Source organism: Myodes glareolus, chromosome 9, assembly GCF_982192425.1.
Source record: "Myodes glareolus chromosome 9, mMyoGla1.1, whole genome shotgun sequence".
NCBI lineage: Eukaryota > Metazoa > Chordata > Mammalia > Rodentia > Cricetidae > Myodes > Myodes glareolus.
This window is the reverse complement of record NC_142034.1, coordinates 92,949,897-93,061,575: the sequence shown is the minus strand read 5'-3', so window position 1 is coordinate 93,061,575 and position 111,679 is coordinate 92,949,897. Positions and strand designations below refer to the sequence as shown.

Below are 111,679 nucleotides of genomic sequence, written 5' to 3'. Positions count from 1 at the left end.
CATCCTTGATACAAGAATGCCAACTTTATTGTGCTCCAGGGAAGCTTATAAAGAGATGCTTAACTGATAGCCACGCCCCAGCTCTTGGAATTTTCAGCTGTAAAACCCACCAGAATTCACTCCGCTGCCATCAGGAACCCATGAGGGTCCGGTGCTCAGAGCAGCTGCAGGCGCAGGGAAACAAGTGGTTTTGCTCAGTTCACTCCAGCAGGCAAAGGGTCTGAGACAGGCAAAGAAATGAAGGGCCAGGGGTCTGCAGCTCCCAACAAAGTTCGTTTTTAATTTTTAAATTTTATGTGTATGGGTGTTTTACCTGCATGTATGTCTATACACCATATGTGTGTCATGCCCATGGAGGCCAGAAGAGGGCATTAGATCCCCCGGAACTGGAGTTACAGATGGTTGAGCGCTACCATGTGGGTGCTGGAGATCAAACTCTGGTCCTCTGGAAGAATGGCTAGTGATCTTAGCTGCTGAACCATCTCTCCAGTCTCTCTTCCATTTTCATTGTTAGTGATCATACAGTAGGTGCCTACTCGATGCCTTTCAATTCTCTGAATGAGGAGCAGAATCAAGATTCCTATGTGAGGCTCGTCTATGTTTTTGGAGATCACAAAAATTATACACAGACCTTTATTTTTTTCACCAGCTTCTGTTAATGTTTGTGTTTAATGTGTGATCCAAGACAATTCTTCAGTTTGTTTTTGGCATAGAGAGGCCAACATTTGAGCACAATTGGTGTGGAGCCTTCCTGATACTAACAGGAACAGGTCCAGAGGAAACCAGAACACTGCGTGGTGCTGACAGCAGCCTTGCACCCCTGGCCTTACAGTGTTGCCTTCTTTGGCTTGGCTTACCTTCATGTTGTTCTATGCATCAAGGTCCTAAGACCAATAGGCTATACCACGTATATGTATGTGCTTATACATGAGTGTGTGCACTTGCCATGTAGACATGCAGTAGGCTGGACCATCTAGGATTGTGTAAGCACACTTTACGATACTTGTGCAGTGATGACGTCGCCTAGTGAAGACCTCATTGTTAAATGACACGTGACCACGCATGAATGAATGGGTCCCAAGGTCCTCTGGAATGTGGACATAAGTCTCTTGTGAGCACTGCTGGAGACTCCAGAGGTCACAGACAGAGGGACTCCCCTTGTGCCCGGCGCTGTCGTGCGCAGCATTTCCCCTGCCTTCTGGGTCACAGTTCTCCAGGAGACATTTTCTGGGGGAAGTGCCTCTACCCAGCGACACACAGCCCTGTCACAGTCACAGGGGTCCCGCCATGCTCCTGGGATGGGGCCACCAGATAGGTGAGTCATGGAGCCAAAGGCAGAAGTGTCTGCAGAGCCACAGGGCCGGGTCTGGATGCTGGATAGGACCCACCCCTCACTTCCCCGACTCTCACACGACTCTTCCCCTTGCTTCCCTGCCTGATCTCTTGAAAGAGATCTTTGCATTCTCTGAGGTTCACGAGCAGTGTGGGCCTGTGCAAGCATCGGTGTTTGTTTTTGTTTTTTTGTTATTTTTTGTTTTTTTTTTTTTTTAACCCGGGTCTCATAGACAAACAGAAGAGCCAGCAAACCTGGGCTTGTATGCTTGTACCTCACAAGCTGGGCTGCCTTGGGTAAGCAGCTTCCTGTCTCTGGGCCTCAAGCTCTTCACCTACAAAATGGGCTACTGCCTTGTTTTAGTTCCCAGCGCGCTGCCAGGCCCACAACAGGGGCAGGTCAAATATCAATGAATTGCTCCTCCAAGTATCAGATCAAAGCCCCCAGGAGGCATTCATCAACTACGTCCACTGTTGTGTGATATTTACTTTTCTGGCTTTTTGGGGGGCCCACCGCCCAGCTCCCAAATAAATTACACATGGAGGCTTATTCTTAGTTATGAATGCCTGGCCTTAGCTTGGCTTGTTTCTAGCCAGCTTTTCTTAAATTTTCCCAACTACCTTTTGCCTCTGGGTGTTTTTCTTTTCTTTCCTCTGTATACCTTACTTTCACTCCTACTCCGTGGCTGGCCGGCCCCTGGCATTCTCCTCTCCTTGTTCTCTAGTTGTTCTTTTTCCTCTGTTCTCCTTCTCTTTATCCTCTCTGCCTGCCAGCCCCACCTATGCTTGCTCCTGCCTCGCTATTGACCACTCAGCTCTTTATGAGACCATCAGGTGTTTTAGACAGGCAAAGAATCACAGCTTCACAGAGCTAAACAAACGTAACATAAACAAGAGTCCCACGTCTTTACATCATTAAACAAATGTTCCCCAGCATAAACAAAAGTAATACACCCTAAAATAATATTCCCCAACAGCCCCCTTCTCAGACACCCACTCAGGAAGCATCAGTTGGGTTTCTCCAGGTTGCCAGGACTGGGCCAGTCATATGGTGAAGCAGCATTGACTCCCAGGGTCTGGCACGGGGGAGTTAGTCGTGTGAATGGGCGGGAAGAACTTCGAAGACCGGGAGGTTTGCAGAGGGCTGCAGCAGGTTTGCAGAGGGCTGCACCCTGTCAGGCAGGTGTCAGGGCTGAAGCCTAAAATGGAAGGTGGTGCTTCTAGATCACGGAGGAAGGAGGTGTCACCTGTATTGAGGCCCACACGTGCAGGACACTTAGAGAAAAGGCAGCATACGCCCAGTGAGGCAGCAGGGGTGTGAATGAGGAAGGCGGGTGCAGCCCTCAGAGGTCCACAGCACGGAGACACACACAGGGCTGTCTAGCCCACCCACACATACGTCTGGGATGGGCTATGGCAGGAACATGTGGTCTGATTTATGTTTAATGCACTGCAATGGACAGTAGACGATGCAGGGGGAAATCAAAGCCCAGCTTCCCCTCTTCTCTGAAATCGATGCAAGTGGATATATCCCTCAACACCACCTACCATGGAGGCACACTTGCATAAGCCTCTTTTCTCTCTACATCCTGGCTTTGTCACTGGTAAAACAGCAGTCATCCAGAGCATGCATCTTGGGGCTGCTATAGAAACTGGAAGGAGTGTGAGCGGCCTCATTGTCCCACCACACACACACACACACACACACACACACACACACACACACACCCTCGCCCAACATACCCAGGTACAGACATCACCCCCTTCTCATTTTTACAGGCATTTCCAAGTCAACACTGTCAGCAGCTTCAGAATGAGAAGCAAGTGAAACCAAAGAAAGCCTCCTAGGATTAGTGCTATAGCTCAGTTGCCTAGCAACAGCATCCACATCTGCATCACTGCAGAGCCAGGCATTAGTCAAAACAAAGGCAGAAAGAAGTTGCAGCCAGTCTTGGGGAGTGGGGCTTTTCTTTGGGCATGGATCAGATATGCAACATCTAGTTCTAGAGAGGGCCCAGCCCCCCAGCTCCTCAGTGGGACCCATATTCCTCACAGTTCCTTCAGGTTCAAGGAGGGGTGACAAGATGTGCATTGGGTACTCATAGTTTTAGGAAAGGTGTTGATTTCCAATTACAGTCACGGCTGATAAGGTACAGAGAGATTAATATTCGAAGTTCAAATCTATCCACAGATGGGGAAGTAGAGACCCAGGGAGCAAGAGCTGTGCCCAAGATCCCTTGGGATACAGTGGAGACAGGGCATCAACGAGCTCGATCTGTTACAAAAGCCACTTCAAAGAGAAACCTCTAGAACAAACACCCTGTTCTTCCCTCCATCTCAGGTGCATCCACAAAGCAAGTGTAGGTTGTCGTGGGAACTGAACATATGCCCTGAAGCCACAGGCACTGGCTTTGGGAGAAGACATTTTCTATCTGCATTTCTGAGCCTTGGAGCCTCGGGGAGATGTCAAGAGACAGTTCTGCTCAGGATACCCATACCTAGTTGCAACCTCACCGATGCCGGCTCTACTGCCACCTGGTGTCTGTGGTGAGGTCCCCAGATCTGAGCACAAAGCTCTGGAGGGGGAGGGGAAGACCCCTCAGCACCATTTCTGAGTGACCCCAGGGCTCGCCCCCATGTGTCTTCACAGCCACAACACAGGGAAGCAGACCTTCCTTAGGTACATCTGTTTGGTCAACACCAGCTTCACCGTCTACCTAGCAGGCAGCTGTCTGTGGCTGGGAACCAAACTAACCCCTCAGATGGTTGCCACAGCCTAGCTTCTGTAGCTCTTTGTCACATGTCCCTTCTGCGTAGCGTGACATATGGTACAGAAGTGAGGCCTTGGCCCTGCGTGCGGCTGAGAGTGTCAGGCCAAGTGGCCACATCAAGTGTGGCGATGAGAAAGACTGGGCGTGTGCTCGGTAATGTAAAAGCAGCACATAGACAGAGGACTGCGTAAGCCGGGAGGATCAGGCTCCCATGATTTTATAATGGGGAACTCAGAACTTGAGTCGGGACCACAGAGGCTGCACATGCTACTTCCCATCATTCCAAGTTCTTCCTCTCCCTGCTTCCCCAGGAGCATGGGCAACCTTTCTTGGGCATCTACTGATTGAGAGCGTACCACCTCCCGAGACAGTCTTTTCTGGAACCCAGACTTTGGAATGGGAATCCCAACACACAGATGAAGACCGACCAGCCCTTTTCACTGCCATAGGTTCCAGTTACCTTTTCCAAAGGCCGCTTATGGCTTCACGGAATCACAGCGGTCCAAATGCAACCTCATTGTCTGTGACTGTGCTTTTGAAGGTGAGGGTTATTTTTGTCATAGCTAGCGTTGTTAGGAAGATGTCATACAGTGCTAATTGCTCAGGAATTTTCCTTGATATTGAGACCACATTGGCTCCCCACTAGTGCCTACACACTGCCTTGTCTCTCTACGCACGAGAGAACTGCCTTGGCTGTGGAGAGGAGACTAGGCACTTGTCAGCTTTAAGACATGGACCCAGTATGACAATGTGATTTGGAGATGGTGTGTCCCCATATATATAATCGTTTTTAATTGAGCTATACATTTTCCCCATTCCCTCCTTCCTCCCCTTTCACCCTCCCCCTGCCCCCCATGCTCCCAATTTACTCAGGAGATCTTGTCTTTTTCTCCTTCCTAGGTGGATTCATGTATGTCTCTCTTAGGGTCCTCTTTGTTGTCTAAGTTCTCTGGGGTTGTGGGCTGTAGGCTGGTTGTTCTTTGTTTTATGTCTAAAAGTCACTTATGAGTGAGTACATATTATATTTGTCTTTCTGGGTCTGGATTACCTCACTCAATATGGTTGTTTTTTTTTTTATAAAGATCCATCCATTTGCCTGCAAATTTCAAGATATCATTTTTTTTTTACCATTATGTAGTAAATTCTTAACTGTGTAAATGTACCACATTTTCATTATCCATTCTTCGGTTGAGGGGCATCTGGGTTGTTTCCAGGTTCTGGCTATTACGAATAATGCTGCTTTGAACATAGTTGAGCAAATGTCTCAAGGATAGCACTCTTGAAGGCAGGGCCTAACCTCTCTTGCTACCTCTTTTTGCTGAAGAAATTTTTACATGACCCTAGACATAGAGAGGCATGGAAAATATATATAAAACAGTAGGTATAGTACTGGAGAACTGGCTCAGGAGTTGAGAGTGCTCGTTGCTCTTGTCAGAGGACAAATGTTTGATTCCAGGCACCCATATTCGGCTCACAGGCATCTGTAATCCCATTCCTAGGGGATCCAAAATCTCCTTCTCACCTTCAGGGTGCCAGGCACACATGTGGCGCACAAACATAAGGCAGGCAAAACATAAAAATGAGTTAATTAATGAGATAAAAATTTAAAAGACATAAAATCATTATATTACTAATAGATAATGTATATAAACAACGTAATAGTAATTTATATTACATTTACTGATGACATAGCATAGAAAAATATTTTAAACATTTACTTGGCATATGTACAATTTTGCCATTTACTAAAATGAAAGCAACTTACCTGCTAATGAGATGGATGTGTTTGCTTATTTTTACATGAAGAATTAAATCTGGGCTGAACATTGGGTGCTGAAGGACACATCGCCTCTTTAACTCCATTCAGAGTTGATTGACCCTCTGCCCAGCTCCGTGTCCATGGCTACAATCTAATCCTAGACCCTTCAAAATGAAGACAGTGTGTCGCTTATTAAGGGGTCTTTCACAAAACAAGGAGAAGAAGCGAAAGATGTTGTGCACAAAGAGATCACGAGAAGTGGAGACATGTGTGTTGCCTCGACAGATGGGCGAGCCCATATGCACCAACGCATGCACACTAATTACATGTGACCCCATGCGGATGACCGCAGCACAGGTACCTGGACATCCATCTCCCCTTGCCATCCCTAACAAGCGTTTTCTTTTGTTTTCAGGTGGGAATGTCCCAGGAAACTAACCGGTTCACCACACTCCTGGTTCCCATGTTAGTTATTGTCCATCCCTCCCTGGGGTCCTGCCTGTCTCAGGAGATGGGCATGGGAGCCCAAAGCGGGGAAAGGTGAACTTCTGCCCAGCTTTTCACTTCCGAAGTCCTGAATGCTTGGGAAGGTGCTCTAGCCCAGGGGCAATGCTTAGGAGGAAAGAGGAGCTGTGTGAACTGGGATTGCTCTACTCTGCAGCTTCAGCCCCAGATCAGAGAGGATTCCCCTAGAAAGGGAGAGATGGAGAAAGGGGACAGGAGAGAGGGATTGAGATATTTCAGTCACATCTGGTCTGTATAGAAAGCATACAACATTAATAGCTCCCATGCTGTGGTTACTTGCAGAAGACACCGGACTCCTGAATCAGGGTCAAGGGACGAGGGCCTCGTGTTTACTTTGGTTTCATTTGCCCCATGTCCTGGTGAGTTTTTATCATCAACTTGATACAACCTAGAATCATTTGGGAAGAGGGAACTTCAACTGAAGAATTGCCTTGATTAGATTGACCTGTGAGTATGCCTGGAGGTTATTTCCTTGATTGCCATTTAGTTGAAGGGCTGAGCCCACTGTGGACTGTACCATCCTTAGGCCAGAGTTCCTGGACTGTGTAAGAAAGCCCGCTGAGTGTGAGCCAGCAGACAAGTCAGTAAGCAGCGCTCCTCCATGGTTTCCAACTCAGTTCCTAGGTGAGCACCTGCCTTGACTTCCTCAGCGATGTGGAAAGGCAAGCTAAATAAATCCCCTACCCTTCTAAGTTTCTTTTGGCCATGGTGCTTGTCACAGCAACAGAAATCAGATTAGGATACTCCCCAAGCTCCATGGTGGCTATGCCAAGTTACCCAGAGACACCCACACTATGACTTAGCATAGAAGACGAGGAAGCTTTATTTAGCTCTTGCAATGTGGGGTAAATCTGGATGACTCAGAAGAGGACATTGTCTTTACTATGTCAGGTAGAAGACACCAAACATCTTCTCACAGTAGCTCCCAGCTAAGCAATGGCTCAAGGGCCCAGGGTCTTTGCCTGTTAAGTGTATCCCTCTTCTCCTGGTTTGTAAGGCTTCCTCTGTGGAGCTAGAGGATGGGAAAGAGATGGACACAGCAGAAGGAGGATGGTTCACCATGGCACTGGCCTACAGTGGTGTGCCCACATGCTCCTGGCTGGAATTCTATCACTAACTATTCCTGTTCATCAGGAGAACTGGGAAAAGCGGTCTGACTGTGTGCCCAGTCATAGACGAGGACGCTTTGCCCAGCCACCAGCAAGACTCTGTGGAGATGCTTTAACTCTCCTCCAAGGATTTCTGGGAGTCTTCTGGGAGGTAGGAGTCTGTAGGAGGTGGAGATACTGAGGGGCGGTGGGGGGAGGAGAGCACATTTCTGAGTATATGGTAAAATATTTAACAGGAGAGCAAGATTAGAAAAATTACAACCACTGTTTTAAATTTCTGACTATACTTTTCTGGGACGGCCGTCATCTAAGACAGAAATGTTTCCTAGGATATGAGACTGTATTAGTTTCTCCTGTTGCTATGAGGGCTGTGGATCACAGTGTTGGGAGATTAACTGCATGGTGCCTGTACCTGCTGACTTCATGAGCTGTCTTGGCTATATCACTATGTGGCTGACCCTATCATGAAAGGAGTGCCCCCCCAAAGGGACATATTACATAAGATGGAGGAAGAGGAGGAACAAGCTTGCCCCATCAGAACAACCTATTCATTCAGGAACTAACCAGAGTCCCATGAAAATGGCATTATTCCCTTGCAAGGGACAATCCTAGCACCTAGTTGTAGTTGTTTAGCAGTAGCAGAGAGAGAACAAACTATGACATACAACAAACCCATGTGGGAGTTTATTGATAGAGAGAAAAAAGGGGGCGGGTTCATAACAGTCGACTGGGAGAGAGACGTGGAGAGTAAGAGAGCAAGGGGCAGGGGAAGCGTGCTTATAAGAGACCCTTTGCGCATGCGTACAGAGCCTTATGAGGTCATGCAATGAATGATGTGACACACAACGCATGACGTAGCCACCGAGCGCATGATGTAGTGACGTACAGTTATAGGGCCCTGGGCTGACTAAGTATTTGCCTGAATGCCAGCGGATGCTCCCTGCTGGCTAACGGGGTGGGCCAGTATAATGCCTGGATCCTAACATTCCTACTTTTATTTATTATTAAAAGGTGAGGAATTAAAGGGGATACCAGGTGGGATGGGGGTGGGGCGCCCAGTCCTCAAGACTGCTTCCTGCTGGCCTAGGGGGCATCGACCATCTTTGGGGGATCTGAGAAAGCCGGGGTGCTGGCCATGTCCTGGGGTAGCTGGTCATCTCACTGCTGTCCAGACTAGTGGAACCATCTTGGTGTCTCTTGCGAGATGCTGTCGGAGTAGAAGAAAAAGTTAAATTTAGGGGAAAAAAAATTTTTTTTAGGTCCTGGTAATTGAGGGAGGGGACTGTCAAAACCAGGAAAAGGTGGGGAGACTTAGGCTGTCAATTGACAGTACTTACCCTGAGTGCATCTGACCTGTTAGAAGTGAATCCAAGTCGACTTCCTGGAGCTTACAGGGATTTTTCGAGTTTGTGAAAACGTAGGTTTTAGACACATTAGCATTGTTTATAATCTGTGCCCAAATTTACATTGTCGAAATGGCGGTGTACTCACACCAGAAATGATTTTGGTGGAAAGCATTAATACTCTTCTGTCGAGAAAACTGTGACAGATGTTTTTAGCACAATGAAAAGCACCTTTTAAATCTATTGTTAGAAAACAACCGAAGGGAATTTGAAATCTTGAGCTTGTGGCTATGATGGTAGGAAGGGAAGGGAGAGGGGAGAGAGAGAGAAAGGGAGGGCAGAGTGGCCTTGTGGGGGAGGGGGGAGAGAGAGAGGGAGGGAGAGAGAGAGAGAGAGAGAGAGAGAGGGAGGGAGGGAGGGAGGGAGGGAGGAAGGGAGGGAGTGCAGAGTGGCCCTGTGGGGAGGGGCAGAGAGCTGCAGAGAGAAAGAGAGAGAGAGAGAGAGAGAGAGAGAGAGAGAGAGAGAGAGGAATTTAAAGGGACAGGGCACTGCCTACTATGTTCCTCTTACATCACTAAAACCAAATACCCGATAGAAGCAGCTTTGGCAGGGAGAGGTTTAATTTGCTCAGAGTTCAAGGATGCACTCTGGGGATGGATGCTGTCATTGTGATGAGCAAGGCACAGTGAAGGGCGGCTCCCCTCTTGGTTGTGGAGCATGTGGTTCAGCCTGCTTCCATCAGGAAGCAGAGAGCTCCGTGGGAAGTGGGGCTGAGTGACAATCCTCAAAGGTCACCTCTGAGCAGCCCACTTCCTCTGCTGAGGCCCCCAACCTGCCTCCAGGGGACTGAGGGTTCAAATACAAAATGCGTGGAGGGCATGCCACATTTAAGCCATAACAGCTGGTCACACTACTTCCAGAACACACAGCCCCCGGCCTCGGGATAGTATTTACTGTCCTTACTTAGAAAGTCCAGTCTCACCCGGCCCTCATTATTGGATAAACACCTGATGAAGAGCTCCTCAAGATCCTTAAGAGCCTTTTCAAAAGGGGTGTAAACATGGGGTGCAATCAGTATGCCTTGTTTTATAAGCGTTTTAGAAAGTGGAAAAGCTGGGGTAGAGGGCAGAGAGCAGTGAAGCCCAGTGGGGAAGTGTTCAGGGAACTTCCCCTTGAGCCAATATACGTCATAACTCAAGAAGCAGCTCGAAGCAGCGAGATCCGGTCCGTGCAGGCAGTGTCCCCGAGGCCTTGTGAAGTTTGTGGCAGAACTAGAGTTGGAAGCTCAGTGGTGAGTCCAGCACCCTTCCTCCACCTCCTTCCTGGTTCCTCTCTCTTTGCAAGACCTTTGTAGACTACAAAACACCACCAAAGGTTCGTGTCATTGACCTTGGGGGTCATCACAGTCAAGTTGATATCCACCCAGCCCTCCGTCCCTGGACTTGCCAACTGCTACATGAATCAGAAGTTTGGAAAATAAGATTTTTGTTACTGTCTTGGATCATTTATTTGCATCCAAAAACTTCGGTATTGTGTTACAAAGTTCCTTCGGTTCCCACTGCTCATGCTGGAGTCAGCGGGGAATAAAATTCTGCCCTCAAATCCCACTTTATAATTAGAGATTTAAAAACAAATCCCAACATTTCTGTTTCAAACTCTAAGTGAAAACTTCATATTTATTCTTGGTCTGTCGGAATCCTAAACTCTGAATGAAAACCTCATATTTATTCTTGGTCTGCTGGAATCCTAAACTCTGAATGAAAACCTCATATTTATTCTGGGTCTGTCAGAACCCTAACCTTCCCCAAGATATAAATATTGTCTGCTTTCCTCTTAAGTTCAGAAATTCATTTTGTTGAGTCACCTTAGCCATGTTCTAAAGGTTGACTCTGCAAAGCAGTCCGCGTGCTGTCCCGTAAGGAATGCACTCCGATGCATTGTCTAAGTGTTTATCTGCAATAAAATTGCACACCTCACCAAGGACACCCCGGGATTTACTCCTGTCATAACAAACAGTGATGGGGAATCTCAGCCAATCACATTCTGCTTAAGGTGTGTCCCCTGGGGCCACACAAAACAAATAAAAGATCGAAGTGCCTTGTCACTTCCTCTCTCTTTATGGTTCCCTGCTCACCTGGTGTTCGTGGGATCTCTGGTCGTGTAAGCTTTCCCCTTTTCCCAATTATTAAAAGCTAAATCTTTTTGTATTGAGTTGGCCTGGTTAATTATCGATCGACCACACCCCTTCAAAACAGAAGGGGAACTCATCCTCATCCCAGCCTTGGGCTCCTCCAGGTTTCAGTGCAATGAACACAGGGAGTATTCTTGATGTTTCTCACCCCTTGTTCAACCATCACAGGTCCCATCATTTTTATTTTTCCCATGGATCCACTGACATCATTCTGCCTGCACTGCTACTGACCTAGTTCAACTCTTACTGCTACACCCAAACTATGCCAATAGCCTCCTAACCATCCCTCAGATGCATGGGCTGCCAGCATCGTGGCCTGGCATCCTCCTACAGTTATCCCAGCTACCATGTCCTTTCATTTAAATTTCTCTTCCTCCTCTCTGGTCCTTTAGTAACATTATCCGCCCCACATACTTTGTACCCGCTGTACAGTGTCTCACATATAACCTCATTTCAACCAACTAAGTAGAGCTATTTTGCATGTAATGCATTTTGAATAAAAACGCTCTGCCATTAACTTCATTTGGCTACTCGTTTCTCTCTCTCATTTTCATGGCATGGAGATTTTTCCATGAGCACTCATCCTGATTTGTGCTTTCTGGCTCCTGCAGACCGGTGCTCAGTGTATGCAGCATACACGCTACCCCCTTGTGATGGGCACCTGGGCCATACTCAGTCTCCCCAACTCCCTTGCACACACAGCCAGGCCTGAGTATTCCTGTCTAGTCCCCGTTCCTTTGTAGATCTTGTGTGTGCTAACTGGGTCTGTAGCCAAATGCTGCAATTCCCTCCAGACTGACTCTGTCAGAGAGCTCTGTATTCCCACGGGATGGAAGTGCTTGGAATTATGCATTAATTACTGTTTGTTATACTAATAGGTAAAGTTCATTTCTGCATGGCTGTTGTGAACTTCATTGCCGTCATTGGTCGAGTCCGGCCCCAGCTGCTGGTCAGCTGAGGTGGTGATTTCTCCTATGAAAGGGTGCCTCACCTTCTGGGTTCCAATTGAGCTCCTTTCTTTTGAAAGTTGGCTTATAGGAGCTCTTTATATATTGTATGCATCAATAATTGGTCAGTTTGAGATATTTCAAATGTTTTAACTTGGTGTGATTCAACTGTTAACTTTTCTGGAGCAACTCTTCTCTAAGAGGAAAACTTCCAGCGTAACGGCAAATGTTTGCTCTCTGGCGCCTCAGAGCTTTTTGCGTCTCACAACTGACTTCTGATCTGAGCCACGAGACAAGAAGTTACCCGGCTCCACATCTGGGCAGGTAATCCTGGTCCCTGGAACGTAAAGTTGGAACTGAAGGCAAGGGGGTTAATCACTTCCCTCATGACTGTAACATTGGAAACTGTTTCCAACCAGTTTTGTGTTACGGTAAAGCATGTCTGAAGGAGCTGCCAGAGAAGCAGGGACACGGACAGAAACAAAGGCCTTCGTGGAGTCTCTGTTCTCTGCTTCCCAGGTCCTGGCTTGCTGGGATAGCCTGGCATCTTCCCAACTATTTTTTCTGAAAGGCGATATTTTATCTTAGCCATATCATTGTATCACACCGATAATTTGTTTAAGACTTTTTAAAAAATTGATTAAATATGTTACTCAAAACTTTTATTTAAAGGGAAAATGTCATGGACTGGAGAGATAGCTCAGAGGTTAAGAGCACTAGTTACTCTTCCTGAGTACCCACATGGCAGCTCATAACTGCCTGTAACTCCAGTTCCTGGGGATCTGAGACCCTCATGCAGACATACATGCAGGCGAAACACTAATGAACATGAAATAAAAATAAATAAATCATTAAAAAAAACTTTAAAAAGGTGAAATGTCACATAAAACCTGTAAACATAAATTCATATCATTTAGTCTGCCCAAAAATAATGACGAAAGCAAATATTTTTAAAACTGTGTAAACACAATTTAGGCAACATCATGTGCGGAAGCAAGGTATGCAGACATACATTAAGGTAAGGTAGAAATAAATAGAATTTTCTCTCCTTAATGACATCAGAATGTATGGAAATGTAGGAAAAAGAATAATCTTCGTGTGGTAGGATTCATGCTGTTAGAGCAGCAATACAGGACCATTAAGGAAAAGCTCCTTTGGCTGAGAGAAGTCTCTGGCCTGAGTGGAAACCTAACGGTCTATTACATGGACTGTGTCAATCACCTGGCCGAGGGACCACCCCTGAACGTGGGCTTACCTTTACCATGCTAAAGAGATGGGCGGAATAATATTCCCTTTAACGAGATACTGTGCTTTTCCTTCCCAGAATTCCTGCCCTCCTGGTACAGTGTCTGTGAGCAGCCATGCGGTTTGGCTGGGTCTGCCCACCTTTCTGAGTGTAAATCAGGCACAACTTCTCTTCTTTCTTTTTTTGTTTCTGTCTCTTTCTTTTGGAAGCTGGCAAGAACCAAAGTCTCTTTTTTCTTCCCCCTTTCTGCTCTCTTCTCCTCCTGCTAAGGCCGTTGCTATGACTCACAACTTGCTTGCCCTGTAGGTTTTTTTTTTAAATTGTGATAAAATTGTCTTCAAGCTTCCGTTTGACTCAATTCATAAACTCTTTCACTGATGAGACTTAATAACCCCAAAAGAGAACTCCCATATTATTTGGCAAAAATGGAGGTACACACATTTTCAGATAATGATATTTTTTCCACTCTTGGAAGCCCCTCCCTATCTTAGCAGAAACGTCATTCATTTTATTTTTATTTATTTTTTAAGATTATGTATATAGGTGTGGATATGTGCAGTGCAGCCAGTGCGTTCAGAGGCCGGAAGAGGGTGATGGATTCCCTGGTTTCCAGGCAGTTGTGAACCATCTGATGGAGGTGCTGGGAACCAAACTCTGGTCCTCTGGCAGCAGCGAGTGCTCTTAACAGCTGAGCCATCTCTCCAGCCACTCATTAGAACCTCTAATGTAATACTTGAATAAAAATTGATTTATTATATATACAGTGTCTTATGTATGCTGTCTGCATGCTTGCCTACACGCCAGAACAGAACATCAGATCTCATTACAGATGGCTGGGAGCTGCCATGTGGGTGCTGGGAATTGAACTCAGGTCCTCTGAAGAGCGACCAGTGCTCTTAACCTCTGAGTCATCTCTCCAGTCCCAGATTGTTTTTTTTTTATTTCCTAATATGCCAGTGGATTTCTACTGATAACAAAGCCATAAACGTCATGACAAAGGTAGACATCTAAAGTGAGTTCGCCCATCGTGTTTATCATTAAGAATCAGGTTGAGTCAGGCGGTGCTGAAGCATGGCTTTAATACCAGCAATCTCATCTGGGAGGCAGAGGCATGCGGATCTCTGGGAGTTCAGGGCCAGCCTGGTCTACAGAGCGAGTTTCAGGGGAGCTAGGGTTGTTACACAGAGAAACCTTGTCTTGAAAAACAAAACAAAATAAGAACAAACAAACAAACAAACCAGGTTGAGTGAAGATCCGGAGAAATGACTCAGTGGTTAGGCACGTGTGGCCCAAACCTCACATACACGGTCACATACACGGACCTGCGCTCACATACACGGACACGTAGACACAAAACCAAACATGAAACTTAGCTTTTTAAAAGAAAGGACATATAATTAAGAACCAGGCTAATGGAAAAATGCAATATACTTCTTTTTCCCATATTCCATTGTTCAGAATTCAGACATAGGGTCCCTTTGTAGGTGCAAAGGAGGCTGGGAAATGTAGTTTAACATTCCAAACTTGTTTCTCTGCAAAGATTCTCTACTGCATCAAAGGATGGGTTTTGTCTATCACACACTGTTAGCACAGCTTGCCAAGGCTGGGAGAGAGGGAAGGAGTCGTGATGGGGAAGAAAAGTCACTTTAAGCTGCGGGATGGGTAGGGGGAAGGGGAATGTTATGTCCCCTGAATCTCTTAGTCCTTATGTGAGCCTGACCTACTTTCCTCAATGACAAGTGGCGTTGTCACTGTGACATGTGACAGTGGTGATGAGTCTATCAAGCTTGTCATTTGGATCCTGGAACCCTATGATAGTACATCCTATACCGTGGATTCCTCACGGGGCACTTACAAAACAGGTTTGTTCTTCAAAAATTGTTTATTATTTGCTTCATGTGGATGAGTGCTTGTCTGCACACATGTATGTTCAGGGCACACATGCCTACAGATGACGCTGAGCTACCAGGTGGGTGCTGGGAATCAAATCCCCAGTCCTCTGCAAAGAGCAGCCAGTGCTCTTAGCTGCTGAGTCATCGCTCCTGTCCTGGCAAAATGTGTTTCTGTAAAGTAAATCCTAGACCTCCAGTCTTCATTATGATTTCAAAGTCAAGTTTCTCTGGAAACATATTTCTTAGCTATATCATATTTAGACATTTACCTCAGCATGTATCACAAACGTGTGTGTGTGTGTGTGTGTGTGTGTGTGTGTGTGTGTGTGTGTAAGAGAGAGAGGGGGGAGAGAGAGAGAGAGAGAGAGAGAGAGAGAGAGAGAGAGAGAGAGAGAGAGAGAGAGGAGTTGGGTGGGGGGTTAGGAGTGGGGGTATTGGTTCTTTGGGCTATAGGGGAGAATCCATTTCATGCCACGGTCCTAGATTCTGGCTAGCAAGCTTAGGAAATCCTCTGCCTGTAAATACATCCTCTGGATCTCTACCCTCAAGTTGGGGAACCTCCTTCCGCCAATAACCTTTAAGAGGCTGGACCAGGTTAGGATGTGACCTTTTGGGTACCCAGAGAAAAACCACCAGCCTGTCCAGGACTCGATCTCTCTGTCTGATTCCCGCATTACACACCTGAAGTTGGATTTCTCGTTCCTGTTCCGTGAGTTTGCCCCTTATAATAAAGAATTATAATTGGAATCTTTTGGAGTTAGCTTGGGATTATTTGACTCGCATCCTCACCCCCTTTTCGGTAACACCTCCATAGTTGGATGGTACTGTCCTTGTATGTATACCTATCTGTCTCTGTGTCCAAAGTCTCTTTTGAACACTAGGGGCCAGTGAGATGCTCAGCAGGTTGACGCATTTGCCACCCAGCTTGAAGAGCTGAGTTTCACTCACCAGGACCTGCATGGGTGGAAGAGAAAACCGGCTCCCCCAAGCTGTTCTCTGACTTTCACATTTGTGCAGTGGCACGTACACCTTACCCTGCCACAATATAGTTAAATATAATAAAAATTGATAAAATAAAAACCACATTGGATCAGGGCCTACCCTAATGACCTTGTCTGGACCGTTTAGGAAGACTTAATTTCCAAAAGGAGTCGCATATAATAAGGACTTCAGCTAGCTGAATAGTTCGAGGATACAATCAACCCACAACCGTCATTGCTTTAAGAACAAAATAATCCAAGGAAAGGGGGCTGGAGAGATGGCTCAGTGGTTAAGAACACTGTCTACTCTTCCAGAGGACCCGGGTTTGATTCTCAGCATCCACATCATGGTTCACAACTGTCTGTCTCTAACTCCAGTTCTTTGTGGGCACCAAGCGCTCACACAGTGCACAAATACATACGCATGCAGTCAAAAGAACGATTCATATTTTAAAAATTAAACATATTAAAAATATTAAAGGCACAAAAGTGGGGAGCATGAGAATGAGCAAAGTCCACCGCACCAACGTCACCCAGCCGCTGTTGACTTCTCGCAGTCTGTTTTGGGCTTCCAAGCTCATCTTCTAGGATTCAAAACAGTTGCGAACTTCTCCGAGGCTGAGCCTTGAACAGGGTGAAACAACTGAAGTGTGTGTGCCAGGGGTGGGCTGCTGTGCTCAGATCTGGGCTCACATCCAAGCAGCTATGTGAATGTACACACATTATCTGAGCTTCCCACGAACCTCCGTCTGCTCATCTGTAACCAGGGGTGATTCGTGTCTCATAAGATTATTACCGTGACTCAATGAGCAGCGTGTTCGCTAAGCAGCTTAAGCACAGAAGGAATCAGTGGAAGGAAAGCTGCTTTTGAAGGTGGCACTGAGCATCTCTTCAGGTTGGCCTTCCTGAAGCAGTGAGCCACAGCACTACGTAGCACTAATAGCGGCACGTACAGCCCTGTAGGATGGTGATCGAGAGACGTTTAACCTTAACCGAATTGTGCAGCACGCTGCCAGGTGCCCGCCTCCTCGACCATTAACCCTCCCACGCATCCCCTCTGTCACGCATCTCTCCTGCCCATCTCCTCTACCCACAACACGCCATCCTAATTTTTATGCATTTCTAAGTAAGTTGCCAATGTCATTATAGTTTTCTCTGAGCCTTGCCTTATGCGCATGCTTCACTAATGCCCACCATTTGTATTGCCCAGAATTGTTCATAAAGCTTTGTTCTGCACAAACATTCAAGATCTCATTGAGGGATTTTTTTTTTCTCAAATAGTTGCCCTGTGAAACACGGACACTTACCAAGCTGCATAGCATTTCCATCCATCACCCTGAAGCTTCCTGTCCCCTCCTTCCAGTTAAGCCCACACCCACCCACCCTCAGAGGCAGCCATTGCTGCTCTCTAGTGCTTGTCTTTTGTGGAACCTTACAAAACAAGAGTCAGGCAGGCTGCACTCTTTGGAATCAGGTTTCTTTATTGAGCATGTTTTTGAGATTCATCTGTGTCATTGCATAGACTACATGTGGTGGTTTGAATAAAAATGGCCCCCATAGGCCCATAGGGAGTGGCACCATTTGGAGGTGTGGCCTATTGGAGGAATGTGTCACTGGGGCCCAGCTTTGGAGTCTCAGATGATCAAGCCACGCCCAGTGTGGTAGTCTCTTCCTACTGCCTGCAGAACTCTCAGCTCCTTCTCTAGCACCACATCTGCCCGAGGGCCACAATCTCCCCACTATGATGATAATGGACTAAACTTCTGAAACTGTAAGTCAACCCCAATTAAATGTTTTCCTTTATAAGAGTTGCTGTGGTCATGGTGTCTCTTCATAACAATAGAAACCCTAACTGGTTCATTATCCGTTTTACAGAAAATACCCCATTCATTTACCCACTTACTCATTCTCCTACTGATGAACAGTGGGGCTGCTTCTTATGTCTTGATTTTTTGTGAAAATGTTACTAGATATTCTCGTGTGCAAATATATACTTTCCTATTGCTTGAGAGTTTAATGACTCGTCGCAGGGCAGATAGATGTTTGCTTGTATTAGGGAGGTAAAAAAAGAAAAAAGAAGAGAGAGAGAGAGAGAGAGAGAGAGAGAGAGAGAGAGAACTCCTATAGAACTCCTTTTTCAGAGTAGCTGTGTTATTCTAGACTCCCAGCAATAATTTCCCAAGATGAAAAATAACAACTCTTTTGCAAGGTAGATGAGAGCCCAGCCAGGAAGGTGCTGCCCACGGAACCTTTGCTGAAGTCCGGAGAGGAACGGCAGGGCCTTACAGGGGCCTCCGAAGCCACAGGGACCTCTCCTGTTCTTCCAAGAGGTTTATAACACAGCTTGATTTTTCTTCTTGCATGTGTTCCGAATAATCTCAAGCTATGACCTGGACAAAGAAATGGCCTGAAGAGAAAAGACAGTGTTTTTAACTTGGGCAGTCATTTCACAGGTAAAAATAGATCTATAGCTGTGAAATGTTTTAATAACTATTCTAATGTGTTCTTTTGTTCATTTGAACAGGTTTTGAAAGACTCCCCTGGGGCGTCTTCCCTCGGGAGAGGCCCCTGTGCCCCAAAGATCAGTCGAAAACACGCAGCCGGATGCAAACTGCAAGAGGTTTATTGGAGATACACAGGCACCTGTGGGCGGCAAAGTCTCTCAGAGGATTTGTGCGCCTGCAGGTTGGGGATGAGGGGTTTTTATAGGGGAGCAAAAGCGCGGGTACAGAAGCAGAAAAGCTTTCATTTCATTGGTCAGTTCAAATAAGGCTAAGCTGAGTGGCACATTCTTGACCTTTTACCTAAATACCAAGGAGGGGGTTGTCCAGACCCACCTGGATACCAAGGAGGGGGTTGTGCTACCTGTTTTTCTTATCTCTTCCTGACTTCCTAGCTTGGCTGGCGACTCGATGTCTGATTTGCACAGCCCCTAGCTTGTGACGAGCCTCGCTCTGTACGTGACTCAGGCCTCGCAATCCTCTCTTCCTCCCTTGAAGTCTTTGTTCCTACTCATGTCAGTTCATAAATCTCCTGTCCTGCTGCCAGATAAGGCTGTCCTCGTTCTAATCTCAGGTGTCTTTGCTTTAGCATTCTGGAGGTCTTGAATTAAGCCTGTTATTTGTTCAGCACTCTGGAGGTCCTGACTCCGGAGGCCTTAATGGAGCTTGCTATCTGAAAACCTTTGCAGAGCGTTATAACTGTGGTTAAAGTTAAAACCACAGTTTTAACTGTGACCCCAATGAAGTTGGGGTCCTTCAGTTTGACCTATTTAATACCAGTTTGGGCTGAGAGAGGAAGACATTTTCAAACTGCCTCTGGTTTTTGCATCCTGATGCTGTGGCAGTCCTTGGGCTTCTTGGCGTTTGGCCTCCTCCCAGGGCCCCCTGTAGTGTGGTTCTGAGTGTTGCCCCAGAAAGCTAAATCTTGTATTGTGGATTTGGCCATTTCAACGAAGCTGTGAACGTTAGCTAATCACTTTGCCTTTTACACGAAGGGTCTTCAGTGAGGGGAAAGAGTCTCGGAGGGGAGACTGTGGGCTGGGTTTGTTTACAGGATGAATGGCTGCAGCTTCAGTTTCAGAAGCTATGGCTTCTGGGCCTTCTAGTAACATCAGTAACAGTTCCTCTCTCACCTCCCTGATATAATCTCCGAGGGAAGGCTGGCCTCTCATCCAGTTTAGTGGCTGAGATCGAATGTTTCTGGAAAGAGCCAAACCACACCGCACACCCCATGCTGACCCTTCTGCAAGGCTGAGGAGCTCATTAGAGCATCAGTAGTAAGGACAGATTGGAAGGTTGCAGAGGCTGATGACAATGACCCGGAAGAGCCATTTATCGCTCCCCTCTGGTGCCCCCTGACATCTTTGTTAGTTCTCTGGGATGTACAGGGCACTAGCTTCCACCACCAAAAGGCTAACAGTGCAGCTAGAGAGGATTCCAGGCCGCCAGCTGAGACAGCTCTTGACTTTTCTGGAGCCCACCTACTGGAGGCTTCCCCCAATGTCTCCATCTATGTCTTCCTTTGCTCTGCTGTTATAAAAAACTTCCTGAAACTCTCACCATGCTGGAACCTAGAATTTGGAGTTCTGAGCCTGTGTCCCAGGGGCACGGTCATTATATTTAGATTCGGAAGAAATCATCTCCTCAAGATGAGAACCATATTTGGGGGTTGACATCACTGTCACACGTTGTTCCAGAGGGCAAAGACCTGCTGGCCTGGCTAAGAGAAAGAGCTGATGAGAGCGAGGTCAAGTAGGTGCCTCTGTCGCAAAGCCCTGCAGTGGGAGGAAAAGTCCAGCCCTCCAGACTTTCCCATAGATTGCTCAGACATATCTCACTGTCTGTCTGTCCATCAGACTTGGAACTAGAATCCACGAGTGGCATTTGTCTCAAGGTCAGGTTTATCTGAACTAAGTAATGACAGCAGATGTCTTGGGCATACTGTTTAAATAGATGATCTCGCCACTTAAGCCACATTTTCCCAAACTAAAGAGCTTTTAAGGAAAAAACATGGCGGGTGCTTCAGTTTTGGGAAAGGAAATTCATTTGCAAAGAATCCAGTCCCAGTAGAGATGATGCCAGAATGGAAAGTCCACATTTCAGGGCTGAGGAGCCACAGGGCCATGCCTTTCAACTATGAATCTTCCAGGCCTCCATAGAAGGTTTTCTTCCTGGACCTGCAGGATGGTATTGGCTGGAAGAACCTATGTAAAATGTACTCTTTCCCTCCTCCATACTTTAAGATGTGAACCTGAAGAGGACCACGTCCTACCAGTGAGGAGGTAGCCAGCAGCTGGCCCTCCATTGCACTTAAAGTGGATTTGGACCTGGTTTGAGCCCAGCGTGACCAGCTTTCATCTATGAAACTTTGAAAAGGGTCAGAGAACAACTAATTAAAAGCGTTCCTCCTGCTGCCACAGAAATATAATAATGACTTTAAAAGATTTTCCTCTTTTAATTAAATGCCAGCTACCTTTGCTGATTTCAAGCCCAAATTGCCAATGCTGTTCTCTCTCTCTTATGATTACAAAAGAGGAGATTGAAAGCCAACAGTAAACACACGAAGTTAGAGAGTTTGTGTCCCAGAACATTTTGTCCAAATGAAGTTTTGTTCTCTCTTTGCTTTTCTCAGACAGCTAAGGGTGGGTGATAGGTTTGAGGCTAGAAGCTCATCAAGCCATATCCACTCATAGTAGCCTCTTGGTCGTAGCTGCTGTCAAAGAAATGGCAAGTGCCCTACATAGAGAGCCTGCCTGTGAATCTGAATCCGTTAGCAGGCTTCCCAGGTACCCAGTGTCTTAGTTAGGGTTTCTATTGCTCTGAAGAGACACCATGACCATGGCAACTCTTACAAAGGAAAGCATTTAATTGTGGTGGTGACTTACAGTTTCAGAGGTTTAGTTCATTATCATCATGGCGGGGAACATGGTGCCTGACAGCACGGTGGCATGCAGGCAGACATGGTGCTACAGAATTATACATCTTTGATCCAAAGGTAACAGGAAGTGAACTGAACACTGGGCAAGGCTTGAGCATATAATACCTCAAAGCCCGCCTCCACTTCCTCCAACAAGGCAACACCTACTCCAAAAAAGCCACAACTCCTAGTGCCAGTCTCTATGAGCTCAAGGTGCCAAATACATTAAACTACCACACCTAGACTCGAAGAAATAAGACCTCAGACAGAGCTGCTCAAGTCATGCCCATCTAGTGCCCTTTCTACCTCTACCCTTCATAGTTGATTCTGGGATCCCCACTGTCCAAGGAGATACAGATATCAATAACCTTATAAGACTCCCCAGGTACCAGATTCTGGGAGATTGTCAGCCTCCCCAATTCTCACTTCCCCGCATGCAAGTTTATAGGCCAAGGCTGTCTGTGGCTTATCCCTCACCTGAATGATGGGTGCACCTTAACTAAATGTGACTCCTCTCCTAACTTTCCCCACATCCTCTCTTCCTCCAAATGCAAGCTCCTTCTCTGCATCCTCAGCAACCAGGGGATGAGAGCTACCATGACTACAGGTAAGCACTGTGGTTGTTCACCAACCATACAACATGAAACTTTTCTCTTCTTCTGACACTTACAAAGAGGACCACTATTCTGCCTTGTAGATCTGACTGTTCTTAGGGCCCCTATCATACTCTTGTCTGTCTGTAGTGTTAGCAACACTTCAAATATACTCTTACCAGAGAGGACGATCTGCCTCAGTGCCCACTGTGAACCTGTCGGTGGGTTGTTGTGGGTGTGACCATGGTCATGGTGATGGCTGTCCTCACCTGGGTGCTATCTTCTCACCACACCATGAAGCTCCTGGATCCATAGACTGTGGTTAATTATCTTTCTTTCTTTGGTCCTCTTTAGACTTTTTTTTTGTCCTGTGTCCTATCTCATAAATTTCAACCTGAGAGTGTTACAAAGTCAGGGCCAGGTTCGTCCCATCAGTGAATCCAGGAGGTACTGAACTCTCTGGATGGTGGGAGGTGGGTGTAAGGGCTAAAGTTAAGCTGTAAGATCCACTTGTTCAAACACAGATCACTTCCTGGAATGCTGGGAGTTGTTGTTCCGCTGACATAACAAGTCACGTGTTTCCACTTCAGTACACAAGGTTGGCTGTCCCAACTGCACAGTGCATACTTATTCACTTGTAAATAAAGCAGGAGATACAGAGACAGGAAGTACATCAGGATGTATTCTTGCCCCAGATTAGATGAAGAGGCTTTGGGGATTTGGTCTTTATAAGCATCTGGCCAATGTAGCTCACAGCCATTCTCTGGGAATCCCAGGTATGGATCTGACCAGTATTAAATAAAGCTTGCTTTAATTGGATAATTGTGTAACTGGTCTTTCTCCTCAAGACTTTCAGGTTCAACATTGGGAAGGTGAGAGTTTCTTTCCACAACTGTGTTTGACCTCATTACTATTCATCTTTAAACTATTATTTTTATGTATGTGTATGTGTGTATATATGCGTCATGAGTGTATACTGCCCATGGAGGCCAGAGGAGGGTGTCACAGCCCCAAAGCAGGAGATACAGTTGGTTACAAACCATCTGAGATGGGTTCTGGGAAGCAAACTTGGGTCCTCTAGAAGAGCAGCAAGTACTTAACTGTGGGTGGAGACTGCTTATTCATTTCCCGGCTACTCAGACCCGAATAACAACACAGAAACTATATTAATTACAACGCTGTTTGGCCAATAGTTTAGGCATATTTCTAGCTAGCTCTTACATCTTAAATTAACCCATTTCTATTAATCTGTGCATCACCACAAGGCTATGGCCTGCCGGTAAGTTTCTGGCTGTCTGTTTGCAGTTTTCTCCTTCGGCAGCTACATGGCTTCTCCTTGACTCTGCCTACTTTCTTTCTATATCTCTGTTTGGATTTCCTGCCTGGCTTTACTAAACCATTGGCCGAAACAACTTCTTTAATAACCAATGGTAATAAAACATATTCATAGCATACAGAGGGGAATCCCACATCACCTAACCTCTGAGCCATCTCTCCAGCCCAGTGCCACATCTTAAAAATGAGATTTACAGGTTAATCATCATTGGTGCTCCTGTGCGCAGGCAGAGGTCAGTGGCAGATAATGATTATAGCCTCTCCATTTAGTGTGCAATAATAGGAAAATGTACAATGGGTCATGTCCCATGCAGTTAGGCAGAAAGGGCAAGTGCGTGGAGCCCAAGTTAACTTACCAGAGCCACCAGAACAAGCACTGCTGATGGCGACATCAGTTAAACAGGAATTCACCGAGCCAGTTCTCACAATCAAAGTGCAGAATCAGGCTGCCTGCAGGGGCACCAGCTGAGGATGGTGAGGTAGGATTTATTCCACCTCCCCTCCCCACAGCTTTGGGTGGTTTCATAGCAACCTTCAATAAATGTTGGGCTTGGAGGCTGTGCTGGTTAGGTTTTTATTTATTTATTTTATTTGTTTATTTTTGACAAGCTAGAGTCATCTGGGGAGAGGGAGCCTAAACTGAGAAAAAACACCTCCATGGCTGACCTATATGCAAGCCTGGGGGCAATGTTTTGATTAATGATTGATGAGTGTCACACCTAGGCAGGTGATCTTATGTTCCATAACAAAGCAGGCTGAGTACGCCGTGGAGAGCAAGCAGTAAACTGCATCCTGCCTCCAGGCCCTGCCTCTAGGTTCCTGCCTCCAGGCCCTGCCTCTAGGTTCCTGCCTCCAGGATCCTGCTTTCAGTTTCTGTTCTGACTTCACTCAGTGATGGACTGTGCTCAGGATGATGTAAGTCAAATAAACCCTTTCCTCTCAAGTAGCTTTTGGTCATAGTTTATCACATTGAACCTGAACTAAGACAGGTAGCAGAAATATTATATTATCCCAGTGTCTGCCTTCACAGGGGTTTACCCTGTCTTTGTCTCTGTTTCTCATTGTCCTTTATTTATTTATTTATTTTTATGAAGCTACCATATTGTAACATGCCTGATAGGGGTCAAGATATTCTCAAGAGACAGTTGTGTCCCCAGTTTTGACTACCAGACACTTGAAACAATTGACTCAAGAAATTGGAATTCCCCTAAGAATCTCGTGCTGGAAGAAGAGGAAACCAAAAGTCTGGGCCAATGAGTGGTGGGCTTTTCTGCAAAGAGGTTTGTAATTTAACCCACCATCTCCAAGGAAAGTGAAGCCAAAGGAAGCAGCGTGCCCATGATAGTGGACCACACCTTGGCCAGCACTGCTTAGATGCACCCAACTCTGGCCCTCTGCTTAAATCTAAACTCACGTCAGGACCCCAAATGATGTATGTGAAAGGTCAATGGACCAAATGATGGGTCTGAGGGGTCGATGGACACTTCTGTGTCTCTTTTCCCAGTGTAGCCACATTAAATAAATCACTTTTTCCTGTTTGTTTTTTTTTTAACCATTAATTAGACTTTTAAAATTGAGTCATCTAAGATGGGTGCCAAACTTGGCTTGTTGGGGCACAGGCTGTGAACCCAGTCTGATAACAACACCGTAGGCAAGCCCACCCTACTATGGCCCCATTTTAGCGTAGTTCTCTATGTAAATAGCCTTCCTCCATGTGAAGTCCCACTCTGGGATGCTGGGGGTCAGCACTGCAGCATATTTGTTTTCAGGAGACAGAATTCGGCTCACAGCAGAACCCAGAGCTCCCCACTGAGGCGTGACTCTGAGTTTCCAGCAGTGTGTCCTTGAGAGGACATGCATGGACCAAATTTGCCACTGTAAAATTCTATGCAAGGGGTTATTCTTCCCTTATTTTCAGAGGATCCTGAATCCCCCAAAGTATCTGTATACTCCCTCAGAGGAGCCTCCAGCAGTTCTAGAAATAAGGTAACGTGCTTACTTCCGACAGAGGAAGAGGCTCAGGTAGGCGAGGTGGCCAGCCTGAGAGCTCACAGCCCGTGCTGCGACAGCTGCGTCTGTCTGCCTGCTGTCCAGGCTTCTCTGCATGCTACCAATTTGCTAACAGCTTCTTCCTTTTCTCTTTCAGGAGATTACTCATTTGAATTGTGGGTTTTTTTTCTTTTTTTAATTAATTGGGCAATTTGCATAGAAGGGAATAAATTACTGACATAGAAAGGCACATTCTCCTAATCAAATGTGTTTATTTAAAGCTGCAGGGGAAAATCTGGTAGGGAGAGAAGTCAGTGGTGGTTGTTGGTTCTGGAGGGGGAGCAGGGCTTATGGGGGAGGGGTGCTGGGATGCCTGAGAGGAAGATGGAGGAAGAACAGGTGGGCAGGCATGAGCTTCACAGCAGGGTGCAGGGCACATGGCCAGGTCCTGGAATAGAAGAGCAGGATACCAGTGCTCTGCCTGCCTCAACCTACATCTTTGAACATCTATGAAGCAATGTAACAATGCCACTCGGGATGGGTGAGCATTTGCCTAGGGTGCACAAGGCCCTGGGGTCAGTTCCTGGCACTTCAAATCAATAATAATTAGAACCAACAACAATAACTACGCTGGCAGCCTGTAAAACCCATCGTTTGGTGATGTCATTAGCCAACTTAAATGATACAGAAATAAAGCGCATTTTGGGGGGAATAGCATGAAGATTTGGGGGGAATGTGTGAAGTTTGAAGTAACAGATGAGAATTCCTTTAGACATAACCAGCAGAAAGAAGTCCATGGCTGGGACTCCCATGAGAAAGAGCGAGGCTGTACATAGACAGTTAGGGATTATTGGCAGAACTATTTTTTTAAACGCATAGGTTCAACCATCCTTTTTAGGAACTAACAGGCAAGCAGTTCTGTGTCTATAAATAGACCGCTAGAACTCAGGGACAAAGGCTAAACAAGATCTGGGAGGCTGGCAGCAGAAGAGCTGACCTGGTCTGAGGGGAGAATTTCAGGAAAGCAATGAATTTTAAACTGCATCCTGATTATGCGCTCAGATGTGATTGGTAGATTCCACAGTTTGGAAACTGAGGAAACCCTGGGCTAAATCTAGCACAGGGGAAGTAGATGTGGGCTTTGTGAGTCAAGTCATTGTTAAACCAAGTCTAGATTAGATCTAATGTCCTGACGGAAAATAGGGTTACGTTGTATGTTGTCGAGGTAATTCTGCTATGTATGACAAGCGGACCCAACATCCCACTAAGACTGTGAAAGATCCTCAGGTGGACAGGTGGCTCTCTTCAACATGGACAGTCAGGAACCCAAGTCCCCTCCGTTGTGTAGCTCTGTCATCCCTGGATGCCAGAAAGTCCCCCCTCCCCAGCTCCTACATGTCGAAGGATGGGGCGATCAGTGAGGAAGAGGAGAAAAGCCCACCTTCTTGAAAGAGCCAACCTAGACACGACACATTACACACCCACTCACATGTGGGCAATGATGACTGGCATGCATGAAACCATGGACAAGAGGCAACCTGGTGACAACTCCCAGTATGAGACGGGACCATGAAAGGTTCTGGGGACCTGGCAAGCTCTGTCAGCGTTAGCATCAACTGAGTAGCAGAGGCAGCACTGAGCACCGTGTGTGACTTGGCGCAGAGGGCACTGGATGGCAGCAGGGCTCAGTGGGCCTGGGCAATGTGACTGATTCACTGAGTGGCTCCTAGGTGCAGATAGGAGCAGCTGGGGGTATGAAGGTCAGCTACCTACAAGCCAAGCATGACAGCTCTCATACAAGTTTGTTTGGAACACAGTCCCTGTGCATTCAGAAATGGGTTCCATGTGGGACGGGACAGAGAAGTCAGGCACAGTGAGTAAAACAGAAACAGGCAGGGATTATCCGGTCACAACTGCAGAAAGTGAAGATGTGGTGGTCCTGCAGCAGGGCCCTCAGAAGTGAGAGTTGAAGGAGGCGGAGGGAATCTTTAGTTACCCCATGGGAGTGGAAACTACAGGGATGCCAGGGCACCCATGGTGCCTCCCCGATGTCTGACAACATCGGGGGAGTCACAAAGGTCAGCAGAGCTCAAGGGTCACATGTTCATTCTCTAGCAGTGTAAGATTAAGAAATCCGGGTATCTGGAACAACTTACATCTAAACTAGGTGTGAGTGAGTGTATTATAGGGAAGACAGCGTCACTTCCAACTGTCAGAAACAAGAGACAAGCAAGCAGAGAAGAAACACTAGGGTGTTTTTCACTAAGAGAGGTCAAGACAGATTTGCATGTGCTTGAGGCAGATGAGAATGGATGAGCTAGATAGATAACAGACAATGAAAACTATCTCTCTCTCTCTCTCTCTCTCTCTCTCTCTCTCTCTCTCTCTCTCTCTTCATAGGTTATGCCAGTAGGGACTAAAACCAGCATAGCTCTGTACTGGTGAGCGTGCTTACACCTAAATCTTGGTTTCTAAGCTTCTTGCTGCAATAGAAGGAACTAAGTCTTCTTAGGGACACAACCGATTTCAGGACTGGGAAAGGGAAAATATAAGATGAGCCTGGAGTATCAAATGAACTGAGAAAATGAGTCCTGGAGGTGTGGCTCATGGGCAGAACACTGGCATGAACACATGCACTTACATGGCATGTGTAAGGCTATGGGTTTGTGCAAAATACACACACACATACATACACACTAGTATAATACATACATGCATGTATACATATACATATCAACACAGTATATGAGCATACATATATTCATAATAAAAGCACACATACACACATGTACAAATATAGACAAATGTATATGTATATGCATGCACACACAATACATACATGCATGCATCTACACACTTATGTATATATACACACGTGCAAATACATATATCTGTATACACATACATACATTCACATATACAATCACACACACAAATGTATATACACATACATATACACATATTCATATGTATATACATAATGGCATGTGGGATTGCAGGTCACATCCTGCATCTGAAAAAGGATCTTAGTGGAAAATCTGGTGATATTTGCATAAAGTCTACAGATTCATTTTAAAAATAATCTATGTGGAGAGTTTGCTCAACACTGTTTCAGGATTTATGACTGTGAAATAATATTTTAATCTTACCATTAAACATTATATTTCCTCACAGCTAAACTCAGGAATGAAAACTGTCCCTAGAGATGGGGAATGGGTCCACCCCTGGTTCTGACAGGCTGTAAGTGGGACTAGGGAAGGGGCCACAGCTGTGAGCTTCCTAAACGCAGACAGGAAGGAAGAAGCTTCTGTTGTAGGGCCTTTGAGGCAGTTAACATGTTTAACCCGCAGCAGCCCTGCAGGAGACCGAGGGGCTCATACATAATTCCAGGCTACAAGCAGGGAAAGCCAGGCAGAGGGAGAGGGCCCACAGTGGGGGCTGTTGGTTGTGTGTATGGTTCGTAAACCGCTAAGCGTCCTTTCATGGAATTCTCATAAAATGAGGCAAAAGCAACTCCGATCTCCATTTGAAGGATGAGACCGTTGCACTCGAGGGAGAAGGGGCTGGCAGACACAGGTTGCTTGCCTTCCCTTCAGGCACACTGTGCTGCCAGCCCCCTGTAGGCTCTACTGGGTACCCAGCACACTGCTCACCAGGAACCTCAAATGAACCAAATATAAATTTGGTTCTTCCACAGACTCTAGGCGTGATCCCTCTGACTGAAGGCAGAGAGAGACAAAGACTGAGAAAGAGAGACCTCAGAGAACGTGGAAGGAGATGCAGTAGAATTCCAGAGGGCAACCTGGCCAGTGGAAGGCAGCTGCGATCTACTGAGCCACAGGTCTGACTTCTGGGGAGGGAGAGACCCTTTTTGATGAAAGGGCAGGAGTGGGGATGGAGGAGGGGGGTGGTAAACACCATGCTACGCTAGACTAGTCTGACATTGATGTTGCCTTGGAAACCAGCTTTTCCTTCAACTGTTCAAGCTTGCTAATTTTGGAGGCTTCTTGGAAACATGATGAGAAATTTATCTCCTCTTCTACACAAGACCCCAGTCAGATTAGAGTGGACTGTGGGGGCAGCGCGGGGGATAAATGGATTCATGGCAGTTCCAAGAGGTGGTCTCTCAATCCCCCCCCAGAACATCTCCCTAAAATAACTCTGTCCTGATCACCTGCTGGGGTCCCCTCCAGCACCATTATCTCTTCCCCTGTCAGGCAGCAATTACCCACTCACTTGTCTTGCTTCCTGGCTGTCCTCCAGCCTCAACTGTGAGTCTCAGGGAGCCAGGGAGCGGGATAGCTTCCTTCCAGGTTGAGGCTTTGCCTGTAGCACTAGGCTAGGGAAGAGATCCCCGGAGCACCAGTAAGAGCGTGGGCTTCCCCTCCTCTTCCGCATCTTGAAGACGCTATTCCAGTGACTTCAGAGGGTGTCTCTGCACAGCCTCCCTCCCAAATTCTTTCTTCTAGCTGGAACCTGTCCTCCACAACCTGCTTCTCAGGCTGCCCTGGGACATCTAACCCGCTCCTAGGGAACTCAAGTCACTGTCCCCGCACAGCAGGGCTTCCTCTCCGAAGAGGTACTGGTGTTGTTAAATAGATTGAAAAGTGTGCAGAGGCCACAAAGAGAGTTTCTTCCACTAAACTAAGTCCTGGTTTTATGATCGTTGTTGGCTCAGCAGGGCTCTGTGAAAAGGGAGATTTTTCTTGACTAAATATTTGGTTAAATTCTCCTCACTGCTCAGGCACTTTTGCTCATCCAGGGGGTTATATTCCCTTTATTCTGATGAGAAAATTATAACTCCACTAGGAAAAATGTTAAGGTCACCCCTCATAATCAAGATCCCATTGCCCCTTCATTGCCTCTTCTCTCTCCTTTCTCCCACCATTATACATATTGCCCATGGCCGCTCAAGGTGGAGCAAAGATAACTTCGGTGGTTTCTCTTTCTTCTTTCTGGCTTTATTTATTTTGCAATAGAGTAGCAAATCCATTTACGACAGGATGTTTGAACATGTGCTCATTAAGTCTTTTGTTGACTCTGTGTAGCTGAATAAGGCATCCGGTGTTTACATGTTGGCTATATGGATCCATGACCTCTGTAAGTGGGATGCCAACTCACAGGTCTGCCTGGGCCTCCCAGGCTCACTGTTTCAAGAGACAGGCTGGCTACCCAGAGCCCTGGGGTATGAGTAAGGTTGTCTCTGCGCTGGGCTTAGCAGCTAGCACAGCCCCTGAGGGCTGGGGCTAGGCTGCCTTCCTTCTCTCTTCTAGTCGTGCGCGGCTGGTCCCAATCCCCCAGTTTTACGATTAGTGTAGTGTGCCTGCTTCCAGCTCTATCTCGCCAGTCCTGCCCTCCTCCCTGAATGGCCTGCCATCAGAGGCAGGAAGATGTGTGGGCACAAACTGCAACTCCAGAGCGCAGCGTCGAGATGCGTGGCTGCTGCTGCTGGAACAGTGGTTAAGACGTGAGCACCAAGATGCGTGGGCTGGAATCACAGCTCAACCACTTACCACATCACCTGGCACAAATGGCTTCGTTGCTTCTGCTTGTGCACTTAAAATGGAAGCGACGGTGACTGCCGATGGCAGGGATGTTGAAGGTAGGGGTGGCTCCTTCCTGGAACTGCCGAGCACTTAGCACTTGGCACGGCAAAGGGCATTTGCTATTCTTAGCATTAGACACTTAGGCTGAGTTCAAGCTAAGAATAAGCCAGTTCGCTTTCTTTGAGAACTGTGGTTTGATGTTCTGAGAAATGAGCAGTAATTGTGACTGTGTTGCCCGGAGTCTGACACACAACAGAAAGAGTTTGGGGCCAAGAAATCAACCAAACCTAGATTTAAATCCCAGTTTGTCTACTAGGGCCCAGGGGCAGCCTCTCCCTGCCTTTCAGCTTCAGTTCTTCATCTGTCTGATGTCAGTAACTATCATCTAAAGCCAGGTAAGACTATAGTGACACTGGTGTTCTCTGCTTCCTCCTTGAGCTGCTGGCTGGCAACCAGATGCATCACAGCAAAGGCACCAGCAGATCCCGCTTTCACCACTGTCTATTTCTTTATCTAATTTTTGTCTATAAACTTCAGGGTAGTAGCTATATGCTATGGTTTGAATCTGTGACTCAAAAGTATGTGTCGGAAACTTGGTCTCCAAAAGAACATTGTGGGAGGCGGATCCTAGTGAGATGGCCAGGGGACTCCAGCCTCATCAACAGGTTAATGCTGAATCCAAGTGAGGGCTCGCTCCTGGAGAGGGATTCCTTGCTTTCTTATACTGACTCTTGGCCTTCCTAGAAGGCACCACCCACCTTCTAGTTCAATAACTTCCAGCAACCAGACCTGTGAGAAAGAAATTTCATTTCTATCTAAATTACTCAGCCATGTCAGGACCTCAGTACAGAGTCAGGCCCTGAGTATCGTTCCAGGCTCTCAGTGTAATGGAAGGAACTTAGTAATATGTCAGGACTTCAGTATTTTATCATGCCCCACTCAGCATGTCAGGACGTCAGGAAGGCATCACGTTAGGCTTTCAGGAGCCATGTCAAGCCCTCAGCAACATGTTAGAACTTCAGGATCATGGCAAGTACTCCATATCAGGCTATTAGTATCATGTTAGGGTCATACCACACATCCAGTAACACCAGGACCTCAGAATCTCTGTATGTCCTCAACATCAGGGGGGACCTCAGTGTGCTTCAATTTATGTTATATTCTCAAAACTATGTCAGGACTTTGATATCATGTCAGGCCTAAGTACAATGACAGGACCTCAACATTATGTGGGACCTTAGCAACACGTCAGGCAATCTGAATCATGCCAGTGCCTCAAAATTACGGCAGAATCTCTGCATCCTGTGAGGCCCTTAGCATCACATGTCATCACTATGATGCTGTGACCTCAGCCACATATCAGGATGTGAACCTATTAACAGGCCCACAGCAACATGTCGGATGTTAACATCTCTGTTACCATGTGAGTTCCTGAGCATTATGTGACAAAATCAGCGTTACCCATTCCCCTTGCATTATGTTATTTCCTCTGTATCATGCCATGATCTCGTCAACATGTTAGTACCAGATTCTTCTATCGGAGCCTCAGTGTCATAGCAGAACCTCAGCATTGTGTCTGTCACTCAGGATTCTATTAGGTCCTCAGGCTCACGCTTGGTCCTCGGAAAAATAGCGTGAGTCTAATGTCATGTCAGAACCTGTGTATCAGGGTAAGCCCTGAGCATTATGTCAGGACGTCAGCAGCTTAGTAGGTCTTCAGCATTATAGTGTTGTTCCAGACCTTGGCATCACGTCTTCACCTGTGTCATGAGAGGGTCTCTCATATCATGTTAGGCCGTCTCTGTCACGACCTGAGTGTCATGTTAGACATTCAGCATTCTATCAGGGCCTCAGCGATGTGTCAGCACTTAATTTCACTGCAGGCCTTCAGCATCGTGCGAGACGACTGGTGTCAGGTTAATCCTCAGGATGGTGTCGGACCACAGTGCCACGTTAGCCCTCAGCATGATGTCAGGACCTCAACACAAAGCGAGGACCTTAGCATCATTGCAGATGCTCAGCATCACGCCAAGGCCTCTGTATCAGGTCAAGCTTTCCCTGTCAGGTCTGAAACCCACCATATCAAGATCTCAGCATCATAGCAGTATCTCAGCACGGTGTCATTTTTCTCAAGGTTACCTCAGGTCCTTTGCATCATACCAGAAACCCAGCACATCAGGCTTGGATACCATGTCCGGCTCTGAAAACTATGTAATCATCGATAACATCATGGTATGCACTCAGAAACATGTCAGTGTGACATCCACACCTCAGTATTAGGTATAAGCCTCAGCATCACGTCAGAGCCTCACTATGATGTCAGGACTTCAAAGTCCCGTTGGGACCTCAGGATCACATGAGGTTCTGAGCATCACAGGTGGGTCCTCTCATTGCGGCACTGCCTCGGGCTTTCTGTGCAATGCCAGGGCTGCAGCATCATATGGGCACGTCAGAATCCGTCTGAGCTTGAGTGCCACTGCGAGATATTAGCATATGTCAGATCTCTCCACAGTACCACATCTCGTCCTCAGGATCACGCGAGGCCTTCGTTATCATATCAGGACCTCAGCACCATTATCAGTTCCTTGCTGTCAGGTCATGACTTCAACATCATGTCAGACTTCGCGTATCCTGCCAGTCTTTTGGTATCACGTAGGTACTTCAGCATCACGTTAGGCCCTTGGTATGACACAAGTCATTGTGTCAGACTCAAGGTGCCCTGTCAGGTTCTCAGTACCACGTTACAGCTTCAGCACCAGATACCACCTCAGCGTCACTTCAGTTCCTGTTGGGAACTCACCAGATTGTCAGGACCTCAATGTAATATCAGGCTTCCAGTTTCATATAAAGACCTCAGCATTGAGCTGGACCCCAGCATCACATCAGGCACTCAGCATAATACCAAGACCTCAGCATCATGTTACTGCATCAGTACCGTGTAGACCCAGAGCATTTTATATCCTCAGTATACAACAGAACAGACCATCATGTGTAGACATCAGTATGACTTCTGGATATGCTGTCACGGTCTGAGCTCAGTGCCGTTTCAGGACCTTATTTCAGCAATGTATCAGGACACCAGTATAGTGCTGTAACTTCAGTATCCTGTCATCAGTCACTCACCCCCGAGTCAGGCCTGCAGCATCCTTTTAGAAACAGAGTATCGTATTCAGGTCCTCAGCATCATCTCAGAACTTCAGTATGTGAACGAGTAACAAATACAGAGTCAGGCTCTCGCCAGCATGCTGGCTCCTTGCTGGCATGTCGGTACTTTAGTATGATGGCTCGGCTGTAACCTCAGGACAGCATTATGTAAGAATCTCAGCATCACGTCAGACCCTCTGCATCATCAGGATCTCTGCATCATGTATCATGTCAGGCCTTCTGAGCCAACCAGAACAGCGGCAGCACACCATGACCTCAGCATTATCAGTCTCTTGGTGTTACATGCTCTATAACATGTCACACTTCAGCATCCTATCGGCTCCTTAGCAACACATCTGGACCTCTACCCAGTGAGGAGCTAGTGTCATATGACACCTTCAACACCATATTAAGGGCTTCAGGATCTTGCCTAGGCCCTCAGTATCATGACAGGACATTAATGGTGGATCAGGCGATGGTTACTTTAAGGTGGAGATCCCCCACTGTGCCCCCAGTGCCTCCTCCCACCTAACAGGGCACTCTGCTCCTGGCCTCCCAATCCCCCTCTCCTGTACCCCCAGCCTCTCCATCAGGCTCCGAGCAGAAGGCGAAGCTGTAAAAGACGGCCAAGACGCTCAGACACATCTATGTTTATTTTTTTTTTCCTGTCAGAAAATCTCAAGAATTACACCAAAAAATACTTCAGCCTCTGCTACCTACTGACAAAAATACACCACAAAATTATAAAGCGCTCTGTGGTTTTGCTAGGGACGATTGGTTGATCCGCTTCAGATGACAAATGAATTTACAGGTGACTCAAGGTGATGGGTGGACGGGCAGGGGGAGGAGGGAGGAAAAATCAGATGAGCGTGTTTGGCAGGATAGCTTGAGCTACGTTACTCCTGTTACCCAGCTGCTGTGTAAGATGATTTCAGCAATATAGCAAGCCACAAAAAGCACTCCTACATGGCCCGTTGGAGAGGCACTGGGAAACAGTAACACATGTCAAATGAACACTTCTCCTGGCCAGTTCTGGTCCTCTTGGGCCTAGAGCCAGCACCTCCGCAGAAAGGGGCCTTCCTGGAATTCTCCTGAGAAGCAAGAGGCCCCTGCTAGCATGCCCTGTAACCTAGAATGGGAAGCCTAAGGATGCTGGTCATGCCCCTCCTGCTCCCCCCAACCCCCATCAGGCGCTTCTGGAACCCAGCAGCAGAGTTTGGGTGCACATCCTCTGTCAACACAACAAAGTGAACCAAAGACAGTCACCTTCTCCAGCTTCTTTTAGTAATGACCTGCCACCATTGCAGGCCCAATCTTCAGATTTCCTCCTGGCTGTCTCTTGGATTTCCTGGCTAGGCTCCTATTGCCGCTGCTGCTGTCATGAGCACTTTGGAAAAGAGCAAACATGTAAGACCTGGGTGCCTGTGCTTCTAGCTGGGCCCAGGGCGACCTGCCTGTTTCCTTGCCACCCCTCTTCCTTTCTCTCCTTTTCTACCCCTGCCATCTTGAGAACACAGGCAGCATCTAGGGATACACCTAGAAAAATAAAAGAAAGACAACATCTACCCACGTCTGTGTTTGCTGATTCACAACAGCTGCCCTGTGAGCATCCGGAGCCTAGGTCCCATGGGCTGCCCTGGGTAGAGCATGGATGCCTCCCCCGTGGCTTTGTGTTCCTCTTGCAAACTCACCACTAAGTGGTACTCTGTGCATTCCTGGTTTAGAAATGCCAGCATCACCTTTCTCTCCAGTTCAGCCTTCTCTGCCTTGCTGTGCTCCTCTCCTGCAGACCACAGGCAAACCAAACGGCCCACCCTCTGCCACACAGATATTCGGTCGCCCACCCTGAAGCCACCGTGCCTTGTCTAAGAAGCCCGGAGAGGCTGTGCTCTTTACTGCCCTGCTGTGTCTTCCATACGGAGCCTGTTTCAGGTGCCTTTTATTCATTTTCGCTGGCTTCCCTTTCTGTCTCTAAATTATCCTAACAAAGAATAAGCGGGGGCTTTGAAAGTATCTTACATGGGAACAATCAACACGAAACATGCCTTTGTACACGAGCCTGACTTGGGTACGAAGGAACAATACGAGAGGACAAAAGGAAAGATCGATTCAGACGACTCCAGTGCACAATATTTTCAGGGAGTTCTCCCCAGACCCCATCCTGCCCCGCCCCCACCCCGTACCCCAGCAGTACAGTGTTGTCTTGTAGCTTCAGCTTTGCCTAGCCAGTCGGGGGTTCCCCTCTCCACCCACCACCCCCATCCCGGCTGAGGCGGGCCTCTAATGGCCCTGGGTCTTGGGCGGCTTGGGCTCGTGGATGACGGCGGCTGCCGACAACCACGGTCCGATGGCCCGGGCAGTGCTCTGCTTGGCCACACTGTAGTGGCTGATGACTGTGTAGAAGCGGCTCCTGGAGCTGGGGTCCTGGGCTGAGTAGTAAGCGTCCAGCGAGGCCGGGATACAGCGCTTGTGCTGGGGAAGAAAGAGATACGAGTCAAGAGTAGTGCGGTCGGCTGCTGGCACCCACGGACCCACAGACCCACAGAGACACTACTGCCCTGCGCCGGAGTTTCAGGTTCATCCGGCTGTCAGTCACACCACAAGAGACAGTACTCCTGGGCTTGGCCTCAGCAGACCTTCCCCAGTTATACCATTGCCATCTTCAGAGCAGAGGAGATACACCTACTGGTACTGAGGTAAGATCGGACTCATCTGCTGGATGACCGTATGGCAATAATAGTTCTTGGTAGCACGACATCAGGTCCTCTTACCTGGTTCCAGTGACTGTCTGGGCCACTGTCCACAGATAATGACAATTTCCCACCCTTTGTTTAATATATGCATTTTTTCTCTTATCAAGGTTGTTGGTTCCTAACATTAATATGAATTTACATTATGCATTTGTATTATCCCACCATATATAGGATAATCATAAAATACTACCAGTTTTAGCACTCATAGTGAATTGTGCATTGAACGGATGTTGCTATGTCTTGATGCCCTGGGCATTTTCAACTGTCTGATGGTACTAACGTATACCTAGACAATTCTGTTTCTCAATCTAGCACAGTAGCCAATAAATTGCATAAAATGGTCACTGTTACAAAGTAGGCCTTGTTCCAGACGGTTCTGGCCAACTGTAGGCCCGTGTAGAGCCCTGAAGGCACTCTGCACTCATGATGGTTCCAGCCTATGTGGGGTTCTCTTGTCGTCCTCACGGTTAGCCGAGGAGCAGCCACACAAGCTACTGAGATTCTGTGGGCTGTGACTATTTGAAATACTAGCTTTCTTTGCCGAGTCTCTCCACTTGATACAGAACTAGGTTTTTTGTTTAGCTTGTTTTCAATCTGCGGAGTTTACGTTTTCTTATTTATTTATCAAACAGGTCAACATTTATGTATTTTAAGGAAAATATATAACGAGCTAATTCTGGATGAATACTGCATCCGTCCTTGATGCATCCTTACTCCTTTCTGAGTATCCATATTTGATATTTTAAATGTTTATCCTTTTAGAATTTAGAAACAAGCCTCTTTCACCTCCCCACTTTCATGCACAGGGAGAACTTTCTTCCTTTGTTTGCCAACATTATCTTGGAGGGGAATCGATGTCACGAAGCAGATAGTCTTTTCTCGCTGTCATACATCTGAAGGATCCCCTTGTGTGGAGAAAGCAGGGTCTATTCACTGTCTCCGACGCTTGCTGTCACTTGTTTCCTCTCTTTCAGAACCTCAGCTTTTACCCAGCAGGAGCATCACTCCGTGGAGACACACAGCGGCACAAAAGACACACGCTCTCAAGCTGGAACGGCCCCCGTTTGATCTCCCACTTTGGAACAGCTTCCTAGCTGTGAGGCATTGGGAAACCCTCTTAACTAAATACCCCCAATTTCTGTTACTTCTTATGGAAAACAGGGACAAAAATAATCCCATTTTCAGAATGGTTGTGTGGCTTCATAGAGATGATGTTTATGGAAATTTCTAGTAAATAGCCTGACAGAAAATAAGTAGTCAGTAAACGGTGATTATAAAAATTAACACTGCCAGGCAGTGGTAAATCCCAGCACTTGGGAGGCAGAGGCAGATGGGATCTCTGAGAGTTCAAGGCCAACCTGGTCTAAAAAGCGAGTTTCAGAACAGCCAGGACTGTTACACAGAGAAACCCAAAAACAAACAAACAAACAAACAAAAAACCAAGAAAAAAATACATCATCACCTGTTTCTGATTTAAAACAGCTAACTGTATTGCAACTCATATGTATTGAGTCTGTTATCTGATAGGCTTGCATTTATTTATGTATTTATGTATTTATTTATTTTTGTGCAAAACTATTTGACTGTTTGGGCGTACATAATTCTCCAAAGGAATAAGAAGAGCCCTAGGTCACCCAACGCTCTGAAGGAAGGAGGGCAACTAAAGCAATGATCAGGAGGAAAAGGACCCAGAGGACCAAGGGTCTGGACACAGGCTGGGAGGAAAGCTCAGAAGCACTCTGCCTCATGTTTTTTCAGGGACACCCTGAGGAAAGGAATCAGCAAGCTAGTCAGAAGATCCACATGAAGCGGAGCCTTCCGAAGACGAGCAAGTCAGCGTCAAGTGTCACTGGGCATCATCCTTCACTGCCCATGTGCAGTCTGGAGGTGGCCCACTTCCTGACCTCTCTATAGGGCTCTTGTGCCTCTCTGAGATTGGTCCTTCAGGAAGCCATGATCACTCCCTTCCAGCTGTGTTTCAGTCCATGGGGAGAGTGCCATACCCAAATATGGCCACCAGGGAAGAGAAGACATTGATAATGTCTCCTATGGGGTAGCGCCACTCCCAAATATAGACACTGGGGAAGAGAAGAAGAAGACATTGCTAATGTCTCCTAGGGCTGTGCACCTGCCCCAAGCCCCTTACCTTATAGACAAATCCCTCAGGACAGCTGTGGTCATAGGTGAAGGCTTTGTAAACCACCAGGAACACAATGCAGGCGAGGAAAGCGAGGGCCAGGCTGACAAGAATGGTGACCTGAAAGAAGACAGAACTGAGCGTCACACAGATTCAGCACATGCGCCTTCAGGTCACACATGCAGCCTTCCGCACCTGGAGTCAAGAGGCTGGCTGATATGTCGGGAAGGGGAGAGCCAAGCATCCAGGGAATTGAATGCGTCTTGGCTTTGTCACTAACTAGAATTTAGCATGGCCCTGCGAAAGCTTGCCCTTCAGGAGCTTCAGATTCTCCCTCCTAGAAGAATCCAGGAAGTTCTTTCTTGACTCTATACATGCTTTTCCCCTACTCTTCCTGTTAACACGAGGGTGGGGGGCGTGGTTATGCCATCACATCCTGGGCTTCTTGCTTTCCTTCATCACTCCACCCCTATAGTCAGCACGGTATTCTAATGTCAGGCACCAGTTGCTGGCTTTGCCTCTGTTTGGACACCTGGCACCATCTTGAATGCGCCCCCACCCACTGTTCTCTCCACTCCAACTTTATTTCCGCTGCTTTCTTACGGCTGTAGCCAACGACAGCTCCACATAGTCAGTAGTGAACACACACCTTCCAGTCACGCTTAACTATGTCCCTCTATACTGCATATCGGCTCGTCAGGAAAATCAGCCTTGATATGAACTCACAACCTGACCCCTTTTGACTGCTTCAGTCATTTCCGGAAGCCATGCCACCTCTCCCCGGCAGTACTGAGGCCACCTTTAAAACTTTAAAGGCTTTCTATAGCACGGTTGAGACACAGCCATAAGAAGACTTGGAAATTTTAAGTTCAAGTGTCCTTTTTCTACCCCCAAAAGCATGTGGTCATCACCAAACAACCAGCTCAGTGTAAAGAATCGACTCAAGGCGGTGAGTGACAAGCAAGTGTTTGTTTGTTTAGTACCCGCCATGCCAAACCGAAACAACGCCAGGACTTATTAGAAAGGAGTAAATGGTTAATTACAAGCTCACACTGTGACCATGACACTGCATGTGTACAAAAGGAAAGGAAGGTACCGCCCCCTCCCGTGATACTGGGGTCTGCCAAGTTCTTGTCAAAATTTGAGAGTGTGTATTATTTTTAAATGCTAGCCAATTGAATCAGTCGGCACAGTTCCTCCCCGGAAGAGAAAGTTCCTTTTGATCTAGGAGAAAATTAAATCAATGTGTTTTTTTTTGGGGGGGTGGGGACCTCAATCCCACATTTCACTCTAAGATATGGGGACAACCGTAGGAGGAGACAGGAATCTGCGATACTCCAAATGAGGGAAGTTGCCCGATGACCCCTTTAAATACCGGATGGGAGGAGTTTGGAAGAGGAAAGACAGTGAGGAGAGAATCAGGTCGAATCTTGGGGTGAACACAGTCCACAAGAGATTTCTCCACCCACATGGGTGTGAAATCCCATTTTAAGTTGTTGTGGAAGCATTGTGCTCTCCTGGCTTCTCTTTCCATTACTCAAGGCCTCTGCTGAAGCCTATTGCGCATGCGCCAGCTTCACAGGCAGGCTCCCAAGCAGGCTGAAGTCTACTGCGCACGCGCCAGCCTCCCAGGCAGGGTTAGGGCGACCACGCAGGAAGATGAGATGATGCTGAGGTCTGATCTGGGTCGTTCAGAAGGGCATGGAGCTGAAAAGCCGCAGAAACCCATGGAAACGGAACCTGGAGAGATGCTATGCGCCCCCAAATTAATAGTAATTTATTAGGAAAGCAGGTCACCCAGGATCACCACTCAGCAATCCCAAGAACTCAAAAGTGCTGGCCAGAGAGTGTCTGCGTTGCAGATGTAAAGAAACTAAAAAAATTTCCAGATTGTCCAAGACTCAAAAGACAGAAACAGTTCAGGATAACCAAATATCATCTTACCAACCTCCCATATTTAATGATTCCACATTAATGGATTCAATTAACTAGAGACCAAAATAATTTGTGGAAAAGTAAAATTTTCTATACTGAACACACCAGTCTTTTTTATTTTAATGATGCTCCCCATATAAGACTATATGGCAACTACTAACATGGATTTATATTGTACTATTTTATAAGAACTTCAAAGGAGAGCTAACACCCACAGAAGATGTACAAAGGTCATATGCAAATGCATGGGAGGGACTCGCACATCTGAGGAGTTTGGTACCCCAGGGGGTCCTGTGTCTTGATAGATGGTGTGTATTCACATAATATCACTCAGTCATAAGAGGAATGAAATACGTGTTGACAGATGTAGACAGACCTCAAAACCATCACACCGAATGAAAGAAGTCATGTCTAAAAGGTCACCATGAAATACCGAGAATAGATTAAACTGTAGTGATAGAAAACACATCACCAGGGGCTTGCACACACACGCGTTGGTGGGGGACAGCGGGGAATGACTGATAATGGATACCAGGTTCCTTCTAAGTGATGAAAATGTTTTGAAATTAGACAAGGATGATGGTCACAGCGCTGTAAATATTCTAAATGTCATTGAATAGTTTGTTTTAAAGTGACTAATTTTACAGTGTGCAAATTTTTACCTCGGGTTTGAAATGCTAGAACTAAGGGAACATGCTGCCTCCGGGGTGGGAGCCATTCCTGTACGTGGTGACTCCATCAGAGAGCTCTAAAATACTGCTAGCATCCCCACGGGCCCAGCCAAGAGGGCTGCCCACGTTCTGGATCCAAAGAGTTAGATGTGCAGTATCAGTGGCAATCACATGGCTATGGACTTCATGCATGTAAAGGTGAGAACAATGGTCCACAGACCCACCCAGCCAATATCAGTGGTCACAGGCAGCTCGAGGGGGCCCTGAGAAATTCTCCCATCCCAGTAACCACGTGTGATCTCAGCCTCTGACTGAGCTGAACCCCAGCCTTTGGCAAACCTAGCAGCAGGGCAAAATGTCTAAAGACAGTCACGGTCCCAGGGAACATCCGTTTAGGGTGGGTGCTCCCACCCAGGGGTCTCTAGCAGGTTAGAGAAAGGTGCCCAACATGCTCACCCAGGGTTAGCCTCCCCAGACATGGCAGGGCTCTCCCGTTCCTAACCTTCTCTGAGAGAAGCAGGTGTGATTCACCAAGGTCACCAAGGCTGACTGTGTGACAGAGGGGCTTTCAGACAATGTCACCGAGAAGAGAGGGAGGAAAGAAGGACGTGGTTTTAAGTCTACTGCTAGGAGCATCTGAGGGACCTGGGGATGCTGACATCCAGGTTTCCCTCTCCTGTGACACCTAACTTAACGGACAAGGAGCAAAGGGGCACAGTTTTCAACCTTCCAGTGGACTGTAAGGTACACCCGTGGGAAGACTGGCTGCTCCTGTAAGCTGTTTGGACTTGGATCTCAAGCTGGCTGCACATGTTATCATCACGTGGCAAGTGTTTTAAAGAAGCCCATTCTGCTGGTTCCACTTGGGTAATGACCTCAGAATCTCTGGGGTAGAGTCCAGGCTACAAGGATGTCTGAAGTCCCCAACTCCTTAGAGCAGGCAGGGAGAAGGGCATTGCGTGTAGAGCTTGGATAGGGTGGCCTCTGGGAATGCTGAGTGGAGGCTGGGGAGTAGCCTGGCTGTGGGTGCGATTCTGCCCATCAGGCTAGCTCGGGTGGGGGTAAATGGAGGGCGTGTTGTCTGAAAGTCTTCGCTCTTCTCCTAAAGTTTAGTAGGGATTTCTCTGTGACTGAGGCTATCAGCACAGGGGCCTCTGGGACTAACCTGGGGTAGGGGATGTGACATTCTGGGCAACCACAGAGAATGGCAAGTGGGAGGGCAGAAGGCTCTGAGCAGAGGACCGTGCATTTGCCAGAGGGCAGCTGGAGAAGGTCTGGGGCCGTCCTAGATGCAGGGTAGGTTTGACTCAGAGGAGGCAAACAAGGAAGAGACCTGGAGCGGAGGGGTGGGGAGTGGACATACTCAGCACGGAGCCTTAACTCAAGGGTGGCAGGGAACTATTGACAATCTTACCCTGGCAAGTGGCTGGATCAAGATTAGGCTTTGGCAAGACGCTGGGGGCAGGGCTGGAGGCAGGGAGGCCAGGAGAACGCTGGTCCTTAAGGGAGATCTCAAATGTTGAACTAGCCTGGGCAGTAGAGTGGACTGAATCAGAGACTTGCTTAGCAGCAAGGGATTTCTGACTTGGCTTGCAGTGAGAGTTTCAGGCAGATAGAGACCTGGCTGCCCTGGGCCAACCTCTTCCTTTCTAGAAGATCTGTGGAATTCAGAGGCCTCCAGAACCTGGAGCCTGTAGCTAAGTCCCCCCATGGAAAGGGAGCCTTGGCCTGCAGGGAAGGACCTTCCATTTCTCCTCACACCATCAAGCCCTGAACATAGAAACTGGGATCCATGTTGGGATTTACCGGCTTACTTATGGCCCCTGGTTCCTGGAATTTAACGATCTGGGACTAGCAGTGAATTACACGTTTCTCACGCTAGATTCAGCGCGTTGTGTGACGTGATCGTCACCACCTGCCAACACCTGTCCCTCTCTTCTGTTCGCTCCTCACTTCCTGACTTCCTCATCACAAACAGACGTCGGCTCTGGTTGGCTCTGAGCCAAACGCCATGAGGCAGGCAGGCTACTAGGACTGTGCAGTGAGCAGTCAGGTATCAGCTCAGCCCCTGACTGAATAACCTCCCAGCATGCCACAGAGCAGGGTGTGGGGCAGAGCAAAGGGAGGACAGGGGTGGGCTGGAAGGAGCCAGGCACTGTGATTCTGGGCAGAGCATTCCAGACTGCCCAGAGAGTCTGCAAAGAGCTTGGAGGCCCAGAAGGCCTGGAAGGAGGTACCTTATGACAGGAAAGCTAAAGGAAACATTGCCGAGGTGACAGGGACCAGGGCCGTGAAGCCCTGGAGGCCCATGCCATCCCAGCCAGGAGGAACTTTCCACAGATCTCCTGCCCCTCCCCCAACCGCTGGCCAGAGTCAGACACCCAGCCTCCCAGCTGCTTCCTTGCAGACAAGAGCCCTTCCACCATTATGCGCGCTCAGCAGAGCAGACAACCTGCCTCCTTTCCTCTGTCTGGTCACCAGTTCTTACCTCTGAACTCACTAACTTCTCTATCTATTCTAGATGCCCCAGAACAGGGAGAGCTCATCCCTTAATCTTCCCTCAAGTTCTCAGGCAGCACTAGCCCCTCCCCATCCACTCCTGCTCTCTGGATGCTTCTGTATTAGAAAGAACCTGGCCCATCTGTTGTCCCCCTTGGTAGGCAGCGTGAGTCAGCTCTCACTTCCAGAGTTGGGTTCTGTTTGATTGATAGCCCATGAGGTAGAAGCTACTGGTTCTTCATCTTTTAGACCAGACTAGGCACAGAGAGGTCATGCAGTTCCCCCCGAGGACACACAGCGTACTCCCAGGAGCTGAACTATGTGATGTGCCACCCGGGGGCTGGTCTGCTCTGCTCCTCAGAAAGTGTGAACTGAGCACGTGTTCATCTACTGCATGCTGGCTTGAAACTCAGGTCAGAGATAGTTCTGCACCCCGGGGCAGATGGTGATGTGCCACCCGGGGGCTGGTCTGCTCTGCTCCTCAGAAAGTGTGAACTGAGCACGTGTTCATCTACTGCATGCTGGCTTGAAACTCAGGTCAGAGATAGTTCTGCACCCCGGGGCAGATGGTGCTAAATGTGCAGACGAGGGTCTTGCCCCGTGGGCTCCAGCTTTGATCCCTGTGGAAACTTTCCTCCTCCACAAGAGAAGTTGGGGGGGGGGGTCAGTTAGATGGTGTATGTGAATCCCTGGAGCAGGGAGGGGACTGGACCCTGAAATGCATGCTCACGTCTTCTGCCATAAATGGTACCTTGTTTGGAAGAATGGGTGTGGCAGGTATGATTAGGTCACAGGTCTTGAGGTGAGATCCTTGTGGCTAACCCAGTGGGTGTTACAGTCCAGGAAGCATGGCTTTATTGGAGACACATATGAAGAGAGACATACAGAGGAGGGGGAGGCCATGGAGGGAGTCCCAGGAACTAGGCCAGGCAGAGGGAAGACTTTTTAGAGGACTGTGCTGGCTAGTTTCATGTTAACTTGAAACAGGCTAGAGGCACTGGGGAAAAAGGGAGCCTCAATTAAGAAAGTGCCTCCGTAAGATTGGGCTGCAGGCAAAAGTCTAATGGGCATTTTCTTAACTAGTGCTGGGTGGGGGAGGGCCCAGCCCATTGTGGGTGCTGTCATCCCTGAGCTGGTGGTCCTGGGTTCTATAAGAGAAAAGGCTGAGCAAGCCATGAGGAGCAGGTCGGTGAGCAGCACCCCTTCATGGCCCCTTCACCTGATCCTGCCTCCAGGTTCCTGCCCTGACTTCTTTCAGGGAAATGCGGAAGTGTAAGTCAAATAACCCTTTTCCGCGCTCAGCTGCTTTGCTCATGGCATTTCATCACAGCAATAGTAACCCTGACTAAGACAGGGCCCAACCACATGTTGGTTTTGAACTTCAGACTTCTGTAACTGTGAGAGAATGAAGCTCTGCTGCATTAAACCACAGGGCTTATGACACATTTATCAGGACAGCTCCAGGGAACTAATAGTGTCCTCCAGTAGAGCCCAGCATGGAAGCTACAAGAGCGTTTTCTCCACACCACCTGCCAAGCTTCTCACTACTTCAAAAGACCCGGATACTCAGGAGGATGGCGGTTTGTTACCTTGTATGGTGTGTCAAATCATTCTCCCCATCCCTACCCCTATCCCCACACTCTTAAGCCTTGAGGCCCAACATATCACACATCACCTTCTCTTGCTCTGTGTGTGTGTGTGTGTGTGTGTGTGTGTGTGTGTGTGTGTGTGGTGTGATGTACTGTAAGCATCATGACACCACTTCACAACCCAGCTCCTTGTGACACAATTCTGTGACACAATATGTGTGTGTGTGTGTGTATATGAGAGAGACAGAGAGAGACAGAGACACATGGAGACAGACACAAAGAGATAAAGACAGAGAGACACATACACAGAGACAGAAAGACAGAGAGACAGGAAAAGACAGAAAGACACACAGAGACAGAAATACAGAGAGACACACACAGAGAGACAGAAAGACAGAAAGAGAGAGAGACAGAGAAAGACAGAGAGAGACACAGACAGAAAGAGAGAGAGAAACAGAAAGACAGGGAGACACACAGAGAGACAGACACAGATTCCTCAGTCTCCTCTCTACAGCCCCAGCTTCCAGCTCTGGATCTGGCTCTGTGGAGAGGAGATGTCATGCACACAGCACATTCCCCATCTTACAGCTGTGTCCTTGTTTTTGGCACAAAGCCCTGCCTGCTGTGATGTCTCACATCCCCTCTTGTCTATCATCTGCCTGTCTGTCTGTTCACAGAGTCTCCCCATGTAGCTTCAGTTGACCCAAAATTTACACTGTAGCCCAGACTGAACTCAAACTCACCCTCCTGCCCCTGCTTCTGACTGCCCAGATCACAGGCATCTGCTGTTATGCTGGCTTCGGGCCCCCATTTCTTGTTCCCCAGCCTCCAGGGAGGCAGGAAGGGAAGGAGGGCCTGGCGGTAAGTCAGTACACTCTCGAGACTGGCATGAAGACCCCACGAGATAATGCCTCCAAACCCAGTGAGCTCTGACTGACTGCTCAATGGTGCACACATCACGGTGTCAAGGGGCACACATGTGCTCTGTCCTTTAAGCCTCATGCTGGTCTTAGAAGCTCAGTCATCAGCCTCACTTACAGAGTCGGAAACGGAGGCACAACCGAACACTGTTCTTGGTAACTGAAAGACCAGAGCCTGACCAAAGCTCCAGAACATGTCTGCATCCTTTCCCCAAATGCTACCCGACATGCTCTGCTAATCCCCCCTGTCTGCAGCTGCACCTGCCTTCAGGAAGGCAATGACGGGCCATGTTACCATGAGGCAAATTGCCCATTTATTCTCGGAGCACATGCCACCACAGGCGCTAGCAAGGGTGGAGAGGAACTGATCGGGCTGCTGACACAGGAGACTTGGTGCTGGGGCAGCAGGGGCTTTGTGAGCATGCAGGGCCTGCTGCTCCTCTTTGCTACAGTGCCCAACAAATGGCCCTTCCTTACCAAGAGAATAAAACCCTGGAAACCTTGTGGCAACAGAAGCTCTCATTGGGGAAACTAAATTTCATGGAGACACAAAACCAGAGTTGCCCCATACACGTGACACATACGTGGCGGCTGCCCACAGAAGAGATGGAATCGTGGCACCTGGCACCTTCTCCCTGAATTGGCCCTGAGGTTCCGACACCAGTGGAACAGGACGGGGCTCAGAGCCTCTGCAAGGCCACGGAGACAGTTCCGACTTCCTCAGCACTGTCCTTGGTACCAGGCAGAACAGAGAACACAAGAGTCTTTGAAGCCGGGCCATTTAGATGGAAGCCCCAGAACTGTCTGCACCTGGGTGGCTCTCCTGCCTCTGGGGACCTCAGTTTTCTTCTTGGCTGAGTGTGGTATTGGTGGCATCCTCGTAGTGACTGAGTGTGGTGATGCATAGCAGCCCTTGGGTAGGCCTAGATCAGGGTACACATTCGGTGTCTCATAGAAATGACCTCGGCACACGGGCCAGCTCTGTGCCCATTTTACAGATTTGTGTCAGAGGCAGACAAAACGACTTGTCATATGCAACTGTCTTCTTGTTCCTCTTCAGCATCTTACCCAAAGCAGAGAATCTGGTGGTTTCTTTTCTCTCATCCCATTTGACACACTGTGGTTCCTCAGGGTTTCTTTAGGGGAGGACACAGAGATCAACCTCATTTGCTAATTCCAGGCTCCCTGAGAACCCTTGACTTCACATGTAAGATGGCTCCAAGTTGTTACATTAATCTATACTAAGTGCCCGTATACAAACAACATGGGGCCGTGAGAGAGGAAGAGCCATGAGAGGGAAGGCACCAGCTTCCAGGAAATTCTATTCCTTCTGGCCTGAGCCCCACCAGGCCTGAATGTGGCTCAGTGGCCAGGATGTGGCACTGCCACCACCATGTGTGCTCTTGTTCCCTTCAAGGGCAGGGCCAGCCTCTCTCTGAGCTTCCTTGAGGCATGGGGGTCTTTTGAGGACTCTAGTGGTTCCTGTCCTCTCTGGCTCTTCTGCCTCCACTGCCCAGCTCATTCTTGCTAGGGCCACCGAGGGCTCTTCCTAACTGACTCTTCTGAACACTGTGGAAATGCTGAAAACCTTCCTCTCACGTCTCACCCCCAGGGCCTGCAATCTTGTGGAAGTGGGTCAGGTGGAGTCCTGGGTTCCTGCCTGCAGGTTCTGATAGCATCCATCCCACCCTACCCCTGGAAATAAGCATAGTCCACATAGATCTTGGCAGTCTGGAAGCAAGTTACCCAGAGCTGTCAACAGCTTGTGACAGTCTGTGAGGGCCTGGTTCCAGAACGTTTGTGGGTCTCGCCACCATGCCCGGCTCTGGCCGTACTGTTCTGTACGGCCAGTCATGTGGAGGATGAAGGATTGACTCCCTAAGTAGGTGGCTAGGTTCCTTCTCTGTAGAAATATTAAGACCCATGACCCCAACTCTGACCCATGAGACAAGAAGAAAAGGAAGAGATGTCAATGGGGCTAAGGAAAACAGGAAGGGAAGATGGAGGGAAGGCTGAGACCCTGTGTTCTGTCTCCAAAGCACAGGACCTCTGAGAAAGCCTTGCTTACCATCTTCAGGGCACTGGGAAGTAAAGCACAACAGGGGAAGGAAATGCCACAGGCCCCCAAGGCCGTGGCCAGGAGGATCCAGAGGACTAGGTATGAAGTGTGTGCCTGGCTGTGGCTTCTCACCATCAAGGGCTAGAATCAAAGCCACCAGAAGAGTAAGAGCCCATGGCCAAGTCCAGCCAGGTGCAAGCTCCCAAAGCTCTCCTGGGGTGTGTCGGGGGCACGCAGGCTGTGCTTCATCCCCACCGAAACTTTGTTGTTGTTTTTATTTTCTGTACGTGGGTGTTTTGCCTCCATGTAGGAGAGTTACAGACAGGTGTGAGCTGCCATAGGGGTTCTGGGAGTTGAACCTGCATCTTCTACAAGAGCAGTAAGTGCTCTTGACCACAGGCCCATCTCTCCAGGACACATTCCCAACGTTACAGCACGTCACATGTCTCATTAGAGACTCGGTGCCTGGGGATTTGTGCTGGGTGCTCATCATGACGTCACCCTCTGCTGAGCGCCTCCCTGAGTTTTAGACTGCCAGATGCAAGATGGGTGTGCAGCACATGCTGTGTTGTGTGCAAACCGAGGCACAAAGCGGTCCCCATCAGTTCTGGGAGTGGTGAATCACTCTTAAAATCTAAGTTCCCAGAGGCTAAGCATACAAGCAGCTTTCTCCAAAGGGGAGGGGAGTGCTCTATCTTACTCTGTGAGCTCTATTTTCATACAGACTGCTTCCCAACCGCCACCCCAGTGTGTGTGTGTGTGTGTGTGTGTGTGTGTGTGTGTGTCTGTCTGTCTGTCTGTCTGTTTGTCTGTCTGGGGCATGTAGAAAAGGAGATAGAAGACTCAGCAGGGAGTTCTTCCACCTCACAGAAAAGGCCAGTAGTACGGAGCAGAAATGTGTCTCCCTTCGGACTAGGTTTATGTCTATGTGACTCAAGCTGGAACCATCAGAGAGAAGAGAGCCTCAGCGGAGAAAATGCCTCCCTAAGATCCAGATGTAGGTAAGCCTTGGGACATTTTCTTACTTTTCTTAATTAGCGATTGATGGGGGAGAGCCCAGTCTGTTGTGGGAGGAACCACCACTGGATTGGTGATGCTGGGTTCTAGAAGACAGCAGGCCGAGCAAGCAAGAGGAGCAAGCAAGTTAACAGCACCCCTCTACGGCCTCTACTGTATAAGCCTCAGCTTCTGGGTTTCTGCCTGGTTTAAGTTCCTGTTCTGACTTTCTTTGGTGATAAAATGTGAAGGGGAAGTGTAAGCTAAATAAACCCTTTCCCCCCAAATCCTTTGGTCATGGTGTTTCATCACAGTAATCCTACTCCTAACTAGGACACCTCTGTGTCCACAGTGTCCTGTTGCCAATGCTGACTACCTTGTAGACAGGAATGGCTTCTTACCATTCCAGGAATTAAAGGGACATGTGGGCTTGCCTTGCTGGCTCCGGCACCTCCACCAACTTGCCTAACAACCCTGCAGTTCTGTTCGTTAGGATTTGGAACAGAATCTAAATCTCCAAATCAATTTTGCTGACCTGATTTTCTAAAAATCAACTTTTCTGCCAAGAAAGGGGATTGAAGAATGAATGTGGCTTAAATAAAACAAGGTATTTGGACGGCAGAAATTGTTCTCATCCGTGGAGAGGAGAACATGGGCTGCACAGGACCAGCAAGATGGCTGGGTGCAGAAAGGCAACTGGGCACCATTGGCAGGGCCAGAGGTGGGGTTGGCTTTGAAGTCTCCGGAGTGGAGGAGGGGCTGCCCTGCTCTGGCCCCTCATTGTAGAGACTGACTGAAACACATGGATGCCAGTTTATCAGCAGTCAGGTATGCTCTGTTCCAGGTCCTGAATAGACAGAGTCATTGCTCTTGGGCTCCTGATCTTGGGAAGAGCAAAGCCTGGTGCAGCAGCCTCAGCGGGCAAGACGCCATGACGCCTTGGCATTGGGTGACCACAGCGAGGACTCATGGGAACCCAGAGAAACTCACCCCAGAGATGGGGCAGGGAGGACTCCTGTGTAAGCGACGGAAAGCATGCTTCTAAGCAGGAGCAGGAATTTTTAGTGAGTCTGATGCTGGAAACTGGGAGCAAATGCACTTTCTCCTACGTTCCACCGCCAGGGGTTGGTTGGTTTGTTTCCTGGTTTCGGTAAATGTTCCTTGGGTTACTGCTATCATCTGGAAATGGCCTGAGTTAATGTATTTACAGTTTGATACCCAGTGTGGTGATCCTGGGATTTGGGGGAACCTTTAAGAAGTGGAGTCTCAGGAGAAGGTTAGTCGTCTGGGGGCGCTGCCTTTGGAAGAGGTTCAAATACTTCCCAGGGGATCTTGGTTACTTCCCAGCAATGGGCTATCATAGCAGGGCAAGATCAGCCCCTCCCTCCTGTCTGCCTTCCTGTCCATGTGATCTCTTCCTTTCTCACACACTCCCACCATGATGCCATGGATTTGTGATACAACATGTTGGTAGGATCTTTGTCATAGCAACGCCACGTTGTTGGGACTGTTGGCCTCTAACACTGTAGGCCAAATAAACCTCTTTTCTGTATAAAGTATCCGGCTTCAGGCATGATGCAAGGGCAATCAAAAAACGAACGATGGTAGTCTTTTTGCATCATAATACACAAATCCTCCCAGGAGTGAAGTGGGAACAAAAGGGTGACAGTTTGGAGATTCATTCAGCTCTCCTTCTGAACCTCATGCTGTAATTCTGCTCACACAAGAAGCTGACCTCAGGGATAGCCAAGACTTGCCAGGTAAACAGAATAAGTCCTCATTTGGAGTTTGTCCTTACATACAGGCTTTTTTTTTTCAGGGAGCCCCAGAAGGAGAGTAGCAGGATATGGTACCAAAACGCTCCTACTTTTCCTTTTTAAAAAAAGGTTTTAGAAAGTTTTAATTTATGTGCATACATGTGTGTGTGTGTCACATGTGTGGCGCCCACAGAAGCCAAAAGAGGACCTGGAATTACAGATTATAGTGAGACACTCAATGTGGGTGCTGGGAACTAAATTGAGGTCCTCCAGAAGAACAGCTCGTACTCCGAACTGCTGAACATCTCCTCAAGCCCCCTCTGAATCCCATCCATCAGCTGATTCACCTCCTCTTCTCCCAGCCAAGGTGTTCACCATCTTCATCCTTAAATAACACATAAAAACTCAAGGCCCACAAGTCTGTGAGGAAGTGAGCATGTGTGCATGCATGTGCGTGCGGCACGTGTGTGTGTGTGTGTGTGTGTGTGTCTGTGGCCTCAGGTGAAGTCTGTTCTGGGAGGGGCAGGAAGGTGGACTAGTGAGTGACAGGAGTCTCGGCGATGAAGCCAGAAGCTCTCACGCCTGTACTCCACCTCACCCACTGTTCTCCTACCCCAGTTCACAGCCCCAAATTCTCATCTGGGGATGGAGATGCACAGACACAGGGAGGAAACTGGTCTCCATGTCGGATGCTGAACACAGCACCTGGCATAGTGCAGGAGCCAGAGACTACGACTGAGGAGGATTGGCTGCCTCAGGATGTACCATCTTCCTTCCTCTTCCTAGCCCATGACTCTCGTGTCTGGGTGACTATTTTTTATTCCCTAGAAGATTATCTTCATCCAACACTGACTTGTTTGTTTTGGGATTCATCGGACTTGTGCACATAGCAAGACAGCCTGAGCTGCTCATGTTTCTGTCAGTCTGTCTTGCTTCCCCAGGAGAAAGGAAGTCATTTCATTCTGGTTTTGTGAATACTGGGAGAAGGTTAAAGACAGCTACGACTCTTGGTCAGAGCTGGTTTGGAGCCAGTGTAGCCCTTAGGAGCAGGCAGTCAGTTCGTTTGCTGCCTGTTCCTCTTATCATTGGTAAGATGGGGCCATGTTTTGTCACACTGTGAATGGAATCTGCTTTTCTGTCCATGAAAGGAAGATTTCACTGCCCCCTTGCACTTGCACAAGCATTGAAAGATGAGCCCAGACCTTAAAGACTACCTGTCTGGCTTTGGCATGAAACAGTACATGCCATGCTCAAAAGTGGCATCTAAGGGAATACATCAGAATGATCTCTGTAGGATATAAAGGACAGAAATGCTAGCTAGCCCTAAAATGACGAGACAGGCCTGGAGTAAGTATCTAGGGGAAGGTCCTGTCCACTGCCTGCCAGTCTATCCACGTCTTCAGTTGGAGCCAGTTCCTAAGCAGGGAACTGGCTTTGCCTCTGGGCTATGCTTCCCTCCCCAAGATTCCATTGGCAAGGTTTAGGGCACCATTATAATTTATTAAGCACAATAAAGGTTTTTTTCAGTTTTATTTGGTTTTTTTTTACACGTGTGTGTGCTTGTTTGTTACATGTGCTGTGTGCAGGTGCTCACTGAAGCCAGAAGACGGTGTTGGAACCTTGGGACAGCTATAAAAGATGGCTATGGGTTGCATACTATGGGTGCTGGGAACTGAACCTGAACCCTTTGCTAGAATGGTGCATGGATGCTCTCAACCACAGAGCCGTCTCTCCAGCCCTGAGATGCAACTGTTTAATGATTCTTAAGTCCATCATATCAGGTAAACCCTTTCATTTCTCCCCAAACCAAATTACTATATCATCATGATGTTTGACCAGCTTCCTGCAGAGCCCCCTTCAAACCCATTACAGAAGATCTCTCTCCGGAGCCCCGGTGAAATCTGCTGAGTAAATTGCCTTTTGAAAGTAGAAGAAAATGAAACATCTGTGGCCCTCAAACTTCACACAAGCAATGCTTGGAGGATCTCTTTCAGAACCCAGGGGAAAATTCCCCATGGGCGGAGAATGGCGTGAAAGTGTGGCCCTGAGGCACAGGACCAGGAATTCATGAATATTTGTGGCATCCTTGAAAGAGAAAAGACACTGTTTAAATTGGAGCCTTCCAAAGCAATCACTCATTCCCCAATTTAATGTGCTATTGGCATAATGATTATAAAGGGGGCGGGGCGGGCCCTCTGCAGTTCGGAGATAAATCTCTGACTTTCTAAAGAAGTTTTCATCTTAAAAGTTAAAGCTATAATTTAGCCCAGGTCAGGGGATATCGAGAGCTGTGGCGGAGACCCTCTTACAGGCGAGAGAAGCTGAGAGGCCTTAATTCACAAGATGGTGTCTGTCTATGACGACAAAGACAGGTAAACATGAAATGATTCTAGACAAGTTCCCTGTGTCTAACCAGCCAGCTGGTCCTGGTCACCTTTCCTGAACAAGTGTGGAGCTGACGACAGGAATATGTGACAAGGGCCAAGAGGAGGGCAGAGAGCACACTGGGGACTGCGGGGGTCCATCCCATCATATCCTCTTTCCAGACAACATACTAACAAAGACAGAAAAGCGTTACTACAGAGGCAGATCTTCTGATTTTTCATACATACACCGTGTTTTTCTTCACTTCTAGACTCGGGAGAGCAGATCAAATAATACATTCATTACCTCCTTGTTATTCTCTTTAGCCGTTCAGAAGTTCTGTGAAGTATGGCTTTTTAATCTCTATTTTACAAGCAAAGAGATTCCCAAAGTGTGTATTCAGGGGCTAGAAAGCCAGACGTCACCTCCAGTCTGTTTTGGACAAGGTCCTGGGCGGTGTGATTGGTCTAGGGCTAAGTATAGACCCGGTTCCGAGGCGGTGCTACAGACACCTGTGATCACTTATGATGAGTGGCAAGGCAGGAAACTGAAGGAAGGGGTCCGGCCCACACATCCGAAAGGTATCTCCAGAGAGATGCAGATCTATGGCGTATCACAGCGAAGGAAGTGAGGAGGTGAGGAGGCCTATCCTGAGCAGCCAATATAAGTCAAGCCCTGAGCTTTACACTCACTGCTTTAAGTCCATGCCAATAGCTGTCAGATAAAGCTGTCATTACTCTTGTCTTCTTTACTCTGTGTGTGTGTGTGTGTGTGTGTGTGTGTGTATCTGAGTGTCTGAGTATATATATCGGCACTATGGGCATGCAGTGCCCGTGGAGGCCAGAAGACAGCAGATCTTTTGGAACTGAAATTACAGACCAGTGCAAGGCATCATGTGGATGCTGAGAACCAAACCAGTATCCTCTGCAAGAGCAACCAGTGCTCTTAATCACTGAGCCATCTCCCCAGGCTCCATTGTCCTTTTCTTAATAAAATGAAGCCAGGGGCTCCCCTGGAAGCCCAGAACCCAGGCTGGTGGAACTTCCCTGGCTTTTGCTCCCCATCCCTCCCTCGACTGTTGAACTTGCATTTCCCTCAGGCCACTGTTTTGATTTCAGACAACAGTCAGGACGAGCAAACCCGAGCACTCTGACCAGCGTCGTCACGGATGACGCCCGCCCGACTCAGCAAGCCCAGCAGACCACAGTCTGGCGGTCTCTGGAGCTGGTGATCACAGCTGCTGGTCTGCTCCACCACGCAGGCTGAAACGCTCTGAGCAGCAGGGCCATGGGCTTTCTTAATGCTGCCTGACGATGGCTTTAAATTAGTACTAAGAAGACGAAAAACTAGCAAGTGTTTAGGATACAGGCAGTGTGGTAATTCACTGCTGCCCACCCAGAGGCTGGGATGCAACTGTTTGAAAGGGAAGCCGTAGGAAGGAGGAGGGAGGAAGACTTAGCATCAGGCCGATACAGTGTTAACCATCTGTTGAGAGGTGTGTGACCTCAAGTGAATGGCACCATTTCTCTGAGCTCCTACTTCCTTGTCTCCAAAATAGCAGCTAGTTATGACGTCTACCTGCCAATGCAGTGGAGCATAACACCCTGAGGTGTTGGATCCTGTCACTGTCATTACCATTGTCACGTAGCCCTTACGTGGTCACCACCCACCAACACCTTGACATCCTGCCCCTGCAGTCACTGGACAGCTGACTTTGTTTCATGGAGAAGGCCCCGGTGGGTGTGTCAGCCCTGATGAAATTTCTCACAGCGTCACTGGGCACGTGTGAGACATGTGTGCTTCACTGACTCTCCCTGTCTATGAATAAGGAAAGGCCATTTCGACTCCACGTGAATGAAGAAGTCATCTAGCAGACTCCGGGTTGTGCACACAGCCAACCTGCGAGTCCATAGAGACATTGAGATGTGGGCCTGGAACATGGGGCAATGCCCGTCCAATCCAAGTTCCCACAGAGGTTTCAGGACTTTGAAGCCCTGGATGAGGGGGCAGCATGGCTCCGAGTGGAGAGTCTGAGGCTTGGTCTTTGTACAAGGCTGTGTTTGGAAGGCTACGGACAGACTGAGGGGTCGGAAGTGAAGCTTGGGCCAGGGAATCTTCCAGGATACAGAAAATGAGGCCCCCAAAGGGAGGCAGGCTCTGCTCTACTCCAGGCTGAGGAAGCCTGCTTGATGTCTGCCTGCACCAACGCAGGCTTTGCCCAAACTGCTCTCTGAGAGCCAGAGAACACTGAATATTATTCCATCACTTCTTGCATTTGGCCAAGGCTTGCTACTGTGGGTGCCTGACAAGTCTGTGCCAAGTAAATAAATGCCACCTAAATATTTCTGTCATCTCTAAAATTTATTTATGTGTAGGGGTGTTTGCCTGCACGCATGCATAGAATGCCCAAGGAACCCAGAAGAGGGCATCTGGTCCCCTGGAACTGAAGTTACAAATGGCGGGTTGGGAGCTGCTGTGTAGGTGCTGGGTCCTCTTTAAGAGCAACCCAGACTCTTCATTACTGAGTTATCTCCCAGGGCCCCTCTTATCTTATTATCATGCCCCATCATGGGTTAGTAGCCCCTAACATTTACTGAAAGCATGCCTTACGTCACGTTCTGCCCAAGCACTTTGCACAGTTCCTCCATTGTGTCTGAACAATCTCCACAGGCCAAGCATCACTAATCCTAGAATCTAAACTCCAAAACATTCTGAGCACTGAGGTGATACCACGAGTGCAGAATTCCTGACCCAGAGGACAGGTCATGGTCAAGATGCAAACAAACCTGGTCAGAATACTGTATAAAGTGACCTTCAGGCTCTGCACAACATATGCATGAAACATAACTGAATTTCATATGTAGACATGGTTCCCAGCCCTAAGACACCTGATCAGGAATATGTAAATATTCACAATCAATTTCAAAGACTCTGGGTCCCAAGTATGGCTGGACAAGGCTTCTTAACCGTCTGTGTGGTTAATAATATTATTTCAGTGAATCCAAAGGAAGGAACAAAAATGACAAATTGGATGCGTGGACGATAACAGTTCTCCTGTTGGAGATGAATGCGCAATCAGCTGACTCAGTGTTTTCTAGCCGTTTGACCAAAGAAGGAAATAGCTTGTGATAACACTCATAACACGCAGAAAAGAAAAACAAACTGATTGCTTACAAGATGTACAGATGGCTTCTAGTCGACCTGTTTGGCCTCAAACAAGCAGCTCTTCTCTCTCTCGTTTGTTTTCTATCCCAAGAGAGTGATTCCAGCAATGTCCCTCTTACAAGGTAGTGACGAAATCTGACAGAGATGGCAACGGTAGCAAACGGTGGAACCAGCCCCAGGTTCTGTCACCCTGAAGTCTACTCCTGGCCTTCTTTCTCTCTTCGTACTGAGGCAGCCATTTTGGAGTGCGGGTGTTTAACTGTCAATCACTGGCATTGTCCAGAAAGAACGAAGGGGCTGCACGGGAAGGCTAGCAGCTTTGCAAGTGCACCTGCTCCTGAATTTTAGGAACCACAGCGAATGGCTGAGCAGTTTGATCTCCAGACTCGGCAGGAAACACTCATTATAATAAAACGGGCAGCGGCGGTCAGAGATCATGCTCACCTGATGGGTACGTCAGGAAAATGCAAATCAAAAGCCCGGCTAGATACCTAGTTAGAATGACTGTTCTAAATAATGATAATGATAATAATATAGATGCTGAAGATAATGCACGGAACGAGGGTGGGAATATAAATTAGTGAAGCCACTAAGGAAAACAATATTGAGGCGCCACCAACAGTTGAGCATATCCCCTAACACAGTAGCACCACCATGTAGAAGAGATGGCGTGTTTTCATCCTCACGACGGTCATGCTTCTACCAGTCAGGCCGTGGAATCAATCTGGGTGTCTATTAACAAGCAAAGAAAGGCAATACGGTATCTATGCACAACGGAATACAACCCGGCCATAAAACAGTGTGGAATGTTGTCATGCACAGTAGCATGGGTCATGTGAGGGGCAGTCTGCCAAGGGAAATGCCAGGCAGAGAAAAACAGCCGTCACTGAGGCAACTCCTGTGTGGCGTCAAAAATGGTTCATGGCGCAGAAACTGAGACTAGAATGGGGGTGACCAGAGGCTAAGGCAAACCCGGGAAGAGGGGAAGGTGGTCAGTAGGGTCAGCGTTACAGAGGGAGGAGACATAAGCTCCGGCAATCTGTTACTCCGGGGTGAATATAGTTCCCCCCAATAAACTATATACCTTAAATAGCTACAAGAGGGTTTTTAGTGGAATAGCCATAAGGAAATGATAAAAGGGAAAAGATAATCCATGTGCTAATTATTCTGAAATGATAATCAGAAATCAGAACGTCAGATTGATCTTCATAACAATGCTTAAATATTATGTGTCAATCAGGACACTGATTTAGAGTAGTTAAGACTATATGAATAAATGATATTCAAAAGAGTCAAACCTTTCTGGTGGAATAAAAATAATTAGAGGAATCTCCAGTTCCTAGTTACAGTGCCCTGCCCTGGGGTCTTTTAGGAAATTCATATTTTCTCCTCTTCTACAGCTGAGAAATGCAATTGATTTTCCTGGCTCGTTTTTGTTTTAACGAACCATTTCCCTGGGATCCTTGGAGAACTGAAATGGCAAAAAATGTCACTCACATGTGATTGTATAACTCCGAGCTGACTGCACACTGGATCACAGACATAGGCTGGGCATCTAATTCAGGACAAGCTCACTGTGAGGCACATAGGGTGTAGGGGTAAGAACAGTCTTGACAGCTAGAAGGCCAGATGAGAAATGGTAGCTGGAGCCAGCACTCCTGAGCCAGCCTGGCAGGAAGGAGTGGTGGGGGTTAGGAGAGCAGGCAGAGACAGCGGCCTGAAGTCATGGAGAAGATCAGCAGGAGCGTCACTGTGAAGGATGTGCCGTGGTGGACAGGCACAGCAGAGGAAGAAACTTGAACTGGAAAGCTTGTTGGGAATATGAGAGAGCTAAACGGTGGCCAAGCACCCAAGAGTCACCGACCTGATGCCACTCAAGTCCTAAGAAGCACTCTGGCAGTTTAGAAGGAAATTGATGCCAAGAGGAGTAAATCCGTAAGATAGGGACACCCACTGTGGGCTCCAAACACAACCCAGATATAACTGTGAATCCCACAGCAGCCCCAGTCACGGTCCTAGACTGAACCAGGTGTTTGGATGGACACCAAATCAATCAGGAAGCAATAAGAAAACATCAAAAACTGTATTTCATGACCTCATGTGCATCTACATTGTCTAATCGTCCCACAAAATAAGATCAGGGACTCCATCTTACAATCCAGAGACCAAAGTTCAGAAGTCAAAGAGAAGTGAGCCAGACCAGCAAGGCAGGTCTGTGCCCTGCGACCCCAAAGGCCCCGGTGGCTTCACTCTGTGGACCCGTATCAGAGGCCGGAAGCAGAGACACAGGCACAGGAAATGGTTTGTTGTAGGTGTGTGCAGCCTGGAATCAGATGCTTTTCTCCAGAGCCAAGGATAACTAACGAATCCCTAAAGAATTACTCTGTAAATATGGAATCCCTTGTTCTTTAATATTCCAGGATGAATGGCATTGCTTTAGAAAAAAGATTCACCCAAACAGGAGCTTTCTCTGCATGGCAGCATCCCGGGGATGAGGACTTGTGCTCCCATGAATCTCCCACCCACACCACATACCCCAAGGCACTGCACAGGGTAGGCACTCTGTAAATACGCACTGACTGAATGGGGCCACTCGGGGAAGAATCGCTTAAGGGAGTTACAGTGGGTACGGGAAAAGACAATGGGCACATCTCAAAACACAACCTTTCAGAGCATTAGAGAGAGACAGCTGGGTATAAACTGGGTCTGCTTATTTATTTCTTCACATATTTACTGAAAACTATCATACCCCCGACAACACTAATACAGATGATTTTTATGGGCCATCTCTGTTTATAAAAAACATCCTGAAAGAAAGATAAACATAATTTTTGTACTCTGTTTTCCCAGAGAATAAATAAAAAAGCATGAATTCCTTTTCTCCCCCAAAGACAGAACAACATTCAAGCAAACCTGATAAAGATACACACACACAGAAAATATAATCTCACAGTATTCTTTAAGCAAAGTTTTAAAATAACACAATAGCAATAGAAGTTGATAGTATATAAAATGAGGGTATGTATTACAAAATGTGTAAAAATTGACTTCATATTTGAAAATCTATTGGTAATATATACCATCTTTGTCAAAATTTTATCAGTGAATCAAAAAAGACAAACGACAAGCCATAGGACTTGTAGTTGATGGGGGATGTTCTGCATATGTGTTCATTTACATGTCCTGCTTATGTGTTCATTTATATATCCTACATATGTCTCCGTTTATATGTCCTGTTTATGTCTCCATTTTACATGTCCTTTACATGTCTCTGTTTACATGTAGTGATGAAAGGTGCTGTGTCCTGTATCTGTCTCCGTTTACATGTAGGGATGGAAGGCACTATGTCCTGTATGTGTCTCCATTTATATGTAGTGGTGAAATATGCTGTGTCCTGTATTTGTCTCCATTTACATATCCTGCATATGTCTCCGTTTATATATCCTGTATATGTCTCTGTTCACATGTAGTGATGGAAGGTGCTGTGTCCTGTACATGTCTCTGTTCACATGTAGTGATGGAAGGTGCTGTGTCCTGTATATGTCTCTGTTCACATGTAGTGATGGAAGGTGCTGTGTCCTGTATATGTCTCTATTTACATGTAGTGATGGAAGGTTCTGTGAAGGCTGCTGGACCAAGTGTGGTCCATCCATGCTATGATACAGACCTGTCAGGCAGGAAATGCCCACTGGTGCCATCATGGCATGACTATTTTGTTAGTAACCCACCACTTTTTGATTGGATTTAAAGCCTGTTCCAGGGGAGCATGCTTGGTACTATGAGCCTGATCAAAGTCTGTGGCTGCTGAAGAAGCCACAGCTCCTAACTGGATGTTTGTCAAACGGACTTAGAGATATTCTTATTTATACCTAATATTAGTGCTGCTCTCAGACTTGGCCAGAGATGCTTCTTTTTGTAGCGGGAGGCAGTCAAAACTGGTCCAAGTGCTGAGCATAAGTGACTGTTGAGCACTCAGCCCTAAGTAGGACATCTTTATAATCACCTTCAGGGCCCAGAGAGCATCAAAGAGTGGGAGGAAAGACGGTGAGAGTAGAGAACAGGGGGGAGCATTGCAGAATGCTGTCTTCCAGATACGACCTGGCTGTTACAACCATGATCACAGGGCAGCTGCACTTACGTGCACAAAAAAGATGTGAGGTGAGAGGGAGTAGTGGTGAAGAACAAGGGGTCACCAGGAGTGGGAGAGGATCACGAGAGGGTCACCAGGTGATCATGATCACAGCACATTGTACACATGCATGAAACTGAACAAAGAGTTTTAATTTTAAAAAGAGAAGATGAAACATATGATCATCTCCATAACTCAGAAAGGACATTTTGGGGGGAAAATCCATTAAAAATTAAGTGATAAAATGCTAGAAACAGCAGATCTGAAATCACTGACCAAGGCAACAGGACATCAGGAATTTAACATAGGAAAGGTAACACAAGAAAACAAAATATGGAAGAGGGATCGGCCATTGGCATTAGGAAGCCAAACTAAACCTGCCAACAAATCACTAGGAACAATAAGAAACCAGCTGCCTGATGGCAAAGAAGTGTAAACAAAGAATATGAACAGACAGACAGACAGATAGACAGACAGACAGGGCTTAGGGGCTTTATAGCTCAGTGCAGATACAAGGCAAACAATAACATGATGTCCAATCCACTCTTCAGTCAGAGGCAAATTCTAGATGGATCAAACCATGAAACATAAAAGAGCAAAAGCATGAAGTAAAACATAAGGTCAGGGTGGGAGAAGGCCTCAGTTTAACAGAGGGAGATGTATTTTCTTTTACACTTCTGGGTTGGTGACTAATTTGAGTTAAGTTGAAAGGGAAAATCCTATGGTATCCAAAAAGCAGAGGAGGAGGAGGAGGTGGAAGCAGCAGCAAAAGAAGCAGAAAAAGCAGCAGTTAGCCCATAAGCAAAGCCGAACATAAATAACCAAGAAAAAAAGTGAGAAAGATGACATTGGCTGCTCGGGGGTGCAGGGCTTGGATAGCTGGGAACCATAGCCAGCCTAACGGCACAGGAAGCCTTCAGGAAAGAACCAAAAGTCAAATAGCCAATAAACCCACACACTATTGTGAAGAAAACAGAGCTGCTTATACTGCTGGTAGAAATAAGAATGAATGCAATTATGAAGAGCAGTATAAAGATTTTCAAAAAACTAAAGATAGCTCTGCCGTGTGAGTCAGCCATTCAGATACAGCCCCAGGGAATAAAACCAGCAAGCCAAGTCCCTCCCCCACACGTGCATGTCCACGTTTATGACAGTGCTACTCACAGCCGTTAAACTGTGGGATCAGCTGACGTGGCTGCCAACGACGAGTGGAGAAAGAACATGCTCTCTATCTAGATAAAGAAGTGTTAGCCAGCTGCAAAGAAGAATGAAATCACGTCGTTTGTAGCAAAACGGGAGGAACTAGAAGACATTATGCTGACAGAAAAATAAGTACCACATGTTCTTTCTCATTTGCAGAAGCTGGAAAGAGGGAGAGAGGTAGAGGTAGAGAGGGGCACTATCTGGATGGAGGACAATTGTTACAGACACTAGGAGATGGGTAGATGAAGAGAGATTGGATTTGACAGGACACATATATGCATGTGTGTAAATATCACACTGAACCTACCTAATTAATCTGCATGATTAATACATGTTAGGCAAAAATATGGAAAGATCAGTCTTACTAATAATGATAAGCAAAGTTAAATATCAAATAGCATCTCCACCTACATTATTGGTAAAATAGACTCTCTTTTATCCGTGTTGTGGTACCATTTTTGAAGTTAGTCAAAAGCTGGTGCTGGCAATGTGAGGAGAGCCGCATCTTTAGGAGGAAGTAGATGTCGGAAAACAACTTGGCAAATGTCTATGAAAATTGAATGACTGTATGTTCTTGTGCACTATAAATATGAATGTATGAAAGGTGTGCATCTATGTACATGTGTATACTATAGGCCAGGGAGCTTACAAACAATGGGAATCTCTTTCTGCTGAGGACTGAGAAGTCCATGTTCAAAGCCTCTGCCGATGCTGTCTAGTGAAGACCAATTTGGGCTCATGCGTCTGTGGGAGGGACAAGCAAGTCTCCTCAGGACTATTTTATTTACTTATTTTAATTTAAACCTTTTAATTTTTGAGAATTGTGTACTTGAGTATTGTATTTATATCATTTTCATTCCTTCTCTCCCCTTCCAGCTCTTCCTTGTTCCCCAGTCTTTCTTAACTTCCTGATCTACACACACACACATACACACACACACACTGTATAAATATACCCTGTTGGGTCCATTTAGTATTGCTCATATATATATATATGTGTGTGTGTGTGTGTGTGTGTGTGTGTATGCATGTATATATATACACACACATATGTATTGCATTTAGGGCTAACCACTTGGAATTGGATAACCTATCGGGCTCGTCCCTGGAGAAAACTGATTCTCCTTCTCTCAGTAGCCATTAATCACCTGTGTCTCTCGATCTAGAGGTGGTGCCTTAAGATGTTGCCCCTCCACACAGGCATGCTAGTTGGAGCTCTCATCACACACATCTTGTCTAGGCGGTCACATTGTTGAGAGTTCATGGTACAGCTTCTCTGTCATGTATGAAGACACTATTTCTCAGTGTGCCCTAGTGCTCCGGCATTTACGATCTCTCTGCCCCCCAGGACTATTTTGTAAAGGTACTCATCCTCTTTGTGGGGTTCCACTCTTGTGATCTAAGGACCTCCGCAGATGCCCCACTTCCTAATACCGTCATCTGGGGGTTAAGATTTCAACATATGAATTTGAAGGAGAAGCATTTAGACTGTATGTGGTTTGTGTATGTGGTGCGGGTGTATGTGGTATGGTGTGTGTGCATGGTATGTTGTGTGTATGTGGTGTGTATATGTATATGTGGTGTGGAGTTATATGTGGTGTGGAGTATGTGTGTGTATATGTGATGTGGTGTGTGTGTGTATGTGTGCATGGTATGCTGTGTATATGTGGTGTGGTGTATGTATATATATGGTGTGGTGTGTGTATGTGGTGTGTACGGTGTATGTGGTGTGGTGTGTGTGTGTATGGTGTGTGTGATATGGAGTATGTGTGTGTGTATGTGGTGTGTGTGTGGTGTGGAGTATGTGTGTGTGTATATGTGGTGGGGACTATGTATGTGGCATGGACTGGGTATGTGGTGTGGACTGTGTATGTGGTGTGGACTGTGTATGTGATGTGGACTGTGTATGTGGTATTGAGTGTGTGTGTGTATGATGTGTGTGTGTGTGGTATGGAGTATGTGTGTATGTGTAGTGTGGTGTGGTGTGTGTGTATGGTGTGTCTATGGTGGGGTGTGTGTGTATGTATGGTGTAGTGTGTATGTGGTATGGTGTGCGTGTTTGTGGTGTGGTGTGTATGTGTGTGTATGGTGTGTGTGTGTGTGGTATGGAGTATATGTGTTGTGGTATGGAGTATGTGTGTATATATATGTGGTATGGTGTGTGTGCATGGTGTGTGTGTGTATGGTATGGAGTATATGTGTATATATATGTGGTGTGGTGTGTGTGTATGTGGTGGGGTGAGTATGTGTGGTGTGGTGTGTGTGTGTGTGTGTGTATGTAGTGTAGTGTGCGTGCGTGTGTGTGGTCTGGTGTGTGTACGTGGTGTGGTGTGTTATGTGGTGTGGAGTATGTGTGTGTGTATGTGTGTATATGTGGTGTGTGTATGGGGTGTGTATGTGGTGTGGAGTATGTGGTGTGTGTGTGTGTGTGTCTGTAGACATAATAAACACGAATTTTGTTGCAATGTTTAGCATACAAGACTGAAAGGCAGAACAATAGCAACATAATTGGAAGAGATTATGAGACAGCCTCAGGCTGCAGTAGCAATGAGAACAAGAGAGCTCAGTGTGCGGCGGGAAAGGTCTCTGAGGTGTGTTATCACGAGAAGGAGAATGAGTGACAAAAGACCGCAAAGCGCTCGCTTCTGAGACAACGATGCACACGTGCTTACGTAAGTCCAAACGCTGCCCGCAGAGGTCTGAGGGAGAAGCTAAGAGAGGACCCCTGGCTCAGGACTATGGAATCAAAATTTGAATTGTATTTATATGACGGTTAATCTTGATGGTCACTTGACAGGATCTTGAGTCACTGTGGAAACAAGCCTCTGGGTAGTTAACAAGGAGGAAGTGAACTGAGCTCCAGCACCCACCCCCTGACCTCCGACCTGTGGATTCCCTGTGCCCAGCTGCCTCCAGCTCCTGCCACCAAGACTTCATCACTACTCTGGGCTGTATTCCCTCCAACTGTAACATAGAATAAACCCTCCCTCCCTCAGCTCCTTCTCCTCAGGTGTTTGTCACAGCAGTAAGGGAGCTACCTAATGCACCCATTGGTTAATCCAATTGTATTTAGCTACATGTGTCTAGAACCTTCCAACTTGAACAGCACAGACCCACACAATGGGTATTTCGGGGGCAAAGGACATTGAAGGGGAGAAAAGAGGGATTTGACATTTTGGCTTTTGTTTGCTTCTTCATAGTGTGTGTGTGTGTGTGTGTGTGTGTAGTGTTTCTCATACTAAAAGGTAAAAACAAGAAACAAAACAAAACAAAGCAAAACCCCATGGACTGGGAAGATGACTCCACAGTTGAAACATTTGTCCCATAGCAAGAGGACCAGAATTTGGATCCACCCAGAACCCATGTAAATGCCAGGTGGGTGTGCAGTTCCAGCCTTGGAAGTCAGATACAAAGGATGCCCAGAGCACGCTGGCTGGCAAAGCTAGCTTTATTAGTGAGCTCTGGATTTGATTAGTGTGACCCTGCCTCAAAGGTTGGAAGGATGACCAAGGAAGATTCCTGACATCAACCTTGGGCCTTTGCCTGTGCAGGCACACACACACACTTACATACTTACACACACACCACACACTGTTATACACACACACGCCATAATACACACACACCCTCTCTCTCACGTACACACATGCTCACACTCATTCAAGCATGCATATACACACACACATACCATAGACAAAGAGAATGAATATTTTTTTTGTTTTGCTTCAAAACATTACCGACTATCCTATTCATAGCTCCTAAACAAGTAGCCCCACGGGTTAGGAAACTGAATTGGACAGTTCTGCCCCGGAGAGGCCAAGCTGCTTTAGGATTATGGAAATGCTGTATGCCAGGAAATAACTGCACGGAAGGGGGAAGGTGGCGAGGCTGGTGGTAGATATGGTCTCAAGGAGAAGAGCACCATTTCTAACCTGCCAGTGGGAAGACAGGAGAGGTTCTCAAGAATGTATGAATTTAGGAGGTGAAGCTTGAGTCACTGTTACCAGATGAATAAATAAATGTCCGTCAGAAGTGAAGGAAAGAACAACACTTGGTGTGGGGAGGGGACCAGAGGCCAGGAGGATGCTGAGATGGGATTGAACAGCCAGGAAGAGCTGGAGGCAAGCAGGAGCCTGAAGAAACGCAAGCCCTGATTATACAGCTATTTTGGGACCTGAAGCATCTGGAGCGGTCTTCCTGAGGGATGACGCAATCACATCTGCCTCTCACAGTCAGGTAGGAGCAGGGAAAAGAAGGAAGAGGCAGCTGCTCTTTCCCTGCAGATCCCATCCTCGTGAAGGCGCCACAGCCTCCAGCCACCTTTTGCTCATCGGCTTCACTGTTTCTTTTAGAACCTCTTTTTATTTTATGTGTGCAGATCTTTGTCTGTATGTCTGCCAGTGGACCACTTGCAAGCCTGTTGCCCAGAGAGGTCAGAAGAGAGCAATGGAGTCCCTGAGACCGGAGTTACAGATGGTTGTGAGCCACCATGTAGGTGCTGAGGAATAAACCTCGGTCCTCTGGAAGGGTATTCAGTGCTTTTAACAACCGAGCCATCTCTCGGCCCCTTTGTTGGGTTTATTGGTGCTGCCATTGCTGTTTGGCAGTGTTGAGGACTGAATGTGGGACTCAGGGTCCTGCTAGGAAAATTCTTTTCTGTTGAACTGCATCCTCAAACCTGGAGTGTGACTTCTTTCCTCTTCCTCCCTCCCTCCCTCGCTCCCTCGCTCCCTCCCTTCCTTCCTTCTTTCCCTCTTTCCTTCACAACATCTTATATACCTTAGGCTGTCCTTGAACTCTGGGTTCTCCTGCCCCAGTTACCACACAAATGCTAGAATTAAAGGTTTGAGTTAGCATGTGTGTTTACTAACCCCACCCCGTTTGAGAGCACCAGAATAGGAGAGAGAAACAGCAGGAAAATCTCAGCGGCAGGACTGTGGTGTGATCCTGTTTTGACACTGACCACAGAGCAAGGCTGCTCACTTCCACCCCACTGGCACCTTGTGGGTGATGGGTCTTTGCTGTAGAGGGTGGTGCTGTGCATCATGGGATGTTTAGCAGTGTCTGTGGCCTCTCCTCTCTACATGCTCCTAACACACACACTTCCAGCTACTACAGCCAAAATCTCTCCAGACATTTCCGAAGGGCCGCAGGGGACAAAGCTGCCCCCAGTCAGAAGCACTGTTCCAACACGTGACCACAGGACCTCCTTGAAGGTTTGCACATGCAGGCACTAACTTTACAGATTGGGAAACCTAGAGGTGTGTTGTTGTTGGCTTAGAGATTAGAGGTTGATTCCTAAGCCTCAAGGAAATGCAATGGGGAAACATTATCTTAAAATTTTGAGTCAGCTTCACCTAAATATTGATTCCCCCTGTCTCTCCAACTCTCTCTTTTTGTCTCTCTCTCTCTCTCTTTCTCTGTGTTTCTCTCCCTTCCTCTCCTCCCTTCCTTTTTCCCTCTCTCGCCCTCATATACAGCTCAACCATAATTTCTGTATAATAGTTGAGTTTTGTAGCCAAAAATGTTACCAAAAATGTTAATAATAGAAATGCTTTAAGAGATTTCAACCCTTCACCACCACTTCCAACATCCATTTTTTCAGGACCTCAGGGTAAAGGAGATGAAGGAGAAGTTATCCAGAATCTCCCAGGCACTGCTGCATGCAGGAGGGCAAGCTAGTCACGCCGCACACATCATTATTACTTCCGCTCTCTAGTGGGTGCAGCTACCCCATTTTACAAAGAAGAAAAGCGAAGCTTCCAGAAGCATGATGATTTGGCCCTCGACCCCACAGCCAATGAGCTGTAGAACTAACATTTGAACCCTGGCCTGCCAGTAAAACGAGGAATTAGAATGAATTAATGATGGCCACCCAAGTGAGAGATGAAGGCTCCACAGAGAAACGCCCTCCTATCGAGGCACTCCTGACTGTCAGCATCCGAGGGAGAAGGGGAGGGCTGTATGGCAGTTGCCATGACAACTAGTTTCTGTGTAATTATGGAGCTCAGTGGTGACAGGACAAGCTGCACACAGTCACTGTTAAGGCCTGTCTTCCCCTGACTGCTCCAGGAGCTTAAGCATTGTAAATTTAGGGGAAAAAAATTGATATAATCACTCATTACAGCAGCAGCAGCAGCAGCAGCAACATAGAGATCCAGAAAATCAGAGAGCAAAGCCTCCCGCCTCATGGGGCCGGGACTGGGAAGCAAGTGGGGGAAATGTCTGCTTTTCTTTGCCTTTCTTTTTTCCCCTTTTGGACCAGAGCACTTCAGGATTTGGCCAAATGGTGTATACTCAGGGAAGAGGAAGAAACTTAACAGGGAAGTGCAGTTAAAAATTCAACTAATTTAGCAATCTCTTTAGTTTAGTTTGATTTAGGACATTTCCTAAATAAGCTGTCTTTTCTAATTTGGAAGACAATAGTGACAGGAGAGTGCTGACGTGCATTTGCACACACATGGACACACCCAGACACAAAGCCCTCTTGACCCAAAAAGCCTGTCTCTGTTCCTCATTGGCTGTGTGACTCTGGCTGCCCTCAGTCAACACTGATGTACTCACTCCCTGACAACAGCAAACAGAAAGTGGGAAATAGCAAGATACTGGTGCATCATAGAAGTTTGTGCAAACAGAGCCTATGACTGAATCGTAAGTAACAATATTTCAAATGCTGCTCTGCTTTCTACGTTCAGCTTCGTCTGACCAACCCAATGAAGGGCATGGGGAAGTTGTCTGTGGCCCCCGGGACCACCCCAGCATTTCAGCCCGGCAGGAGAGCTCCAGGGAAGCCCTGTGATATCAGGGCCATAAGTGGGTACAGAGGGAAGGGTTTCCACCTGGCGTGGAAGGGTACCCAGCTGAGAAGGGGACTCAGAACCAAGAACAAGTTCCAGGCAGGAGGGGTCAGGGAAGATCTGAGCTGGGTCACCGTGGAACAAACATGGATGGGAAAGGAGGTAAAGGAGAGTGTGTGGGCAAGGAACAGGAGGTGTAGATAGTTCTGTGGAGCCAGGACTGAGAGCCTGGGTAGTGAGTGTGCAGGCAGTCAGAGAGCCCTGGGTAGTGAGTGTGCAGGGAGCCAGAGAGCCCTGAGTAGTGAGTGTGCAGGCAGCCAGAGAGCCCTGGGTAGTGAGTGTGCAGGCAGCCAGAGTGCCCTGGGTAGTGAGTGTGCAGAAGACCAGAGAGCCCTGGGCAGTGAGTGTGCAGAAGACCAGAGAGCCCTGGGCAGTGAGTGTTCAGGGAGCCAGAGAGCCCTGGGTAGTGAGTGTGCAGAAGACCAGAGAGCCCTGGGTAGTGAGTGTGCAGGGAGTCAGAGAGCCCTGGGCAGTGAGTGTTCAGGGAGTCAGAGAGCCCTGGGTAGTGAGTGTGCAGTGAGCCTGAGAGCCAAGGGCAGTGAGCGTGCAGGGAGTCAGAGAGCCCTGGGTAGTGAGTGTGCAGTGAGCCTGAGAGCCGAGGGCAGTGAGCGTGCAGGAGGCCAAAGTCCTGGGCAGTGAGTGTGCAAGAGGCCAGATGCAGAGGAGCAGAGACCAACAGCAAGGGCCACCTTTGGAAGAGCCTGGCACATGAGACCTTCACATGTCTGTCCGTAGGGAGGAGGGAGTCATAACAAGTCCACAGGCACTGTGGTGGTCTACTCTGACTTGGCTCATCCTGAGTGGAGGGGTGCAGCAGAGACGGAAGGTCCAAGGGTTCACAAGGAAATATCCCTTAAGACTGAGGGTCTAGCCTTCCCCAGACACCCAACACGGAGGATGCATTATCCAGCCCAATGACCCCACTCCCGGGATGAAGCTCCCTGGGATGGAGCCATACCACAAGTCTACAGTGCAGGGACTGCGGTCCCACTTTACAACCAGGAACACTCATACACTGTACCCTAAGACGTCCACCCCCACCATCTCCTGCGTTACCCGTTTTCCACAGTATCCTCCACCCTTGTCGGAGTACAGCAGCTCTGGGCAGAGAAGGGGGCTGGGCAGAGGCTCTGGTTTATCTGGTGTGGACTCCCTCTGTGGTGGGCAGCCTACACTTCCAACAGCTCTCCCATTGCTTTGTCCCTCAGGACTGGGAAGGAACCAGCTCCAGCTCCCCACCGTATGTGCGCCACGGAGAGTGAAAGTCACAAGAGTCTGGGTTGTCCTCGGCTAGATTCATTAGCAAGTTATGTATTCTATCTATGCATTTATTCACACAGGTTTGCTCCAATCAGGGAGACCGAGAAGCCGGCAACTGAAAACGGCCTGGGAGTCTGGCTTTGGAGCCATTGGTTCCCACATTGCTTCATACAAACTATTCTAATCTATTTCTCAGAAGATTTTTTCTTTCTGTAAAATAAAAAATCATATTTGATGCTCAGCTATTAATTAGCAGTAGCACATATTCTTTCTTAAAATTTTCTATTTAAGAATTTTACATGCAATATATTGTGACCATATTGTCTCTTCCTCAATTCTTCCCTGACCCCCCCCCCCCCCCCCCCCCCGTCCTGGAGTAGTTAGTTGGTCAATACAAAATGGACTCTGTGTTTTGTTCTGTTTTTTTGTGTGTATACTTTTTGTTTGGTTTTAGTATTTTTTTATCTTCCTGTTTGTTATTTGTTTGTTCAAATGGCACATGTCCTTGAAGGTGACTCTAGCAAGACACTTATCCAACTAGAAACAGAGACAGCCCTTTATTCTCATTTTCAGTGACGACCTAACCATAGGGAAGCCATGAACTTTAGATGCCATGGCAGCAGCCTTTGGTAGCTAAAGCTCTCATGTGCAAATTCTTTCCGAGCTGCATAATGACTCTGCCCCGAGCTCAGCAGGCAGTTTTTAATAACGTGCCTAAAAATGTTCCTCAAAAATAAAAAGGGAGCAATAAAAACCAAGACAACAGATACTAAAGTAACATTTTATAACTCTGCTTGCTGCTGTCAGCAAGTGTTAGCATCCCACCCAGGAAAGGAAGTCCCCGTGGTTTGATGAAAAATTGGTAGCCGCAAATGGCTGTGCTATAAGCGTGATCCCATCTCCCGAGGAGCGGGGAAGGACCGTGCCATCGGTGAGGCACTCAAGGGGGACAGAGAAAGCCCGGACTGAGATGAAGATGCTGACAAGGAGGCCACCAGTGTCATGATGTTGACATTGTAGAGTTCCTCGAGCAGCTACAGGGATTTTGCTTGTTTGCTCATTTATTATATAGTCATTTATTTTATATATAATAATATATATTGTATATAGTCATTTAAGAGTATCTTTGCACACTTAAGCAAGACTCTCCTGGGGTACAAGGATGAAGAGGATGTGGGGGGGGGCAGTGAAAATGGCATCAGGGAGGCTGAGAAGGAAGACAAAGGGGCCAGGGAGGGACCTGACAGGAAGGTGCTGTTGAAGGAGCTGAGGGGTGGGGGTGCAGAAGGGACACCTCTAGGGACATTGCAGCTAAAATAGGGTGGCCGGTTCTTCTGTTTCTCCATGTCTCCTGCCATGCTGGTGTTGACAGGAATGCGGAAGACTTGAGGCCTGAGGCAGAAAGTCAAGACCACATCACTTGACTTTACAATATGGAAGGAAAAAGATGGCAGGAAGGTGAAGTAGCCTCTATAGAGCTGGGGCTTCTCTGCCACTCGGTTGGGCCTTGCCCAGAGCAGACTTCTCAGCATTGGACTCCCTGGGGCGGGACCAGTCTTAGGACCTGAGGGGGACATCCAGATTCACAGCCTCTCAGTGGGGCCTGGGGTGAGCAGCTTTGCTTCTCTGAGTATGGAGGAGCTGTCCCTGGGGTTTATAGCCTGTCTGCCCAGAGCAGCCCTTCTGTAGGGGACAACATACAGAACGTGCCAGCCGCCACTGGAACCAGGGGAGAAACCTAACAACTCTAATGGTCCAAGCAGTAGAAAATCAACACTAGAGAATATTTGGGTCTGAAATGTCTATTGGAAAGGTTTTATTTCAGTTTTGATTTGTTTGCTGTGGCTGTTTGATTTTAATAAGAGCCTACCTACCTATACTGGCTCTTTAGGAGAGACTGGGCCCCTCACTGCTGTGGTTCCCCCATCTCATCTTTTAATGCTTTTGTCCAACAGGCTTGGTTGATGCTGCTCACCACTCTGGCTTCTACTCTACAGGTATCCCATGACCTTCCTCCAGGTACCTGCGCACCCTCCAATTGAAGCTTGCCTAGACTGAGCTCTGCAAAGACCATGACAGAACTGGGTCCACCCTGAAATCCATCCAATCACTTCACACTTGGCTCTGTCCTGGGAACTGGAAACACAGCAATAAGCCAGGCATTTTCTTAGATCAGAGATGGGGAACGGCAAGTATTGGGCATTCCTGGGAAACCAAGTTGAAATAAAGACTCAACATGACCCCATGTAGAGCCCAGAGAAAGCCCTAGATCAGGCTTGGATGACATGAGAGGCTCGCACAAGAGATAGCGTGTGTGTGTGTGTGTGTGTGTGTGTGTGTGTGTGTGTGTGTGCGCGTGCGCCTATGCTATATTGTGATGAGTGCTTGGGAAGCACTTTGCTCTCCTAACCCTTTGTGTCTTCCAGGAATAGGTTTTGAGCCAGCCCACAGTACATAATGAGGACAAAGAAGAGGGAGAAAGAGAAGGAAGAGAAGAAGTCGGTGGGGCACAGCCATGGCAGGATGGCATGGAGGATGGCAGGGATTGTGACACACTGGGCCAACAGATGGGTTGTCTGGTCCCACAATTCTTGCTTAACCACTTTGGGATTGTTCTTCCATTCTCCTGAGCATTGTTTTGGGGTAGTAATAGTATCTAGGCAACAAGGCTGCTGGAGGGAAGGCGGGCTAAAGAAACACCTTTTAAACATGCTATAATCATTCATGTTTAACATGTTGAAAAACATCCTGCCCCAAACAAACAAACAAGCAATCCTATTTTTTTTGTTTTGTTTTGTGACCCACTGAGTTTAACAAGAGCCATTTATGTGACCAAGGGTTTGGGACATGAGTTCAGTGGGGTGGGGGCCACAAATGAAAAGAATGTCTGCCTTGCCTGGGATCCATCAATATCCCATAGTTCAGCAAGGAGGGTAGGGCCATGTGCCATGTGGTCCCTCCCCAGTGTAGGCTGGCTGCTGACAGACCTGGTATTATACAGTCCATTGTAGGTGAAGGGTTCTAGCAGTCCTGAGCATGGTAGACAAAGTGTCTACAGGCTTTGCCCTGCTCCCCTTTCATTTGCCTTCCTATTAGATTATGTTCCTAAAGCTGGCCCTCAAGGTCCGTTCCCTTATTTGGCCACTGACTCATTCCTGAGTCAAAACGCCAAGGTCCAACAATCAAAATTAATTATTTGGCTAGCATCAAATCAGGATTTACCAACTCACTCTAGCACAAACTTCACCTATTTCTCCTTAAAACCCACTCCTGCAGAAACACATGCTACTGCTGTCTGCCTTTGTCCAATTATGAGGCACCCTCCCCATCTCTGCTGGCCCCTCTGGGGCAATAAATCTCCTTTGTGCTGAGAGAATTTGGTGTCTGTGGGGTGTCCAGTACTTTGGTAGCTCTGACTGCTGTGAGATCATGGCTATATGGTAGGGAGGATTGCAGGGATGGAGGAAGTAAGGGAGGTTAAGGGTAAATAGAAGGTGCTACATATAGGCATGAAGTTGTCAAAGAACAAGTTTAATATAAGGCAATAAAAAATAGCTTCCTCTTAGGAAAAGGCATAACTCTAGAGGTCACTGTTACAAAGCGGGGATCACCAGTGAACCTTGACATTGAACTGGCTACAGCCTTCAATGACTCCTTCATATCTCCCCGGATACATCCCCATGGGAAGGAAGAGAAAGGCTCAGAGCCCAACCAAGAGACAAATCCAGCTTCTTAGACAGGAAGTTGGGAACCAAACAGAAGAGCAAAGGCCACAACCACAGAAAGGATAAATGGGCATTGCTTAAGTACCCAGAGTATTCCAGAAGCTCGAGCTCTTTGTCATCTCAAGAGTGTGACACCCGTGTTCACCCATGAGGAACCAGAGAATGTCAGAAGGCTAAAGGAATTTTCCAGGTCATGCACTGCGTCCTCAGAGCCCAGATGTTGCTCTGAATGCCCCTCATCCCCATAATACAATGGTTTCCAAACACAACAGTCAGTTCCCACTAATGGACTAGCCCTGGAACAAACAGGCTTGGTGCATGGGTCCCTCCCACAGCACAGCATCTTCCAGGATCCACGCAGGACTACAGTGCTAGTCCTTCCAAGGCACTAGCACCTCTTTACCGCTCGTGGCCTCCATAGAGCAATAACCTTCCATGCCACCGCGACTGCTCATAGTGCCAGCACTGTTCATGGCACCAATGCCCTTTGCACCAGAGCCTTCCATAGCAACAGTGCCATCCTTAGCACCAGCACTACTGAAGGTGATTAGAACCCTCCTTGGCACCAGCACACCCACAGCACCCGTCTCTTCCTCAAGATCACTATTTCCCTTAGCACCAAGACTTCCCGTAGTAGCAGGGCCTTCCAAGGTACTGCCGCTTCCACAGTACCAGAGTCTTCCATAGCAGGAGAACCTTCACCAGCACTCATATCTCCATAATACCATATTCTCCGTGACATCAGGGCCTTGAACATCACAGCGCCCTCCTTGTCATCTTCGTCTCATAGCCCAGGACCCTCTCCACCACCAGGACCTTGCTCTACAGCTCCAGTCCTTCCAGAGTGTAACTGCCTGCTGCGTCACCAGCGCCTCCCAGGGCAGCACCGCACTTCCCTGTGGAGCCCGGCCCTGTGTGCATTGAATGCCTCTATGTCACCAGCACCTTCACGATGCTAGAGCCACCCAGAACACCACGTCTGTGACGCCCATTCTCCGATGCACCATAAACTTCCACAGCACCAGCTCCTCCATAGTTCCAGTTCATCCACACACCAGACAACACCAGAACGTTCTAGAACATCCTTTTACATTCTGCAGCAAAGGCAGTTTAGCAGCATCCCCAGGTCCCAGGGTGCAGGAAGGAAGGATTTGCTCCCATTAGCCGGTGGACACTCTGCTTCCATGGGGGTGGGCAGCACCAAGTTCTCTAAGGCTACCTGCAATGCTGCACCCCCAACTCTGCTTCTCTAGCTGAAGTCTCCACCCATAACTCCGGGGACACCTAAGGATGCAAGGCTACCTCCTCCACCCACCATGACTCTAGGCTCAGAACATCTTCCCAGCCTCTTGCCTGCTTGGAAGGTACCCCTTGAGTCCAGCCAGAGGAGCCAAACCTCCATTCCCAGGCAAAAATGAGTCTCACGAGTCTGCTCCCACAGCAGCCTTGCTGGATCCCTGAGTCCCAGTGAGCTTACTCATGGAAGACCCTCAGACTCTTCTTAATTACCACACAGCCTCCTCACCCTCCTCCCGCACCACCCTCCAGCCAGCAGATGCAGCCTCTGCAAAGCCCAGAGGAAGCTCTCTGAAGAAAGATGAAAACCAGGCTAATTAACACTTCAAGCTTTACATAAGCAAATGAGAATTTGCTTCACCCCCTCCCCTTTGGTTCCGAAAAGCCAGGGCTTGTCCCCACCTACACTTGACAGAGCTCAGGAGAGGCTGCTAGGGAACCACAAGCCTCCTGTGACCCACCAGGTCCATCTGGGCCAAACTGTGTGAGGGGCCTTCCGCACACCGGGACCCCGGCAGAGCCACCCTTGTTCATTCTCTTACCTGACTCATTCTTGCTCTATCTGGCAGCAATGAACTGCAGGCAATATGGCAGGACAGAAAGGCCAGACAGGCCTAGCTCTGACGCTGGCTTTGACAATGGTAGTGGGACCAGCAGATTTAATCATTCCCTGAGCCACAGTTCCCTTTAGATTAATGGAGGTGGGGTTATACCAGTCTTCCCCCCTCTTTCTGTCTGTCTGTCTGTCTCTGTCTCTGTCTGTCTTGTCTCTCTGTCCCTCTTTCTCTGTGTGTGCATACCAAGGCAAACGTGTGCAGTCAGGGGACAGACAACTCTATGTAGTTCTCTCTCTCTCCTTTATGTGGGTTCTAAGAGACAAACTTAAGTCTCCATGCTTGTCACCTGCTGAGCCATCTTGCCAGCCTGAAAAAGTAAACCTTGAGAAATTTGTGAAATAGTCTATTATAGAGATATGGTTTTATTTATAAAATCAAGAGGAAGAAAGAAGGTCTAACCTTGTCTAATATTTTGATTCACATATAGCTCTTCTATAAGCATTCATATGTGTGACTCCGGGCATTTTGTTGTGAGCTCTGCTGCCAGAACAAGTCAGCTTTGCCCCAAGGCCAGATATGTCCATATCAGCACCACAATATGCTTTCCCCTCAGCTTTCCCCTCAGCCCTCTGTGCCCATTCCTGCAGGCAGCCATGCACAGCAGGAGCCAGTCCCACGCTCACTAGGTACGCACGGCACAGCGGAAGCTAAGGTGACGGTAAGTGAACAGTCCCCGCCTTCGCAAGGGAGCTGGCCTCCAGGCTCACACCCGCAGTCACTCAGAGAGAGATTTAGTGTAAAGTGAGATTGTCAAAGGCAGAGAGGAGCCCACTCCAGCCCCCAGACATCCGAGGGCGGTGCTCACTTTCAGTTTTTGGCTCTGCTTTCTTCACTATCCGTTTAGTAACCTTGTTGATTTTCACTTGGACAGTTATAGTGACAGTCTCCCATTTAAAGTCTTGCTACCACACGTCATTATGTGAAAGATGATACAATTTTTCTAAAACCCAAATTCAGCCACATCTCTCCTCTACTGATAGTCCTTCAGAGCTTCCTATAGCTTTCCCCATACAACCCAAGTTTCACCCACATGGCCCACAAGACTTGAGACTGCGTCTTACCCACACCTGATTTATCTGTTTCCCCCTTACTCCTTCCTAAAGCACAGCCTCATTGCCTTTGTTCCTGTTGGTGCTAATGTTCCTACAGTCTCGGTGCCTTGGCACAAGCTATTCTCTCTTGGTCCCCAGCACCCTTATTCCTGCTGCATTCTGGGCTTCCCTTCCTGTCAGTTCCCAAGCAACTCCCCAGGTGCTAACCTTAGCTTCTCCTTTCATCTGTACACAGCATGCATTGCTGCTCTGCCCACTCCTAGTGACTCTACCCCCTCTGCATACAGCATGCATTGCTGCTGCTCTGTCCACTCCTAGTGACTCTACCTTCCCCCCCCCCAAAAAAAAAACAAAACCAAAAACACCAACCCACTGCTTTGTATCTGTCAGCTTCTCTTTCCCGGTTTTCTGTGCGCTATGGTCAAAGCGTCTGACTAAAATTTGCCTTTCTTCATATGTTCCTGACACATCTCCTGAGGACTGTAAAGAAAATGCAGGAGGAAGCGGGCAAGGGAAAAAATGAGAGGCTGTAGAGAGCCTTTATCAGTTATCAAATCTGTTGAAACTCCAGAACCTGGGATGAACTCCTGTTCTGTGATGAACCTCAGTGGCAGAGCCCACGTGACTTCCAGAGTCCCTCCTGAAATAGCCTGTACTGCTTCCCTTCTCCCCACTGCCCCTGGGCCACCAGCAAAGCCCCTCCTTTCCTCCCTTCTTGTTGCCCTGCCAAGGAACTTACCGTAAATTCAGCGATCTTCGGCACCCGGAACTTCCCTTTGTTCCTCTGCTCCGGCTGGTACTCTGTTCTTGTCTTCACGATCACCTGCAACGTTGGACCAATGTTAGCACAGAGACAAGCGCTTCCCCTTCCCTTTCCTCTGGCCACCAGGACTTGCTCTCCATCTCACAGACATCGGTAATGATGAGTCCCCTTCCCAACACACGAGAAAACATACAAATGACCCCCATTCCAGCAAGCATGGTGACCATGTTGATTATACCTCTCCAGATGTTTGTGCATTATGGGTATTCCTGTCCATAGAAATGCATAGCCCACTTTGACAAAAGGGAAATCATTGATCATGGGTTTATAGGCCACTTTACCAGGTAATTCATGTTCTTTTCCGGTTTTCCGCTTTCTGATGTAAACAAGTGTGTGTGTGTGTGTGTGTGTGTGTGTGTGTGTATTAGGGGTGTAACTCAGAGTCAAACGTCTGCTCAGCAAGTGCTCTACCACTGAGTTAGGCTCTCAACCTTTCATTTTGCCCTTTCCTCTTTTCTGTATTGACTAAACGTGTTCTTTGACGATTTCCATCACTGACTGCAGCACATTCTGCCCAGTCTCCCTCCTCCCACCCTGCCATACCTCACTCTTCCCGGCAGGTCTCTTTTCCGCATTCATGTCTTTTTGTTTTGTTACCCACTTACTTTAGCCAGGACCATTTGTGTGCCCATGGGCTCGGGACTGGCCCTTGGATTCTGGAGAGTTCACTGTTTGATCCACAACTGAAGAGAATCTCCATTCCCAGAATTCACTGGTTCAATCAGTGGAACTATCCACCAATAGTTCAACAGGGAAGAGTAGGGCCTCTGAGATCCTCCTGGGTCCAGGACTGGCTGTTGGCAGACCCAGTGCAGTTGGCCACAGCTGCTATGCAATTGTGTTTGGAATGGCTTTGCCGTGCCCTGATTATGGCATCTTCTTTTGATGCAGTATGTCTCATATATGTACACTGCATCTGATATTTAATTTTTTAAAATTATGTTCATTTAGGGAGGGCATGGGCACGCAGAGATGTTTGTGTGGAGGTCAGAGGACAACCAGGGGAGTCAGGGCTCTCCTCCCACTGACTGGGCTGAGTTCAGGTTTTGATGGCAGGTGCCTTTTCCTGCTGAGCCACCTTATTGGCCCTACAGTTGATTCTTTTTTAATTAAAAGTTATTACCTTTTTCAATCTTACCCAGAGACACCACATGTGCCTTATACTTTATCCTTCTAAATATGATACAAGATAGGAATTTCTTTGTTTGATAAATGAGGAAACTGTAGTTAGAAGGTTACTAACTTGCCTAAGGCCCCAAGGACACTGCCCACTAACAATGCTGCCATTCACACCAGGGCTCAGCTGACTCTAAAGTTGTCTGCCGCTGATCTTCCGTTGGCAAGTGTTTAGGCCATTTCCACAGTCTGGGTTATAGAAACAAGTTATGATTAATAACCTATTGGTTAACCCTCCGCACACATTCTTAGTTGTAATATAATTTGGGGATTAGCACAAGGGAAAGGGAAGGCATTTGCTCAGCCCACTGCATCGTCTCCTTTCACTGAAATCTATTTCGGCGGCATATTTTACCGAGGTGTGCGGCCACCTCACATGGTGTTTATGGACCTCCACCCCACTCTGTGGGCTGAGAAGAAAATAAGAAAAGAAACCCGACAAATAGTTTGCAGTTATTGCCAAGTATTAAGGCGCTGTGGACAACACAGAAACTACTGACCGAGCTGTGAGATCCCACCTGAAGCTATAGACCCCGGCCATTCCACAGTTTTTTATGTGTTCCCTGTCTCATGCTAAACAGAGTACCTGGTACTGCCACGGGGGACTGTTTCCACTCCACAACACACTGAGCTTCTTGTTGCTCCTGATAGCAGCCTGAGCCAGGTATCTTCGCAGGTAGGGCTTTCCTGTCCTGCCCGGGGTGGGTAGGGTGGGGTTGGGGAATGCTGGTTCTGTTCTCTTTACACGTTCCTTTCACAGACTGCTTCACAGAGACCCTTTCAGGAGTGAACAACGTCACACAACTGTGGAGAAGGGGAAAAGACCAACGAGGGGCCTTGACAAGAGACCCTAACATGCTGGGACAGGGCCATGCAGCTAGGAACCCGAGGGCAAGCCAGAACTGACAGCCAATGAAAAAATTAGAATTTCAGTCCTGCAACCACAGGGAAGGAAATTCATTCAACAGCTCAAGTGAGCTTGGATGAGGATCTAGGGATAGATGGGAATGCAGGCCAACTACACCTGACGATGCTAAGACTGACAAGCTCACAAAAACTGGTAGATGAGAAATTTGCATTGGCTCAAGATAGCAGCGGGAAACTAGTTTGCTTTCTCACATGCCTGGGCCCACTCCTCACCTCTTAGTGAAGTCCCATCCCTTCCACAGCCATGGCCAACAGCCTCCACTTGAGCCCCTTTCCCTCAGATGCCAAATGTGAAGGAGCATTTACTCTGAGTCTTCTTGCTGCCTCTCTGTTGTGTGGACACCCTGCCCAGAACCCCCGAAAGAGCTTAAGACCTTCTTCGTCATTTGGTGTAAATGAGAAAGGACCTATATTCCTGCCGTGTTGAGCACTTAGAGGTTGCTTCTCTAGTGTCTCTTTCCTTTTCCTTATCTTTTCCTGAGTCACAAGCTCCCTGGGGTCCCTTCAGGGGCTCACTCACCCCCGCCCCACTTGTGATCTGGTGGGATCCTCTCCTTCCTTCATGACCACAGTGGTATCTAGTTAGACAAAGGTAACTGGGAAACACTGTCCGACATCAGCATGTCTCAGTTCGGATGCATTAGACACAAGGCTACACTTGAGGGAAGAAGCCCCTGGTTCCCATGGGTTCCCTGAAGTGGCGTTTCCCCTTGCACGATGTAGTAGGGACTTAAGCGCTGAGGTAGCAACTGCTGCTACTCCAAGAACAACCAGGGGGCGAACGAGGGTGGCCCATGAGCATGGCAACACCACAAGCCCATGGCATATCCCACAGATATTATGTTAAACACAAGAAATCGGATCCCAGCAGGCCTTTTAGACACCATGGATTTCATTGATGTCTTCAAGTAAGTGTGGAGCTAACATGGAATGAACTCGACTACTACAGAAGGCATTTGTTTTAAATATGCACACATCTCCCTTGGCGGTGCTGAGGGGGGCAGTGTTGGGGCCAGAGCCCTGCCATCTGCATCTTGTTCTGCTCTGAAAGCTGATGAAGTGCTCTAGATGCCCTGGATAATTTTTCGAATGAAAAAAAATTATTTTATATTGGCTTCAGGGACCTGCTAAGGGATGGTCAGGTGCCTCTGCTTGGTATGTGAACGCTCTCAGCTATTCCCTTCTTTTTAGAAAGGCCACATGTTCTCCAACATGGTCCCCACAGTTGATCTTCTTGGAGCCCCAAGACTGTTTCAAGCAGATAGGCTCTTCTACCTGGAGTAAGTAGCCAGCGTACAGTCCTTCTGAGCTTGGAGCTCTCCGGTGTACCATGGCTCCACTTAGAATCCACCACCTCTGGTATCATCCTGGTACCACTCTGGTGTATCACTTAGGATCTATCAGTTTCCATGGTCAATGGAAACTAATTTGGAAGCTTGCATTTGGGTCTTTCCCAGGATAGATAACTCCGCTGCCTGGACCCAAGGCCAGAGTCAAGAGCCTGAAGAAAGGATGCCACAGAGTACCGAGCTATTCAGTCAGGCCATGTGGGATGCTACACGGGTTGTATGCACACTTGGCTTAGGATATCTTCCTACCAGACCTGGAAGGAGTCCTATTAAGCACCACAGGCTTGCTGTCTCCCTTCTCCTTGAGAATTTCTGCTCCCTCATTCTATTCTGATCAGCCATCCTTGGCTTTCAGCCTCTAGCCTCTCCCTTTCCTTCCAGGCTCTTCATTCTATGGTGTCACTGGGACTTTACAGAGCAAGTTCTTTGCCACTCTCGGTCCTTGCATGTGCCCAGGCCTGTGTGTTCCCGCTTGCGCCATCATGCCAAGTGCATCTTTCGTTCTCATGACTTTCAGTGGACATCTCTACCCAGCTCATGGAGACTCAGCCTACCTGAAGCTCTTGGATCTATTCACCCACATTTGCCATGGTCACACTCAAGCTGCAGGGCTCTGCCTAACCCCTCTCCTCTATCCTTTACCCTCATGCCTATAGAATCTGGGCCTGAAAATAACATCATTCACACTGTGCTGGTCAGTTTTATGTCAATTCGACACAAGCTAGAGTCATTCGGGAAGAGGGAACTTAACTGAGAAAATGCTCCCACCAGATTGGCCTGTGGTGGCATTTTCTTGATTAATAATTGATGCGTGAGGGTTCAGCTGACTGTGGATGGTGCCACCCTGAAGCGTGTGGTCCTGGTGCTATAAGAAAAGAGGCTGAGCAAGCCATGAAGAGCAGGCCAGGAGTCAGCACTTCTCTCCGGCTTCTGCAGCAGTTCCTATCTTGAGTTCCTGCCCTAAATCCCCTGGATAATGGACTACAGCTGTAAGACGCATTGAACCCTCTGCTGCCCAAGTTGCTTTGGTCACGGTGTTTCATCCCAGCAATGGAAACTTCAACCAAGTCGATACCGTTGTTTAGTTCGGATCAAATGCAGGACTCTTGTTCCTCCTGTTTCCAAATCCACTCCATCAAGTCATTGGTCCCAGCTGCTATCTGTCCAAAACATTCTCAGATGAACACATTCATCTAGCGATACTTCCTTTACCTCTCCTCAGTTTGGCTCTAGACATGTTTCTTGCTTCCATTCCGGCCTCCCTAGACTCAAAGAAACCATCTTTCTAATGGAGGGCGGAGCATACACCAGCAAAGAGACCCAGGAGGCTGACACCTGGTAGAACCACACAGGCATCTTGGAGTGGCCAGAGAACAGGGTCACAGGGGGAGTGATAGAGATGAAGTTGGAGGGGCAGGCAGAGGCTGAAAAGGTCTCTCTAAACACCATGGAGAGATGGCCCTAAGGGCACAAGGAGCTGAAGGAAGGTTAACAACAAGGTAGCCTCCCTAGGTGTTCAGTGCTGGAAGTGAGCCGACCACTGGGAGGAAGCTGCGGTGGGGGCAGAACTGGAAGCCCCGCCTATGAAGTTACAGGATTCGGGCTGCTATCAGGAGTATCAGAAAGAGCCTCAGTGCGGAGTAGAGCCAGAAACAATTCCCTCTCTCTTGGAAGGGGAGGGTGGCGTGGAAGGAGGGAGGGGGAGAAAGAAAGAGAGATTTCACAAAGAATGCAAAGAAACGGCCGCGGCATCATCGTGGATAACTGCCTCCCAGCCCCCAGTTAAAACAGAGCAAGACAGGGCCCTGGGTGTCTTAACTTGATTTGTGAAAGAAATGGGCTAGAGGTGGGGGTGGAGAGGAATGAAAAAAACTGTCCTAGCCCGTTCATTATTAAAAGGTTTACAGCCATTTAACAAACGAGGCTCCAGGGTTTTAAATATTGTGGGTATAGACAAAGTCACTTTGTTTTTTTCTCCTGCTTACACACTGGTCCCCCATTGTCCTTTCAAGCTGCTAATATGAACATAATTTAATATAACCGGCACTGGGAAAATGGGATAAATTATTCATTCCCAAAGGATGCCCTTTCCCCCCACCAGTTTCTATCCCTCACCCCTACTTCGCTGGCAAGGCTAGATCACAGACGGTGGTTCAGATGGCTCAAAGTGCAGATCATAAAAATTTAAACTAATACTTCCCCGAATTATCAATAATGAAGAGGTTCCCACACGGAGAGTCCCCAGGATTGGCAGGAACAATAAATGAAAGCGCAGAAGCGCAGACAAGGAGCAAAATTGTGTTTTTATGAGTCGGACTTGCAGAAGCCAAAAATAGACCTTCATCGTAGTCACAGCTCATCCCTGCAGCAGGACGAAGGCTGACACGGCCACATCAGGTGTTCTCCATGCTGGGGATGCACTGAGGAGGGCTGCTTTAGCTTCCTTCCTTCCTTCCTTTTCTTTCTTTCCTTTATCTTTTTTTTTTTTTGCTTTGTTTCGATTTGTTTTTTGAGACAGGGTTTCTCTGTGTAGCCCTGGCTGTCCTGGAACTCGCTCTGTAGACCAGGCTGGCCTCGACCTCACAGATCCTCCTGCCTCTGCCTCCCAAGTGCTGGGATTAAAGGCATGTGCCACCACTGCCCAGCTGCTGCTTTAATTTTCATCTTCTCTTCCAGTCTTCATGTCTCCTCCTTAAAGTAATCGCTAACCTCCCTATTTTCCAGTTGTAGAATTTTAGCTTCGGTGATGTTAGTCACTGTGTCCAGATCCGTGAGTGGGAACTGGTGGAGCCAGTGGGCAGACAGCGGCATCAAGTGCTTCCCTTCCAACCATCACCTACAGGGTTTCTCTGCAGCCCTGGCTGTCCTGGAACAAGCTCTGTAGACCAGGCTGGCCTCGAACTCAGAGAGATCCTCCGGTCTCTGCCTCCTGAGTGCTGGGATTAAAGGCGTGTGCACCACTGTTGGTCACCATCACCTTTGGGAGGTAGTGCCAGGTGCTTGGCACCTTGCCGTCATGAGCTTCAACCATCTAGTGACCTCTGGTGTGGTCACGAGCATCCACACTTGACAGGAGACACTGAGGCCCAGGGAGAACTGTGATCTCAATCCTCACCTAGCTGCTAGGAGGCAGTGCTGATCAGTGACCTCACACATTCTGGTCCTGAGGTTCCTCGTGCTGCCAGGGCCCCACAAACCTGCTACCAGAGGTAAGGGCAGAGGTAGGGAGGCTGGAAGAGGGCCAGGTGGGGCTGAGTCCTCACTCAGATCTTCCATTTGTCTGCTCCTCACCTCACACGTTCTCCTTGGATTAGATTTCCCAGGGGATCCTGAAAGCTGAGGTGGGTGGAGAGCGCAGGTCAGACGCCAGTGCTGGGAGAGCTAGTGGCGGTCTATAGGGCCCCCGCCGATTTCACATTGGGAGACCGGAGCCGAGAGAAGGCAGACATTTGGCACACATCACACAGTGAGACGAGTCAAAAGCAGAAGGCTAATATGAAGCTGCCACACAGGTCTGGGCTCTTTCCAGGGCTCTTTTCTTTGCCAGGCTTTTGCTTTCTTAGAGACAAAATATAAAGCAAGTGTGGCCAGCATGGTTGGAACTCAGCTCCCAGCTTAACAATCCTCTGCAGGGGCTCACGAGGGGAGGAGAGCAAGTCAGCTCGCCCGCGCTTTTCACCTTTGGTGAAATGGGAGCGACGTTTTAAAACGCAAGTTACAAAACTGAAAATCACGGACTTAAGTCTTTAAATGGCCCCCATTCTCGTTATCAAGCATTTAGCGATCGAGACACACACATACCGTTTGTCCTCCAAGACCATGCGGGTTGTCAGAAATGACAAGATTTTAATCTCTTATGGCTAAATAATATTCCATTATGTATATTTTATGCTATAATGTATACATGTGTCAAAACATCACATTTTGGGGGCCGGAAAGACTGCTCGGTGTCTAAGAGCACCCATTGCTTCTGCAGAGGACCAGAGTTCATCCCCAGCCCCCATGTCAAGTGGTTCATGATGTCTGTAACTCCAACCCCAGGGGTTCTAGTGCTTTCTTCTGGCCTTGGAGAGCATGGCATTCATGTATGCACTCCCCAAGCCGAATATAAAAATCACATTTTTTTTGCTTCAAAAATATGTACTGAAAGTGCCAATAAAACAAACAAAAAAGAGACTAGAATTTATGCATATTGTTTTTATATGTGAGACCACATTAGAATATGTTCTCATGGAGCAAGCCACAAACTGTCTCTTGCCCCCTAAGGGTCTCTGCCTCATTCTCATTATAGTGGTTCAGTGTTTCCCAGTTTACACCAGCGTTGACTTAACCAGCCCTTTCTCCTCAACAGCCCAAATCATTCCCATTTTTTGGTAATATCTATAGGGCATTGTATAACTGAAGAAATTATGCTCATAGGATACATTCTTACCAATAAGAAGCACAAAAGCCAGGTGATGTCGACAGTTTAACTTTATAAATAATGTCATATATCTCTTGAAAGGCTTCATTAAGTTCTGCAGCCAGCAAGAATGTACTAGGAGCAGGAGGAAAGAATCTAACAGGAGAGGGTAGGGAGATAGAGAACACATATGACCTAAAAGCAGAGGGGAGGCTGGGGCTGGAGAGGTGACTCAGAGGTTAAGAACACTGGCTGCTATTCAAGAGGACTGGGGTTAGCTGGGCAGTGGTGGCGCACACCTTTAACCCCAACACTCAGGAGGCAGAGGCAGGCGGATTTCAGTGAGTTTGGTGTCGGTCTGGTCTACAGAGTGAGTTCCAGAACAACCAGAGCTACACAGAGAAACACTGTTTCGAAAAAAACAAAACAAAGCAAAATCAAAACCAAGCCAAACAAAAAGAAATCCTGTTTTGAAAGACCAAACAAACAAATAAACAGAGGACTAGGTCTTGATATTCTAGCACCTACATGGAGGCTCACAACTGTCTAAAACTCCAGTCTCAGGAGACCTGACACCCTCTTCTGGTCTCCATAGGCACCAGGCAGACTATGGTGCACAGAAATACAAGCAGGCAAAATACACACACACACACACACACACACACACACACACACACACACAAAAGAAAAAAAAGCAGAAGAGAGGAGAGCATAGAGGGAAGAAAGGAGTTAGCAGAGGAGGGGGCAGGCTTGGGGAGGACAGTAGAGAACAAAGAAGAACAAAATATGAGGACATGTTTGTACTAAAGTGTCGCAGTGAGACCTATCCCTCTATCTGCTAACTTAAAAAGAAAGGGAAAAAATTACTCAATTTAACATTCAAAAAAGCACATACTGAGGTTGTTTTTCCAAAACTTACCAACATGAGCATCATCGATATTTTTTGTTGTTGTTGTTATTGAAAGTTGCTTTGTTTTTAAATTACAGAGACTTTGTACTCAGGGTAAAGTAAACCTTTTTTTTTTCCTTCTTAACCTATTCACAGGCACTTCCTGAGCCTCATCCAGCATGGGGGCTCTCAGAAACCCCTGGGAGACTCTCTGTCTAGCAGGGTGGTGGGGGGTGGAGTTGCTCCCCTCACCCCTCCCGAACAGACAGCACCCCCCCCCCCCCCGCCTGGGTCCTTCCACCTGTCCTAGCTCTCCCAGCCCTCACCCTTGAAGCCCACCATGCTCTTTTACAGTTTGCCACACGTTTTCTACCTTAGGTGACATTCTGAGTGTCCAGGGAAAGAAAGGAAACCGGGTCAATGAGCCCTCTCTGTGTCGAGCCTGAGCGAGGCCTTGGATACTTTTTACATTTTTTTCCTCTGATGGTAAGCTGTTAGGTAGACACTGGGCCCATCTTCCAGCTCCGACAACAATGAAGCCCTGAGTGACTGAAGGACCTGCACGAAGCCTCCCGGAAGGCAAGCAGCTTGGCAAAGATCTGAACCCACACGTGCTCTACCATCAATATCATTCTTCACAAACTGTGAAGTGTGGCAGGTGACAATGACTGATCTCAAAATCTTTCCGTTCCTCTCCTCTAAAGACATGTAAGCCACCCATGCCCAAGACTCACAAAGACTTAATTAGCAGAAAGGAACTGGGCGTGGTTGGAGCCTGGCAGCTAGCTCAGCAAGCACGTGATGGACTGGAGGCTTTGCTGAGGCAGGCATGTCTGTCTGTGGCCTGCTGTCTGCAGCCCTGCCATGCACCTGCTGGCATCTCCAGGATCGCTGTGTGCAGAGTTCAGCTGCAGTTTTCTTTGGGTGAGACAGTCGGTCTAGTCTCTGACCCCACTTCTGCATTTGCAACATGGGAGTCCTGGGTAGAAACCTCACAGAGTTTCCCAGGGTACCTGTTTGTGGTGACAAGGCCCCAGAGGAGAACTTGGTATCCCAACTGTCTTAGCCACCTTTCTACTGCTGTGAAGAGACAGCATGGCTGAGGCAACTTAGAGAAGAGAGAGTTTGCTGGGGTTTACAGGTTCAGAGGGTGAGTCCATGACTGTTATGTTGGGGAGCATGGCAGCAGGTAGGCAGGGATGGTGCCGGAGCAGTAGTTGAGAGCTTACACTTCATAAGACAGGGAGAAACAGAGAGAGGGAGACACACACAGAGAGAGAGCTAATTGGGAAGAGCATGGGTTTTTAAAACTTACAAGCCTAGCCCCCAGTGACACACCTCCTCCAACAAGGCCACACCTCCTAATCCTTCCTAAACATTTCCACAACTGGGAGCCGAGAATTCAAATATATGAGCCTATGGGGGCCATTCTTTTCCCCATAACCCAAAGGACACTTGCCTGCTTGGCTCTGAGTCTATTTCCCCACACATCTGGTGAAGAGATGAAAGTCATTTTTAAACACAGAAGAGGGAGGTTTATTAAAAAGTTCCTTCTTCCTGCTATGTGGCAAGACTAAAGCTGTTCATGCAGAGCCAGTGACCTCGGGCTAAGTGACCAAATGCAAAAGAGCCAGAATAAGTTCTCCACAAGCCACGGCGGCACCGGGTCTTGGTGAGAATCCACCCAGCTCCTATTGCCATGGTGTCAGTGCCCACAGCACCGCTGCCTCACGCCCCAGCTGCGGTGTCGAGTCAGGCTCCTGCTTCTGCTCTTTCCCCTGTACCTTCAGGGAGCCTGGCCACCTTGACTGGGGTTAGCTGTTCCAATGCTCCCTAGAAGAATGAATGGAAGTGAAGAGAAAATTTCTTAGGGACCATTGTGGGGCTGACCCTGTCCATCGTCTGTGGGTGGCCCACAGCCTCCAGCATAAACATCATAGAATGGAACTCCAGATCCCATTGCCTTCCTGAATTAAACCCTTTCCTTAGGCTGGGGCCTACCTGGTGCTCACCTTCTCATTCTCACCTCCTGTCTCCCCATCTCTTAGCATCTCCCACCAAACTCCTTCTCGGCTTATCATGGCCGTGTATGCTCAGCTAAGCGCAGGATTTTCTGGGTGAGTGAATGGATGGAAGAATTGGTACCTTTTAGTATGATTGTTAGAACTACAGCTGAACTTGATGGTGGTCAAGGAAGGTCTCCAAGGGGTGTTCTGTTGGAACGTGGCTAAGGAAGAGGAACACTGTCCTATCAAACTAGCGCAGCTAAGGAGAATATGTTGAGGGAAGAACAGAGCCAGCATCTTTGAGACATGGAAATTTGCAGGAGAGAGTTGGGATTCCAGGACACTAGGCCTTCAATCCTGTGATCTACTCCTTGTCTGTGATATTTAGATATGCTGCCTAGTCTTGGTTTCTGTGTGTGCGTTTTTTTGTTTTTATTTTTTGGGTTTTTTTTTGGCATTTGGGGAAGGATAATTCTTTAGGGCATCAGCTCTGACATTCTACTTCTTGTCTGTGACATTTCACTGCTCTAAATCTTGGTTTCCTCACTGGTGAGATGTGTACACTAATGTCTACCCCCGTGGAGCTTCTGGAAGATGAACTAAAATCACAGACAGGAGTGCCCTGTGTGATCCAGGGCATGGCTTCACCCAGGGCATGGCTTCACCCAGGGCATGGCTTCACCCAGGGCATGCCTTCAGACAGGCTTACTACTATGGTTTGAGTGTCTCCCCAAGGACCATGTGCTAGAACTGGGTCCTTGGGAGAGCTATGTTGAGTGATGTGGAACTTTCAAGAGGCGGGGTCTAGTGAAGGATAATGAGGTCACCGGGGGCACTGCCCTCAGAAGGAATTAGTGTGGTTCTTTTAGAACTCACTTCTCAGAGAACCAAGGAAGACGCTTGCCTCCTGTTTCACCGTATAATCGATCTCTTCCCTTTCCACACGCTCCCAGCATGATGTCCTAACCATGTCCTAGACCAGCCATGGCTGGCACTGTGCTTTCTGGGCCTCTAGTCTGGGAAACTGGGCTAGCTGTGGCTCTTTTCTTTATAAAGTGTCTAGCACCAGGCTTCTGCTATGTCAGCAGAAACCGACTAAGCAAGATTCCAGCATGGGTGAGGGAGGGGCTCATGGTGCCTCATCCCCAGCCAAGTGGGATTGGCAGTCGATGGCTGCTGGAAGAGGAGTCATTTTTCTTTGTGGGCGTGGCCACTAGTAGGTTCCCTGTGCCCACAGTGGATGGTCTTATACCTATGTTCATATGGGCAACATTAATTGGAATCTGAGCTTTTAAAAAAAAAATAAAAATGAAGAAAATGAGGGCATGAAGCTGGGAGGAAGTCATTTTGGAGAGATCTGGGGGGAGCTGGAATGGAAATGGGGGTGTATGATCAAAATACATTTCATACATACATAAAATTATTAAGGAACAATTAAAATATTTAGAAAATATAAATAAGGATTTGAATCCTCCTGAAAATGTTTCTTGCAGTTCACGATCGTAGCTGTCATTTAGAGAAACTGGCCTCTGGATCGGATTCTCCTTTAACACCATTTGTTCTGCTGTCAGGGGGGAAATCGTCTTTGCTTTTGTAAAGAGCATAAAATCTGCACTGGAGACCTAGCTTGATGGAAGAGCACTTGCCTAGCACGTGTGATACACTAGCTCTAACACGCTGCCCTGAAAACGGAAACAAATCGTAATAAAACCTAAGTGATCAGCACGGAAAACCACTAAGATAATTCCCAGCTCAGAGAAGACGCATGCCTAAGACACGGCTGATCCCTGTTGTGAGTTCCTGACTGAGTCAGAAACAGATCAAATCTGTGGACTCACAGACCGAGTTCATGTCTTGCTCCTGAAGTGGAAGGTTCTGGAACAACACTACCCAAGTTCTACATCTAGATGTTTCACCGTTCACCGACTTTTGCTTCGAGAAGGTACAGTTTCTTTAAACACTGGATCAAGAGAGATAGCTATTCCTTTACCAGGGTCTATTCACTAGTGAGAGACTGAAGCAAAAGTGTGTGGTGCGTGCGTGTGTGCATGTATGCGTGTGTGTGCAAGAGCATGCGTGTGCTTGGGAGAGTTCTTAGCATTCCATAAAACACTTGAACATGTTTATCCTCTTTTTCTATTCTTGGCTTTGTGCCACTTGGCATCTGAGGCCATATCTGATTTTGTTCTGACAGCCTGAGGTAGGAGCTTCCTCCTCTGTGGAGCAAGGAAGCTAACACCCACTTGGTAGAGAGTCAGTGAGGAGCCCCAGAGGGAGCATTCGGTATGCCTCTGCAGGGACTCCTGCATCTTTCAACACACAATATGAGAGAGCTGATTAGTCTGGCCTTGGAAGGACTCCCTGGTATGCCTGGACTGGTTGCTGGGTGGGAGGAAAGAACTCTCAGCAGGAGTTAGGAGAGTAAAGGGAGAGGGGGCAGACTATTCTCTAGATGGCCTGTAGCTGTGTGGAAGGTTGTGGGGAGGTGGCCTCCCACTATCCCTTGTCATTACCCACCTCTCAGACACATGCACGTGGCCACTAACTTGAAGAACCTCAAGACACGTGTCTTTTCCTCGCTAATCTGCACTGGGGCCTAGATGGGGTTTAGACATTCCCACCTGGGCTTTCTGTGCATCTGGAGCCTCCCAACCTCGGGCTTGTAATATGAGTTTGCAATCCCAGACTCCCAGGTTGTATTATGGGTCTGAAATCGAGTTTGCTCGACTTTGGCCGCCCACGGGGTCCTGTGGGGAGACAGCATTTAGGTTGATGGCTGGATCTCATCTCAGAGATTCTGTCAGAATTGCTTTGGTCGGGGGTGGGGGATGACCTCAATAACAGGAGTTTCTAAATAGCCTGGTGCTTCTGTCATGAAGCAAAAACTGAGTATGTCTGACATGCCTGAGGCGAGTACTCAGTGTGTCTCTTCACACTTCCTTAGCTGCCATGGCGTTCAAATCTCTTTTCAAAAGGCTTTATTAGTTTCTCAGGATAGCTCAAGACTCTAATTCCACCACCCACCCTGACACATTCTTCTATCAAAAACCTCTGGGCTTTCAAAACAAATGACTCAGCCCCAGCCAATCAGCTGGCTCTTCATCTCGGTTTAGTTCCTCTCCATTGATTGGATGGAGCCAAGTGGTTAAGACGCACAGTACCCTCCTGGAGATGCCAATGAGAAAAATCGAACAGATGGGACGATCCATTGTTCCGTCTCCAGCCTGGGGGCAGGATCATTTACCTGCAAACCTCTCATGATGGGCAATAGCTCACCCCCTAAAGCCTCTGCACTCTCGGGCAGACCTCACACGGGCAGTCCTAACACACGCTCTCCTACCTATGTCTGTGGGATGCCATCCCTTTGTCACCTCCGTTTCTTCCTTCAGGAGATGGGCCATCAGCCCGAGGCTGCTTCCCAGTCTCCTCTCCCCAGACATTCTCCTGCAGCCGCTCTGTCCCTGCGAGCTTCCCACACTCTGCACACTCGCTTCCATCGTTGCCTTAAATACTGTTTCCTCCCGGAACCTGAAAGACTTTACTCACCTTCAAGACTCTAATTTAGATATTCTCCACTGTAGCTTACCTATCCAGCCCTCCCTCTGCATCTCCCTGGCCCTCTCCACCCTTTGTGAGGCTTGGGACCAGCATTAACCATGATACACTGTGTTCATCTGAAGAAGGGTTTTGTAACTTCGTCTTTTTATAATCAATTCCTAGGACAGGGCCGTCCTTAGCAGGTGCAAGCTGCAAAACTGAATTCAAGTCTCTGCTTCCTATCTGTACCAATCAATATTTGGAACACCTCAAGAAAATTGAGACATGTTTTTTTTTTTCCTTCATCCCCATGTAGAAGCTTGTGTGTATTTATCTGCCGTGATAAAATCTTAACAAGAAAACATCAATTTGTTTGCCTGTATATGTAGATATGAACAAACACCGTAAATCCGCAGTAACACAGGAGCTCTCGCCCCTGGATAGAGCGTTTTCCAAGGATGGGAGCCTATTTGATGGCTGGGAGAATGAAAGTATTTGGGGGTAAAATCTCTTGCTGGTTGGGGTAAGCTGGGGGAGGGCAAGGGAAGGAAGATCACCTATTACCTTCTCGGGAGCAGCCAGCTGTAAATGATTAACCTCCAAGGGCGTGATGAGGGGGACCGTCTGGAAGCCATCCTCCACCGAAGGCGGCTTGGCCCCCTTCTCTCCAGGGTTGCCGTTCAGCTTCACCATACTTCTGCTTTTATTCCCAGACCTAAGGCGAGCAGCAGGATTCTGGTTACGGCAGGAATGTGAGGGGCTGACGACCGGCCACTACCGTTCCCCTCCAGCAGCATCCAATCTGGTGGTAACCGTCAACCTCTCACTAGATTTCCTGACATGATTCCCATTGTCCAAGGAAACTTCATTAACCAGCAGAGTGTGCCAACTGCCCACCGAGTTTACCAACCCTCAAATTAGGGAGCAGTCAAAAAAAAAAAAGAAGAAGAAAAAAACCCCCTCAGACCCTCATTTAAAAACAAAAAATACAAGCTTAGAGAAATAGCAAGACACTATGGCTAACACATCCCCAGAACCCCACTGGCAGCTTGTTCTCAGCACAAAAGGAAACTCCATTATTCTGGGTTCCCCTGCAGTAGGGTATACTTCACCTCACCACCCACACTGCTATTTTTGCCTTTTCTTCCTTGATTTCTAAAAACGTAATTAAATACATTCAGTATCTCTCGCAGTACCTTTTTTTTTTTACATAATATGTAGATTGTACATGAGATTTGGGTTTCTAAATCAGAAAGAGGCTGTGTTGAACCTGATCTTGTTATTCAGCCATTAAATACCTCCATTTCCTCAATAGCCAAGGGCTTTTTTTTTTTTTTCATGGAAAGTTAGCAGCCCCCATATTGCAAGATTGCCAACTAAATAAACAAATTGCATTTATTTCTCTCCGGCTCCCTTTTGAAGTCAAGCATTGCTTTCACCCCACCCTCCAAAGCCCAGCACAACTGAATCTCTCCTGTCAATCCTGCGGGTGGGACATAATTAGAGAGAACAGGGTTGTCCTGGGGATGACAGGGAGGTAAGCGCTGGGAGGAGGCTGGGGAGTGGTACAGCAAAAACAAATGCCTACTTACTGTGCCGCGCTGGTGGGGGTCAGAGCAGAGTCAAGCCAATATGTAGAGGAGGAGGACAAGCCCGAGTCCTCCCTCCACAGCCCGAGCTGCTGTCCCTGAGAAAGCAGCCCTCGCGTGTCTGGATCCGGAGCTTCTGAGAGCGAGGCGCCAGCGCTCAAAGATCTCGGCAGCTGCCAGCCTGCTCGCCTGCTCGCGCCTCCCACCGGGGACGGCTCCCACACCACCTGTCATCTGGCACCACCTGCTGTTTCTCATGCATGGCCACAACCCCTGCATAGGACAAACGGCTTTAAAAAGTGGAAGGGATTTTGGTTATGCCAGCAATAATCTGGCTTTTAAAAATTATACAGTTACGTAAAATGTGATTCTTGAATCTTTGGGGGAGGCTGGAAGGTTCTTTCTTTCTTTCTTCCTTCCTTCCTTCCTTCCTTCCTTCCTTCCTTTCTTTCTTTCTTTCTTCCTTCCTTTCTTCCTTTCTTTCTTAGGGGAAGGGCTCACCTTTTACTAAAGCTTCCCTAACAATATTATAAAACAGAATGGTTCGAAACACCTGCTCTGGGGTTAGAAGGTTAGAAGGGAAAGTAAAAAAAATTCCCACTTCCCATGCAGTAACACCTTTCTGGACTCTTTCAAGCTTCCGTCCTCATTTGCAAATGTGGCTTCTAGCAGTGACTTGGGAAAGGGGACAGCATGCAGTGTGGACACCCCAGCACACAAAGCTTGAAGCGCTGCACAGGCCGGAGCCGTTTGACTCACAGTTGCCCCAGGCTTGTCCAGGTCAGTTAAAGTCACAGAACTGGAAAAGACCAGGCCCAGGATTTGGATCCTGACTCCATATCTAGCACAAGATGACCCCCAGTCTGAAGACCAGCGTGAGAAGGAGTGAAGTGGCTGCACCAGTCCTACCAACACTGGCTCCGTGGTTCTTATACACTGTGCATGCTAAGCCCCTGCTTCCTCGTCTCTGGCTGCGAATAACGCTTTCACCGCAGAATGGCAGTGAATACGGGAAGAGAGTATGCCCACGGAAATGCCTTTGCCTTGTGAGCAGTGTTCTGAATGCCTTGTCCAGCCATAGGGATGGTCCATGTCCCAGTCGTGGCTCACGTCACTGTTGGCTGCTCGTCACCAGCTGCACTGCTGTTTGGGTGTCTCATGACCCATCCGTCCTGGATTGAGCACACTCCCCACTTTGATTTCCAAATACCTTGTTCTGTGCGCAAAAAGTCACCCTAGCTAGTTAAACGGCACGGGAAAGTGTGTCATCTGTGTTATTTAGGAATAAAATATGTGTGTAAAGAGACTTGTGAGGCCATGAAGGTTGTCACCACCAGGGCTACACACATTAAGATGTAGCATGTGAGAGGGAAGTGGTCTAAGGGGTATTGGTCTTCCTTGCCCTCCTTTCCAAGATCTAAATGACTGAGAGTTGCGAGCACTGTATAAGACCAGCACAGTATAGTCAACAACCACATGTTCAACTGAGAACCTTTTTATCCAATCCTATTGCTGTTGCTCCAAAATACAAAGAAATTTCTTGTGATAGTTCTTGACCGATTGGTAAGGAAAAAACCCCCATACTTTTCAAGCCAGAGGCTCCTAGAGTTTAGTAAGGAAGGAACTTGTGTGGAGCAAGAAGAAATCCAGGTTTGGTTATATGCAAGGCTAAAAGATAGGCTACCAGGAGGACTGTGGTGGGTTGAAAGAAAACAGCCCCCAAAGGAGTGGTACCATTAGGAAGTGTGTCCTTGTTGGAGGAACTGTGTCACTTTGGGGGTGGACTTTGAGGTCACCTATGCCCAAGCTACTGCTTAGTGTCTCAGACTACTTCCTGTTGCCTGCAAGACGTAGGATTCTCAGTGCCTTCTCCAGTACCACATCTGCCTGCATGCCGCTGCATCCCACCATGATGATAATGGACTGCACCTCTGAACTGTACGCAAGCCACCCCAAATAAATGCTTTCCTTATAAGAGTTGCTGTGGTCATAGTGTCTCTTCACAGCAATAGAAACTCCAACTAAGACAAGGACTGTGGTTGGAGTGACATGTAGGATTCTTACCTTATTGGAGAATGAAGTCGAGGGGTTCCAAACAAAATAGAATCATTTTGGCATTTAAAAAAGTGAGGGTTGAAAACAAATGCTGTCATACCTTCCGGTGAGGTTTTCTGTGCACGTGACACTTAAGACTATAGCTCAGAGTGTGAGGAAAGGAACCGAGATGGTGCCAGTGGTTCTACGGACCGCTTGATGTGGTAAAGCTTTGAATCCAAGCTATCTGTAAAAGTTAAGTGTGTCTATTGCAATCTTAGGGCAGTCAAAAAGATACAAAGATTCAGTGTGTGTGTGTGTGTGTGTGTGTGTATGATAAGAAAAATGCAATAGACAAATTGAAATAGAATAAAACAAAGTTCAAATAACCAAAAAGAGGAAGAATAAAATAGAAACAATAAGCTGAGAGAACAAGAGTAAAGAAATAGTATACTTATATCTGAACATATCAATACTCACATTAAATGTAAGTGGTATAAACAAACTAGTTAAAATATAGATTTGTCAAGATGGAATGAAAATATAAATGAACTGCATCCTGCCAGCGAGAAACATACACAACATTGCCACTAGGTCAGTGTCTCTACAGTGTTAGTCGGCATCAGCTACCTCTTCCAGTCTACTTAGGCTTGGTCACAGCAAAATTAAAGCCATGGGCATAAGACAAACTGGTAGGAACGTCAGCAATCTGTCTGTCTGACCTCTAATATCAACCTCCTGGGTCTTTCCAAGCCAAACAAAACAAAACAAAACAAAACACAAAAAACAAAACACAAAACAAAACAAAACCCAACTAGACTATTGTGGCAATGCTAAGAAAAGACTTCATTAGAAAGGCCCATGGATACCAGGGACTGTTCAGAACACACAGACCCAGAGTGCAGAGTACATTCCCGCCTCTATCAGGATCCTCGAAGTCTTCAGGGAACTACCCAGAGACAGAAAGAAACAGAAAGCAACAGAGTCTGGCAGCGTGTTTGCTATGATGATTCATGAGGATTCCTGACAGACATGGCTGGTCTCAGCTGCAGAACCTCTGCATTTTGTAAGAGGTACCCAGGGGTTCCCTCTGCAGCCTGCAATAGCAATACGCATGCGTATCTGCTGCTATGCATTCTAGAGGACAGTGCAACGGCATTCTGGTATGTTCAGCTGTTTAAGAACTACAGGGGAAGACAGTTCAGCAAAGAATCATTTGACAACGGATGACTGAAACAATGGAAGAGAAATGAAAGAGGTGTACTGTGAGGATACTTTGTGGCAGTTCGTTCCTACCATCAACCTGGTTGGATTAAGAAGCACTTAGGGCATTAGTGAGACACACCTCTGGGTGTGTTCCTGGGGGCTCCTCTGAAGAGGATTAATTGAGTGAGGAGGACATTCCCTGAATACCAGGGGTGGGCCACTTTCCCATGAGATGGAGTCTCAGAACAAGTAAAAGTGGAAAAGGAGAAAGCCAACTGTGTGGGTTCAACTCCTCTGTCTGCTTCCCGATTTTTGGAGATTCAAGCAAGCAGCTTTCTGCTATTTGACAGCAGCTTGATCATGCCTTCCTGCCCAAGTGGACTGCATCTCCAGATCCTTGAGCCAAAGTAAAGCCCTCCTCCCTGAAGTTGCTTTTTATCAGGCTGCAGCCACGAGGACAGTAACAAATGCATGATCCATCAGTGCCGGACACAGCAGACTCCAGGGAGAGAAAATGACAAGAGGTAACCGGAGACCGTGCAACCAACTGGTACTGATTCACAACGAAGGTGCCACAATCTTAACATCTGTAAGATTCAAAAATAAAGCTTCTATGTAGACGACCCCACACCTTCAGAGAAAGGGCTTGGTTCTACATAGGACTTGTTTACAAATGGCAGACATCAGGACAGCTGAAATGAAGGAATGAATGAACGAATGAATGAATGAAAATAAGACAGAAAATCAGCAACAATGCAGTGCAGGATTCATGTCAAGACCACTAGTGCACTGGATGGAGAGTTACTTTTGGGAGAAGGGCGCCGGCTGTCTTGTGTGTTTGTTGACAATATTCCTGCATTTACCTAGTAGATGCCAGTAGTATCTTCGAAGTTCCAAGTTGGGTTGGCCAAAAAGATGCCTCTAGACACTAGCAAATAGCCCCCAGAAGAAGGCAGAAAAACTGCCAGTTACAAGAAACTGAAAGTTCCCTGATGTAGGTGGGTCTTCTGCCTGTGTGTTAATTTCATTGGTCAAATAAAGAGACTGCCTTAGCCTTTGATAGGACAGCAGCTTAGATAGGTGGAGTAGACAGAACAGAATGCTGGGAGAAAGAAGCAGAGTAAGGCAGAGGCTGAGAGCTGCCCGCCATGAAGCTGCCAGGTCAGACATGCTAAATCTTTCCTGGTAAGCCACGACCTCGTGGTGACATACAGATTATTAGAAATGGGTTGAGTCAAGATGTGAGAGTTAGCCAATAAGAGGCTAGAGCCAATGGACCAGGCAGTGTTTAAAATGAATACAATTTGTGTGTTGTTATTTCGGGTGTAAAGCTAGCCGTGCGGGAGCCAGGTGGGACGAAAAGCAGGCCTACTTGCCTCATCACTACAGTCCCTTGAGCCAGTTACTATAGTACAGTAGCATCTGTCAGTCCAGAAATGCCCTCCCCCAGTAGCTGGTGGGAAGGGGATATTCAGCTTCATCTTGACACAGACAACCACCTAGGAGGTGCCAGGCGAAAGAATGGAAGCACCACACCCAACCAACATGCACTTTTAACTTGCTTTATCGGGCCAGTTATACAATGATATCAAACCAGATAAAGACAATATAATATAAGAATGTCACTGGCTGATATATCCCAAAATGTAGGCAACAAAATCTTCAACAAAGTATTAGAAAACCCAATTTAGCCACAGGAAAAACCTAGTAATGTATCATGAATAAGTAAGTGAGCTTTACACTAGAAATACAGCTGACTGAGAAAAGTAATTTGATGAAAGTTATCATTCAGGGACTGGAGAGATGGCTCAGCAGTTAAGAGCACTTAGGTCTATTGCAGAGGACCAGGGTTCAGTGTCTAGCATTCAAATCAGGTGACCTCCACTCCTTCAGCAGCACCTGCATGGCCATGGTGCCCATCAACTCACATGGGTACATACACATACACATAAATTTAAAAAAGTCAATCACAATAAAAGAACACTCAGAAAATCTGGTATAGAAGGGAGGTAAGGAAACAGGAATGTGTAAGAATTAATCGTATTTTGAACAATCTCTACAGGAACAGGCCTGAGCCAGTCACTTCCACAGGACCAGGCAGAAGAAAATGATGTAAAAATAACTTTAGGAGAATTATTGAGGCCATTAAAGAAGAAATAAAAAATCCCCTCAAAGATATGGAGGAAAAGGCAAACACAAAATTGGAAGAAATAAACAAATCCCTTAAAGAAAACCAAGAAAAAGCAATCAAATGGGTGAAAGAAATTATTCAAGAATTGAAAACCAAAATAGAGACAATAGAAAACACAGACTGAGGGAATTCTGGAAATAGAAAATATGGGAAAACAATCAGGAACCACAAATGGAAGCATAAACAGCAGAATGCAAGAGATGGAAGAGAGAATCTCAAGCGCTGAAGATATAATAGAGGAGAAATAGACTCATTGGTCAAAGAAAATGCTAAATCTAACAAAAACTTAACCCAAAATATCCAGGAAATATGGGATACCATGAAAAGATCAAACCTAAGAATAATAGGGATAGAAGAAATAGAAGAAGTATACTTACTAAAATTAAATCAAGACCAGACCAACACATTAAATAGACCTATAACTGCTAAAGAAATAGAAACAGTCGTCAAAAGTCTCCCACCCAAAAAAAGCCAGGACTAGACAGTTTCAGCACAGAATTTTACAAGATTTTCAAAGAAGAACTAATCCCAATACTCCTCAAAATGTTCTATACAACAGAAACAGAAGGAACATTGCCAAACTCTTTTTACAAGGTTACAATTACCCTGATACCCAAGCCAACAAAGACTTTACTAAGAAAGAGAATAACGGACCAATCTCACTCATAAACATTGATGCTAAAATACTCAATAAAATAATGGAAAACTGAATCCAAGAACACATCAGAAAAATCATCCACCATGACCAAGTAGCTTTCATCCCAGAGATGCAGGGATGGTTCAATATATGAAAATCTATCAGTGTAATTTACCATATAAACAAACTAAAAAACAACTAACCAACCAACCACATGGTCATCTCATTAGGTTCTGAAAAAGCCTTCAGCAAAATACAACATCCCTTCATGAAAAAGATCTTGGAGAGAACAGAGATACAAGGAACATACCTAAATATAATAAAGGCAATATACAGCAAGCTAACAGTCAACATCAAACTAAATGGAGAGAAACTCACAACGATCCCTTGAAATTAGGAACAAGACAAGGTTGTCCACTCTCTCCACATCTATTCAGTATAGTACTTGAGGTTCTAGCTAGAGCAGTAAGACAAAAGGAGATCAAGGGGATACAAATAGGAAAAGAAGAAGTCAAACTCTCACTGTTTGCTGATGATATGATGTTAGTTTAAATAAGTTGCCCCAAAAACTCTACCAAGGAACTTCTACAACTCATAAACACCTTCAGTAATACAGCAAGATACAAGATTAACTAAAAAAAAATCAGTAGCCCTCCTGTACATAGATGATAAATTGGCTGAGAAAGAAATCAGAGAAACATCACCCCTCACAATAGCCATTAATAGGATGAAATAGTATCTTGGAGTAACTCTAACCAAACAAGTAGAAGACCTGTATGACAAGAACTTTAAATCTTTGAAGAAAGAAATTGAAGAAGACACCAGAAAATGGAAAGATCTCCCATGCTCTTGTGGAGGTAAAATTAACATAGTAAAAATGGCAATCTTACCAAAAGCAATCTATAGATTCAATGCAATCCCCATCAAAGTCCTAGCAAAATTCTTCAAAGACCTTGAAAAAACAATACTTAACTCCATATGGAAAGGCAAAAAGCTCAAGATAGCCTAAACAATCCTGTACAATAAAGAAACTTCTGGAGGCAGCACAATCCCTGACTTTAAACTCTACTACAGAGCTACAGCATTGAAAACTGTCTGGCATTGGCATAAGGACAGACAGGAGGACCAAAGGAACCAAATAGAAGACCCGGATATCAATCCACACATCTACAAACACCTGATTTTTAACAAAGAAGAAAAAAATATAAAATGGAAAAAAAGAAAGCATAGTCAACAAATGGTGCTGGCATAACTGGATTTCAACATGTAGAAGAATGAACATAGATCCATATCTATTGCCATACACAAAACTCAAGTACAAATGGATCAAAGACCTCAACATAAAACCAACCACACTGAACCTCATAGAATTGAAAGTGGGAAGTACACCTGAACACATTGGCACAGGGAACCACTTCCTAAATATAACCCCAGTAGTACAGACACTGAGAGCAATAATTAATAAATGGGACTTCCTGAAATTGAGAAGCTTCTATAAAGCAAAGGACATGGTTAACAAGACAAATTGGCAGTCTACAATGTCCAGAACCAGCCTCGACAAAAATACTTCTTACCAATGATATAAGTAAAGGATACAAAGATGCACAGAATAACAAGACAGAAACCAAAAGACACCAGGAGGGTATTCCAGGGATTACTGAAACCCTGAAATTCAGCCATGTTTATTTTTCCACAGTTTTTATACCCAACGTAAACTGGGGGAGAATGTAACAAAAGACTTTATTAACACGATATAAAAGGGTAACGTACACAGTCAACTCTGAAACATCAAATCATTAGCATTCTGTTGTCCAGGTAACTAAGGTGCTCTAAGTCAGTATTCTGAAGAACGCCCTTCCCTAGGTGACCGCATAGTAACAAAATAAAGGAGCAGAAGTACATTTGCATATCTTGACTGCCCATCAGGATGGCACCCAGCTATCTTAACTACAAAAGAACCAAGCAATCACCTCCTGAGTTAGGAGGCACAACCACACTCCTCAAATCTCCAAACTCTCTGACCTTCAGACAAGGTGAAAATGGGCCTGCATTTTTCAGCCTCCACACTACAGAAGAGATCTTGTTTAATCAAACACATCTTTGCATCATTAAATAAATGTTCTAGAGCAGAAACAAAAGTAACATACCTTAAAATAATATTCTACAACCAATCAAGAGTTTTGGGAAAGTCCGTAAATGTACTAACCTTGCTCTCTTGACTTCTATAGCTCTGCTTATTTTAGTAGAACTTGCTAATTGAAGTGTGTCCAAGTAGGGTGTAAGTTTTGTGCACAAAAAGGCAAGAAGAGCAAGGTTTGGGGCTCCATAATTTGAGTGTATTCTTCGTGCAGCTGCTGACCAATGAGAGCAAAGACTTTCTAATTGGTTGTGTGTTCATGTGTTCTCTGATGGAGTTACCTCACAACATTCTGTAGGCCCCAGAAATTCCCAGAAAGACTGGGGACCTCAGATCCCCTGGACCAATAGAACTGAGAAGGACAGTTCCTAGCAGGTGTGCACCTCAGAACCTCCTCCTGCTTCTGCTCTTGTTGACCTTGAGGCTTCCAACAGGAAACTCCAGAAACTCTTGACGAGTTGGGTCTGTTTATGGTACCTTCTGCATGGGTCACTTAGGAAAGGCTGTGTTTGAATGAGATCCATGAGAGATGTCGCTGGACACCCTGATTTAAGCCTGGGTGGTGTCCATCTCTGGTTGTCTTTATTGTCATCAATATGCCTCTGTCAGTTCTGATACAGGAGAGGGAGTGAGCAGCCCCAGACACCGCTGAAGTGCATGGAAGGCTTTGCAGACAAGGACAGTTATGGCATCTGTTTTTCACTTGAAGAACTCTGGACTTATCCTGAAATTGATTGACCCTCTTCTTTATAAGTTGGGTGGCCCTGTGAAGGTTCCCTGGACCCACAGATGGCACAGGTAGTCTGGAAAGTGGTGGCTGGAGATGCCAGCCACCCTGATCAGTTTCCTTATGCTGATCAGTGGCTTTCTCTGGTGCAAAACCCACTCCCCTGGCTTATGATTTGTGTCCTTTCACTGGGCTCCTGAATCCTCTTGGTTTGGCCAGGCTGCCCAGAGAAACCCAAACCTCTGTCTGTTCTCTCAGTCCTCCAGAAGAAACTGACTCTCCCTGTCTCAGTGCTGCTCTGGGTCGTTCCCAAGGAAGGGAAACTAGATCCCCTAGCCATGCTGTCGGGGCAGGTGGTTTCTTCTATCTCAGGCGCCCTCTCTCCTCCACACACATGGGCTCTGGGGGCTGTGGGAGGAACCTCCCTGGGGCAGAGGTTCCTCCATCCTCCCTTTAAGGGAGACATCCCCAGTGAACCCCAAACCAACATGTTCCTCCCCTTCCCCTTCTCCTTCCATGTTTATATTCCTTTCCAGCCAATGATCTGTATAATTGGAAAGCTCAGAACCCACAGTTCTCTGGAAAACCTCAGGCTCTCATTAGTCTCCTAGAGACAGTTTTTAACAACCATCAGCTGACCTGGGATGATTGTTAGACTCCTGGCCACTCTCCTCACAGTGAGGAGCAGGACAGAATTCAGCTTGAGAGTAGAAAAGTCAACCCAGGCTGGGCAAGGGGTCACTGCTGGACAGTGTAGCCTGGATAGAGCGGATTTTCCCTTCAGTTCAACCTGACTGGGACCCCGACACTGACCAAGGTAAGGAGGTTCTGGACAGTTCTCTCCAGGCCCTGTTAGGAGGATTGACGTTGTTAAAAAATACACTAATATGTTTTAAGGTAAATGAGGTTATACAGTAGCTCCAAGAATCACCCCCTGGGTTCCTTGAGAGCCCCTGTGATGCTTCCTGGATATTTACCCCCATAGACTCAGATGTCCCAGAAAGCCAGTGAGCAACCAGTACTGCTTTTGATATTCAGCCTGCCCCAGATATTAGAAACTCCAGTAGATAGACGGTTGAAGGTACATGAATAGGTCCAATTATTGGAGATTGCTTAAAAAGTTTATAACAACTGTGACTCTGTAGAAGAAAAACAGAATAAAGGACTGACCCAAGTAGTAGTTGGCAGTGCTCAGGGAGGACGATAAGAGAGATCCCAGAGGGGCCGGCCAGGAATGCCAGGCAAAGAAGAGGGCAGAGCAGAGAAGGACTAATGCACTCTCGGAAAGTAAAAAGGACACTGGAAAGTGACACCTTGTTCTTCATTTGGGCCACAACTGACATGGCTGGGGTTCCATCCCACTGAGTACCCAGGGTAACATTAAAGGGAAAATCTGTTAAATTTTTGCTTGACAAGAGCACAGCTCGTTCAGTTCAAAGCTGCTTGGACCAGTGATGTCTCAATGGACAGCCATCCAAGGGGCAACGGGACAGGTGACTCTGCCCCTGGCTGACCTCCCGGATGGTGGACTTGGGATAAGGTACCATGACAAGCTCTTTCTTAGTTACACAAGACTGCCCCCATCCCCTAACTGGGAGAGATTTATTACAAAAATTACAGGTAACTGGTGTGGAACAATGGTCTATATTTTGTCAATTATATTTTAATTAAATGCTGATTGGTCCGTAGCCAGGCAGGAAATATAGGTGGGACAACCAGACAGGAAGTAGAGGTGGGTCAGTGAGAACAGGAGAATTCTGGGAAGAAGGAAGTCCTAGTCCGCAGTCGTGACCCAACCACAGAAGAAGTAAGGTGTGACTGCCTTGTCGAATAAGGTACTGAGTCACGTGGCTAACATAGACAAGAATAATGGGCTAATATAAGTTATAAGACTTAATAGTAGTCTGAGCTACTAGGCCAATCAGTTTATAGTTGATGTAGACCTCTGTGTGATTTCTTTGGGACTTAACAACTGCGGGAAGTGGGCAGGACAGAAAACCTCTGACAACAGGTAACCATATCCTTTGGGGAGGTCACTGCCCATCCTACTCCTACCTTGAATCCTACTCAGTCCCCAACTTGCATTTATGTGACCTGCCTCTGTTGGAGGTTCCAACCAAGTCTGGAACATGAAAATAACACACAAACTTTGGGATGTCTGCAGGACTTGCCACAGCAGTATTCCAATGTCTGGGCTGAGAATTATCCACTAGGATTGACCACCACTAAGTGCCAATTATCATTCTATTGCTAAATATTGCTACCTCAGTATGGGTCACACAGTATGCTATGAGCTGGAAAACCAAGCCGGCAATTGCTAACACTTTAATAGGCTACAGAAAGCAGGGATCCTCATCCCTGTCATTCTCCTTGGATCCCCCCACCCCACGGCTCCAGTCCTAAAGACAGGTATCCTAGGCTACCAAACAGTGCAGGATCTTAGAGAGGTCAAGAAGTGGAATGGAATTATCCACATCATGGTCCCTAACCCCTACATGCTCCTGAGTTCCCTTCTCCAGGGAAACTTGTATGTATTGTGCTGGGCTTAAACGATGACTTCTTGTGTCTCCTGTTGTCCAGTCCACTTTTGCCTTTGAATGGACAGATTCTGAGGGAGGATTTATGAGCCAACTGACATGGACCAGGTTGTCCCAAGAGTTCAAAAATTCTCCTCTATTCTTTGATGAGACCTTAAGTGTTGACCTTCTGACTTTCCGGCAAAGTTACCCAGAGAGCACCCTGGAATAGAGTATGTAGATGGTCTCCTCACAGCTTCAGAAACAGAGTAGGAGTGTAGAATAGCCTGCCAGAGGCACCACAGACTCCAGGGGACTGGGTCTCAGTCAAGAAAGCCCATCTATGTGTAACCCGCGTCACCTACTTGGGGCATAATTTGGAGGCAGACAAACATCCTCCCAGAGATGGAGCTTGGTGAGCCTACAGATCCCTGTGCCTAAGATAAAGAACCAGGGGGGAGTTTCTGGAAACAGTTGGGTATTGACACTTGTGTATGCCTGAGTTTGTGAAGCTAGGTGAGCCATTGCGTGCTAGTCCTGGTAGCACCCAGCCGCTACAATGTATTGACCCTGCACGATTGCCTGCAAGTGACTGATGAGGTGCAATCCATCAGACCTGACCTAACAGATGTCTGTTTATGAGAAGGGGAAGAGGTACTGTACATGGACGGGGTACTGCTCAAGATGGAATCAGGTATGCCAGGGCCTCAGTTGTCACCTTGGGCAAGGTGGTGTGGACACAGACCCTCAATCAAGAGACCTCAGCACAAAGTGCTGAACTTCTGGCATTGACTCAGGCACTTCGCTGGGGCAAGTACAAAGCCATCACTGTGTACATAGACAGTCAGTATGCATGTGCCACAGCCTATGTCCGTGGCCTGAGGAAACAGGACAGCAGATTTAGCCATCTGGATGGTGACCCTAGAACCAATGGGGCCTGTCAAAATCTTGGTTACCCTGACTAACCTGGAATTATTCCAGCATCCAGCCTTCACACAAGAAGAAACCTATTGTGGGAACAGGAAGGATGCCAAACAGGAGGCAAATGGGTAGGGTTTTTTGTTGGATGGGAGACTCCCTGCCACTATTAAAAATCAGACGTCCACCAAATTCCCATGGACTGCCCATCTGGGGCAACTAGACTGCTGAGTTACTCAGGCCCAGATGTTATGTCTCTCAATTAGACCATCCTATCAAGGACATTGTATCCAGATGTGTCACATGTACACAAGTAAAGCCCAAAGGAAGAGAACCCAGGAAGGAATCCACACCTGAGGAAGCACCTCTGGAGAACACTGGGAGGTGGACTTTACAGAGTTCAAATTCACATTTCTTGGGTAGAATTGTTTGTTAGTTTGCAAAGATACTTCTCTGGATGGCTGGAAGCCTATCCTACCCAAATGGAGACAGCCTCAGTTGTCACTGAGAAACTCCTCCAAGAGTTAATTTCCAGATTTGGGTTGTCCTTCTCCCTGGAGTCTAACAATGGCCTTGCCTTCATGATCAGTTTCCAAGAATCTGACAAAGGTCCTAAATGTTGTTTGGAAAATACATTGTACCTGTAGGCCTCCCAGGTTCAAGGCACGTAGAAAAGATTAGTAGACATTGAAGGAAACTTTAACTAAAATCTGGGCGGTGGTGGCACATGCATTTAATTCCAGCACTTGGGAGGCAGAAGCAAGCGGATCTCTGTGAGTTTGAGGTCAGCCTGGTCTACAAGAGCTAGTTCTAGGACAGGCTCAAAGCTACAGAGAAACCCAGTCTAGAAAAAAAACAAAACAAAACAATAAAACTAGATAAGTCTTTGAGACCAGTGAAATTGGGCCAGCCTCCTAGCATTCGCCTTTTAAGCGATAAGTGCACTCCATATCAAATTAGGTTATCAAAAACATAATTTGAGATTATGCCTGGAAAGCATTCCCTCTCTTCCCTAAGCTCAGAGATGTTCCTAAAGCAGAATTTATGAACCATTCCATCCTCAAGTCCCTACAGGCCCTGCAGCAAGCCCAGAGGACTACCCATCAGACAGTCTGGGAGGGCACACCCTGGCCCATATCTGAGCTTGCCCACAAGTTCCGGCCTGATGACCTTCTGTAGGTAAAGAGGATCCCAACCCAGAGCTTGGATCCAGTGTTGAAAGGCCCGTACCCTGCAGTCCTCACCATCCTTACAGTGGTAAAGGTCATTGGTGTCACCCCATAGAGCCACCATACCCAGCTGAAGGAGGCTACAGAGAGATAGATGGGTTGTCACCAGACCTCTGGCCCACTGAAGAGAAGACTGACATGGGTTCTATGACTATAGTTATTCTGTTTTACTTTCTTTATCTTTCCCTGGGAAAGGCCCAAGATCCTTGGTATGGGGATCATAAAAGACTGAAACCTGGGCTCTTAAAGCAATCTATCCATTGAGACTTGACCTACCTTCCAAATGGACTTCTGTAAAATGTTGCATCCAGAGGCTATTGGGAGAAGCTTCACAGATGCATGCTCCTGGGGCTGTGGGTCCACTAATGAAGAAACAGATTTTCAATTTACCCAATACTACTATGTCTGTCCTGGTGACAGCCCCTTCCCTGCAAAACTTCTTTGCCCACTTCAGGCAAAAAACCATTGTGCTTGGAGGGCTTGTGAGACTGAGTCTTCCTGTAAGCACACAGAGTCCTTTATAACAACAAAACAAACCAAACACAAACACAAACCAACAGAGTCTAGCTGCTACTTTGCTAATCTCAGGTAAAGCAGTCCCACATCTATAAATGTTAATGTCTGGCAGGAAACTGAAGGCCATTATTGCGAAATTGGCAGAGTCAGGGAGTTGGGTTGTATGTGAATTTCTGGAGTCCAGACATTAACTTTACTATACAAAGAAAATCTCCACCATGGATCCAAATGGATCCATCTTGGGACTCCCAGAATATGAGTCCCCTAAGGTGGTAAGCCCACGAACTCCAGTTTCTCCAGGAATTCCTTTGGTAACCATGAGGTTAAAAGTCAGGGAGGTAGCAGAAGCCACCTCCTCAGTGTTCTGGATGTGGGAGGAGTTTATCAGTTTCATAACCATTCTCAATCAGACACAGGTTAAAAATTGTTGGTAAACAGAGACTGCACTTTCATTTTCCAGCTGCTAAGACTTGAATAATCACACAGAAACTATATTAATTACAACACTGTTTGGCTAATGACTCAGGCATATTTCTAGCTAGCTCTTACATCTTAAATTAACCCACTTCTATTAGTCTATGTATTGACACATGTGCTTAAAAAGGCAGACAGCAAGAGAACAGCAAAGCTTTGGGCTGCATGATTTGGGCAAGTTCTCTGTAGTCATTGGCTGGTGAGAATAGAGCTATTTGGTTTTAAGCTTGTCCTTGTGTTCTCTGGAGGAGTACTTCACAACACTGTCTTCACCTTCTTGTACAGGATTACAGACTAGGACAGCTCTACCCAAGTCTTTAAGTGAGTGCGGGGGTCCTAAACTCAGATCCTCATCCTACAGAAAGTACTTTGTCCACTGAGCCATCTTCCTGGCCCCTATGAGTGAGGACTATGGACTTTCTGACTTCTGTTATTTGATATTTAAATACAGAGCACCCAGTGATGGCACAACCATAGCTTCCTTTTATGCTTGCCTCTGGGAGTTCCTGGAACAGGTGGGTGAAGGGCTCAGTTTCCCAACAGATCTTTACATTCTTAAGCCAACAAGGTTTATAATAAAATATGCAAAGTGCTCTTATTGTCCTTTTCATGGGGGTTTACCTGTACCTGAAACAAAACACTAAAACCTAAGGTATAAGGAACACTGGTCCCAGAAGCATGCAGATCCTTTGAAACGCACATACATGTAAAATAATTACTTTCAGGTGACATATCATGGGTAGCACCCTGAGGAGGGAAAGCTCAAATTAGATTCATTTTTTTCCCTGCTTCCAGTCCTGACAAGAGCATGTCAAGTTTTAAACTATGGGAATAATGCATCAGTGACAGCAAAAGCGGAATTAAATTTCTGGGGTGAAGCTGACCAGCGGGAGAAACGTGCAAGAAGGCTAGGGGTCAAGGATGGCCGAGTGTTGTGATGCAAATGGGAGGAGACAGATTTCTTCATTTCTCCAGGATAGGAGATGAAAGTCAGCCCAAGCGCTTTTGACATACTAAGTTAACTGAAGACATCATTCAAAAATTATATATACATTCCATACTTTTGTAAAACAGTTTATCTAGAAAACAATGCGGAGAATAAATAATTATAAGAATCAGAGAAACTGTGACAAACATCAGAAAACACATGTTAACAGGGATTACTTTAGGAGCGTCATTCTACTAGAAAGATTCCTTATGATGTAGTCAGGGAACAGAGTCCTGGGCTGGAGACAGCTCAGCAGTGAAGAGCACTGGCTGCTCTTCCAGAGGACCTGACATTGATTCCCAGCACTCCTGTTGGGTAGCTCACAACTGCCTGTAATTTCAGCTTCAAGAAATCCAATGCCCTCTAATGGTCTCTGAGGGACTCCCACACACATGGCAGAAAAACACATCTACATATAAATAAAAATAATATTTTTTTGAAAAATTAAAAGAAAACTTTGAGTGTAAAAGGTTGAAAAAGCAAACACAAAACCATGGAAATAAGGATTTGAAATTAAACTTCAGATAAAGAAGAGTTAAAACCAAAGTATACTAAATAAGACCGCTTGGTCATTTTTCATCCATAAAACAAAGCCCTTGAGAAAAGACACCGGGAAACCACATGTCAATGTCATAGCCTCAATGCAGGCTTTCAGAGCAACGGTAGGTGCTAGTGAAACATGCCTGACTCATTCCTGACAGGTCGAGCACACAGTGTATTGACAGGGACAATTTTAAATAATGTAAGTCATAGACATGATTCAATGTTTATACCTAAGTCTATAGCAAATATGACTTTGCCTCATGTTCAGAGACTATCAATAGGAATAGTTCATATGTGAGGCTACAAAACCTAATGTAGTCCACAAAGCAGAAAATGCACACAGTTCTACTTACAAATTATACACATTATAGCAACAATACAACCTAATAATTTAGTAATGAAAAGAAAGTCAAACCATTTTACTAAACATAGAACCAAATAACCAATTGTAAAACACTTTGAAAATGATCATATAAAGGTAGCAATATTCAGAGGCAAAGTAATATCATTACTTCTTTCAAGTGTAAAAGAAACAAAAATAAAGGAGGTATTTGTTGCAATGGATTAAAAAGAGAACAGTAGTTACAACGAAACCCCAGGAAACCAGGAAGATGAAAACAAATTTTAAATTAATTAATAAAATTAATACATTAGATACTAAACCCAAACTTAATGCAGTTCAGTGATGAGGTAATAGTCTTTCAAAAGTGACACTGTAATGAATGGATATTGATGATGAAAACGAAACTCTACCTAAATGTACAAAACATACATAAAGCAAGAAGGATTTCTCTTCTGGCTACTGCCAGTACTTGGGAAGCTGAGGCAAGAATATTGAGGCCAGCCTGGGCTATATAGTTAGTTTTTTTTTTAATTTAGTGGTAACAAGAGTAAATGTCTTGTACTTGCGTGTATTGGTAGACGCACTTTTCATGTTTTAGCTCATCTAGTCTTTATGATGACCTGCTATGGTGTTAGTCATGTTCAATTTACAAAGAGAAGATTTAGGTACAAAGAGATTAAAAAACTTATCCAAAATTATAAACATAGTGTGTTAAAGACTCAAACCCAGAAGTCAGTGACGTGTTCTCAGATGAAAAAAGCAAAGAGAGGGGAAGGATGGTGGAGGGATGAAAGTGGCCCAAATGTATTATATCCATGCATGGTATTTTCAAAGAGTAAATTAATGAAAAGGAAAAGCAAAGCATCTTCATTTTCTCAAAGAATTAGAGACTTGATTTCTTTGGTGCTGAGGAAGGACTCTAATGGTCTTAAGAATCAGGGTCTACTTCCAAGAAAGGGAACGATATTTATAGGACAATGCTCATTCAAGTTCAAATGGGGACAGACTTAATGTGGAAGAAAGAAAGAAAACATTTTCAAAGACTGGGAAAGAGCCCTAAGCACTTGCAGAGGACCCGGATTCAATTCACAGCACCCACAGGTTGTTTCATAACCATCTGTAACTCTTCGGTTCTCCTCAGGCAGCAGGCACACATTTGGTGCAAAGGACACACGTGCAGACAAAAGACCCATACACATAAAAAAGCAACAAAACCTAAAGTAAGTAAATAAATAGATACCGGATTGGCACAGGTCTAGGTGAAGCAAAGAATGCCAACTCCTTTGAACATTGTTTGACCTTGCCAGATGGCCTTCAGCACCAAGAACGAGACTCCATCTGTAAACGATCCTGCTTTTAGCATAGTACGATATGGGTTGCTTTCACTTGTAATTTTTAAATCAATATTGTTTTGGGGA

At 47.0% G+C, this 111,679-nt stretch overlaps 1 protein-coding gene and 1 long non-coding RNA gene across 2 annotated transcripts; both read right to left on the bottom strand.

Moving 5' to 3' along the window:
• Positions 1–25,682: 25,682 nt before the first annotated feature.
• LOC146892864 (uncharacterized) lies at positions 25,683–30,036 on the bottom strand. Its single transcript, XR_015003528.2, has 2 exons — positions 29,667–30,036; positions 25,683–25,878 (listed from the first exon to the last, which is right to left on the bottom strand). It is a non-coding gene; the product is annotated as an uncharacterized LOC146892864 (long non-coding RNA).
• A 4,718-nt stretch (positions 30,037–34,754) lies between these two features.
• On the bottom strand, positions 34,755–93,984 carry Nsg2 (neuronal vesicle trafficking associated 2). Its single transcript, XM_048436055.3, has 5 exons — positions 93,806–93,984; positions 92,778–92,928; positions 77,844–77,927; positions 39,020–39,130; positions 34,755–36,592 (listed from the first exon to the last, which is right to left on the bottom strand). The coding sequence occupies exons 2-5, from the start codon at positions 92,904–92,906 to the stop codon at positions 36,401–36,403; spliced, it is 516 nt and encodes a 171-aa protein (XP_048292012.3). The 5' UTR covers positions 92,907–92,928; positions 93,806–93,984; the 3' UTR covers positions 34,755–36,400.
• Positions 93,985–111,679: the final 17,695 nt, after the last annotated feature.

Coding starts and splice junctions, on each gene's coding strand:
- Nsg2 (XM_048436055.3), bottom strand. CDS start 92,906: ATGGTGAAGCTGAACGGCAACCCTGGAGAGAAGGGGGCCAAGCCGCCT. Junction 39,131..77,843: donor CGAAGATCGCTGAATTTACG/GTAAGTTCCTTG, acceptor GTCTTCTTTCAG/GTCACCATTCTTGTCAGCCT. Junction 36,593..39,019: donor CTGAGGGATTTGTCTATAAG/GTAAGGGGCTTG, acceptor TTTCTTCCCCAG/CACAAGCGCTGTATCCCGGC.